The sequence below is a fragment of the Chiloscyllium punctatum genome, chromosome 45 (assembly GCF_047496795.1).
Source record: "Chiloscyllium punctatum isolate Juve2018m chromosome 45, sChiPun1.3, whole genome shotgun sequence".
NCBI classification, from domain to species: domain Eukaryota; kingdom Metazoa; phylum Chordata; class Chondrichthyes; order Orectolobiformes; family Hemiscylliidae; genus Chiloscyllium; species Chiloscyllium punctatum.
In genome coordinates, this window is record NC_092783.1 from 48548281 (window position 1) to 48692459 (window position 144179).

Below are 144179 nucleotides of genomic sequence, written 5' to 3' on the forward strand. Positions count from 1 at the left end.
CAGCAGTTGGCCCATATCCCTCCAAACCCTTCCTATTCATATACCCATCCAAATGTCTCTTAAATGTTGCGATTGTACCAGCCTCCACCATTTCCTCTGGCAGCTCATTCTATACACGTACCACCCTCTGCGTGAAGAAGTTGAAGAGGTCTCTTTTATATCTTTCCCCTCTCACCCTAAACCTATGCCCTCCAGTTCTGAACTCCCCGACTTTGCCTATTTACCCTATTCATGCCCCTCATAATTTTGTAAACCTCTATAAGGTCACCCCTCAGCCTCTGATGCTCCAGGGAAAATAGCCCCAGCCTGTTCAGCCTCTCCCAATAGCTCAAATCCACCAACCCTGGAAACATCCTGTAAATCCTTTCTGAACCCTTTTAAGTTTCACAACATCTTTCCGATAGGAAGGAGACCAGAATTGCATGCAATATTCCAACAGTGGCCTAACCAATGTCCTGTACAGTCGCAACATGACCTCCCAACTCCTGTATTCAATACTCTGACCAGTAAAGGAAAGCATACCAAAAACCTTCTTCACTATCCTATCTGCCTGTGATTCCACTTTCAAGGAGCTATGAACCTGCACTCCAAGGTCTCTTTGTTCAGCAACACTCCCTAGGACCTTACTTTTAAGTGTATAAGTCCTGCTAAGATTTGCTTTCCCAAAATGCAGCACCTCACATTTATCTGAATTAAATTCCATCTGCCACTTCTCAGCCCATTGGCCCATCTGGTCCAGATCCTGTTGTAATCTGAGGTAATCCTCTTCGCTGCCCACTACACCTCCAATTTTGGTGTCATCTGCAAACTTACTAACTGTACCTCTTATGCTCACATCCAAATCATTTATGTAAATGACAAAAAGTAGAGGACCCAACACCGATCCTCGTGGCACTCTACTGTTCACAGACCTCCAGTCTGAAAAACAACCCTCCATTACCACCCTCTGTCTTCTACCTTTGAGTCAGTTCTGTATCCAAATGGCTAGTTCTCCCTGTATTCCATAAGATCTAACCTTGCTAATCAGTCTCCCATGGGGAACCATGTCGAACGCCTTACTGAAGTCCATATAGATTACATCTACCACTCTGCCCTCATCAATCCCCTTTGTTACTTCCTCAAACCTATTGCATGGCATCAAACTATGCTAACAAAAAGAGTCCGGATGCTGTCTAAAACCAGCTGCAAGATGGTTTTTATTCCCCAGCACTCTTTTGTGACTTGGAATACGGCCATTTAAACCTTCCAGAGGCTTAGTGCTGCCCACTCTCTGACCCCTCATTTAATCGAGGATCCATGTGTAAAGACTATCACCAACTTCTTAGATACTTTCCAAATTGTCCTTGATACAGTTAATGTGGAGGAAAATGAAGTTATAAGCTTCTATGGGCATTTTTATTTCATTTGAATGTGTTCCCAAACTTGCATGGCCTTTAGGTAGAACTGTGCCTCCCCAGTTGTGCTTGCTTAGGAAGTCATAAATTTATAGAAGGGCCAGAAACCCAGAGATCGCAGATCCTCTCTCCTTTCTAAATGCAAATATCAAGACATTGATCATGCAATCATTGGTTTCTCTATTAAACAGCAAAACTGGTGCAAACCAATGCAAAACAGTTCGATTGTTTCTAAACTTTATTTTAATGCAGTTCAAATTTAAATGTAAATGCTCACTTTATGAGCCAAAATAAGTTTAATTCTCTGGTTACTTTAAATTTGAATGATTAGACATGATAAGAAAGCAGCTTCCCATTGTGGAAAAATTTATTTTCAGTTTGCTACTTTTTCAACCCATCATTCTATATTTCAGTCACTTAAACAGTGCAGATTCCAGACTTGGCCCTTTTCTTGAGCATTGACAACTCAAGATATGATCATAATCAATCATCAATATCATCAGGAGTCAGGATTTCTGAAGGAGGAGTATTTTTGTTCTGGTTTTGCACAGAGTTATTAGCACCATAGACAGAGACCATTCAGCCAGTCATGCCTGTGCCAGCCTTTTGAAAGAGCTGTGCAATTTTGTTCACCAATGCAGTTTTCTCCCCATAACACTGCATGTCAGGTCTCTTCAAGAATATATCCTCATGTCTTTTGAAAGAATCACCTCCCACTATTTGTTCAGATTGCACAATCCAAATGTTAACTGATGTCAACTGTTAAATGTTATTTGAACAGAAATATTTCTCTCTTCCCCTCTCACATTTTCCCAATTATTTTAAACCTGCAAAACTTTGGTACCAACACCCTTGTCAGAGGAAATACTTTACCCTTACTTGCTGTATGAAAACCCGTCAAAGTTTTCGTTACTTCTATTAGGACTCTCCATAGCTTCAAAAAGGAATAACCTTTGCTTCCTCATATTCTCTACATGAATGGAGTCTCAAATCCCTGCTATCATTGTGATATGATTTGGAGATGCCGGTGTTGGACTGGGGTGTACAAAGTTAAAAATCACACAACACCAGGTTATAGTCCAACAGGTTTAATTGGAAGCGCAGTAGCTTTCGGAGCGCCGCTCCTTCACAACCAGCAGCTTTCCGAAAGCTACTGTGCTTCCAATTAAACCTGTTGGACTATAACCTGGTGTTGTGTGATTTTTATCATTGTGATAAGCTTCCTTGGTAACCTCTCCTAATTTGTGCTGCTCAGAATTGTACACAATATTCTAGCTGAGGTTTCTTGCTTTGGTTTTCAATGCTACTATTTGAAAAAAAATTGTATCTTGTGAGCTTTCTTCATTGACTTATATGTTCGCTTTTATTGTTCTTTCATAAAATGTGGGGGTAATCACTGGCAATACCAGCACTTGCTACCCAGCCTGAAGTGAACTAAGTGACTTTCTAGGCCATCTTAGAAGGTGGTTAAAAGTCAACCAGATTGCCATGGGCTTGTAGTCACATCTACACCAGATAAGGTAAGAATAGTTGGTTCACTATTCTTAGATTTCCTTCCCTGCAGAATATTAGTGAACCATTTTTTAAAATTTATGATTGATGAAAGCTGGCTTGGACCAATCTTATATTCCAGATTTTTTAATAGGATTTAAATTCCACTAGCTCCTCTGATGAGATTTGAATCTGTGTTCCCCAGAAAGTGGGTACTGCAGATGCTGGAGGTTAGACTCAAGATTAGAGTGGTGCTGGAAAAGCACAGCAGGTCAGGCAGCATCTGAGGGGCAGGAAAATCAACATTTCGGGCAAAAGCCCTTCATCAAGGCTTGATTCCTGATGAAGGACTTTTGTCCGAAACATTGATTTTCTTGCTCCTCGGATGCTGCCTGACCTGCTGTGCTTTTCTAGCACCACCTTACTCCTCCCCAGACATCTGCCTGGGCCTCTGGATTATTACTCCCTTGACCTTACTGATGTTCCACCATCACCCTCAACTTCAGCTCTCAATGGCAGGTTTTCTGCTATCTACATATAACAGAATTGTACATCTATCTCCTGATTTTAGTCTGAGTGATAGGACCGAGATCATCTCAGGAAACTTCAGCCGATATTTATCATGTTAATCATGACTTCCAAGTATCTCTCTTTCCCTCTCAGAATATTCTGCTCTTGTGTAATGTTATCTGTTACCTTGGCATGAGGGAGCATTTGTAGTTAATGCTTAACGTTGTAGAAACTGCTGTCTATCGCCCTATAGAGTGGCCTATAAAAACTGTCTCTCTTCACTTTCTTGTCATCCAGTATGTGACCAAGCTCCCCACAGTGCTATAGATTTGTATCTGGTGGCACTCCCTGCAGACCCCATCACCACCACTCGTATATAACACTGAAAAGCAGGCCATGAATGCCACACCCCAGATGATTCCTGCACTACATTGCTATTCCTCCTAGTCTGCTTGATGGTCAGTTTCTCCCTTCTCTTCTCTCAGCAACTGACCACTTCCTGAGATGTGCTGACAACAAAACTCTCAGCTTTCCACATGCATGCACTGATGCTAACCACTCCTTCAACCTCTGAAATTCAGAGTTCAAGCACCTGAAAGCACTTCCTACATATGAAATTTTCCAGAAGGACACATTCAATTCCTACATAGAAGGAAAGTAAAACCAATAAGCCTCAGCTGGTCACATGACATAGCCTGCATCTACCTTCTTCCCAAAATCCACAAGTTAGACTCACCTGTCAAATCCACCATTCCAAACTGATCCTACCCTGTTGAACTTGTTTCTCCCTATCTTGACTCTATTGTCTTTTTGTCCAGTCTATTCCCACCTATATTTATGATTTTTCTGAGGCTTTAGTTCTGTTCCACAATTTCCAGTTTCCTCATCCCAGCCACCTCCTCTTCACCTACAATCTCTCGACACCTCCATCTCCTCTCAGAAGAGGCTGAGAGCTCACCCCTCACAAGCATGGTTCATCCACAATCACACCCCTTCACTTGCCTGACTTTATTCACACTTTGAACAAGTCAGACTAGAGAAATTGAGGGTTTGGTTAAGAAAAAGGAAGAAGCATATATAAGAATCCTTGGAAGAATATAAAGGCAGTAGGAGTCTACTCAAGAGGGAAATCAGGAGGGCAAAAAGGGTTAAGGAGAATCCAAAGGATTTTTACAAATACATTAGGGATGAAAGGGTAACTAGGGAGAGAATAACGCCTCTCAAAGATCAGCAAGGCAGTCTATGTGTGGAGCTGTAGGAGATGGGGGAGATACTAAACGAGTATTTCGCAGCAGTGTTTATTGTGGAGAAGGACATGGAAGATATAGAATGTGGGGAAATAGATGGTGACATCTTGAAAAATGCCCATATTACAGAGGAGGAGGTGCAGGATGTCTTGAAACACATAAAAGTGGATAAATCCCCAGGACCTGATCGGGTGTGCTTTAGAAATCTGTGGGAAGCTAGGGAAGTAGGGCTCTTGCTGAGATATTTGTATCATCGATAGACATAGATGATGTGCCTAAAGACTGGAAGTTGGCTAATATGGTACCACTATTTAAGAAAGGTGTAAAGGAAAAGCCAGAGAGCTATAAACCAGTGAGCCTGCTGTCAGTGGTGGTAAGCTGTTGGAGGGAATACTGAGGGACAGGATTTACATGCATTTGGAAAGGCAAGGACTGATTAAGGATAGTCAGCATGGCTTTGTGCTTGGGAAATCATATTTCTCAAACTTGATTGAGTTTTTTGAAGAAGTAACAAAGAGGATTGATGAGGGAAGAGCAGTGGACATGATCTATATGGACTTCAGTAAGGCGTTTGACAAGGTTCCCCATGGGGGATTGATTAACAAGATTAGAAAACATGAAATACAGGAAGAATGAGCCATTTGGATACAGAACTGGCTTGAAGGTAGAAGGCAGAGAGGGTGGTGGTGGAGGGTTGCTTATCAGATTGGAGGCCTGTGACCATTGGAGTGTTACAAGGATCGATGCTGGGTCTACTATCTTTCGGTCATTTATATAAATGATTTGGATATGAAAATAGGAGGTATAGTTAGTAAGTTTGCAGATGACACCAAAATTGGAGGTGTAGTGGACGTGAAGAAAGTTACCTTAGAGTATACCAGGATTTTGATCAGATGGGCCAATGGGCTGAGATGTGGCAAATGGAGTTTAATTTAGATAAATGTGAGGTGCTGCACTTTGGAAAAGCAAATCATTGCAGGACTTAAACACGTAATGATAAATGTGTAAGTTAGCTCACTGAGAGTCAAAGTTTGTTTTTAGACGTTTCGTCACCATGACTAGGTAACATCATCAGTGAGAGTCTCCAGTGAAGCGCGGGTGGTAAGTCCCACTTCTCGATTTATAGGTCTTGGTTTCTTAAGATGGATAATGTCATTTCTGGTTCTTTTTTTCAAGGGAGGGTAAATAGGATCGAAATCAATGTGCTTATTAATGGAGCACTGGTTAGAATTCTCATTTCACCTGTCTGAGGAAGTGTGTGTTGTTTTTTGGTGGTCACTTGGTGTTCATGTATCCTGGTAGCAAGCTGCATCAAGACATTGTTTCAATGAGCTACATCGCACTGCAGTGCCCAAGAACTACAAAAAGCAGAAGAAAAATATCAACACGACGTTTTCAAGAAAAACAATCTGCCAATTCCTCAGAAACAAACCTAAATAAGCAGACATAACACATCCAAAACTTTTGGCCACGTTACCTTACATCAAAGACATATCAGAAATGACTTCCAGACTACTCAGACCCCTTGGCCTCTTGGTAGCCCACAAACACACTTAAACAGTGACTAATTAGCCTAAAGGATCTATTAGATACCACGAGCAAAACTAATGCCATTTACAAGATACCATGCAAGAGCTGTAAAAAAACACATCGGACAAACTAGCAGGAAACTTGCCACCAGGATACATGAACACCAACTGACCATCAAAAGACACGCCCCATTATCAGTAGTTTCCATACATATAGACAAAGAAATACACCACTTTGACTGGGACAGACAATACAAAGACACACACAAGAATTCTTAGAGGCATGGCATTCTGACCAGAGCTCCATCAATAAACACATCGACTTAGACCCTATCTACCTTCCCTTAAAAAACATCGGAAATGACATCACCTTCATTAAGAAACCAAGACCTATAAATTGAGAGGTGGGACATCCCACCAGCGCCTCACCGGAGACTCTCACTGATGATATTACCTAGTCATGGTGACAAAACATCTGAAAACAAACCTTAAGTTCAGTGAGCTAACATACGTACTTATCATGAGCTCCAAATCAGCTCAAAAATTACTAACTTAATCGTGAGTGGGGAGTGTTGCTGAACAAAAAGACTTTGGAGTGCAGGTTCATAGTTCCTTGAAAGTGGAGTCACAGGTAGATAGGATAGTGAAGAAGGTGTTTGGTATGCTTTCCTTTATTGGTCAGAGGATTGTACAGAATTTTGGTTAGGCCACTTTTGGAATATTGCGCGCAATTCTGGTCTTCCTATCGGAAGGATATTGTGAAACTTGAAAGTGTTCAGAAAAGATTGACAAGGATGTTGAGTTTTAGGGACAGGCTGAATAGAGTGAGGCTGTTTTTCCTGGAGCGTTGGAGGCTGAGGGTTGATCTTAAAGAGGTTTATAAAATCATGAGGGGCATGGATAGGATAAATAAACAAAGTCTTTTCCCTGGGGTGAAGGAGTTCAGAACTAGAGGGCACAGGTTTCAGGTGACAGGGGAAGAGACCTAAGGGGCAACTTTTTCACACAGAGCATGGTGCATGTATGGAATGAGCTGCCAGAGGAAGTGGTGGTGGCTAGTACAATTGCAATATTTAAAAGGCATCTGGTTGGGTAAATAAATAGGAAGGGTTTAGAGGGCTATGGGCCAAGTGTTGGCAAATGAGACTAGATTGGGTTGGGATATCTGGTCGGCATGGACGAGTTGGATCAAAGTGTCTGTTTCCATGCTGTACAGCTCTATGGCTCTAAAGCATAATTCTGGTACATGCATGGGTTCCAGTTTTGAGGGTTTTCTTGTGGGTTATGTGGAATGCTCCTTGTTCCCACCAACAACTCTTTTTCCAGTATCCCAGTGAAATCATCAGTGCTGCTTCCTGCTCTCATTGGGAATTGGAAAACTTCATCAATTTTGCCTCCCATATGTACTTTTCTGTCAGCATTGTCTGGTCCAACTCTGACTCTTCCTTTCCCTTCCCTTCTTTGAATTCACTCTTTCTGTTTCTGGGATATGTTGCCCAATAAAATTCATCACACACTCCCTAACTCCCACAGTTATCTCAACTACATTTTTTTCATGCACTGCTTCCAACAAGAATCCCATTCCATTTTCCCAGTGCCTCTGTCTCCATTGCATCTGTTTTGATGATGCCACCATTTACTCAGGTGCCTCTGACATATCCTTCTTTTTCCTCAGCCAAAGACATAGACGACACAGTGGTTAGCACTGCTGCCTCACAGTGCCAGGGACTCGGGTTCATTCCAGCCTGGGGGTGGGGGGGTGGGGCAACTGTGTGTGGTGTCTGCACTGTGTCTGAATGGGTTTCCACCGGGTGCTCTGGTTTCCACTCACCATCCAAAGATGCGTAGGTTCGGTGAATTGGCCATGTTCAATTGCCCATAGCGTCAGGGATATGGCGATTAGGTGCATTAGTCAGGGGAAATATAAAGCAATAGGGTAGGGGAATGGATCTGGGTGGGATACTCTTTGGAGGGTCAGTGTGGACTTGTTGGGCTAATGGCCTGTTTCCATATTGTAGGGATTCTATTATTGGCATCTCTGTGGTTGTCACGGCCCACAATCATGTCCAACCCACCTTTCACACTCTGTCCTCACTCCTTCCCCTCCATCCCAGAACAATGATACATTCTCCTTGACCTCATTTGCAACCCAATTAATCATCTCATCCAACGTATCAACTTCTGCTATTACCACCACCTCCAACAGTATACCAATACCAACCTTGTCTTCCCCTTCCCTTCACTGTCAGCATTTCACAAAGACCATTCCCTCTGGACACACTAATCCATGTTTCCATCATTTCTCATTTCTCTGTGGTACCTTCCAAATCACAGAAGGTGTAACACCTGCCCATTGATCTCCTCTTCCCAAGGCCCCAAGCATATCTTTGAGGTAAAGTAACATTTACTTTACCTCAGAGGGCAGTGGAGGCCCAGTCTCTGGATTCATTTAAGAAAGAGTTGGATAGAGCTTACAAGGATTGTGGAATCAAGCGTTATGGAGATAAGGCAGGAACAGGATACTGATTAAGGATGATCAGCCATGATCATATTGAATGGTGGTGCAGGCTCGAAGGGCAGAATGGCCTATTCCTGCACCTATTGTCTATTGTCTATTGTTTTACTTATTCTTTTTTCAATCTACTCTACTGTTCCTGTTGCTCACAATGTGATCTCTTTTTGAGCTTGAAGCACATTGGTAGGACTAGGGAGGGATAGGAGAAAATGTCTGAGCATTGGCATTCATTCTCTCAATGCCAGGTAAGGGTCAGCATGCCCAATGCCAACCACCACCCTAATCAGCAACTTTGAAAACAAAATCAGAACAAAATCTGAGGGAATAGACAGCAGTGAGTTCAAAGGGAAGCAGGTGAGAGTGGGTGAGAAGATCGGAGAAGTTAAAGTTGGTTACTGTCACAATGCCAGTTCACAATGAGGAGATTAAGTACCAGTATTAGGCCAAATGGTGCACATTGAGATACAAAGAATTTAGATTTGTCTTTTTGTCACTTTCCTAACATCTAATCATGATTGCTGGTGCATTTTTAGGTTCATTTTCTCTTTCTATTCCTGCTATCCTCTGAACTTCTTTTCCCATATGACCATTTTGTTGTCCTGCCTTCATTCTACCCTTTGATTTGCTACACCAACTCAAGCTTCATTCCTCAATGTTTATTTTAAGGCCCTCAGTATGTTATTTGCTGGAACACTAGTTTACATTTGGTTTATGAATAACCCAATAATACAGTCCCCATATTCCTCAGTGTTGATGCTGGTGTTCCATGTATCAGAATCCTCAAATGCCCACACCATTCTTAGCGCCATGTATCTCTTTCATATTAACATCATGTGACTCAGGTAATAATCCTGAGGTGATTACTTTTGAGGTTCTGTTCTCCAATGTGGTGCCTAGCTTCTCATACTGTTTAAGTAACACCTCTTTCCTAACCCTACCTATGTTGTTGGGACCTACAAAAGACCACGAACACTGATCTTCCTCCTCATACTCCACATTTCTGTCTAACTATGAGTAGATATCCCAAATGCTGATGCCCCAAATAAGTAATATAGCGGTCTCTTGGCTGTGCAGGATAATGTTGACCTCAATCACTATACTGTCTCCTGTTACTGTCATATTCCTTTTTGCTCCTGTTCTTGAATGGCTTCCTGTTCCACTCCGAGCAAAGTAAACAGACTCTGCAGAAGTTACTTGAAGCTGAGCTTGGTATTTTGTGATTGCAGAGACATATTAAAACCACTGTCAATAAATCTGTTGCATACTTGGAAAATAACGTCACCTGTGCATTGTTCTGAGACAGAGCCGACATATAAGATATCCAACAAAACCTGGCAATACAAACATAAATAGCGAAAAAGACATGAAGTGAAAAATATTTCCCATCTGCAGCTCACAATGTCTCAGTGACTGAGTTCAGTTCTGAATATGTTTTTCTCAACATTCATATTTGTTCCTCATCTCTTTGCTTGGTCATGATTCAAGTTTCCAACTGAGTTATTTTTGAATTGAGGTACTCTATTTATCTTTTATTTCACTTCTACTAAGCCTGAGTCCTCTCCAAATTTTGATTCTTTGTCTCTCAATTATTCCACATTCTCCCATCATTGTTGGAACTAATCAAATCTTCAAATAACGAGACTCCCCCTCCTTTACCCTCTCCTGCCACATAAACTGTGAAGCTGAAACTAAAACATAAGTTATCAATGAACGACAGCGAGTGGAAACTTTGGCTACTGGTGTAAAACTGAAAGTGAAGGAAAATCACAAGACATGATTGTCCCCTCCTTTTGTTTCTCAATCTCAAGAACCTCATGATTTACCACAAAAGAAAAATAAATTAATCTGGGGAGAAAGTTCATGTCCTTTTGTTTCAGGGCTTTTGCAATTAGAAATATCAAGCCTCACACAATCAAAAAAGTAGGAAAGTTAACAGCCTTGAAAAAGACAAGTTATGCAGCTTTATTTCTCTTTTCACTTTTAAGATTTTCAAATTGTGGACGGCAAGGGCTGGCACAAAGAAATGACCTTTATTAAAAACACAGCTTCCAGAAAGTACTACAGAGCCATTCCATCATGCGGATACAACATAGTCATCCATCTGGAAGTAATTTAGTTTGAAACATTTTTTCCAAATAAACTCACGCAGGGCACTTTGCTTCAAAACCTTACTGATCTTTCCCCAAAAATGCTTTAAAGCATTGAAGGGGCTCTGCCAAGCACATGTGAAGAATTATGAAAGAAATGCCTGTTAAAGGGCCAGCTCTTTTACAGATCCTGTCAACGACTTTGAAAAATAATATCAGTTGAATAGTTTTCCAGCTTCTGACTGAATTCTGGTGGTGGGACTAAATGGTGACATGAAATGAGTCATCTTTAAGGTTGCAGCAGTTCAAGAAACCCACTTTCCAACAATCGTAAATTGACTCCCATTTTGTTAATCCATGTGTGACTTCGTAGTACAATACTCCCAATGCAATCAACAGTATGACAACTGAGCTAATATGACTCCCATAAAACAATAAAGGCTTAGTGCTCTGCATTTATAGGCTGAGAACGAATGTTGGTTGCCTGTCTTATTCTTTACTGTCTTTCTAATAGTAGGGTGCATATTTCAACTGAACACACCTCAACATCAATCTAAGAGCTTTTAATGCTAACTCCTGGCATTTGGTTCTCAAAGCTGCTGAAATGGAAAATCTATATTAAACATATCAAGCATGATTTCAAAAACAATGTCTGCAGTGAACTTTAAATTAATCATTTTTAGCTGTGTAATTGGTTTGAGTCCAACTAAAATGTCAACCAAGAACATTAGATACCATGTACCTGTTTTATTTTGAAAATACAAAGTTTTTTACATGATGCTGATTAGATTAGATTTCCTACAGTATGGAAACAGGCCCTTTGGCCCAACAAGACCACACTGACCCTCTGAAGAGTAATCCACCCAGACCCATTTCCCTCTGACTAATGCATCTAACACTATGGGCAATTTAGCATGGCCAATTCACCTAACCTGCACATCTTTGGACTGTGGGAGGAAACCAGAGCACCCAAAAGAAACCTGCACAGACATGGGGAGAATGTGCAAACTCCTCCCAGATAGTCGCCCAAGGCTGGAATTGAACCTGGGTCCCTGGTGCTGTGAGGCAGCAGTGTTAACCACTGAGCCACTGTGCCACCCCTGCTTTTTTAAATTGTAACATTGTAAAGCTTCTCCCCCCTCTGTCTGCTGTTTAGCAAGTATTCCTGTTGTGTGTCTGGTGCTGCTCCTGACATGCTCACTAACATTCGATTAGATTAGATTTTGATTCACATTCACAAAAGGTCAAAGTTAGTTACAGAAATAGGATGGCATTTTTGGTTGAATATTACCCAGAAAACTTTAGCCATTAAGGAGCATAGTGCTAAAAATTGGTCAGAATACATTTTTGGCTGTGATAGTCATTGCTTGTGATATGCCCTGGTCTAACCCATTAAGGCAAGAAGAACAAAACTTTGGTGATGTCTCCTCAAGTGCGTGAGTGCAAAGCTCAACCCAATGCAATCTATGCCATTGGTTGACTGAATATCCAACAATCTTCCAGTTAGTCTCCAGCTCTTCCTCAATTGGAGTGATACTGACTGGCTGATAGCTGCTCGTAAGTGCTGTCACTACAGTTGGTTGGAAGGACAAGCAAACCAAATGGGACACCAGGGAGAACAAGTTGTGTTGAGGAAGCGGGAAAGCAGCAGAAGGACTTAAACAGGCTAGGAGAGTGGGCAAAGAAGTGGCCGATGGAATACAATGTGGGAAAGTATGAAGTTATGTATTTGGTAGGAAGAAAGGAGGCATAGATTATTTTCTAAATGGGGAAAAACTTTGGAAATCTGAAGCATAAAAGGACTTAGGAGTCTAGTTCAGAATTCTGTTAAGGTTAACGTGCAAGTTCAATTAGCAGCAGGAATACAAATGCAATGTTAACATTCATATAAAGTGAGCTAGAATACAAGAGCAGAGGTGTAATGTTGAGGCTGTGTAAGGCTTTGGTCAGACTGCATTTGGAATACTGTGAACCGAGAAGACTCTTAGACCAAATCAAGGAAAAACTATGGTGGCAGCTAGCTATCCAACCACAGATGGCTGTGGTTAGATCAGATGCAACAATAGAGTAAGAGTGTGTACACTATAGGCCAATGGGTTCAAGTGGGTTGTGTGTTGAGTGTTTGTGCTATCTATATGTAGCGGAAATTAAGTACACATGTTCCATTTACTTAAAGATCTCCGATGAGTCTATTTCTAGCTAAACTTGCACAATGTACTCTCCCTTGTCTAAAGTATTACAAAGCAGAGTTCTGTGGTTCCCCTTCGTCCAGTTACTGGGTGTTGGTGATCTTCTTCAAGGGGCATTGCTTTAAAGTAGTAATAAGATGGGCTTTATCTAGGTCAGGAGGAAAAGATAGATATTTGTGCCAATTCATTGGAGGTTGAGGTTGCACATGAATTCTACTATGATAGACTCAGATGTGAATATCAATGAGGGTATGTAGATGTACATGAACATAGAGATGTTTAAAGCATGGCAGTACTGTCAATGCCTTTTGGAGGTGTTCAGCATATGTGTGAGACAGGACATTGCACAGATTAAAGAGTTGATTCTTTCCAGTTTCGAAGTGGTGGCCAGTTTTGCAGACATCACCACAAAGCTACTCCTGGTGACCACTGTCTCATCATCCAATTCAGGAGGAAGCCAACCAAGATTACAATGAACATAGAACATAGAACATAGAAGAATACAGCGCAGTACAGGCCCTTCAGCCCTCGATGTTGCACCGATCAAAGCCCACCTAACCTACACTAACCCACTATCCTCCATATACCTATCCAATGCCCGCTTAAATACCCATAAAGAGGGAGAGTCCACTACTGCTACTGGCAGGGCATTCCATGAACTTACGACTCGCTGAGTGAAGAACCTACCCCTAACATCAGTCCTATATCTACCCCCCCTTAATTTAAAGCTATGCCCCCTTGTAATAGCTGACTCCATACGTGGAAAAAGGTTCTCACTGTCAACCCTATCTAACCCCCTAATCATCTTGTACACCTCTATCAAATCACCCCTAAACCTTCTTTTCTCCAATGAAAACAACCCCAAGTGCCTCAGCCTTTCCTCATAGGATTTTCCTACCATACCAGGCAACATCCTGGTAAACTTCCTCTGCACCCGTTCCAGTGCCTCCACATCCTTCCTATAGTATGGCGACCAAAACTGCACACAATATTCCAGATGCGGCCGCACCAGAGTCTTATACAACTGCAGCATGACCTCAGGACTCCGGAACTCAATTCCTCTACCAATAAAAGCCAGTACGCCATATGCCTTCTTCACTGCACTATTTACCTGGGTGGCAACTTTCAGAGATCTGTGTACATGGACACCAAGATCCCTCTGCTCTTCCACACTACCAAGTAGTCTACCATTAGCACAGTAATCCATCTTTTTATTACTCTTACCAAAGTGAATCACTTCACACTTAGCTACATTGAACTCCATTTGCCACCTTTCTGCCCAGCTCTGCAGCTTCTCTATATCCCGCTGTAACCTGCCATATCCTTCCTCACTGTCTACAACTCCTCCGACTTTCGTATCATCCGCAAACTTGCTCACCCAACCTTCTAACCCTTCCTCCAGGTCATTTATAAAAATGACAAACAGCAATGGTCCCAAAACAGATCCTTGCGGAACACCGCTAGTGACGGCACTCCAAGATGAACCTTTGCCATCAACTACTACCCTCTGTCTTCTTCCAGAGAGCCAATTCCTAATCCAAACCTCCAACTCACCCTCAATGCCATATCTCTGTATTTTCTGCAGTAGCCTACCATGGGGGACCTTATCAAACGCCTTACTATCAATGCTCCAATGCTTGCTCAGAATTGTGTCATCGTGACTGCAGAGTTCAGTGCCGAAAGGGGCAGGTAGGTTCTTAGGACCTTCTAGCAGCCAAACTTTGCAATAGGCTACTAGGGTCATTGCAAACACCAAACAGGGTGAGTGGCTGTGACAAATCTGAAGCATGAACCCACTGCCCTTGATTAAATGACAAAGCAGCCCCAAAGGGTCTTGTTTCCTACATTTTTATGTTTGTCCACATTAGGCTACAATTTCATTATGACTGTGCTGTTCATGCAAGTTGATTTGGTTCTCTGTGACCCTACAGTTATTGTGTAAATAGCTCCTCAAACCACAAAACAGTATAAAGTAGAATGAGCATCTCGTGAGTCAACTTGAGGGAAAGGGGAGATTTTAATTTCAAGGGAACAGTCTTATTTCATTACTGCAGGTCTCTTTTCTGGTTGGATGGTTCTGATATAGAGGCTTTATTTGCATTATCTCCCAAATGAATTCTGCAGCCACAACTCCAGATCTTTGACCTCCAGATGCCTTTTCTCTCTAGATATTGGTGGAATGCCTGTTTCATCTCAATATACAAATCAGTCCAGACAATGTTTATTTAATGTACCATAAGATAGATTTCAAACATTAAATTGAATGGCAGCGATTATGTGATCATTTCCTTTATGATAAAAATTGTATTTCACAGATTGCAAAGATTTATAAATCAAGTGAGGTCTGCCTGAACAAGCAAAAAAGGATTATCAAGGACAAGTAAGAGATAACTTTCCATTGAAGATAAGAGGGTTGACAAAATTCCATTACGTTCATGATACCTTTGTAACAGTCTTAATAATATAAGATTGTGGGCAGTGCGGTGGCACAGTGGTTAGCACTGCTGCCTCACAGAGCCAGAAACCCAGGTTTAACTCCTACCTCAGGCAACTCTCTGTGTGGAGTTTGCACATTCTCCCAGTGTCTGCGTGGGTTTGCTCCGGTTTCCTCCCACAGTCCAAAGCTGTGCAGGTTAGGTGAATTGGCCTTGCTAAATTGCCCGTAGTGTTAGGTGAAGGGGTAAATGTAGGGTAGGTTGCTCTTTCGGGGGTCGGTATGGACTTGGTGAGCCGAAGGGCCTGTTTCCACACTGTAAGTAATCTAAAGATATCTCTGCTTCATTTAACGTGACGACGGACAGCGCAGGGAGCTAGAGAGTTACCTCCATCTTATGTCCACCTGTAGGTACAAATCTCATCGAGTCAATGACATTTCAGGGATCATTTCGAATTGTCCTAGCAGCAAACTCCAGTTACAATCTGTTACATTTTCCACTAGGCATCAACTGTTTTATTTATGTTCCCTTCCATTTTAAATGTTAATTTTATTCAATAAGAATTAATCTAAATCATTTCATCATAATGATTCCTGGACACATTCCTTTTCAATTGATTTCTAGCTTATTTGATTATCTGTGATTCTAAAATTGGCTCATTGTTTACATGCTCTAAATGTTGTTTTACACTTATCACAAAATTAAATATATGCTGAACTTCAATTTAAATCAGAAACAGAAGCAATATCCCATATTTTCCAGGCAAACGTGAGGACTGCAGATGCTGGAAACCAGAGTCTGGATTAGAGTGGTGCTGGAGAAACACTGCAGGTCAGGCAGCATCCGAGGAGCAGGAAAATCGACGTTTCGGGCAAAAGCCCTTCATCAGGAATGGAGCAGTCAGTCGATTAGTAAAGGACCCTTAATTCTTAGCATGATTAATATTCCAGGTGCTGTATCATTTTGAAATTGTGCTGAACAAATTTGCACAGTTTTACTAGACATATGAGAATTGGGCTGTAAACTTGAAATTGTCCTTCAGTTCTTTAGCAGGACATTCCTTCTGCTTGAAAACAAAGTGGTAGTAATAACAGTCATGTTATTCAATTCCATCACATTTCCCAAATTCCCAAATGCAATAATCATTTGTCACAATGTTAAATATTGTTCGATAAGTCAAAGCAAGATCATGGACATGTGTTTCAAGATGTATTTGACCAAAATCATTCTATTAAAATGAAATCTGTTTATGGACGTTTTGATTTCTGAGGAACATTGACATGATTGCATGACCGCACCAACCCATTCGCCCACGTCAACAAGCCATATGTTTAAAACAGTCATTTCTCACATGTTGATTCTTTCACTTCATATAGGCCAATACAGAAACTGAGTGCAGAGTGACAGGACAGCAGCAGATACTTGGTGCTTGCTTACAGACAGGGAAGAGAAAAAATTGACCCTCAATGCTCCATCCACACCCTTGTCTCCAGTTTTGCAGCACTGTGGTTATACTTATGCCAAATGGACTACAGTGGTTTGACAAGCAGATCACCATTTAAAGAACATTGATGCATGGGAAATTAATTATGGGAACACTCCCATCAATGAAAGAATTAATAAAAATTAATTCTAAGTGGGGGCCAGAGAGCTGGTTATAGGGCAATCGTAATCAGTGGGAAGAGGAGGCTAAATCTAAGTTAAAGAATAAAAGGCAGCACAACAAATGTTTAAATAACCTCTCATGAACCCCTTTAAATTTTATGATAAAGTGAAATTCTCCTATTAGTTACAGCATGAGAACATGGATTTGGAATGCATCTCACCGTACAAGTGAAACTGCTTCAAACTGGATTTAGCTTGTGTGGATAACTGACCACAATAAGAGATTAGTCATCTGCCAATTACAATAGTTTGACATCCTCCTGGCTTTTCTGGTTATGGCTCATTCACAAGAAATGTCCTAAATTGCTTGACACTTGAGATAACTTTGAAAAATCCTGAATCTAGGCTCATCAAAGCTAAGCGCTTTGCACAGATGCACAGAAACTTGAAAGATGCCACGTAGATCTCTCACAAGTTGTTCCCTATCAGGCACTTCCACTGCAGGGTGCACTGATAATTGGCAATGCTACAGAGAGGACATCTTGTGTGCAAGGCCAGAGACGCAGCTCACAGATTGGGCCAGGCTCCATTGCCGGGCCATTCTTCGGCTCTCTTAGTGCTTGCTCACTTAGTGCATGTTTGCAGCATCCCTGCCTTGCCTTGCAGTGCCAGTTAGTGCAGTGATACAACCAGGCAGTTTGCCACTATTTGTCAGCAGCCATCAGTCAAGGGAGGTACACACTTTCCTGCACAACAGTGTGCTGTACCATGTGCCCACAGCCTATGAGGCAAACACACTGAACATGCAACAAGCAAGCAGCTGCCTCTCAAAATCTTGGAGAGTGGACCTCATTGGAGTCCGTGAAACACTTTTCTGTCAGGGGATCAGGACACAGTAATTCAAGGGCAAAATCCAATACGGCCGACTTGTAGCCAGGTGACTGGTTGGGGTGCCGTTGGTTAGAAGGTCCATATTGGTCAGTATTGTGGTTCCCTACTGGCATGTCTTGGGATAAAGCTAATGTGGTGGTGGATGTGAACAGACATCTGTCAGGGATCTGGGTACTTCATGCCTGGGACTCCTCCATTAGGCTGCTTGAGAGAATGTGTTATCGCCAGTCTGTTGGATCCAGTATTGGAAATTCAGGGTGATGTGGGGAGGGAGAAGGGTGGAGTGGAGGTGGGGAGAAGACTTGGCAACTTATTCTTTGGGAGTGGGGCTGCAAGTTGACGGAAGGGAGGATGCCAATTGTGAAGGGGATAACTATTTGTAAAGCGTGGGAAGCAGTGTTAGAGAAGGTGTTCTCACAGGAGGGAGCTCATTCATAGTCAGGCGCACCTTGGCTGAAAGCAGAGGACATTGTATGACCACATCTGGCATGGGCAGAGCTGGTGGGAAGTTGTGAGGGGAGCAGTGGAGCAAGATGCTCAAACGAGGGCTCATGTAGAAAGTTTGGTTGGGGATCTGGGGAGGTGTAATGACAACAGGCATAACAGGAATGGATGTGAGAAAGGTGATCTGGATATTTGGGGACTCGATGCCACGTAGGGGCAGAAGCTGGAAGCTAGTGGCTGAAGAATGCTCTCTGTCACCTTCCATCATGCCGGTAATCGAAAGTGTACAATGGGGAAGAAATTGGCTGTGACCACTGGAGCTGGTGTGGTAAGTAACTGGAACTGTGAGGAAAGGGGACTGTGGTACTCTCTGATCTGAGATCCTTTAAAGGGAAACAACATTACATGCACACCCATGGACTGGACAGGATTTGTGGGGTCCCTAATCCCTAGACTCCAATACATTGGCAAAAGTGAGGACTGCAGATGCTGGAGATCAGAGTCTAGATTAGAGTGGTGCAGAAAAAGCACAGCAGGTCAGGCAGCATCCGAGGAGCAGGAAAATCGACATTTCGGGCAAAAAGCCTGCATATATGTGAAGCCATTGGCATTAGAGACTTGGTCAGGCCAACTCAGGGATGTTAATGTCCCAGTGGCCCTTACAAGCTAAGGGTGTTCTTGCCAGAGGCAAGTCTAATTTCCACAGCTGCAACTTCCAAAGGTTAGAGAGGGGCGGGGATGATGAAGGTGGAGGGCCTGGTCACCTCTGGAGGACCCTGAGAAGCGACGTCTGACGGCATGCAGCTCCACTTGTGACTAGGTGCCTCCTGGGCAATCAGCTAGGCAAAAGTGAGGACTGCAGATGCTGAGTTTAGATCAGAGTGATGCTGGAAAAGCACAGCAGGTCAGGCAGCATCCCAGGAGCAGGAAAATCAAGATTCTCCACCCTGGAGGCTCCCTGCCTCTATTCCTGATGAAGGGCTTTTGCCCAAAACGTCGGTTTTCCTGCTCCTCGGATGCTGCCTGACCTGCTGTGCTTTTCCAGCACCACTCTGATCTAAACCCCAACCTCCTTGGCAATGCCCTAAAACCTTGTGAGGGTAGGGGCACCTGGAATGTGCACCTGGTTGCTGTCTCCTTGCCACCGTATCCTTGTTGATGAAGGTTGTGGCTGGAGCAGCAGACCATGAGGATGTCGGTCAATGGAGTCAGATGATCACATGACTTGCTGGAATGCTGCAGCTTCCAGACAATTGTGGAACAATGTGCCCTAGATGTCTGTCTGCTATCCCTATGCTTGCAGATGAAGTTCCGATTATAAACGTCACAGGGTCATCTCCTGCCTTGGGCTGACAGCTGCCCAGTCTCTGGCAAAGGCCTGGGGCCTTTCTTCCTTAACCATTTGCACAGCTGGTGCAGTGACATGTTCACCAAATTGCATGCCCACACTTCCAAAGGCGAACATCAGCCTGGCAGCGAATGGACAGTGAGAGTTGTAGTTGAATGAACTTACTTGGGTGGTGGCACATGGGTATCTCAGTGTCCTGAAAGGACCCTTCACCGTTCCTTTCTGCTGAGGGCCAGAATGGACAATGGAAGATCTGAAAAGCTAAAGTGTTGAGCCCCCTTTTTCCCTTCAAGCCCTTTCACTCCCATTGATGGTGTCCTTTCCTGGAATGAGAGAAAAGGTGGGATTGAACGTGAGTGGCATGACTGTTACTGCTGATGCAGGTGGTCAAATGGCAGAGACGTGCCCTGGGTGAGTGAGCATGCTGTGCAAAGGGCATGATGGTTCATGATGTGAGGATTGGGTAGGAGGTAGTGTTGAGAGCGAGTGAGGGAAGATGCTGCAGGCAATAGTGAGAATGGTAGGACAAGAGCCTTGGAGGAGGTGGATGCAGTGGCAGAAATAGAATTAAGTGCGCAGTGGCATAGAGAGGAGTTTTGCACTTTCCCTGGTGTAGCAGAGCAAGTCATTGGCCTTTTAATGGCACTGCCATTGTTTCTCTGTACTACTGAAGTGGTACTGACATGGGTGATGTTTTTGGGATCAGGATGCTGGGGTCTAGTGTAATGGCATCATCTTCCTGTTGCTGGGAAAAAGACTCCATTCCTTTGCCTCCATTCCCCTGACCAGGTCCTCCAGGTCCCCATTAGAGGGTTGTGGCACCATCCTCCCGATCTCCGACATATTCAGACTCTGATTTGTGACTGAGCAGAGCAGCTTTGGAACGTCAGTTCTCATTCAGCTACACAGCATTCTTTTGAATGTGACCTGGGCGTCAGGGCTTCAGGTCCTTTGTCAGATATCCGCTGAATGGTAAGATTCTCCAGGAGTGACGCATGGTGAGATGGGGACAGAATCAGACCCAAGGGATGTCATGGGTGCAGGGTCGGTACTTACCCAGGAGTATTCAATAAGATACTGTGACCCTGGTCCTCATGCTAAGAATCCCTCCAGGAGACTTGACACAACTCGTACCTCACCATAAAAATGCAAAATTCAGCCCAAAAATAACCAAACCTACCTTCAGTGGTATCAGAAGCCGTTTGGAGTAGATTGGTTGCCCCCTAATTTACCTTGTCGAATTTCCTTTTGAAATATGAAAGGAAAATCAACTGGATTGTACAATAAGCAACAAAATCTGATATCACTTAACACCACGTAGAGGCGTAATGGTGGCTGTCACTGCAGCCTCACAGCACCAGGGACCTGGGTTTGATCCCACCCTCGGGCGACTGTGTGTGGAATTTGCACGTTCTTCCTGCATCTGCATGTGTTCCCTCCAAGTGCTCTGGTTTCCTCCTACAATCCACAAATGTGCAGGTTAGGCAGATTGGCCATGGTAAATTGCCCATAGTGTGCAGGCTAGATGGATTAGCCATGGCAAATGCAGGATTATAGGAATAGGATGAGGTAGGTGTGGGTGGGATGCTCTTTGGACGGTCAGTGTGGACTCGATGGGCTAAATTGCCTGTTTCCACACTGCAGGAATACTATGATCCACCTGTTTCCCATCATTGTAGATAGTGAAAGGCAACCCCAAAAGCAACAGATACATTGAAAACTCATCCAACTCCGAAGGGGTACTGAGCACGATTGAGTTTTGAACTGGCCAAGCCGGAATTTGCAGAAACCTGTGTTGAGAATATTGCTGAATCAGTATTTCCTGAGGTGACTCAATCATTATGCACGGGAACACTGCGGGGAGCAGCATGTAAAGAATTCATTCACTGCAGTTGATTTAATTTAAGAGGAGTTTTTACATAATTTTACTGGCATTTCTCAAAACACCCTTTGAAGATACGCATACAAAGCCTGACTGAATTCTTGCATCCTTCCTCTCTCTGCTATTGTTTCTTCTTTTATGGGTGTTTGTATTGCTGGCTGAATTAATATTTATTGTCCACAGTTTGGTAGAAGATTTGTAGCTCGGGTGCTCGTTGTTGTGGTTCTGTTCGCCGAGCTGGGAATTTGTCTTGCAAACGTTTCGTCCCCTGTCTAGGTGACATCCTCAGTGCTTGGGAGCCTCCTGTGAAGCGCTTCTGTGCTGTTTTCTCCGGTATTTATAGTGGCCTGTCTCTGCCGCTTCCGGTTGTCAGTTTGAGCTGTCCACTGCAGTGGCCGGTATATTGGGTCCAGGTCGATGTGTTTGTTTCAACAATATTCACTGAACAATAACATCATTCCATTTCAAGATGGTGCATGGTTTTGGTGGTGGTGTTCCTGCTTATTTGCTACCATTGTCCTTTTAAGAGAGATCACAATTTTGCAAGATGCTGTCCTGTATCCCTGCTGAGTATACCTCTGCTCAACAGCGTATTTAACATTGGTTGCATATGATAGAAAATACAATTAGCCAGTGGGACCAAGTATGCATCAGAAGCAGTGGATGGGGATTTAAAGCAGAAATTCAGGGAGAAAGGGTGGAAGTTTAGAGCGAGAACAAATAGAGTTGTTACTCTGGTTTGTTGCCTGTGCCATGTGCTAGTGAAGCGAGGAATAGGGAGAGAGGAGTTGAACACTTGGCTACAGGAAAGGTGCCTGAGGGAGGGTTTTGGATTCCTGGATAATTGGGGCTCTTTCTGGGGTAGGTAGGACCTTTACAATCAGGATGGTCTTCACCTGAACCAGAGTGGTACCAATATCCTGGGGGGGAAATTTGCTAATGCACTTTGGGTGGGTTTAAATTAATTCAGCAGGGGGGTGGGAACTGAAATTGTAGTTTGAGTATACGGGAAAATGAAGAGTGGTGAAGTCAGAACTAAGATTTCAAGATCAGAAGAAGGCACTGGCAGGCAAGAAGTTGGTTTGAAGTGTGTCTACTTCAACGCCAGGAACATCCGGAATAGGGTGGGTGAACCTGCAGCATGGGTTGGTACCTGGGATTTCGACATTGTGGTCATTTCAGAGAGATGGGTAGAGCAGGGACAGGAATAGTTGTTGCAGGTTCCAGGATTTAGATGTTTCAGTAAGAGCAGAGAAAATAGTAAAAGAGTGGATGGTGTGGCACTGTTACACAAGGACAGTATTATGGTTACAAAAAGGATGTATGAGGACTTGTTTACTGAGGTAGAATGGGCTGAGATTAGAAACAGGAAAGGAGAGGTTATTCTATTGGGAGTTTTTTATAGGCCCCTGAATAGTTCCAGAGATGTAGAGAATAGGTTAGCAAAGATGATCCTTGATAGGAGCAAGAGTGACAGGGTAGTTGTTATGGGGGACTTTGACTTTTCAAATATTGACTGGGAATACTATAGTTCAAGTACTTTAGATTGGTCAGATTTTGTCCAATGTGTGCAGGAAGGTTTCCTGACACAGAATGTAGACAGGTCACCAAGGAGCAAGGACACATTAGATTTGGTACTGGGTAATGAACCTGGCCAAGTTTTAGATTTGGAGGTACGTGAGCACTTTGATGATAGTGACCACAATTCAGTTATATTTACTTTAGTGATGGAAAGGGATAGGTATATGCCATGGGGCAAGATAGCTGGGGGAAAGGCAATTAAAATGTGATTAGGAAAGATTTAGGATGTATAGAATGGGGAAGGAAACTGCAGGGGCTGGGCACAATTGAAATGTGGAGCTTATCAAGGACCAGCTACTGTGGATCCTTTGTAAGTATGTATCTGTTAGGCAGGGAGGAAGTTGTCGAGAATGGGAGCCATGGTTTACTAAGCAAGTCGAATCTCTCTTCAAGAGGAAGAAGAAGGCTTATGTTAGGATGAGATGTCATGGCTCAGTTAGGGCACGTGAGGTTTACAAGTTAACCAGGAAAAACCTAAAGAGAGAACTAAGAAGAGCAGGAGGGAACATGAGAAGTCATTGGTGGATAGGATCAAGGAAAACCCTAAGGCTTTCTATAACTATATCAAAAATAAATGAATGATTAGAATAAGATTAGGGCCAATCAAGCATAGTAGTGGAAGTTGTACATGGAGTCAGAGGAGATAAGGGAAACACTAAATGAATACCTTTTGTCAGTATTCACACTAGAAAAAGACAATGTGGTCGAGGACAAAGCTGAGATACTGTCTAATAGACTAGATGGGACTGAGGTGCATAAGGAAAGTGTAAAAATAGAAAGTCCCCTGGGCCGGACGGCATGTATTCTACGATTCTCTGGGAAGCCAGGGAGGAGATTTCAGAGCCTTTGGCTTTGATCTTTATGTCATAATTGTCTCCAGGAATAGGGCCTGAAGACTGGACAATAGCAAACATTGTTCCCTTGTTCAAGAAGGGGATTAGAGACAATCCTGGAAATTATAAACCTGTGAGCCTTACTTCGGTTTTGGGTAAAGTGTTGGAAAGGGTTATAAGAGATAGGATTTATAATCATCTAGAAAGGAATAAGTTGATTAAGGTTAATCAACACAATTTTGTGAAGGGTAGGTCGTGCCTCACAAACCTTATTGAGTTCTTTGAGAAGGTGACCAAACAGGTGAATAAGGGTAAAGCAATTGATGTGGTATATATGGATTTCAGTAAGGCGTTTGATAAGGTTCCCCACGGTAGTCTATTGCACAAAATACGGAAGCATGGGATTGAGGGCAATTTAGCGGTTTGGCTCAGAGATTGGCTAGCTGAAAGAAGACAGAGGGTGGTGGGAAATATTCATCCTGGAGTTTGGTTTCTAGTAGGCTACCACAAGGATCTGTTTTGGGTCCACTGTTAGTCATTTATATAAATGACCTGGACGAGGGCATAGAAGGATTGGTTATTAAATTTGCAGATGACACTAAGGCCGGTAGAGTTGTGGATAATGATGAAGAATGTTATAGGTTACAGAGAGACATAGATAAGCTGCAGAGCTGGGCTGAGAGGTGGCAAATGGAGTTTAATTCAGAAACGTGTGAGGTGATTTCCTTTGGAAGGAGTAACAGGAACGCAGAGAACTGGGCTAATGGAAAGATTCTTGATAGTGAAGATGAGCAGAGAGATCTCAGTGTCCAGGTACATAGACCCTTGAAGGTTGCCACCCAGGTTGATAGGGTTGTTAAGGAGGCATACAGTGTGTTAGCTTTTATTGGTAGAGGGATTGAGTTTTAGAATCTTGAGATCATGCTGCATCTGTAGAAAACTCTGGTGCGGCCACATTTGCAGTATTGTACACAGTACTGGTCACCACATTAAAGGATGGATGTGGAAGCTTTGGAAAGGGTTCAGAGAAGATTTACTAGGATGTTGCCTGGTATGGAAGGAATGTCTAACAAGGAAAGGCTGAGGAACTTGAGGCTGTTTTCGTTAGAGAGAAGGTTGAGAGGTGATTTAATTGAGACAAAGAAGATAACCAGAGAGTTAGATAGATTGGACAGTGATAGCCTTTTTCTTCAGATGGTGATGGCTAGCATGAGGGAATACAGCTTTAAATTGAGGGGTGATAGATATAGGTCAGATGTCAGAGGTAGTTTCTTTACTCAGAGAGTAGTAGGGGTGTGGAAAGCACTGTCTGCAACAATATTAGACTTGCCAACTTTAAGGGCATTTAAATGGTCATTGGATAGGCATATGGATGAGAATGGAATAATATTAGTTAGATTGGCTTCAGATTGGTTTCACAGGTTGGCACAACATTGAGGGCTGAAAGGCCTGTACTGCACTGTAATGTTCTGTGTTCTAGACGTGGGATAGTAGTACATTATCATCCTATGTCCATTTCCAGATTCTGAAAAAGATTTGGGACCAATGTCATACAGTATGGTAAAGTTTTATTTCTGACTTTAATCAAACACTAAAATGTTTAGGTTATAGTCCAACCTGGATATCACAGATTGTGATAATTTAAAGATTGGTATTCTACTGTGAGAATATAATGCTTTCCAAAAGTGAAAATTCAGGCTCTACTTATCACCTGGGACTGAATTTTCTAATTCTGCTGTTTTGACACTTCTTCTAGCTGACAGTTTTGTGTTAAATGTGTATAACATATTACTAACATTTTGAGACTCATATTTAAAACAGAGGCAGCTGAATTTTGGTCAGTTCTGTGAAGGCATTTTTTTAAAAGTCAAAAAATAATTTGGGCAGTGACCTAAATGCATCATTTCTAAGAAGTTATAGCACTGCAGTGAAATGCATAGGAGAACCTCTGGAGTGCTAATGGATAAATTGTTTATACTGTTAAGCTTATAATAGATAGAGTAAGCATATTGACACCATTAGCTCAATTTTGAATTCAAAATAAAATGGTCAAGTTCTTAGTTCAGACGAAGGCATCTGGTTGAGTACATAAATAGGAAGGTTTCAGAGTTTAGAGGGATATGGGCCAAACGTTGGCAAATGGGACAAGACTAATTTAAGATATCTGGTCAGCATAGACGAGTTAGACCGAAGGGTTTGTTTCCATCTTTCTGACCCTATAACTTAGAGTTTAGTTCAGAAGAGAACAGTTTTTCTCCTCGCATGAGTTAGAAGTTTTTTAAAATTCAATTCAGGGGAGTAGGTCACCTGAGGCAAAGAAATTACTATTCAATGGACTTTCCAAACCCAGAGAGCTTGAAGAGAATTCTTCATGCAGTTAGAACTGTAAAGGTTTCTGTCATCAAAACTGTGAGGGGTTCATGCCTCAGAAAGTAATTATAAACTGTTGCCACAGTCTAAGGAAAAGAGACTGCAGAAATTCAGTTCAATAAAGATTTACAAATCTGAACTATTAGTAATATTTTCTTGCATTCAGTCTTTGTAATGGATAGTGTCAGAAAATGATTTTGAAATCATTTTGTGTTAAGACATTTTTTAACTGTCTTCAATCTAAATGTAAGCATTTTTTCTTTACTTCTTTTGTGGAACAAATATCTATTCTGCTGTTAAACAGCATCTGCAGACTGAATATGTTTGAATGACTCATCATATTAACTGACTATAAAAATTAAATATAATGGCTGAGTGAGCCAGATTTCATTTTGAGATCTGACTTGTCCAGTATTGCCATCAGGTGGAATTATCACAGAGTTTTTACTGCATCCTGCATAACAGTTGCTGCATTTCAAAAGTATCTCTTTGCACGCAATGTGCCTTGAGATGTTTCTGAGTGACATGATAAGATTTATATAAATCCCCTGGAGCTGCTGTAAATCTGTCTTCCTCTTTTAAAAATTTGCAGGGATGGTATTGTGATGAAGAAGATATGGTTAGGGAATCTAACTCAGAGATAATTCTCTGCCCATTCTTCTTTCTGGTATTTGAAGTTATAAGTTGAAGTTATGAAAGAGAATTTCACCTGACTCTACAATTTATATTACTTTTCTATGAATTTATCAATGGTCAATTGGACCTTTATAGAATCGTTTATGCCTCTTTAAGACAGCACAGACCCAGAATCAAACTCAGATCCCTCCTGATGTATATAACTCAACAAATTACTTATTGAATCAACTGAAAAGATAAAATTTAAATTTTCAATGTAATGCAGAGACTGTAAAGTACAAATATTGTGCTGTGTTCTATATAGTTACAAGAACACTTTATATTTGGATCAAAATGATCCAATACATAATACTTCAATTTTCCCTTATTATTTTGAGCTTGATGGCACAAACTGCTGATGTCTAATTCTATTTGTTTCCAAAATAAAAGGCTGAACAAGTTGGATTTATGTACTCTACAGGTTTCATATGGGATTAGTTGGAAAGAGGGATTAGTTGCATTGCTCTTTCAATGATCTAGAACGCATAGAGCATAAGATGACTAGCTGCCTTCTTTGTTTTAATAGTCTATGGAACACACTCAACAGAACAATTCATTTTAAACACCTACTTATGTGTATCTATCCATAATCTGGGATTGTATTCACGTGGAATCTGATCATTTCCCTGTTCTGCACATTTGGGTTTTGAAGAATTGAGCCAGCTCAGCTCAAATGGAGTCAGCAGATTGTCTTTAAGTGCATTTTATTGCAGTGCTTCCAAATGTGAAGAAATGATTCCTTGTTTTCACCATTTTCACCATACCTTACATTCACTGGTGTCAAGATACTGTATAAATTCATCTGATTTTATTCAAAAGTTTGGCACTTACAGTTTTTTTGTTTTGGAGCATGCATTACCATGTGTATTATCATTGGCTTAGCAATTACATTGTCGCAATGCTTTGTTGCACATTCATCTTCATGCAGACCCTACCTCCTGAGAAACTCAAAGTCTGGTGTGTTGTCGATGGCTGAAAAAAAATGCAGTTAGCTGAAGTAAATGCATGATTTCTGATACAATAAAAAGGGCTGGTTATCATTAAAAAAAAACAAAAATATTAATCTGAAAATTCTGTAACATTTTTATTACGCAAACTGCAATGAAAAGCTTGCTGTTCTTTTTTATGAATGCATGTTATTTGTGCATATTGCAGTACATGATGCAGAACATGCTTGTGTAAAATATTGACTCTTGAAATGGCAAACATATTTAAAAAGTTGAAAAATAGCCACTTAAACTATTCATGGAGTGAATGTAATGAGTGTAAAAAGAAATGCTGCTTTTTAAAATTTTCATATTCACTATTCAGCAATTTGTTTAAGGAAGTCAACTGTACAAATGGTAGTAAGAGGCCTAGAGTTTAATTTCTGGCACAAGTTTCAGTCAATTGCATTATATTCAGAACAAAGCTTTAGTTGGGTCGATCGAGTTGGATAAACATCCAGTCCAAAGCACAACGGAAGACTCCAGGCTCAATTTCCCAATATGGAATAGGATTTCCATACAGGCTGATCCGACTGTATGGGCTCTTCATTGGGTCATCCACCTTGGGACAAAAGTCACCGCCTTTTATATGAGCTATCTGGTTGTCATTGAGATAAAGGGCCTGTAATTGGAATCATAAATAAAATAAAACCCAATGAATACTGAATACAGCAATTACTTCCAATGAAGAGTGAAAATAAAATTGAATTCAATTTAATCACATTAATCGGGGATTGTAGAATGGGATCACAGGATCACAGAAAGGATACAATACAGAGGCACTTAACCCACTGTGCTTAATCTTATCATCTATCAAGTTTCATGGAGGATTTTGCTCCACAAGACCCAATTAGGTATCTTGCTCCATCTTATCAACTTTGCCTTGTTAATGATCTAGCCCACCCATATGACACACCTCTTGCCCGATGTTAGTTCCATTCTATCACCCACCATCCCCAGAACAACATGCTATTACAGGGCCATCCTGGAATTGATGGGTATTGCACCTGTACCATCTTTAAAAGGCCTTTGTGCACCCAGACAAGCACTGTTAGTCAAGAGCTGGCCTGTGCATTTCCTGATTTGCACCAGACGTGGTAGGCAGTAGAAGTTTGAGGCCTGCTCTGATGGCAGGGACCTAGAACCCCTGGCCGATAGGGTGATGCACAGGCAGGGCATCGTCTCCCCGCTGCACCAGCAGTGAGGGCCATAATGCCAGACTAGCCCTAGTTTGATCCACCTGGATCAGTGCTGTCTCAACTGGATGGAGCAATGTGGCAACTAGGTCAATGTCCATCTCCACACTACCAGCAGAAGTGCTACCCATCTCCTCTCCAATATCTCACTCTCACTCTATCTCTGCTACTTTACTTGCATTCTATCAAGGCTCCTGTTCTACCACTCTCATCACTTTGTGCAATACTTTCCCTCACATATCCTCACCCACTCCAACCCCTGATACCACTAAATCTGCCTACTCAGTCACTCAGGACACCTCCATAACTACATCAAATGTAATGACTGTGCCAGCCACTTTCATGCCCTTTAATACCTGTCTCTTTCTCATTCTGTGAGGAAAGTAACGTTAATATGAGCTGCTGGACATTTGGCTCTTCACCCTTTATGACAAAAGGATCCTGAGTCTGAGTAGCTGGAGAGGCTGACTGACTATGTCCAAGCCCCTGGACTGGTATTGGAGGCTGCACAGGACTCATTGTGCCGGGCCCCTTTGCTTGAACACTAGCTCACTTGACTTGACTGAGGACTGCTGTCAACCATGAAAAGCTGCTCAAGTTTTGTGGCTGCACTGAATGGAAGAGTGACGCAGCAGTGCTGTGAGCCTGGTATCTCAAACTGAGGGACAAGGCTCGAAAAGGTGAGCCAAGGCAAGGCAAGGCAGGGATACTCAATGTGAGTAAACACTAAGGGAACAAATAAAGAGCCTGGAGATTCAGCCTGATCCAGTCCATGAACTGGGTGCATGTTCCTGAGTGTACAATGTCCTTGCTGCAGCCTTACAATGATAGTTGCCAATGCACCTCGGTGTGCAGCACTGAGGTGCAGAAGCATACTGTAAGTGTATCTAAGATGTGCCATGAGGGTTCCTAAACACTGACACAAAGTTCATGCATGTGAAGTGCAAATGGCTAGTGCCCATGGCGCGTGCCCTGAGATGCTGCTGGTTGCTGTGTAACATGGAAATCTTTGTATTAAGCAGTGAGCTGATGCCACCATACAGCCAGTTTGACTTCCATGTCAGTTTGCTTGGAGCAGTGGGGCAATAAAGAGTTATGTATTAATGAAGGCTGGTAACAATAAATAATTCTCCTGACAGGGTAGATCAGTATTGCCCAGCAAGAATCTCCCCTCGACACTTGGAACTTAGTTAAATGCAGCATTAACAACATATAATATTGTTCCCAACATTATGAATGCTGTCAATAGATCCCTCATGATCATCTGGCACATTACATGTTACTGTTCTCAGCAATCAGGAGCCTGTAGGATTCCTCCCCTTGTAACTGTGCAACAGCAATTCACCTGGTGCCACTCACCTGCCTTTTCGCCTTGGCCCTAAATTTCTTTTCCCTTTTAATGATTACCCAATTTCCTTTTGAAAGCCATGATTGGATCTGCTTCCACCACACTTTCAGGGCTCTCAGGATACTCCAGAGCCTGAGACCTGTAGCGTAGAGAATCATTTCCTTCTGTCACCTCTTGGTTGTTTGCCATTCACCCTATCCTACTGCCAATGGGAACATTCGCCCGCTCTACTTTTCCAAGACCTGTCAATATTTAGAAACTAAATAATATTTTCACTGTATCGACCCAGGGTAAAGCCATTCAGTGTAACTTGGTGCACATTGATAAAGAAATTTGTGCATATGTCACAAATGGTGCTGAAATAACTAAGAATGAAACTGAAAGAGGCCAAGATGCTTTAGCAGACTTGATACAAAACATATGCAACCAATGTAGAGCAGTAAATTACAAAGTTAGCAAGCATAAAAAAAATTCATGATCTCAGGACAAGCCAACGTGCTTTTGCAGCTAGATGTTCTACATTTAGGAAACGAGGTAGCCAATATGACCACTTTAAGCTCCAACAAACATTAAATAATGTCCAGATCATCTGTTTCATTGATGTTGGTTGAGGCATAAATATTAACGAGGCAAGAAAGATAACTCCTGCTCGTCTTCGAAATACTTCCATGGAAACTATTGGGGCTCTCAAGAGAGACTTGCATTATTATCCGAATGGGAAGAGTGTTCAGGGTTATAAGAAGAAGATTGGAAATTACATTTGGTACATTGCTCATTTAGATAGTCAGCTTTGATACAATGGCTGGATGGGCTCCTTCAAGGCTGAATAATTCTGTGATTCTAGAATTTGTACATCCACTTGAGAGAGCAAACAGAGCCTTAAGTTAATATTTTATTTGAATGACTTCAACAATGCAATTCTTTCTTTAGACTGCACTATATATTTTTGCCTTTAAATCTCTAGAATGAGAACTGACAATGTTCTGACTCAGTGGAATAGTGCAATGATTGAGTCTCATTTGACAATATCCTGAACAACATAATCTCCTCTGACTTATAAGCAACTATTTTGACTGTGATTGAAGTATTGTGATCTGCATAGAGTTCAGTAACTTTTAAATTTTCAGTTATTAGCTGAAAGAATGATACAGGATTCATATTTTAAAACAATACTGGAACAAACAAGTAAAGATAATGATTGATTAAAAACTGTTTGGCTTATAAGCAACCAATACCTTAGATTACAGTGAGGGCTACTCTACATTTGTACTTGTGACACATTACATTCTCCACAAAATTAAGGTTTCTGCTGCAAACAGTTCACAGTTGGTCCTAGCCTCTCATACATTCACCTCTTGTCAAGCATTAACTTTGAGTGGCCATACAGGCATTTCCCTTGGTTTTTGGAAAGTTTTTTAAATCTATCAGTCGCAGTAAGGTTTTTTCCAATGATACCAGACCATTACCCAGAATCCCTAAATGACCACAGGATGTGGCTCTTCAACTAGAGACTCTGTCCCCCCCGGGTTAGGGTAAATCACAAAGTCAAGGCAGTGTTTTTCTCTCTGCTAACTACAGAACTTCTGTGTGCCTATGATGTACAGAGCTTTGTGGGAAGCCTGCAATCTGACCTCAAAACAGTTACCTCTGCTCTTTTTCCATGGCAACATCAAATATTTTAATGTAGTATCTATGTAGAAGTGCTGATTAGCTATTTATGACACCAACCCTTTTTCATTTTACAAATAAAGGGGCAATTTCCAGCACAACTATCTATAACCTTAAACTGCAACACTTTGCTGAGACTTTGGAAGACTCAGGGTCTTACCAATTACAAACTGCTTTCATTGTTTCCAAGTGTGACTATCTTAGATTTCATCTCAATGAAACAACCAAAGTCTTCCTTTTGGTTGTTTGACTGGGCATACAGTCAGGCTGTGTCAGAACAAGTCTCATATTCCCCCCCCCCCGCCACCTCCCCAACATCACTTATCCTAAATCTAAATCTACAGCTCCAAAACATAGTAATCTTATAAAATTTATAATTCTAACACTTCCCAGTTCCCTAGTCAGACCCTATGCTGAATAGCACATTCAATTCTAATTGCCAGGGATCACAAGAGACAGCTAAGAATCTTCTCAAAACTCACTCACATTTAAGAACTGAAGGCAATGCTACAAAGGATATCTCTAGAGTCAGGAACCTGAGTTACAAGGTGAAGCTGGAAGAACTTGGGTTTTGCAACTTGGAAAGAAAGTAGCTGAGAAACAATTTTCAGGGGAGGCAGTAGCATATCAATCATGTCACTAGAGTTGGACATGGGTTTAAATTCCACCACAGCAGGTGGTGAAGTTTAAATTCAGCAAATTCCGGAACTAAACATTGGTCAAGTGATGACCATATTGTCATTGCCAATTGTCATAACCACCCATCTGATTCACTAACATCCGTGGGTGGCACGGTGGCACAGTGGTTAGCACTACTACCTCATAGCGCTAGAGACCTGGGTTCAATTCCCGCCTCAGGCAACTCTCTGTGTGGAGTTTGCACATTCTCCCCGTGTCTGCATGGGTTTCCTCCGGGTGCTCCGGTTTCCTCCCACAATCCAAAAATGTACAGGTTAGGTGAATTGGCCATGCTAAATTGCCCGTAGTGTTAGGTGAAGGGGTAAATATAGGGGAATGGATCTGGGTAGGTTGCGCTTCGGTGGGTTGGTGTGGACTTGTTGGGCCGAAGGGCCTGTTTCCACACTGTAAGTAATCTAATCCTTTAGGAAAGGAGATCCGCTATCTTCATCTGGTCTGGCCTACATGTGACTCCAGACCCACAACAATGTGGTTAAGTCTTAATGCCCTCTGAAATAGTCTAGAAAATAATTCAGTTCAAAGGCAATTAGGGATGGTGATAATTGTTAGTGAGGCCCGAGCCCTGTGAAAGTATTTAAAAATTCCTTAAGATTTTATTAAAAATATAGAAAACACTCACCCAAAATACTACTTTATCTATGATAGTAAAATGAAAAATCATAGTTTTACATGAAAAAGATGGCTTCAGGATGATTCAAAAAATATTTCCACTCAAATAAAGGTGATTAATGTGCGGAATAAACTTCTAGACAGAGCAGTGGAGCCAAGAATATTTCAAGACAAAGTTGAATGAAACAATAGAAGGCTGTTGAGATCTCTTTCGGTAAGTGAATGAAAATTGATTGATTGGTTTTCTTCACTCTTAGTTCAATCAAGTATTCACAAACAACATCCTCAGTCTGACTGGCTGAAACAACAGGCTGCTGGCTCAGCAACAAATACAGCTTGAAATATTCAATGGTTCCATAATGCAAGCGTTATCATTCATTCATTAATTACAGCCAGTTTATAGTCTGGGAATTTTGCTTTAAAATGCTATATCTATATTATAAGAATTCATACTGAAGTATGATTTCTATGAGAGAAAAATAATGATGACTTATTGTGTTCAGGAACCTGTAGAATTTGAACAAGTGGTCTTTTACAAGTGGTGAAGAATGAAAAGCAGCATGGACAGAGTTCAGATTTTACAACAAAGCAGAAAGGTCTAAAATGAGGTAGAGCGTTGACACTTCTCTCAACTCCTCCATCAGCTGACTCATTCCGGAAGAAATGCAAGGGAAGTAGAATCCCAGGACAAAAACATGCCTCGGATTACCTCAAACTTTGGAAGATTGCAAAATAATTTTATAAATGCAACAAACTGTGAATTCGCTTGGAGGTAGTTTGGTTAGACTCCATCTGGATCACAGTGTTCATTTTGGACATTGAATGGAAAAGCTACACTATTAATCTTGGAGGGTTTAGAAGTGTTACCAGGACAGATTTATCAAATTGAAACCAGAGTTAAATTTTGAGGGGAGCTTATTTAAATTTGGTTGGCATTTGGTTGAATTTCAAAGGTTTGGGGGTGATCGAATTGAATTCCTAACAATGATGGAAGCATTTAAGAGGTAAGGTATGGAAATTTCAGAACACAATTCAGGAAGTCAAGAGGCCAATATTTTTGGCAGGTGGAAAGCCTCTCCGACTGGACAGAACATCCGTGAAATCCTTGGGTCACTTGGGATTGCAGTGAAGTCGGGAATGGAGTCAGCTCAGGTTTATAGCCCTGTTGTTCCCAGAGGTAGCTGGCTACTTCACCGGTCAGCCATCTCCATTTACTTGCCATTTTGGTAACCCTCTTACATGGAACCTGGAATGTGTAGAGCAGACCACCTCAATGCATTTCTTTTGAGCAAAGATAAGACCATAACACCATTAGAAATAAGAACAGGAGTAGGCCATTCAGATTCTCCAGTCTAATCCAACAATCAATAGCATCCAACATTCCTCACACACAAAAGCAGAAGTTGCTGGAAAAGCTCAGCAGGTCTGGCAGCATCTGTGGAGAGAAATCAAAATTAATATTTTGGGTCCGGTGACCCTTTCTTAGAACAGTTCTCAGGAAGGGTCATCAGACTCAAATAGTTAACTCTGATTTCTCTTCACAGATGCTGCCAGACCTGCTGAGCTTTTCCAGAAACTTCTGTTTTTGTTTCTGATTTACATCATCCGCAGTTCTTTCAGTTTTTATCCAACTTTCCTTATGTCCACTTTCCTGTCATTTCCGCATAACCCTTGATTCCCCTACAGATCAAGTACCTATCTCTCTCAACATTAAATATAATGCAAGAAGTCTGTTCCACAGGAAGGAGTTCCAAAGATTCAATTCTCTGAGAGAAGAAATTCATTCTCATCTCAGTCTTAAATTGGCGCCATTTTATTTTGAGATGATGTCTTGTGATCCTAAACTCTCCAGTGAAGAAAAACATCCTCTCAGCATTTACCCTGTCAAGAGGGTACGTTTCAATGAAATTATCATTCATCCTTCTAAACTCCAATGAATAGACACCAAACCTGTTTTGTCTTTGATCATAAGACAACATTTTTATACTGGGGATCATCCTAATGAACCTTCTCTGAACTGCCTCCAATGAAATGATATCTTTCCTTCAATAAAGGAACCAAAACTGCGCACTGTACTCCAAACGTGGTCTTGTCAGCACCTTGTACAGTTGCAGTACGACTTTGCTACTCTCACATTCCAATCCTCTTGAAATAAGTGTCAATTTTCCGCTAGCCTTTCTGATTACTTGCTGCACCTGTGTGTTAGCTTTCTGTGTTTTATGCACAAGAATCCACAAGTCCCTTGGTGTTGCAGCTTTCTGCAGTTTCTCTCCAATTAAATAATAATCCTCTTTGTTCTCCTTTCCAAAGTGAATAACTTCACATTTTCCCATATTACACTCCATTTGCCAACTTTTTGCCCACCTATTTCACCCAACACTATTTCTCTATAAACTGTCTGTATTATTCTCACTATCTCTTGTTCTACCTATTATTGTGTAGTCTGCAAATTTGACTACAGTACATTCACTTCCTTCCTCCAAGTCATTAATACATATCATAGTGTAGTTGTGGTCTCAGCATTGATCCCTGTGGAACTCTGCTGGTCACGGGTCACCAGGTTAGTTATCCTGTTAATATGGTCACAGGACAGAGGATGCTTTGGAGGTGGGTCAGCTCTCCTTTTGGGAGGGAGGCTCAGATATCTTTTGCTGGGGGTTCAGATAACCTTTGTGAGTGTTAACAGTCGAGAGGATTGTGTGTAAAAGCTGCATCAGCTCCTTGGGACTGTCAAGCCTGTAAAAGACCTGTTAAGAAGTGCCAAACCTGACAAGAGCTGTTAAAATGTGTTTTGATATACAAGAGTGGTTTTCTTCATAGAATATCAATGTAGAACTTTAAGATAACTCCATTATTGTCTCCTGTGTACATTGGTTTGGTAGGTGAAGAGGGAAGACATGGCGGCTTGAAGTAGGCTCTAAGTTTGCATGGAGAGTTGAAGGATCAAGGGTTATGCATATGGGCAAAGGGCCAGATTGTGGAATAAAAAGTATGAGGTACTATGAATGGTGTGTACAGGACATTCGGTACTATGGATTAGCATTGGATGGAATGTGTGGTGTGTGTGGGAGTGAGGGAGGTTGAGGGATAAGGGCAGGAGGAATGTTTTCTATATAATTTTCCTAATCTTCAGACACAGAGTTGAAGCCCCAGTGCAGATATTTTGCCCACTTCTCTGAGGAACCCAACAAACTCCTCAACTCCTTCAGGCTGGTAGTCTGGCCGACTGGCTTCCAATCCAGTCCAAACCTCACACCAAAAACAGCAGCATGAATAGCCATTTGTAAAAGTTAGGCTCATAGAGCCAGGAATCCTTCTGTCTCAATACTTCTGGCCCAAGACTGATAAACAAGAGAATAATCTGAAAATTCGGAGCCAGCTATTTGTGAAGCGAACCTCGTAGCAAAAGTGATGATAAAAGGGAACTCTCTCCCCAGAGAGCTGGGATGCACATTCACTTTTATAAAAATTGTGTGCAGGATGTGGTCATCGCTGGCCGGCATACATTCATGGCCCATCTCTTGTTGCCCTTGTGATGCTGGTGGTGAGCTGCCTTCTTGAATGGCTACAGTCCACCTGCTGTGGGTTGACCCACAATGCTGTTAGGGAGGGAATTCCAGGATTTTGAGCCAGTGACAGTGAAGGAACACCAATATATTTCCAAGTCAGGGTGATGACTGGCTTGGAGGAAAACTTGGAGTTGGTGATGTTCCTGTGCATCGGCTGCCCTTGTCCTAGATGAAAGTGTTTGTGGGTTTGGAAGGTGTTCTCTGAGAATCTTTGGTGTATTTCTTCAGTTTGTCTTATAGATAGTACACACTGCTGCTACTGGGTGTCCATGGTGAGGATGTTTGTTGATGTGGTGCCAAACAAATGGGCTACTTTGACATGGATGGTGCCAAGCTCCTTGGGTGTTATTGGAGCTGCACCCATCCAGGCAAGTGGGGAGTATTCCATCACACTCCTGACTTGTGCCTTGTGGATGATGGACAAGATGTGGGGAGTCAGGAGGTGAGTTACTTGCTGCAGGATTCCTAGCCTCTGTCTTGATTTTGTAGCCATTGCATTTATATGAGATGCCCAGTTGAGTTTCGAGTCATTGGTAACCCCAAGGATGTTGATTTTATTTTAGATGGAGGTCACTAGGCTTTGCTTGAATAACTGTATCAAGAGTCATTGAACCATGAGAGTAAAGGGAGTTTAGGTGCAGATCAACCATGAAATTCTTGAATAGCAGAACAAGCTCAAGGATCCCAATAATCCCTTTCCATTTTTCTCTTCACATTACTGTACACAGGGGAACGTGTCCTGGTTTTCAGTATTAAATTGAGATTTCAGTTTCAATTGATGTTTCTTGCCATGTAGTCCAAAAGTGAGACAAGAACAATAAACAAGTCACTAGTAACTTTCAAATTCTTGCTTTTCCAGCTTTTCCTGAACTCATCAATCTTCTATTGAGGCATTACATTCAAAAGTAACTCCTTCATATTTTTCCATCATTGCCAGAAAGCTGGGAAATGTTTCCACACTCTCTGCATCTTGTATTGTGTTTTAAGTAGTCATTCCTCATCCTTAAACCTGGATAATTGCTGCAGGCCATTCATCATTGAGAAGTTTTGTAGTTGAAATCAGTGGATAACAATCAAAGGATGGAATTTGGGCTGATTTGCCTCCTCCTTTAATCCACAGCAGATTAGATCAAATACACCATTACTCCAGCTGAGTTTAACAATCAAGCAGCACCCAAGGGACTCTTGTGTTGCACTGATCCACCCCCCATGAACCAGAAGGCCCCAGGTTCAAGTCCCACCTACTCCAACGGTCTATCAGGGCATAGCAAGGATTACTCATAGAACATAGAAAGGTACAGCACAGAACAGGCCCTTCAGCCCACGATGTTGTGCTGAGTATTAATCCTAACCTAAAATAAAATAACCTAATCCATGCGCTCCTCAATTCACTGCGATCCATGTGCATGTCCAGCAGTCGCTTAAATGTCTCTAATGACTCTGCTTCCACCACCACCGCTGACAATGCTTTCCATGCATTCACAACTCTCAGCATAAAGAACCTACCTCTGACATCTCCTCTATACCTTCCTCATAACACCTTAAAACTGTAACCCCTCATGGCAGTCAATCCTGCCCTGGGGAAAATTCTCTGGCTATCGACTCTATCCATGCCTCTCATTACTTTGCAAGTCTTGATCAGGTCGCCTTTCTTCCTCCATCTCTCTGGAGAGAAAAGTCAGAGTATAGTCAACCTTTCTTCGTAAGGCAAGCCCGCCAGTCCAAGCAGCATCCTGGTAAACCTTCTTTGCAACCTCTCCAAAGCCTCTGTATCTTTCCTATAAAAGGGCGACCAGAACTCAGGTCTGTTTAATTCAATTCCACATTGGCTTATGAACTTACTAGTTGAATCTTTTAACTAGCTGTGAACCAATGGTGGAGGCAATATTTTTCTGTGAGCTCAACTAAGGAACAATGTGGAAATATGACAGAGGGGGCTATTGTCACCTTAAGGGGAAGCATGCATAAGACTGAGACTTCTCATGAGAAAGTTGACATAGGGAGGTCTCATCCCTTTTGCTGAAAGCTTTTGTGCTAAGAAACAGCTTGCTTATGAAGAAAACAAATTGCAGAAGGATTAAGCTTCCACTGTAGCATTATGCCAGCAGGGTTGAGGTGGTGCTGGTGGAATACTAATGACTACAAAAAAGTTAACCGAGCATCGAGAATACTGACTTGCCTGGCAGATTCCAAAAACCAAAAGCAGAACATTAACCTGGAGTCTGTAAACTGAAATATTGCTTTTCACCCAATTAAATCTCTGCATAATTCTAATAGCTCTTTGGGCACAGAAGATTCTGCTCATGAATGTGTTACTTCGCAGTCTGACTCGGACATACTTAAGGAGAGAATTAACAGAAATGTCCAAAGATGTGGAAGGCTTCGACTGTTAAATACAGAGAAACTGTTCCATTGGCTGGGTCAGTAATGGAAGAGACAGATTTAAGATAATTATTAAAAGTATGGGAAAAGGAGAGAATTCTTTATGCAGTGGGTTGTTTTATTCAGGAATGGACAGCCTGAAAGAGCAATGAAAACAGATTTAAAAGTAATTCACAAAATCAAAAGTAAGAAAGAAATGGGAAATACATTAGTAAAGAAAAGAAAGGTCAAAATATTTGCAAGGTCAGGGAGAAAGAGCAAAGGAGTCAAACTAATTGAAGTGCTGACACATGATGGGTCAAATAGTCATTTTTGTATATAGTTTGATGAAATGTTCTCTTAAAAAAGCTAACGTGCGTGATCATCCTGTGGGTTGTCCAATGTATGTACCAGATATTTCCCACCCTACTAAAATTCCAAGATTGGAAGAGTCACTGTAAGCGCTTTACCTCATTTAAACTGAATCTCAGGAGCAAACAGGAATGTCTGAACGGATTATCTCAGTCAAGAAATTTGTCTCTGAGAACTTGATAAATTCATTGTACGTTTCAAAGGAATTCTCTGGTTTCATTCACTCATTTTGTTCTTCAGTAGGCAGACAGCTTTGGCAATAAATAAAGACCTCACATTCCACACTGACACATATGTGAATGCCTATGATTTGGTCTCAATGTTCTAAAAATACCCCCTTCCTCTCCTAACCCTAACCCAAACCTTACCATGATGTTTTTGTGCTGTGACAGGCCTGGAGGAATGGCAAACAATCTATTGTTGTCCAAGTGGAGATCCTGGAGGTTTGGCATGTGACTGAGAGTTGTATTCGCAAAATATCTGATTTTGTTGGAACTCAGTCTCAACCTGTAAACAGTGAAAGGAAGAGATGAGAATCACAAAGAGATCTGAGCAGTACACGTCTGCTAAAACTCCAGACAACGTCCTTACCAAGTGGAAGGTTGATTAGCCATTTGGAATATTGGGAGTGCCACATGAATGGCTCTGTAATGCTGCCTTATCAGTGCGACCCAGTTTACAAAGAAATACCAAAGAATCCTCTTCACTTTGAGTGGAAACAAATCTCCTACAGCAAAGTAACTCAAATGGAACATTCAACATATCGGAATGGCAATGTACAATCTGGAAGTCATCTTGTGGTGAAGAATGGAAAGGAAGACTTGTGCTTGCAGTGGGTGAAGAGTATATGGTGGAACCTGACATTTCCCTCCCCTTTAAAATCCTGGTGGGGAGTTGCCTGGGTACACTTAATACACCTCCAACGTAAAGACAAGGATTTTTAAGGTTGTTTCCTTGATGATCATAGACAATTCCACCCAAACATCTTCAACCATCTCATTGGTTGTTATAATAGCTGGTAAGGCCTTGTCAGTTGCTGAAAGACCTGTTGAAAGGTTCCTGCAGGATTTCCAAGCAAAGACACCTGATCCTGAAGGATATTGATTATCTTCAAAGGAACCTCAATAGCTCCAGTGGGAGCAGAAGAGTAGCAAATGACATTATTTGTCGAAAAAGAGGGTTATTTTTCCAGGATGAATTTTGACCCTTGAACATGACATTACGTTATTCCAGTTTACCAGGTCTCATTGAGGTTAGGGTTGAGACCAGGTTGAGACCAGGTCTCATTAGATGTGCCTCCAAACACTGGTGGGTCATCCTCTCCCTTAAATTGATCCAGACTCTGGGATAACCAAGTCTGGTAGTGACTTGGTATTGCATTCTGTCACATTTACAACAGCACAGCTAATTTGAGGAATTTTGACCCTGAATAGCCTTAATAGCTCTGCGGCCAAGCCAAATTCTGAGCAGCTAAACTTCAGTAAGATTGCGTTTGTTTTTATTTAGAGCTTCCTGCGTGCTCAGCTGCTGCCGATTGCGTTACCTTGTGAACTTTAAAGAATTTTCTGGATCACAGCTGTGCGTGCACTGAACTTCCCAGATGCATAATTGTGATTTTCTGCAGGGCTTAACATCTGTGTTTTTTGTTAAAAAAAATTTGCATCAATCTTGGCTCAGTGAAATCACAAGTTCACAAGTCAAAAATGAATGGATCCAGCATCTGCCTTAAGCTGCATCACTCTGATTTTCGTTACCATCTTCAGTGATTGAAAACAACACAACAATGTTAAGAAGGTGCAAAATTGGAAATTGCTGGAAAGGGTCACTAAGTCTCGCAGCATTTGTGGGGAGAAATCAGAGTTAACATTTCAGGTTAGTGCCCCTTCCTCATAACAATGTAAGGGTCTGAGGAAGGGTCACTGGACTCAAAAAATTAACTCTGATTTTTCTCCACAGATGCTCTCAGACCTAATGAGTTTTTGTAGCAATTTCTATTCTCATTTCTGATTTCTAGTATCCGTAGCTCATTTGTTTTTTTTTCAAAGTGAAAGTGGTTTTGTGCCAATAGGATATTCTGCACCTGCAACTAGATAGATAATATAAAGGCAGCACTATGGTGGAGGCTAAAATGTTCGGCTTTTTCCAGAGAATGGGGGATCTGTGGAAGGGGATCTGTGGAAGAGGTCCTGAACCCCATTTTTCTCAATTCCTTCAAGCTAGAGTTGAGCACATATTTGGTTAGGGTGTAGATCTCCTTGTAAAAGATCTTGTTAGAATGCTGTGGTTTATAAGATTATTACATTTTGGGACTGTACCTTCTAATTTAGAATGAACCAAGGGGTGATGTGACCTGTTCTACAGTCTGCTAAAGAATAAGACTGGAAGGTTTTGTTGTTAGAGATCAAAGGAGGTAACAGATTGTTTTACAGAGGATTAATGAGAAAAATACACTTGGAAACAGTAGTAGCTGTCTGAATATACGAGGAGTCCCCAAGTCTCCCAAACTGCCAAGAAGGTGTTATTAGTATAAGATTATATACAGTTATGCTGCAAACTATTCATTTACTTCTGAATTAATGGGGAGTTGGGATCCAATTTATCTAATTAGTATTTCTACCTAGATATGAGACTAATACATTTCAGACTGTGTTGGGGAATAAGGCACAGGAACCATTCTTGAAATCAGCTTACAGGCTTTCTTTCAAGTCCATAAATATCACATACCAACAGAAATTTGGTAGTCTAGAGCTATCTGAGAGGTGGAAAGCAAAACTTAGAGGCAGCTAGCCCTGCATCTGAAGCAGAGAAAATGCTGACTCGACTCACTAACTTGATTGAGTTTTTCAAAGAGGTAATGAAGAGAATTGATGAGGACAAAGTGGTGGGCCTCAGTAAGGTGTTTGACAAGGTTCCACATGGTAGAATGGTTAGCACGGTTAGATGACATGGAATATTGGGAGAACTAGCTCAAAGGTAGAAGACAAAGGGTGGTGGTGGAGGGTTGTTTTTCAGACTGGAGGCCTGTGCCCAGGGTATGCCACAAGATCAGCATTGGGTCCACTGCTTTTTGGTATTTATATAAATGATTTCGATGTGAACATAGGAGCTATGGTTAGTAAGGTTGACGATGACACCACAATGGGAGCTGTAGTGGATAGCAAAGAAGGTTACCTCAGATTACAACAGATCAGGTGGGCCGATGGGCTGAACAGTAGCAGATGGAATTTAATTTAGATGAATGTGAGGTTCTGTATTTTGGAAGGATGAATCAGGGCAAGACTTATAACTTGATATAAGGTCCTGGGGAATGTTGCTGAATAAAAAGGCCTTGGAGGGCAGGTTCACAGTTCCTTGAAAGTCGCAGGAAGACAAGATAGTGAAAAGACGTTTGGTATGCTTGCCTTTATTGGTCAGCGCATTGAGTATTGGAGTTGTGATGTCATGTTGCGGCAGAACATTGGTTAGGCCATTTTTGGAATACTGCATTCAGTTCTGGTCTCCCTGCTATAAGAAAGATGTCGTGAAACTTGAAAGTGTTCATAAAAAATTTACAAGGATATATCAGCGTTGGAGGCTAAGTAGGCTGGTGCTATTTTCCCTGGACTGTTGGAGCCTAAGGGGGTGGATTAAAGAATTTTATAAAATCATGAGGGTCATGGTGAGGGTAAATAGCCAAGGACTTTTCCCTGGGGTGGGGTGTCCAGAACTAGAGGGCATAGGTTTAAAGTGAGAGAGGGAGGATTTAGAAGGGACCTAAGAGGCAACCTTTTCACGCAGAGGGTGGCATGTGTTTGGAAAGATCTGCCAGAAGCTGTAGTGGAGGCTGGTATAATTACAACATTTAAAAGGTATCTGGATGAACAGCAAAGATTTAGTGGGATGAGGGCCAACTGCTAGCAAATGGGATGAGATTAATTTAGAATATCTGGTTGAATGAACAAGTTTGACCAAAGGGTCTTTTCCATGCTGTACAGTTCTATGACTCCACTGTTCATCATCTAGAATGCGAGTGAGAGCTTGCACTAGATTGACAATTCTGAACCTTTATGCATATAAACAAGACTGGAAAATTCAACTGAAGGGATCTGCAGTTTAACCTTCACCATGATTGACTGTTTTGGGATTAGAGGCTACCTGGCTGGGAAAGTAAAAAGGAACAACCCACTGTAAGTTGGGAGCAGCAGTGGACTGTTTGCTGTAAAGGTTGTAATTGTGCAAAGACTACGAGGTATCATAAGAATAATGGAGTATGTACCTTTCTGTAATTTAACATATTAGTACAAAAACAAAAAAAAACTGTTGTGTTCATTGTATCATTTTGTTGAAGCAAATGTTTTAAAATATGAACTTTTGTTGAATGTTTCAGCTAATAAGTGGAAATTTAAATCTCGTTTCAAAAATTATTAGTTTCTATGGAAATTGTAACAAGTAGATATTTTCTTGCGTAAATCAGAGCCAATGTAAACTCCTGTACTTTTTAGGAATGTTTACAGGGGTTAGAGATGAATGTTTTGCTTTCCCTTCATGTCTCAGAGATTCCTTTTACCCTTTCTACCTGGTTTGCTTCATCCCTCAGGAGTTTACATAATTCCAATTCAGATACATATAGCGCTATAATTAATTAGGACAGGTTGGATGAACCAGTATGTCTTTAACTATAGTCATTCTGTATGCTCATAGTCAATAGGCACGAGAAAAATCTTCAATATTGCAGTTTGATCTAAAACTATATCACATCCACTTTCCACTGTGGTTAATGAAGTTTAATTACAATCCAGTCTGTAAGTTAGAACTTGAAATCAGGTGTGTATCCTTTTTATTTCCAACATGATGGCTCCTTATTTAAGGCATGCTCCATTTGGGTGGGGGCTGGCGGCAGTATTGTGATGATGCTATGATTTCAAAAGATTATTTTTGTCCTTTTTGTTTGAAGAGAGTTTGTAAGGCAGAGGTGATGGATTGCCAACTAAAGATGACTTGTGTGAACAAGTTGTGAGGCCTTGGGTTTTCCTTCAGCAGCCTGAATGGCTCTGGCCAGCTCTTATAAATCCCAAAGTTCTGGATTTTGTTTTTTCAGTAATATCGGAGGCTCTTAGGATCTCAAAAGAGTTGAAAGCTTCAATGAATGTCTCCTGGCTGCTATTCTCTCTGAATGTTCTCTTGAGGTTTTCACCTCCTGAATTGGAGAACTGCATGTGAGAATGTGTGTCTGAATTTGCATTTTTACCGAGGGGTATGTTTATGGGATGTTGCTACATTGGAACAGTTAGTTAGTAATAGGTACTATGTCTATTATTTGGTTTTACAAAAGTTAAGTTATTCTAAATTTCTCTTTGTTTTCTTTCTATTTTAACTACAGTGTTTAAATAAATTGGGGTTTGCTTAATGTTGAGTAGTTTGACCAGTTGTATCATATCTGGAACATATCATTTCACATCAATCTTTAAACTAAGGAAAAGTTAGGATCTAGGTTACCTTCTTAAAATATTTTGAGGGGATCTGGTGAGATCAATAACAGCATCTCTTTACATTGCAGCTTTCTTTCTCAATATTTGAGACATTCTTGGAAGAAGTGTCTGAGTTTTGATTTTAAAACAGCTGTCTCGTGTTTAAATTTACACAACAGGGCTGGAATGCCACAATTTGAATCTGATGAAAAGTTATCAAGATGAAATGTTTTATCCTGTTTTACTGTTTTACTCTGATTTCGGACTGAATTGAGAAGGAACTTCTTCACCAAAAGGCTTGTGAATCTGTGAAAGTCCCTGCCCATTGAAGCAGTTGAGGTTACCTCATTGAATGTTTTTAAGGCAAAGATAGATTTTTGAACAGTAAGAGAATTAAGGGTTATGCTGGGAGGGCGGGTAAGTGAAGAAGAGTGTACAAAAAGATCAGCCATGATCTTATTGAATGGTGGAGCAGGCTCAACGGGCCTGATGGCCTACTCCTGCTCCTATTTTTTATGTGCTTATGTCCTCTCCCCAACAATGTTGCCTGACTTGCTAAGTACTATGCAGCATTTTCTGGCTTTGGTTCGAATGCTGCATTTTGGAGTTGATTTTAAATACAGTACCTGACCAAAGTGTTGAGGTTCGTGAAGTCATCCACTTCCACTTTGAGAATTTTATTGCGGTCAAGATGCATCTCAGATATTGAACTTGGCAGATCTTGAAACAAATCAAAATAAGGAGCATGAACATACTGAGAGTTAGTAAATGACTTACACAGGTCTCTACGCTTACTCTAGTTTGAACACTGATGAATTGTTATTGGTAATGGTTAACTCATAACCAATTTAATCGTCAATTATTAAGAAGTACCCTGAAACAGCAAGATATCCAGTAGCCCTCACCTTTCGGGATTTCAGAAAGCCCTGTCTCAGTAATCCGGAGATACGATAAAGTTTTCAATCCTTGAAAAGCTCCTTTTGCAATTCCTTTTGGCATCAGTGGATTTCTACTCAGTTCTGTAGAGATGAGACACATTTGTTCACTGGATATGGTTATTTTTCAAGCTTTGAAAGTATTATTAACATTGCTTAGAATATATCTCAAATACCTATCACGTTTTTAAAACCTATTGTGAATTCTCTTTCCATCATTACTTCTGGAAGGCCATCTAATGTGGTCTGCACAGAAGCATTCCTTCATCCTCTCAATCATTCTTTCGGGAATAATTCCAAATTTATTTTCTGTAGTTATTGATTTACCAGCCAATGGAAATAATGCTTCCCCATTTAACTTGACATTGAACATTCCAAAACGATTTCCTCATGGCAATTACTGTTCCAAGGGGAAAGAAAATTTGGTTAAATCTTTCTTCATAATTAAGTCCTCTCAGCCCGACTCCGACTGTGTATGCTCACCAGGGACTTTAACATTTACCCTAGAATAGGACATACAAGATAGGCTGCCATATGTCTTTTAAGAAGATTTAATGTAGCATGCATGGGTTGTTTTCTTCCAACAGACTACCTGCAATTCAAACAACCATGGATTCAATGAAAATCATTTTCTTTAATGGAATTCCTACAATGTGGAAACAGGCGCTTCGGCCCAACAAGCCCATACTGACCCTCCAAAGAGCATCCCCCTCCCCCACTCCCCAAACCTATTCCTGTACATTTAGCCCTGACTAATGCACCTAACCTACACATCCCTGAACACTATGGGCAATTTATCATGGCCACTTCACCTAACCTGCACATCCTTGGACTCTGGGAGAAAATCCATACAGTCATGGGGACAGTGCGCAAACTCCACACAGACAGTCACCTGAGGCTGGGATTGAACCCAGGGCACCTGGTGCTGTGAGGCAGCAGTACCAATCACTGAGCCACCATGCCATTTCTGTAGATGTCACAGGTTGTCATAAAGATAGCTGTCCAGAATTACTAAAGTAACAGCACAGATTCTACAATGGCTCAATAGTCATTTCTACAGCATCCTTGTGGAAGCTCCAATGCAGCTGACAAGGGAATTCTCCCAGAAATTAAAATCAATCCACAATCACAATTTGTCTTATATCCATAAGTGTAATTGTCCACAACCGATGCTATTTTACAATTGACATTATACAATGATTTGGTTAACCTGTATACTATTGATGACTGTTCTTGATTCTATTAGGACTGAACTCGCAGGATTACATCATTACCTGATCTTTCAATTTCTGGTAAATCATTACAATTGAAGGATCATTAATGCACAGGACAGCCACTGGAACTCCCTGTGATACACTAACCCTAAACCTATTGCTCTTCTTTGAATTGCAGTTTTACATGCATCAGAGAGGGAAGATGGGTTTTCCATTTAACATGAGGGTGGTTCATACGGTGAACTGCAAGAGGTAGTGGTAGATGCAGATACAGTTACAACATTTAAAAAGCATTTGAACAGGGACGTGAACAGGAAAGGTTTGGAGGGATATGGGCCAAATGCAGGCAAGTAGAACTAGTTTAGTTTGGGAAACTTGGTCAGCATGGACTAATTGGACTGAAAAATCTGTTTCTGTGTTATATGACTCTATGACCTAATTAGATCTGCTTGATCATTGGTCTCTGATTCTGATATCCACCAGCTTGAGCAGAGCTCAACTCAACTACAAACTGCACTGGCTGAACTAGAACATAAATTGCGTCTTCATATGAAGAAAAAAATTTATATTTCTAAAGTTGCAAATTGAAAGGCACTTTAGAGGAGAAATTCTTTTTGCCAAATCAACAGCCGGGCAATAAAAGTATATTGATTGAAGAAAAAAACAATATTTAATCAAAATTCAGTTATGATCCCCACGTGAATGACCGAACAACAGACAGACTTGCCCATTCCATAAAGGCAGCAGAAAGGAGGAGGTAGGAATTGTTTATAAGATATGTGATGAAAACTTGTAAAATTGTCTGTAAAGTTAATTATTGGTACAGCAATTATCACACCATGATGTTGAAGTAAAGGAGATAAATAAGGGACTTCTTCCAAATATATCAGTGAATCAGAATTTTTAGAAATAACCAATGTTTTAATTTCCTTGAAGCCTAAAGTTAGGCTGTTAGGAATGGTCAATTCTATGAGAGGATGAATGGTTAAAATGCCCCAAACCAAATATCTGCACCATTTAATTTCATATGTAGGTTCCACTGGTGAAATGACTAATAACATTACCAGAAAACAGTGTTCAACATTCTTTAACAAGTATCCAATCAATTATGCTGCAAATTGAGTTTTAAAAGTTCCCACATGACAGTAACACAAGACTCCAGGCATTTTCATCCAAGTTCAGGTCTAATGTAACTCACTGACATTTGCAATTATCATGAATTTATAGAATTTTCTAACAATGAAATTATCATAATATGCTACTGTTGCTTGCTTTTGCTCAAATATATTCACACGAAGTGAGTATTTGCAAGATTGAGACATACCGAGGGCGAACATATTGGACATTCCATCAAAAGGTTTCTTTTTCACATAATTTATTTTGTTGTCACATATGTGGAGTTCAAGGAGGCTCTTTGGCATGTTCTCTGGAACGCTACTGATTAGATTCTTGGAAAGATATAGCCGTCTGAGACTGCGAAGTGAGGAAAAGGCCTTAGGATGGATCCTCTGCAGCCTGTTGTTCACAAGAATTAAAATCTAAATTAAATTAGAAACAAACAAACAGAAAATGAATTGAGAATTCATGAACAAACAAGTGTGAAATTTTCCGAGTGTGCAGTGGCAGAAAGGACCTCATCGATTGCCAGTGAATATCAGAAAATTAGGGGCTTTCCTTTAGTGCATACTTACAAAATTACCCTAAAAGAAAGAAGTTGCATTCGATATTATGTTCTATGCAGTCTCAAGACACCTCAAAGTGCTTTACTGCCAATATCTGTTATAATGCTGAAAATATGACAGTCTATTTGTAAACAGCCCACACATGCATGTGGAAATGGCAAGTTAATCTGCTTTCGTAAGTTTGGCTGAAGGATACGTATGGGCCAAGTCTCTTCCATCGTATTTTTGAAACAGTGCCATGAGATCTTTCACATCAATCTCAGAGGGCAGATGAGGCATCTCATGTGAAAGGTGGCAGCCCTGACAGTGCAGGGAAATCCCAAGTATTGCACTGAGCTGTCAGCCTAGATTATGTGCTTCATGCTCCAGAGAGGACTTGAGATCTCAGCCTTCTGCAAGAGTGATTTGGAGATGCTGGTGTTGGACTGGGGTGTACAAAGTTAAAAATCACACAACACCAGATTATAGCAATGCTCCGAAAGCTAGTGCTTCCAATTAAACCTGTTGGACTATAACCTGGTGTTGTGTGATTTTTAACTTCCTGCAAGAGTGTAACACTGAACCATGGCTCACAAATACCTGATAGTACAAGGACTATTGAAAGCAAAGAGAATTCAAATTCGATTAATAAATCAGGAGGAATAAAACATTTTTGAAAATATCATTAATTGTCATATAAAAGAAAGTAGTTCAGTAATGTCCTTCAGGGAAGAAAATTTGCTTTCCTTTTCTGGTCTGTCCTACATGTGACTCCTAATTCAAATCAATATGTTAACCACCCTCTGAAATGTCCAAGCAGTCAAGTCAGTTCAACAGTAATTAAAGATTAAAAAGAAATGTTGTGCCCACCTCTCCTGAAAGAACACATTTTTAATTAAATAGAGTTACAACAGGTTGAATATGTCACTTGATGTGTTTGGGTGACCTAAATTTGTTCCCATCCTTATTAATACAAATTCCAACAGTAAGTTCTATTTTAACAATTGAATAACTTGAAAAAGGTGAATGCAAAAATGAAAAGCTTTAAATATCAAAAATTTTAAATAAAATTTTTAAAAATACTAGAAATACTCAATATGCTGGACTGCAACTATGGGAAGAGAATGCTGAAAAGTTATTGATCGGCAATGTGAACTCTATTTGTCTTTCCACAGATGCTGCCAAACCTGCTGAATATTCCTATCATTGTCTATTTCTAATATTATAAAAGGAAATTATTGCCCAATTAATATTTATATGTAATTGGAAAAACTACTTAAAGTAATGTCCAATTTTTTTTGAGATGAAGGATAAAGTATTACTCCCTCTTCATTCAGAGCAGACAGCCTTCCTTTCATGAGAACAGTTTCTCAAACTTTCTTTCTTCATTTATCAGAAATCTTGCCATTGACTCAAAATAAACATTTTGAATCATTTGATCTTTATCGTTCCTTTCAGTTCCATTGCAAGTGAACACCAAGTTTGTTTAAAATATAGTACAATTCCTGTCATCTTTATTCATCCAAAACATTTAGAAGGCATTTGTATAAATACATGAGTCAGAAAGGTTTGGAGGATCATGGGTCAGGTGCAGGACAGTGGGACTAGTTTAGTTTGGGATTATGTTCAACGTGATCCGGTTGGACTGAAGGGTCTGTTTCTGTGCTGTATGACACTATGGGATGAGAGCATCGTAGGCTAGATCAGTATTTATTGCCCATCCCTAACTGTTAAGTGTCAACCACATTGGTGTGGTTCTGGAGTCACATGTAGCCCAGACCAGGTGAAGATGGTAGATTCCTTCCAAAGGATAAAAGTGAACCAGTTGGGTTTTTCCTGACAATTGACAGTGGTTTCATAGTCATCATTAGACTCTTAATTGTGGATTTTCATTCAATTCAAATTCTGATGTGGTGGAATTCAAAGCTGTGGTTCCAGAACATTACCCGGATCTTGGGATTAACAATCCAGCAATAATTCCAGTATGCTGTCACCTCCCACTGATCTGTTTTGTATATTACTACATTGTACTCTCAAATTCAGCACAGATTTAAAGGATGTTGAAAACATTGCAAGAATAAAGTGAAGCCTCTTGAACAGCTGCAGTCAATTTGGTGAATGCTTCTACAATATTGCTCAGTAGGAACCTCCAGTTGATTCTTCCTTAAGCCTTCTCACTTTGGAATTTCCTCTAAAGATATTTCCATTTCCCTTTCTACCTTAGAAACCCTTATTAAAACCCACCAATGTTGTTGCTCAGTACCCAGGTATTCCTGATATCTTTGTGATATATTTCTTTCCACATTGAAAGTAGGTCTGGCCATTAGACTTCCATCCCCTTTAGATAAATGAACGATTCTGGAATATTGGAAGCTTACCAATGCAGCTCCCCATCTCCTCCTCCCCCAGATCCCACCTCACTATTCCTGAGGATTTGCTGTTCAAGATGGATGAGATAAATAATCCAGGGATCATCACTGGGCAAGTTATGTCTGTTGTGAACAAAATTATGCTGTTTTGATTTGGAAATATAGTTCAGAAATTGACAAGTTTGTTAATGGCAACTGATGCTGATTTTTTTTAAAAGAGAAAACAAGCTATGCTTATCAAATTTCAAAGTTTTGAAGTAATGACTGATTGCAGCATCATAGGAATTCTGAGGCTAGAGTTTATTTGACACCTTTCCGATTCCTGATGAAGGGCTTTTGCCCACAACATTGATTCTCCTGCTCCTCGGATGCTGCCTGACCTGCTGTGCTTTTCTAGCACCACACTCTCGACACTGATCTCCAGCATCTGCAGTCCTCACTTTCTCCTTTTAGAAAGGTCTATTTCAAAATAATTGTCTTCTTTCAAACGTTGGGTGTATGATGTAGGATGAAAGGTACTATTGTGCATAAAAGTTGATTAATGGAGAGAATAGAAAAATTCTGGGCCTTTTCCATCTTTTCAATGACTTCTCATGGCATGATTCCCTTCAGTTGCACAGTGACATTCTTTACTTACGTACAGCAAACTGTATTTGTAATACCCTGTATTATATTAATCCTCATCTTTTACATTCTCTCCATTAATCAACTTTTAAGCACAATAGTACCTTTCATCCTACATCATACACCCAAATTTTGAAAGAACATAATATTTTGAGATAGACCATTGGACACGTACTGAAAGGAGAAAGTGAGGACTGCAGATCAGAGTCGAGAGTGTGGTGCCGGAAAAGCACAGCAGGTCAGGCAACATCTGAGGACCAGGAGAATCGATGCTGCGGGCAAAAGCCCTTCATCAGGAATCGGAAAGGTGTAAAATAAACTCCAGCCACTGAATTCCTATAATGCTGCAGTCAGTCGTTACTTCAGAACTTTGAAATTTGATAAGCATAGCTTGATTGATCAGGATAATACCAAGACTGGGTAACCATGGGTTAAATTTGCTCACAAATTAAGAAGCTGTAGCACTTAAGATGGAAATGGGAACCTAACTGGGAAGATTGGTGGCAGGATATTTGGCCAGGATGCTGGTGTGGCATTTTACCAGTGGCCAATGAACAAGCCACTACCTGTAGACTGCCACCCCAGTTGTGAAGGCACAGGGCCAATCAGAGAGCTTGCACTAGTATAGTCTTAGCAGCATCTCTGTTGTGGGTAGCAGCTGCTGAGGAGGAAGCTGTAGGAGGGGGTGCCTCAGTGCCCATATGCCCTCGAAGAAAAGTTATGTTTATTTACGACCCTGATGGTTGGGAGAGGACTCCCTCCCCCTTCCCTGGGAACCGACCATGAGACTGCCATGATGCAACAAGTGACTTCCTCACGGGCAAGTAACCTTCCCACCTCAGGCAAAATGCAGCAAGGACAGAAGTTTTGGGTTAATGGAACACTTCAGTGGCTCAACTGAAATCGGGTTGTGTCATGCAGGTTTCTGTTGCTTGTAATATGCCATGATGGTGGCAAGGCATTGGGTTCCTCACTGCTGCACTATTACCAGGTCTCCAAGCCTCCCAGGCCATTGTTATGGGCTGTAAAAATTCAGACCCATAATTCTGAAGGGCACATGAGACAGTACGACCACCCCACTGGAATAGTGAAGGGACCACTGGAAAGTCATTAAAATTTGCAAAAATAGTTCAGGTTTTCCTCTGATTAATTGAGGAGTTAATGATGGGTGGCCCCCAGCACTTTTTTTTTAAAGAGCTCCTCAGAACATATCAAAATAATTAGGAAAAATATTGTTGCAGACTTGGAGGATGAAATCTTTGCCACAAGGAGTGGCTGAGGCAGAAACAGTTGCATCTTTTAATGGAAAATTGGATATACGTTTGAAGCAGAGAAAAAGAAAAGATATGGGGAAAGAACAGAGCAATGAGATAAATTGTCAATTCCTCTCGCAATGAGCTAGCACAGAAACAATAGACCATATGTCATCTTTACATGCTGTATAACACCCATTTGAATGCACCAGTTTAGGACTGTATTTTTAACCTCTACATTCATTTTATCAGAATATTTGGTAATTTTAGAGAACTAGAAGCTGTCTATCATTGAATAGAAAGAAAAATCTGACCCACCCTCAATGAACATTAAGGTTGTTGTCTGCTGTTTATTTAAGTGGGAGGCTGAGTGGCAATATTCAGTGTCAGAAAACAATGAATTATCCTATGGTGCTAAGCTCTGCATTAATCATTGCCTAATGTGGCTTCTCAGGAGCTCCACTTTAGCATATGGAAGTCTGCCACACTTTCTGCAGAGGAAGACTGTGTGCTGCGAAGGTACAGGATTCACTGGCCTCCATTATTGTCTGGACTTGCTGCTATATTAACTGCACCTTTCATCTCTGCTCACGTCTTCCAGTGATCTTCCCATCAATTCTAAGGGGTCACAGTAGTCACAACTGTCAGGGGTCTGTAAAGCACCAGGCTCATTCCAGTCAATGAGATTATTATGGTCAGTTTACTCACCTGAAGGTCCTTCAGATATTTGAAATCATTTTCCTTTAGCTCTCTAATCTTGTTATTCTGAATATCCAGAACAGTAGTCTCAGGTGGAATATACGCAGGTACCTTTGCGAGACCTACAGCAGGAAAAGGCTTCTTAAACAATTTTAATCTTTTTTTTCTGATTTTTACTGGAAGCATGTTACTTTACAACACAAAATGTAGCATTAACTTCTGACTGAATTTACTTTTGCTTTTGGAATTGAAAATTCCATTTAAGTTTGGAGCTACCTTCACATCACACCTTCTCACATATTCCACTTAGCAAATCACAGTAATAGAGGGTGACCAGGGTTTCTTATGCTGAATGGGGGAAACGGGGTAAAATTACTCTTACAGAAGCAAGTCCGTTGGTAATTGCAGAAATGTTCAAACGAGCCGGAAGGTCACTGAAGAAAATAAGACATGAGATCAGGGGATAGCTTATGGCCCTTTTTGTTTGAGACATCCACAGTATGGTAAACAAACACTTCTCTAAATTATACTGCAGCTTTTCTGTTGCTAGTGGAGCTAATATATTCACATTTTTGTCATAGATTTAGTGTACACACATGAAAATTTGGGTTAGTAAAGTTAGTTATTGATAAGTACAATCACGCGACATGAAAATGTATTAATGGCTTGCTCACTTCCATGTATTTGATCAGCTTCTGCATTTGGCCTCACAAAGAAAATCCAGAAACACTTGGAGTTGTGCACTTACTGCGTTCAGTCTCTGTGCATTTGTGTCTGAACTGTATGGCCACTGTGAACAACTGAAAAATATGATACATGTTTTTTGACATAAAACCTGAGTTAACATCATGATGCTTGAGGGAGAGACCGGCCATCCATGAGATTGTTGAAATGAGATGAGCAGCAGGGAACAAAAATTGTTCAATGATGAGCTCTGGATCTCTGAGCTCTGTCAATTGTGCAATGATTATTTACACAAGATACAGAGATTTTAAGTGCTTGCAATTTCTGATATTGATACTTAAAAATGAGCTAGATAATTGATACTTTCATTGACTTGTGGTAAGAATAGTATTTTAAAAAGAAAATGGAGGGTAATGAATAAATGACTATTCATTAAAAGCATTTTTTCAAATCAACATTTAGTCACTTAAGAGTTAACTGGCTGTACACATTGGCATTGAAAGGGCATAGGGGATTGGCAGGATGGCACAACTCAGCCTGGAAGGAATGTGAAGTAATTTCTGAGCTTAACTTACTAAATTTTCCCTCATGCAGACTATGAATCATGACATTTCTGAGGTTCGGTGAGCCACAATGACTTCAACTGTTGGTCTGACTGGATTGAAATTGTGGAGAGCAAGGACATGCCTATGGCTGCTCAGTTCCTGGCCAGGTCAGGAATCCATGGTGAGGGATCGCAACCTGACTTAGCCTGCACCATTAACAGGCCCTGGTAAATATCAGAAACTTTGGGAGTCCTAGAATCCTGGAGTCTCCCTGGCTTCATGAAAATCTAGGTCAGTGCCTCTATTTTCACATAACCCTAATGATGAAACAAACTTGACAATTGAATTTTATCGTTACGTTCAATACTTTAGAAGTTTTTTATAGTTTGTTTTCCCTTCTCAAAAAATAAATTATTTACGGTCTTGCTAAGATAATAGGTGTTATGGACCCTCAATTCCACCCCCTGGATTTTGTATTCATGATGTTCAGAGTCAAGATTAGAGTGGTGCTGGAAAAGCACAGCAGGTCAGGCAGCATCCGAGGAAAAGGAAAATCAATATTTCGGGCAACGCCCTTCGTCAGGAATGAGGCTGGGAGCCTGGGGGGGGTTGGAGAGATAATTCATGATGTTCAGTCCATTGTGAAACCATGTATCTGCAGAGTGACAGGCCTCTTTCTGTTACAATACAATAAAATAATCTCCCCGTGCACTATTTCTTTGAATTTGCTGAAACTCCTCTGATGTCCTATTGATCTCTAGCGCTCAGCATCTTCTCTTTCTGGTTCTGGTACTTTTGCTGCATGTTCTGGTATATGAGGTATGGAAGAACCAAGTATTCGATCAAACCAAATGGAATTTCTCAGCTTTGTCTTGTCTGTTAGAGCTTCCATCTCAGAGACAACTCAGAGATTTTCATGACTTGTTGGAGGCTACAGGTTGACCTTATAGAGGTTTATAGAATCATGAGGAGCATGGATAGGGTGACTAGCCAAGGTCTTTGTTTCCAGCGTAGATGTCCAAAACTAGAGGCCATAGATTTAAGGTTAGATGGGAAAGATTTAAAAGAGACCGAAGAGGCACCTTTTTCACACAGACGATGGTGTGTGTATGGAATGAGCTGTCAAAGGAAGTGGTGGAGTCTGGTGCCAGTATATTTAAAAAGCATCTGGATGGCACATGAATACTAAGGGTTTTGAAGGATATGGGCCAAATGCTGGCAAATAGGATTAGATTGATTTAGTATATCTGGTTGGCATGGGCAAGTTGGATGGAAGGGTCTGTTTCCATACAGTACACCTCTATGACTCTATGATTCTATAAATGTATACACCAACCATTGTGCTAAATTCACAATGCAATTTTCTGTGGTCAGTTTGACCCCAGCTTTTCTGATTGTCCCCTGGCTGCATAGATGGCAGTCATGATGCTTTTCAGTCATGTCATAGCCCTGGATATCTTTACCTAAGCTCATATCTACATTGCATCCCTTCTATATATTATCTTACCTCCTCTGGAACATATCCTGACTCACTTTAAGTTCAAAAGATACACACAGGAATTTGCATTGCCAATATGCAAATTGGCACAGTGGCACAGTGGTTAGCACTGCTGCCTCACAGCGCCCGAGACCCGGGTTCATTTCCCGCCTCAGGCGACTGACTGTGTGGAGTTTGCACGTTCTCCCCGTGTCTGCGTGGGTTTCCTCCGGGTGCTCCGGTTTCCTCCCACACTCCAAAGATGTGCAGGTCAGGTGAATTAGCCATGCTAAATTGCCCGTAGTGTTAGGTAAGGGGTAGATGTAGATGTAGATGTAGGGGTATGGGTGGGTTACGCTTCGGCGGGGCGGTGTGGACTTGTTGGGCCGAAGGGCCTGTTTCCACACTGTAAGTAATCTAATCTAATAGTATGCCTTGAGTGTTGTCAACTGTGAAGACTGCTTGGCAAGCTTTATGAACTAGCAGCTATTTCTGACACTAAGCTTGCTTTTAGTCCTGCCAGTGCTGGTGTGATTTCTTCTGGATTTGAAGTAGAGTGGAGATTCTTCTTTATTGCTTGAATAAGATCATTGAAATTCAAGGAAATGTGTAACTGCACATTTGTCTTCTTTCTCAAAATGATGGAACTTAAATTTGGAATCTCTGCGAATCTGGCAATCGCTTTCGTTCATCCTTTGAAATTTTTATCAGACTGTACTAATTTTTATTGATAGTTTATGTGGAGTTATAGAGTCATACACAACAGAAACAGACCCTTTGGTCCAACCAGTCCATGCTGACTATAATCCAAAATACAGCTAGTCCCACCTGCCAGCCTAGGCCCATATCCCTCCTAACACTTCTTACTCATGTACTTATCCAAATGTTTTAAAACTCACAACTGTACCCGCATCCGGGACTTCCTCTAGAAATTCATTCCACCTACACAAACCACTCTCTGAGGAAAAAAGTTGCCCCTCATGCTCTTTTTAAATCCTTCCCCTCTCACCTTAAAATATGACCCTCGTCTTGAAATTCCCTACCCTTTGGAAAAGACAACTGTCATTCACCAGATTGAATTATTATTCTCATCAGTGGAATAACAGTGATGTGATATCCAAAATCTTCAAAGTATTCAGTCATTTCATTAAAATGCATTGTGTACTTTGGCACCAGATTTTTGACTGGATGGTGAATTTCAGTGTATATGTGCTACCATCAACCCTCAGTGGAGCATCCTTCACCTCATGACTTACTGAGATCAAATACAACTCTCCACAACTTCTTAACCATAGGACAGAATTACCATCTGTTTCAGTATCGTTTAGCATGCAATTAATGTCTCTCGTTTTGTAAGTTCACCTGATTTGAGTCGTTCCCTGATATCAAATTCCAGGTCCACATTATGCTCGCGGCAAAGTTTTGCTCAATTCCAGAGAATATTGAATTGGGTAACCATTTTCTTTCAAGCTTTCAGGCTAAATCCTTTGATACATCTTGTGTGAGGTGATGTTACTTTTGTTCCAATATCAATCTTCGGCTTCAGATTTATTGTCATAGGCTTATTTTTCATGCTAGTCCTGATCTGAATGATTTGATGAATTTCTTTTCTTTGGGAACCATTGCAAACAGACATTCCTTGCAATTGTATGGTTCCAATGGCTATTATTTTCTCAAACATTTCATTATCCTCCAGGGGATGGATGTTTTGATTTCTTTTCCTGTTTATCATTCTATTGCTTTGGCCTTTGATAATTTCTTTAACAGCTTCATTCTTTGATTGCACATCCTTTCTCAATGATTGAGCTTTTTACAGGCTCTCTAATTTGATCTGTATGTGAGACATTTCTTTCTGTCTTTGAATTTACGTGGTTGTCCATATCTTTTACACATCTGTTTTTCTGTCTGAGATGCATTCTTATGCTATTGTTTCTGTGCGCATCTCCATTGCCTTGCTCTTAGGCCAGCAGTTCGGGGAGTTGCTTCGTCATCTGTCTGACCATGACTAAATGTGGACTTACAAAGGGAGCAGCCTGCGATACTGTGAGCTTGGTGTATCCATTCTGACTTTTTTTTACATTAGAGTTTGCAGAGTACTAACTGAGTTGATCTGTCAGCACTTCATCTTTCTGGTGAATTTATATTTTTTAGTGATTTTTTCCGATCTCACTACAAGAATTGTCAACAGGTTCACTGGCTACTCCCTAAAGGTCTGAAATGCATTTCAGTGGATGATTTGTGGATGTCTGTTGAATTCCTCAAAAGCTTGAGTTTTTACTGTCATCCTCATTCATTTCCCAGCTGTCAAAAAGACCAAACTCTTTCTGTCCTGACTACAAAAGCATTTATATAAGAATATAATAACTAGGAACAGGAGTAGGTCATCAGGCCCTTCCAGCCTGCTCTGCCATTAAATAAGATCATTGATGAGCTTTTTGTGGACTCAGCTCCACTTACCTGCATTCTCACCTTATCCCTTAATTCCTTTATTGATCAACAAAATATCTACCTTAGTTTAAAAATATATACTGAAGTAGCGTCAGGGAATTCCATAGATTTACAACCCTCTGGGTGAATAAGTTCCTTCTCAATTCAGTCCTACATCTGCTCCCTCTAATCTTGAGGCTGTACCCTGTTGTCCTAGCTTCACCTGCCAGCGGAAACATCCTCTCTACTTCTATCTTATTTATTTATTCCCTTCATAATTTTATATGTTTCTATAAGATCACCCCTCAATCCTCTGAATTCCAATGAATATAATCCCAATCTACTCAGTCTCTCCTCATAAGTGAACCTCCTCAACTCCGGAACCAACCTAGTGAACCTTCTCTGCACTCCCTCCAATGCCAGTACACCCTTTCTCAAGTAAGGAGATCAAAACTGCATTCAGTACTCCAGGTGTGGCCTCACCAGCACCTTGTACAACTGCAACATGACCTCCCAGCTTTTAGACTCATTCCCTTTAGCAATGAAGAACAAAATTCCATTTGCCTTCCTAACTACTTGTTGTACCTGCAGACCAACCTTCATGCACTAGAACACCCAGGTTCTTCTGCACTGCAGCATGCTGCAACTTTTTAGCATTCAAGTAATAAACTTTTTTAACTATTACTCCTCCCAAAATGTATGGCTTCATGTTTATTTACATTGTATTCCATCTGCCAGACCTTTGTCCACTCACTCAATGCATCTATGTTCCACTGAAAAGTCTCACAGTCCTCTGCACACTTTGATCTGCTGCTCATCTTAGTGTCATCTGCAAACTTTGACACCCTACACCTGGTTCCCGACTCCAAATCATCTGTGTAAATTGTGAATAATTGTGGTCCTAACACCGATCCCTGAGGCACACCACTAGTCTCTGATTGCCAGCCAGAATAGCACTCCTTTATCCCTACTCTTTGCTCCCAATTAGTTAATAAATCCTCTATCCATGCTAATACTTTACCACAACACCATGCATCTTTATCTTATATAGCAGCCTCTTGTGCGGCACCTTGTTGAAAGCCTTTTGAAAATCTAGGTACACCACACCCACTGGGTCCCCATTGTACATCTTGCTCTTAATATCTTCATAGAATTCCAAAAGATTTGTCAAGCATGACCTGCCCTCCATAAACCTATGCTGTGTCTGCCCAACGGGACAATTTCTATTGTGATGCCTTGCTATTCCTTCCTTGATAATAGACACAAGCATTTTCTCCACTACAGAAGTCTATAATTCTCCATCTTTTGTCTACCTCCCTTTTTAAACAGTGGAATCGCATTTGCTGTTTTCCAATATGCTGGGACTGCCCCAGAGTCCAGCGAATTTTGGAAAATTACCGCCAATACACCTGCTATTTCTCCCACCATCTCTTTTAATACCCTGGAATGCATTCAATCAGGGCCAGGAGACTTATCAACCCTTAGCTCCATTAGCTTGCCCAACACTACCTCTTCTGTAATAATAGTTGTTTCCAGGTCCTCATCTACCTTTGTCTCTTTGTCAATTACTATCATGTTATTAGTGTCTTCCACTGTGAAGACCGATTAGTACCTGTTCAATGCCTCGGCTATTTCATCATATCCCATAATGAAATCCCTCTTCTCATCTTCTAAAGGGCCAACGGTCACTTTAGCCACTCTTCTTCTTTTACATATTTATATAAATTTTTGCTATCTGTCTTTATATCCTGTGCTAGTTTTTTTTCCTCATGTTCTATCTTTTCTTTATAGCTCTTTTTGTGGTTTTCTGTTGACCTTTAAAGTTTTCCCAATCCTCTAGCTTCCTGCCTTTTTTGGCCACTTTGTGTGCCTTCTTTTTCAATTTGATAGCCTCCTTTACTTCCTTTGACACCCATGGCAGATTACCCCTTTTCTTACAGTCCTTCCTTTTCACTGGAATATACTTCTGCTGAGCACTTTGAAAAATTGCTTCGAAAGTCCTCCACTGCTCGTAATATGTAACTGACATTTTTCACTTTACTTACGTCTTTTAGAAACCAGTTAGCTTGTTTTACTTTCTTAAATGCCTCTGTGAGATCACCAGGCTGTCAAACTGAAGCTGCCCATTTATTTCTGTGTTGACAGAATTAACTTAGTTTTTTTAAAATCTCTCTGCATTAATTCTGGTTGATTCTCCTTAATATAATTCAGAATTTAATTTGTGAATTTTGCTCAGACATACCTGCTGCTCCTATAATATATTGAAATTCTTCCAAAGTTGAATTAATCTTACTTTTAGATGCAAATCATTGAATCCGTACAGTGTGGAAACAGACCCTATGGCCCAACAAGTTCACACCGACCCTCCAAAGAGTAACCCATCCCCCTACCCTATTACTCTACATTTCCCCTGACTAATGCACCTGATCTACACATTCCTGAACACTTTGGGAAATTTAGCATGGCCAATTCACCTAAACCTGCATATCTTTGGAATGTGGGAGGAAACCAGAACACCCAGAGGGGACCCACACAGACACTGGGAGAGCATGCAAACTTCACACAATTGCCCAATGCTGGAAGCAAACCCAGCTCCCTGGCACTGTGAGGCAGCAGTGCTAACCACTGAGCCGCCATGCCACCTTGGTGTGTTTCTTCCAGATTTCCCATGTGTTGTGGAACATTATACTGATATTTTGTTAGTGGATAAATCTGGATATACATGGACATACATCCCCATACGTAACACGTTTTCCAAATTATTTTGGAAAATATATTTGTTGTAATATCACAGATGGCTAAAGTTTGGCTTCTGCCAATATTGGGTTCAATAATAATGATTATCAAAGCTGAGATTGTTTGCTTTGGAGAAAAGAAGGCTGAGAGAAAATTTGATAGAAGTCTTCAAAATCATGAAGGATCTGGACAGAGTCAATTGAGAAACTATTTCTATTAGTGGAAGGATTGATAACCAGCGGACAACAATGTAAGTTGTTTGATAAAAGAACCAACATAAACACGAGAAAAAACTTTATCATTAGCAAGTGGTTAGGATCGGTAAACTTTATCATTAGCAAGTGGTTAGGATCTGTAATGCGCTGCCTGAGAATGGAATGAAAATGGCTTCAATCATAGCTTTCAAAAAGGACCTGGATAATTATCTGCGAAAGATATTCCAATGCTTTGGGGAAAGACAAGGAATGGGTCTAGTTTAGGAGCTGTACAGAGACTGGTGAAGATGAGATGGGGCCAAATGGGCTGTAACCAGTCCCTGGTTCTATGATTCAACAAAATGTCTTTTAAATGTGGGCCAATGGTGTTTGGAAATTCAACCTCTTAAACATTGCTAAAAAAAAAGTCAGAAAGCTGTTTTTTCATCATGACTGAAATGCAAGAAAACCAATTTAGAAAACAAGAAACAATTAATAAATTATGAGTAGAAGACGTTGATCTCTTGGAATCTAATTGGCATGGGGATGCAGCAAGGTACTGTAAATTGTTGTAATTAACTAATTAAATTAAAATCAGCCCTTTAGTTCACCTTGATTGGATAGATTATTACACCAGGAGAAAGTGAGGACTGCAGATGCTGAAGTACCAGAGTTGGAAAATGTGGTGCTGGAAAAACACAGCAGGCCAGGTAGCATCCGAGAAGCAGGAGAATCGACGTTTCGGGCATAAGCCCTTCTTCAGGAATGGGCCTGAAGAATTCCTGAAGAAGAGCTTATGCCCAAAACATCGATTCTCCTGCTCCTCGGATGCTGCCTGGCCTGCTGTGTTTTTCCAGCACCACATTTTTCAACTCTAGATTATTACACCATAAAAATATTGCGATGAGGTACAATTTGAGCTCTAAAATGCTTTATTGAAAGTTACAATAGTGTGGTAAAGTTTGATAACAGTAGTATGGACAACCACCTGATGAAGGAGCAGCGCTCCAAAAGCTAGTGCTTCCTAATAAACCTGTTGGACTATAACTTGGTGATGTGTGATTTTTAACATGGTAAAGTTTAGTTTATTAAATATTTTAGAGGTTCTTAAATGTCCTTTGACACTATACCGCTGATTGGCCAGTTTTCTAACTTAAACTACAAAGAACCGTTGAATGTTTCGAGTTTCTTATAACGCTTCTCCAGAAGAAGTTCTGAAGAAGACTCATATCAGACTCAAAGCAACAATTGTTTCTCTCTCGACAAATGCTGCCAGGTCTTCAAGGTTTCTCCAGCATTTTCTCTTTTCATTTCAGACTTCCAGCATCCACAGCATTTTGTTTTGATTAAAATAGGACTGTTCAGTTTGTGTTTATTTCTCTTTTGCAAATGTGACTTTTGGTTGGTTCAATCAGGAAGAGAGAAAGACGTTAAACCACTTATCAATCAAACAAAGTTGACTGTCGTCCTATTGAGGTTTATAGTCTAGTCAGGCTACAATCTTGAATGATGGCAGAAACATATGGGGAAGAAAGAAACATGGAGAAAGTTTAAATTAACCTTTTACTACCTTGCTCCAGAAAGTGGGTACTGATCGTTAACTTAGTATTAGATTTCAACTGACGTTTGAAATTTTAATCCTGGGACACATAAAATGTCATTGCCTGAGCTGAATGAGTCAGACCAAGCTGGAGGCCAGAAATGTTTTATGAACGAGACAAGAAAGTAACCTTTCAATATTCAGTTTGTTTGCCTAACTATACACAAAGTGCCTTTACGAATTTTCATCAGGGCAACACAGACTCATTGTACCGCAGACACTAGGGTGTAGTAATAAAGTCTAATTTGAATCATGTCCATTATAAACTAATTCTGCTTTCTGTGTAAACAGGATTTTAGGCAGCATTAAGATGATAGTCAACATATTTTTGAAGTTATATGTTCTCCCACAATTAGTCACTTTCCATATTTTCTTAAAAACAGCATTGATCTGACACTGTCTGAATATGGTAGTAGTTAGAATAGTAATTTAATTCACTGCGCAACATGACTGCTTTTGGTTTTACAAGGAAATTGCTCAGTATAGCTACTGTCAAGTTTCTCCCAGATCATCTGACTACTGTTTTGATATTGCTTACTTGTTCATTTCTTCCAGCTATAACATCCTCAAGGTTTATGCTTTCTAAAAATCTGTTGCTGATTAATCAAAGGCAGGACCCTGTGGAAATGCAATAGAGTTTAATGGCTGAGTTATATAAATGCCATCTTTTCATGTTTCAATCCTTGTGCAGGCTTCAACTTTGTACTTAATATGGCATAGAAAAGTCAGTAGATTCTGACTGGCCCATTTTAAATTGCTCTGCCATTTATGGTATCCCTTCAGTTGCTTGTGCTTTAACCTCAGGAATACTGACCATAAACTTCTCCATCTCTCTATTGTGTTTCTTCCTTTACCACATTCATTAAAACTGCCTTCTGTCCAATTTTTGGTCACCTAACTTAATATGTCCTTACGTAACCCAGTGTCATATTTTGTTTTATAATGTTCCTGTAAAATGTCTTTGGATGTTTTATAAGATTAAGAGCATGACATAAATACAAATTGCTGTTGTTTAATTAATGTCAAATACCAGCATGTGCTGGTAACAGCATGTGCTGGTAAAAATTTAAATTTTTCCATTCTAAATATAGAATATTTTTGGAAGAGCATGCAGACAGTTTCAATCCTTTATTCTGCATCAGCTCAAAGCTCCTTCTGGGGTGGGGATGTAAACCTAGAGGGCATAGGTTTAGGGTGAGAGAGGAAAAATATAAAAGAAACTAAAGGGGCAACTTTTTCACACAGAGGGTGGTGCACGTATGGAATGAGCTGCCAGAGGAAGTGGTGGAGGCTGATACAATTACATCATTTAAAAGGCATCTGGATGGGTATATGAATAGGAAGGGCTTAGAGGGATATGGACCAAGTGCTAACAAATGGGACTAGACTAGGTTAGGATATCTGGTCGGCATGGACGAGATGGACAGAAGGATCTGTTTCTGTGCTGCATATCTCTATGACCTATGATTCTATAATAGTTTGAAAGCTGGTGGCTAATATAAAGGTTTACAAAATCATGAGAGGCATGGATAGGGTGAATAGCCAAGTTTTTTGTCCCCAGGGTGGGGAGTCCAGAACCAAAGGGCATAGGTTCAAGATGAGAGTTAAAATTCAACTTAGCTCAGGGAGTGATGATGAAACAGGATCACTGCCATCAGTCACCATCTACCAGTGTCTGTTTTCCTGAATTAAAAAAAAGGTAACATCTAGGTGTTTTCCTAATCAACCTGTTCAGTGATGCTTTTATAGAATTCTGGAGTAGGTGAGACCTGAACTACTTGGTTCAAAGGTAGGGACACTACCACTGCACGATGAGAGCCCCTAATCAGTTAGAAGCTAAGCTATGATGCCGAGTGAACTTTTCTCATTGCTTAGACTCAGTGTGAGAAGAGCTGCTTGAGCAAGGTACTGATTGATACTGAATTTACTACAAAATAAGACAGTGAGAGATGAAGGAAAAGTAGGGAGATTCAAACAGTTAAATCTGAAATTTCTACAGTAATAAAGGAATTTTAATTTTCAGCAATACCCAACAAAACTATTTTTGTCCTGAATATCCTTGTGTTCTCAATGCAGGAGATCTTTCTGAATTAGCTCCATTTATGCTACAAGTGAACTGAACAGAATACTGACCTTGTTCACTTTCAATTCTATTTTCTCCTCATATGGATGGTGTGCACTTTCCTTACCTAAATTCGAACACTGCACCACACTCATGTGACAGCGACACCTGGGCGGACATTTGTATGGATAGATGATAGGAAGCTCAGGAGTTGGTTCAACTGCAGATCCTTGTTCCTCTCCAACAAAGTCAAAGAAACTGGACTGTTTGAAGGGTTTTGCCTGGCAGAGCATGGCAGCGACCAAACAGGATATAAAGACTTGAACAGCTCCACTCATGGTGACTGTAAAGAAGACAATGTCAGGATTTCAGTATCTGAGTTGTCGCTGTTTGTACAAGTCAAATATCCAATATGTGTCCCATGCAAAAACACTTCAGGATATTATAAATACACATTCCAATACAAAACCTGATTGTATATCACTTACCTGATGTAATTTTATACCCACGCTTGAACTCTTCTCTCTCATCTTTTGTTTAAATTGATTATTTCTTGCATTGCTGGCAAGACTATCATTGTTGTCCAATCCTAACTGTCCTTGCATTGAAAGCCAAAAATGCTGGAGACTACTGCAGATCAGGTAGCATCCATGGAAAGAAAGCAAGATAACATTTCCACTCTAGATGACTCTTCATCAGTGTTGCCCTTGTGCTGAAAGGTTACTGAGAGGACAGTTGGAAGTCAATCAAATTGTTGTGGATCTGGAGTTAAATGTAGGCCAGACCATATAAGGACAATAATTTACCTTCCTTAAAAGGCATGAGTGAACCAGATGAATTTTTATGACAATTGATGATAGTTTCATAGAAACATAGAAAATAGATGCAGAAGTAGACCATTCAATACAATCATGGCTGATCATGCAATCTCAGTATCCCATTTCTGCTTTTTCCCCACTTCCATTGATCCCTTTAGTTGCAAGGGCCTCATTCAATTCCCTCTAATGAACTGACCCCAACAGCTTCAGGTGGGAGAGAATTCCACAGGTTCACAGCTCTCTGAGTGAAGAAATTCTTCCTCATCTCGGTCCTAAATGGCTTGCCCCTTATTCTTTGATTGTGTCCCCTAGTTCTGGGCTTCCCCAACATTGGAAACATTCTTCCTACATCTAGCCTGTCCAGTCCCATCAGGATTTTGTAGGTTTCTATGAGATTCTCCTCTCAGTCTTCTAAATTTGTGAGAGTACACGTCCAGTCAAACCAATCTTTCCTCATACGTTAGTCCTGCCATCCCGGGAGTCAGCCTGGTCAACCTTCGCTGGACCCCCTCAACAGCAGGAATGTCCTTCCTCAGACTAGTAGACTAAAACTGCACACAGTACTCAAGGTGTGGCCTCACCAAGGCCCTATATATCTGAAGCAAGCCATCCTTACTCCAATAGACAAATCCTCTCGCTATGAAGGCCAGCATGCTATGAGCTTTCGTCACCGCCTGCTGCACCTGCATGCCAACCGTCTGCGACTGCTCCACCAAGACACCCAGCACTCATTGCACATCACCTTTTCCTAAACTGCCACTACTCAGATGATAATCTGCCTAGCTGGTTTTGCGACCAAAGTGGATAACCTCACGTTTATTCACATTATATTGCATTTGCCAAGCATTTGCCCACTCTGCCAACCTGTCCAAGTCACCCTGCAGCCTCTTCGCATCCTCCTCTCAGCACACACTGTCCCCCATCTTAGTCTCATCTGCAAATTTGGAGATATTGCATTCAATTCCTTCATCCAACTAACTAATGTATATTGTGAACAGTTGAGTTCCCGACACTGAACCCTGCGGCACCCCACATGTCACTACCTGCCACTCTGAAAAGAACCTGTTTATTCCAACTGTCTGCTTCCTGTCTGCCAACCAGTCCTCTATCCACATCAATACATTATGTCTAATAACATGAGCTTTAATTTTCCTTACTAATTTCTTGTGTGGAACTTTATCAAAAGCTTTTTGAAAGTCTAGATACACAACATTTACTGATTCACCCTTGTCCATTCTACTGGTCACATCCTCAAAATATTCTGGAAGATTTTGTTTAGCAGGATTTCCCTTTAATGTTCTGTCATAGCTTTCCAAATGCTCAGTTATTACACTCTCAATAATTGACTTCAGCATTTCCCTACCAATGATGTCAGACGAACCAGCCTATCATTCTCCTTTTTCTCTCACCCTCCCCTTTTAGAGACTGGGGTTACATTGGATTTCTTCCAGAGTCCACAGAATCCTAAAAACCGATCACCAATGCACCTGCTATTTCTCGGGCCACTTCCTTAAGTACTCTGGAATCAGGACCCCGTTGTTATTTTGGAGATAAGCTTTCAATTTCAAAATTATTGATTGAATTTAAATTTTGTCAGCTGCCTTGGTTGGATTTGAACCCATGGCAGCTGAATGAGTCTGGACCTTGCTACTAGCCCAGTTATTATCACTATACTACTGCTTCCCACTGTAGGTTAGCTCAGTTGGCTGGACAACTGCTTTCTGCGACAGACTCGTGCTAACAGTGCAAGTTCAATTCCCTATACTGGTTGAAGCTACCATGAGCAGCCTATCTTCTTAACCTTCTGCCTTGCCTGAGGTGCAACGACTGATAAATTAAACCAACACTAGTCGTCTCTCTCTGATCTGTAAGTAACCCATGGTCCTCTGGGATTACAGCGACTCTCCCTTTATATACCTCAATTCAGAGTACAAAACAGTGCCAATGTTCATGTATATTACAGCAGTTGCTTCACAGCACACACTTGGGAGATGCAGATAGCTACCTTCACAACATCGTGACTCAGAGCCCACCCCACTCTTTGTAACCGCCCCCAACCCTACTATCCTCCAAAATCTCTGTCCATTCTCTTGCACAACCTCTATTTTCACAGCTTCCCCATTGGCACGTATGCCTTCACCTCCCTCAGCTCCCTTCCCTAAACCTCTCTCTGCCTTTAACCCACACTCTTCCTTTCTGAAGCTATTCAAAACCTGTCTCCTTAGAGTAAGCTTTGATTACATTCCATATTATTTCACATCATTAGATGGCTCCTTGCCAAAGTTTGTTAGGTAACACTCTTACAAAGCAATTTGGACTATTTGCTGTGCTAAGGGTGCTATATAAATACGCGTAGTTATTGTTGATGTAACTGCCTCATCAGATTTTTTTTCCATTTGAACTGACAATTTAGTCACTGCAAGTGTAAACATGGGTGGACTCATGCAGAGCTGCTGAATTTCTGTTACTTTGATGGGTTAGCTTCAACTAAAATATTTTTAAAGAAAATATCAGTGAAGCAAATGTTGCAAGACACTGACTTTAAAAAAAAATTTAAATTAAGAGTTCGTAAACACTCAGAATAGTAATTCTTTCCCTTGACATTCCAAGAGCTGATAACCAATCAAGAAAATAGTAAACAAAATTGTGGGACCAGGAGAACTAATCCATTGGAGTAGTCTCTCACGGTTATGGGGTTCTATGTATCACAGTAGACACTCTTCACCCATTCAAAACCATTTAACTTACAAATAACCCCCAAATATAGTAAGTTAAATAACCATACAGTAACATAAATGGCTCTAACTCAGTTGATAGAACACGTATGTTGAATCCCACTTCCGAAAGCTGAGCACAGAATCGAGGCAGATGTCCTGGTGTGCAGTATGAACAGAATGCTGCACTGTTTGAACTGCTGTGCTATTTGGATGAAATTTGAAACTAAAGCCTAGTTTGCCCTCTCAGGTGGATATAAATGATCCCATTTTAACCTCAGGAATGTGACTTGAAAGAATTTCTGGGATTTACATATTAATGAATCGAAACCTGTAACTCATTCTAAGTAAATAAAGACTTAATCACAATCTAGGTTTGTTCACTATATCACATCAGTTGTATGGCACTTTGACCTTTATACTATAAATTCTGTGGCCTATGATCCTACCTCACTAGCTACCTGATGAAGGTGCAGTGCTCTGAAAGCTTGTGTTTCCAAATAAACTTGTTGGAATATAATCTTGTGTTGTGTGATTTTTAACAATTTCAGAGAAGACTAGGAGAGATATCCTGTGACCTGGTCAATACTTAATCTCCAATCAATATTGAACAATGCAAACTTTTTAAAAATTTGTTCATCAGATGTGGGTATCGCTAGCATTTATTACCCAGAGGCAATTAAAAGTCAACCACATTGAAGTGAGTCTGGAGTCACACGTAGATCAGGCAAGGATGGCAGTTTCCTTCCCTAAAGGATATTCATGAACCAGATGGGGTTTTCTGACAATCAACTCTTGGTTATTGTTAAAATCTTAATTCTTTATTGAATTCACAATCCGCCATAGCAAGATTCGAAACCAGGACCCCAGAATGTTAGCTGAGTTTCTGGATTAATACTGAAAATGTGTTGCTGGAAAAGCGCAGCAGGTCAGGCAGCATCCAAGGAGCAGGAGAGTTGGTGTTTCGGGTATGAGCCCTTCTTCAGGAGTTCTGAAGAAGGGCTCACGCCCAAAACATCGATTCTCCTGCTCCTTGGATGCTGCCTGACCTGCTGCGCTTTTCCAGCAACACATTTTCAGCTCTGATCTCCAGCATCTGCAGTCCTCACTTTCTCCTTTCTGGATTAATAGTCTAGCAATAATAACACCAGGCTATTAACTCCATGGCTCTTATCACAGTGCTGTTTTTGAGAATTTGTTTATATTGGTTGCTGTGTGCCATACGTTACAACAGCGTCTACATTTCAAAAACATATTTACTATTGGTACCTGGAATGAGCGGGTTTTCTTAAGAGAAGACATTGACTTATCAAGCAATATGTCAGATCAGCAAGATATCAGAGAGTGACGGATGGGAGTGCAGCCAGCAAACTCAGCATTTGAGGAAAGGATAAAACAAGGCATTAGCTTCATGAACTAATCAAGCACAAATAGAATAGTAGAATGGTCTTTAGAACTAGCATATAGACGGAAAACAGTTTGCATTAGTTCTACAAAATAACTCCCTGATCTAGACCATATTTGGAGTAAGGCACACCATTCTGAGTCTCACATCTTGGAAAGGATGTGTCAGAATTGGAATGGGTATAGCAAAGATTCACCAGGGTATCTAAGGATTAGACAAAAGGAGATCAGATCAACTTGGTTTGAATTTCCAGGAATAAAGGGGATTAAATAGTGATCTGACGGAATTCTTTCAGGAATTTGAAAGTAAATGCTAGGAAATTTAAAGAAAAACATATTCTGCTGCTGTCAGAACCTACAAAGGGGACCTTAATTTATTATCAAAGGCAAGTCATTCAGGGTGCTGGTAGCGATTATTTCTTTACACAAAAGGAGACAATAGTGTGGAGCACACTCCCACTAAAAGCTGCAGAGGATAAATACAATTTTATGTTTGCAACTGATGGTGTTTTGTTGGACAAAGTTACAAAGGGTTATGGAGCTAAGGCAGGTGAATGGAGTTAAGGTACAGGTCAGTTACAATTTTATTGAATGGTGGAACAGATGAAGCTGAGTGGCCTCCTCTTGTTCTATAAATGGTCTCATTCTCTTAAAAGGCCAAGCTGAACAAAGGAAACATTAGTCTGTGGTCTCATGATGATATTCATGAGATTAACATATGAGGAACGTTTGTGAACTCTGGGTTTATACCAATGGATTTTTGAAGGATGGGGGGGGGGGGATCTTATTGAAACATACAGAATACTGAATGGCCTGGATTGATTAGATGTTGGGAAGATGTTTTCATTGGGAGGAGAGACTAGGACCTGAGGGCATGGTCTTAGAGTAAAGGGAAAACTGTTTAAAATGGACATAAGTAGAACCTTCTTCGGCCAGAGAGTGGTGAATCTGTGGAATTCATTGCTGTGGAGGCCAGGTTATTGAGTATAGTTAAGACTGAGATAGATAGGTTCTTGAGTATCAAAGGGATCAAGGGTTATGGGAGGAAATTGGGAGAAAGGGGTTGAGAAACTTATCAGCCATGATTGAAAGACAGAACAGACTCGATGGGCTGAATGGCCTAAATTCTGCTACTTTGCTTTATTGTCTTATGGTCTAAGAGTGGAAGTGGGAAGCTGAATTATGCCAATCTGAAAACAGAAAAAGAAATCTGAGAAAAACGAGGATGAAAAATTCCTGAGAATTCCAGTACAGGTGAAAACAGAAATAAACAGAGAAATCTGGAAATTATAAAAGCTGATCAGTAATAAGATCACACAGTTGCTCTCACGTGGATTATAAAGACAGAAGAATCTGACTAACAAGACCTGCTTTCATGTTATTCTATGAGAAATATCTATCCCTCTATATATCAGCCAGGACCTTATGCAACGAGGATTAACATGGACGTATGATTAGGCTTCCCTCTGCTGGACACGGCAATAATTACATTTTAACATCAAAGGCCACAGTTAAATTTCTTCTCCAGGTACGTCCACCTTCAGGCCTGACTTCCTCAGTGATTCATTAGCACTGCTGTCTCACAGTGCAAGACTGGGTTCGATTCCAGCCTCGGGTGGCTGTGTGAAGATTGCACATTCTCCATTGTCTGCTTGGGTTCCCTCTGGGTGCTCCAGTTTCTTCCCATAGTCCAAACATGTGCAGATTAGATGGATTGGCCATGCTAAGTAGCCCATAGTGTCCAGGGATGTGCAGGTGAGGTGGGTTAGCCATGGGAAATGCAGGTTTGCAGGAATAGGGGAGGGAGTTGGGTCTGGGTGGAGGGTGGGTGTGCACTCGATGGGTTGAATGACCTGCTTCTACGTTTAGGGATTCTATGATTTTAGTACAAACAAAAAATATTTTTTATAAATTCCAGCATTAATCACCACCAACTTAATGCATCTTTTCTTTCCCAGTTTTTACTGGCTCCTTTCAACACCAAATAGATCAACCATTTTTTCGTCAAATCTTTCTGCATCTTATGTCAGATTCATGACCCAGTTTCAGTTTCCATTTTCCTGGTTAATGCATCATTCTGGCCCACGTATCTTGATTTGACCTGTCTCTTTACTGACACAACCTTTTCGTTGATCAGTCCTCATTCCCATGAGATAGGAAACTTTTGGTTCTACACTGTACTGCAGAAAGACTGCTCCCTTAGATTATCTCTGCTCTCAGACTGCTCCATTTCTGTTTCTGCCTAATCAAAGAGTAACTATTAGAGTTAGACTTAGAATTGAGTTTTATTGTCGCATGTACTCAAGTATGGGAATACAGTGAAAAGTGTACAATGTCGCCACACACAACGCCATCTTAGGTGCAAAGTGCCTAGTTACACTTCATAAGTACTAAAATAGATTTGATACAAAAATAGGGAATTAAAGGAAAAAGGGAAAAATTCTGATTCTCTGAAGTAAATAATTTTATTTACATGCTATTATATGTAATTCTGATTTGTGTTATGCAGCTCTCTATCATCTCAAGATCTTAATAGCTTGTAACCACTGATGTAAGTGTTTTATCACTTTGTACATCTTCATATGAGTAACATGCACACTCTATTTATGTTAAACATCTGGTTAACAGAAACCTCAGCAATCCTATATGTACATGATGCTCTTTTCCCCTTGAACTCCGCATCCCACCAACTTCCTATTATCTCCCTCCATCCTTAGGAGTATCCTCTAGTGCACTGGTCTTTCTTATGGTTACCTCTCCCAAATTTTCACTGCCACTCGCTGCCTGGCAGATTGTCTGCGAAGTGTCTTTGAATGTTTACTGAATTAAAAATGTCGTAGTACATGCTGTTGTCATTAATCATCTGATATTGTGGTAGTAGAGCTGGAGAATGAAAGTGTGGTTGAACTATTACCACAAGAAAGTGAAAAATGGAACAGAAGTGGTCCAGAAGCAGAGCTGCAGCAAAAAATTCAGAACGACTGAGTGAATAGGAAAAGAAACAGAGAGAGGAAGTGTAAACAAGATACTTATTAACTTGGCTTTGAGCCAGATAATGCTGTTCTAGATGGGTAGTGTAGAAGTTTCCAAAATGTAAAGCATAATATTTTTCATACAGAGGGCCATTTTTCTACTCCACTGCTGTCCAGTTGATATACAGATGTTAATCATGCTGAGAATGTTAATTACTTAAAACCAATAACAAAGCAAATTTCAACACTCAAACTCCCACAGGTCTAGTCATTACCTTTTTCCTGTACAGAATCCTGGGCACACAAATCATGAAACTACATGAATGTGAGCAACAAAAATAAAGTTGGAACTTTTAAAGCCAACAATTTATTGAACTTATTCCCTCATTTAGCCAAGGTCACACCTAATAAAATAGTTATATTACTTATTTCCTGGCATTTGTCTCATGTTTCTGCTTTAACACTGTCATGTTGGATAGAAACTCATTTTGGGTTGAGAGCAAAATATTGGCTTTGGGGCCGATGTGTCAGCATGGATAAAGGAACAGTTAATGGACATGAAGAAAAGAGGAGAGGTCATGTTCTTGTTGGCTATTGTTATGCTGCAAGGATCATTGCTGGGACCTCAACTCCATACAATCTCTACTAATCACTTACAGTCAGAGTTATGCATCTATGTTTGCTGTTGATACATAACTAGTTGGGAACTTAAGATTTGAGGAGAACACATATCAGCTTCGAAGAGATTTAGGCAGGTTAGGTGAGGGACATCAAGGTGGCAGATGGAGTATAAATTGAATAAGAATGAAATAATCCAGCTTGGTTGTAAGGAAAGAAAAGTAGAATACATTTTAAAAGGAGCAAAGCTTATAAATGTTGATGTTCAGATAGATTTGAGTATACTGTGTGGGGTTTGGTCGGAATGATCTTATGCTGTATTCCTATAAGAGACATGGCACATGCTCTCATAAGAGTATCATTGCATGTGACATGAAGGTAAAAATGTTGCAGTTTCTAAACTTAGGGGTGAGTTGAAGCATGAAAACTGTTGTAAGCCTGCTGCTTTTTGTAACTGAATTGCGTAGAACCAGTGCCTATGATGGTAATATATGTATATACCAGCAACTATAATAAAAGTCTATTGAACATTTCATAGGAACGTATGAATAAGGACCATGAGTAGGCCTTTCGGCCCCTCGAACCTCATGGCCGATGTGATTTCATCCTCAACTGTATATTCCTGCATATCCCCGTTAATCTTTCATCCCTATGGTTATCAAGAATCTGTCTACATCTGCCTTAAAATTATTTAAACATCTGCATCCACTGTATTTCCAAAGACTCACAAACCTCTTGAGAGAAGAAATCTTTCCCTTTCTCAATTTTCAATGGGTGACCCTTACTTTTAAACAATGACCTCTTAGTTCTAAATTCTCTTACAACAGGAAACATGTTTACTCCTGCCCAATCCCCTCAGGATCTTAGAAGTCATCTCTGACTCTTCTAAACTCCAGAAGACACAGGCCTAGCCTGCTTTGCTTTTCCTTACAAGGCAATCCACTCATTGCAGGAATTACTGTAGTAAACGTTCTCTGAATTGCTTCTAATGCATCAACATCCTTCTGTAAGTATGGTGACCAGTACTACGCCAGATCCAGTCTCATCAATGTCCTGTCTCACCAAAGCATAACCTCCCTACTCTTATATTCAATTCCCCTCTCGTTAAAACATAGCATTCTATTAATTCTTCTGATTAGTACTCCTGATTCAAAACTACATTACCCAAATCTACTCAAGTCTAGTTAGGGAACTAACTTAGCTTTTCCCACATCAAGTACAAATACTCTGCTGGAGGCAGAAACCTGGTAGCTAATTACCTCCAGTATGCCCATTCAGGAGAAGCTCGGTGTTGAACTGAACAAGATAAAGAGAACTGGTTTCATTTCATATCATACTGTTGACTTCCAGACAGATTGGTGCGGATCCATCACATGTACCTTAAAGAAAGATGGCACTGTATGAGTATGCCTGGATCCAAACTCCTACGAGGACACAAGGTTAGCATGCAGTGCGATTGTAGTGAGGAAGATAGATGGTACTTTGGTCTTTATTGCAAAGGGATTGGAGCGTAAGTATAATGAAGTCTCACTGTAACTGGTCAGCACTTTGGGGAAATCACAGCTGGTGCACTGTGTGCAGTTTTGGTTTCTATACTTAGGGAAGGCTGTACAGCAAAGGTTCACTCGTGGGGTGAGAGAGTTGTCCTCTGATAACAGACTGAGTATGTTGAGCATGTACCTTCTTGAGTTAAGATGAGATGTGGTCTCAATGAAACATACACAGTTCTGAAGTGCACAACTGAGACTTAGTTGTCTTGATCTGGGGAATAAAAAATACAGGGACACAGTCTGACAATAAAGATTCAATTATTTAACACTAAAGTGAAGAAAATCACCTTTACTGAAAGAGTTCTTAATACTTGAAATTGTCCTCATGGGAAGCTTGCGGATGCTCCATCATTGCAAATGTATATATATAAAGCTGAGATAGATGGATTTTAGCTTCTCCTGTAATGGGAATCAACACATATGGAAATGGGTGGAATGGTGGAGTTAAAGCTGAAGATCAGGCATGGACTATAATGAATGGTAGAACAGGCTCAATGGGTTCTATGGTCTCTTCCTGGTTCTGTTTCCCATTTTTTTTAGGATTAGGTTAGATTCCCTCCAGTGTGGAAACAGGCCCTTCAGCCCAACAAGTCCACACCGACCCTCCAAAGAGTAACCCACCCAGACCCATTTCTGTCTGACTAATGCACCTAACACTATGAGCAATTTAGCATGGCCAATTCACCTGACCTGTACATCTTTGGACTGTGGGAGGAAACCAGAGCGCCCAGAGGAAACCCACGTAGACACAGGGAGAATGTGCAAACTCCAAACAGACAGTCGCCCGAGGCTGGTATCGAACAGGCAACTGTGAGGCCTGTGCTAACCACTGAGCCACTGTGCTGACCCAAGTTTTGTGTTTGGACTTGCCTGCTTCATAATTGTCCATTAAATTATCAGGCCTGATGTCTAGTGTTGTATGAGCTAAGAATTTCTCCAAGTATATACTGGGAATATTGGAACTCTCTTCAGTTACTTTTGCCATACACCTGCCTGGCAATGTTTAAGGTTGGACCAGACTTACTGCTGAATTTCTAATTCAGGATTGCTGCTGTCATGCCCATATGTAGAAATCCAACATGGTGACATCAAGGGGGATGCAGTAGCCTAATGGTATTTATCATTGAATCCAGATAATATTGTTAGGACCCAGGTTTGAATCCTGATGCCGCAGGTGGTGGAAGTTGAATTCAATAAAAATCTGGAATTAAGAGTCTAATGGTGACCATGAGTCCAATGTTATTGTCAAGAAAACCCATCTGGTTCACCAATGCTCTTCAGGGAAGGAAATTGCCATCCTTACCCAGTCTGGCCATTACATTACTCAAGTCCCACATTACTCAAGACTCTCAACTGTTTTCTGGGTAATTAGGGATAGGAAATAAATGCTGCCCTTGTCCCTGAATGAATGAGAGAAATAAATCAAACATTGAAAATTCGGTTTTTAATACGGGAGCTGGATTGGAAGTGCTTGCTACTTTAAAAAATAATAACTGTTAATTGAATTTGTTAACAAGCCAGTTGGTCTGTATACTAAGTTGTCTGTGTCATAATGCCTTGGTGTAGACAGGCAGACAAGAATGAGAGCTTTCTTTTCTCATCATCTAAAGTGAAAAAGCACTCAGGAAGGGATTGCATCCTTCAGTACTCTGTGTGTATCTGTGGCACCCTCACAAGATGATAACTCAGTTTACACCTCCCTGTCTGGTCTCCAAACCTTGTGCTATCATCTTCAATACCACACAGGCTTCTACACCAGGGTGCTTGGTCCCTATTTGCATAAAGAACAACAGGACTATGGAGTCCAGGTACCATCTTTCTGTTTCACCTCAGTTTCACCTTCAATTGTCGTCAGGTAAGACTATCAGGTTTTCGCCTACAATGTCAGTACTCAGCTATCTTGCTGTATTGAACTGAACTTAGCAACCTGGCCTGGTTCCCTGCTGGCCTGATTAGTAATACCTGCATTTCATGAAAAAAATATGTTTGAGTCTATGTGCATATGTATATTAATACATGTGGGTATATAATTCTGGCTTCTAAGCTCCTATTGCTAATCTAAGCCACTCATATGTCTATCTTTTCATCTAGCTGATTCTAAACATCTTCCACCATATGTGCCTAAGTTTAAGATGAGAGGAGAAAGATATAAAAGGGACTGAAGGGGCAACTTTTTCACGCAGAGGGTGTTGCATGTATGGAATGAGTTGCCAGAGGAAGTGATGGAGGCTGGTACAATTATAACATTTAAAAGGTGTCTGGATGGTATATGAATAGGAAGGGTTTAGAGGAATATGGACCAAATGTTGACTAATGGGACTAGATTAATGTGAGATATCTGATCAGCATGAACAAAGTTGACGGAAGAGTGTGTTTCTGTGCTGTGCAACTCTATGATTCGATATCCACATTTCAGAAGCTGAATATTCTGCAAACACCCTCTGTCCTTGGGGTCTGATTCTCACATCCATAGAGGGAAACACTCCAGATTAGTGAAACTAATGTTTCTGGACTTTCAAATAGTAACTCACTTCCAATCAATGAGAGATCACTTCTCTTGCCATAACTTGGCGTAGAAGCAAATAAATGAATGCAATGAACAACTCCATGTACCTTGCCATGATAGTAACCATCAAGTTTTCATTCAAGAATCTTAGCCACATTAGATGTTCAACTTTGAATCAATATTAATGTCAAATATATGCAAAAGAATGCCTAAGATAATAAGGACAATGAAGATGATGTTCAAGTTTCTATCAGAGGTAATAGAAGAGCTGTCACAAATTGCATTCAGGTAAAGTTAGTTGGAAGATTGTGACTAAGTAGACTGTAGAACTCCTGTAATATAATGGGTTGAGGGGAAAAGGCATGGGCCCTCATACAGTAAAGACATTATTTTAGATCAAGGAAAGGATTAAAAGTTGCTCACAATTCAAATTATAAAGCATGTCTGGCAAATTATATATGATCTTTCTAAATTCCTCTGTGAAAGAACAATCTAAACACTGACATTTAGTTACTCCAAATAAACAATGTTTCTGTTTTTGTGAGAAACATGAATAGTGTGGAGAATCTAAACCTCAAACTAACATTTGTGATCTTTAAATTATTATACAAGAGGAACACTAAATGGAAACCATACATTTCTGTGTGTTTAATTGCAGATTTTCTTTTACGTTGGTCAATATTTTAACACAACTGACACTGTGACTACTTACAAAGACAACCATAATTTCCAAGCCACATAATAGCAGAGTGCTCAGATTTTATGTTACATTAACAAACTGAAGGAACTCAGAAACATTGGGCCATCCAAAACGACTAGAAAAATAAATAATTCATTTTTTAAAAAACGCATACGTTCTTCTACATTTATCCTACTGATCCATATTTTTCCAAGTTTTCTATTCAACTGTATTTGGGTATGAGGCAGTGAAAATGTTTGAACTAAACTCCAAAACATCCACAATATCATGAGGAAGAAATAATCAGAAAACTGAGCGAATGAAGACAACAAAGTACAGGCAAGAGCTATAGAAAAGTAATGACACTCAGTTTTCTTTATGTTATCCACACAATAGATAGTTGGGTTCTGTTGAGTTGGATATCTTGAAGTTTACTTACAATATTGATTACTTAAATGGTTACCATATCACAGGCTTACACACATACTCTGGGGTCTATGCTTACTGATACTATATTACTGGCACGGTGGCACAGTGGTTAGCATTGTTGCCTCACCGTACCAGAGACCCGGGTTCAATTCCTGCCTCAGGTGACTGACGGTGTGGAGTTTGCACATTCTCCCCGTGTCTGCGTGGGTTTGCTCCGGTTTCCTCCCACAGTCCAAATAAATGTGCGGGTTAGGTGAATTTGCTGCCCTAAATTGCCTGTAGTGTTAAGTGAAGGGGCAAATGTAGGAGAATGGGTCTGGGTGGGTGGTGGGTCGGTGTGGACTTGTTGGGCCAAAGGGCCTGTTTCCACACTGTAAGTAATCTAACCCGTTGTACATTACACATTTAACATACTGACGACAGTGACTTCATGGCATAGAGAGAGATTCTTTTTGTTGTAACTGGTCATTTCTCACAAAATAAATTCAATAATCCATAAGGGAACCAGAAGTGGAGGATAGGAAAACAAATCTTATGAACTATGTCTTTTTTTTTTCCTTGGGATAAGTTAAAGTTTGAACTTGGGGCATTTGTACTGCTTCCGGCTGGATGCTGGTGTATACAAGATGCTAAAGTATATCATGTAGCACGCACTGCTTTTAAGACAGCCTTTGAACAATAGGTTCTTTACTATTCCCTGGCAATGCATGTTCACTTGTCCAACTGGGAAGGAGGTTGAAGATAACAGCAGAGAGCTGCTCCCCTTACCGAGGTACTGATACTCAAACAGATGAAAAAGATGTGCTCTTCCACTGTAAACGCTGCAGTGGTCTTGCCTCATCTCAACCTTTGACCTGTGGCTAAGCAAGTTGCTGAGGAAACGGCATCTCCTGCAGCTGCTGGCATTAGTGCGGACTTCTCTTTTAGTTTTTCGTCAGAGGTGGAAGGTGAAGCTGTGTTAACTGTCACTCCTGCTATGTCCAAGGTGGTGAACCACAATCAGAAGTGTGTGAAGGCAGCATTCACCAGTCAGCTAGTTAGAGCACTCTATCAGGGAAGGTGTGCTATGTGTAGCAGCCTCTTACCTGGCAATGGATGGAGCTAGCTCTTCAGTATCACTAATCAAAGGCTTCTTAGTCTTTCAATCTCACCAAAGGATTGCTCCCACTATAAGTCCATATTGGTAGACAGTGATTGGGAATCCTTTATGTTTAAATACAGAATGTCAGCTCAAAACAGAAGTTAAGTACCTTATAGGATACTTGAATACTTTATTGCACTGCTGAAGGTAAAAGCAATGACTGCAGATGCTGGAAACCAGATTCTGGATTAGAGTGGTGCTGGAAAAGCACAGCAGTTCAGGCAGCATCCGAGGAGCAAGAAAAACCCTTCATCAGGAATACAGGCAGAGCCTGAAGGGTGGAGAGATAAATGAGAGGAGGGTGGGGGTGGGGAGAAAGTAGCATAGAATACAATAGATGAGTGGGGGTGGGGATGGAGGTGATAGGTCAGGGAGGAGGGTGGGGGAAGGTAGCAAAGAGTACAATGGGTGGATGGGGGTGGGATGAAGGTGATAGGTCAGAGAGGAGGGTGGAGTGGATAGGTGGAAAAGAAGATAGGCAGGTAGGACAGGTCATGGGGACAGTGCTGACCGTCCCCATGACCTGTCCTACCGGCCTATTTTCTTTTCCACCTATTCACTCCACCCTCCTCTCTGACCTATCACCTTGCACAGCTGAAGGACAATTCCTCTCTTGTCTCCAATCCTGCCTTGCTGAAACCTGGAAACATGTGGGATGAGGTTGGGATCATACCCTGGTGTAGGAGGCATAACTCTCCAATTGTAGCCAAACCCACCCCTCTATTCAAATTCTCCCTTTATTTCTCATTCTCCCAGTTTACCCTCCACTTCAGTTATTCCTGTTTCTTTCTCAGTCTCTAAATCTCTTTCAATATATACAGTCAGTTCCAAGTTTCCAAGTGCACAATTGCCCTCAAGAGTTCATTATTAGTTCTGACTTCCAACAAGTTTGTAAGCAGACAATCTGCAAACTAGAGATGCTGAGGATACTTGCCCAATGAGGGTCAGCAATGTAAAATCCTTACTCAGCAAATTCTGGCCAATTAATTATTACTTTGCAGAAGTTAAATATTCAGTAATTCCTTAGTGCAAAAGTAATTGACACAAATCAATGGAGTTTATGGTTCTATAATCACTTACGATTGTTACATTTTCATATTGCTCATGAATTTTAGTCTTCACTTGATACAGGTATCAAATTACTGAGTTGTCTCAACTTGTGAGGAAGAGAAGGCAGTTCATTGGATTGACAGGATTTTATGTCTCAGTAGGACAGCCATACGAGAGTGACTATGACCCAGACATTCTGATGGCCAGGCAGTTGTTGAACCTGTGTAGACTAGCGTTGTGTGTTGGCACAATGCAGGATTCATGATGCAATAGAAAATTGAAGTATCTGATGGGCAATTCCCCTGCACCTGGAACCCACAAAAGTATCAGGATTTGGAGGGTTTCACTTCAACTAAGCTAATAGTTATCAGGAAATTTAGAGGATCGAAATCTGGGTAATGATTGAAATGACCATTTGATTCAGCACTAATCATACACCTCCTCCCCAGCTTCACTTCCCCAGACCCTTCCCACTTGGTTCTTGGATCTCAAACAACCACCTCCTGATTAGACAGCACCCTGACCTAAACCAAATCTACAGTCACCCATGACCCATCAATGCTGGCACCAATATCCCCTGCTGTCTCACCAACCTGAGTCCTACTCACTACCCAGACCTGACACTTCCTGTTGTGGTGGGCTGACATCCCTCTGTTTGAGCATCACCAAAGCCCCCAGATCCAACACTCAAAGATACCAGCCTGGCTCTCCCAGAGCTAAGATCTTTCTTGCCCCTCCCCTCTTCATGCCTCCTCCACCTGAACACTCACCCCTCTGGTGAACTGACCACCCCAAGATCCAACATCCCACACTCAGCTGGACCAAATAGCTTCAGCCACCATTCTAAGCCTGCTGGGCTTGATACTACCTTCTCCAGCAGGCTGGCTCCTTCTTCTCATCCCTGGACCCAACACCAACCCTCCATCCTGACCTACTCTAAGCACATCATTGCTAACATGGCTTTCTAGGAAACTACCCACCTGGCACACTACTTCATTAGCTACCCAGCAGGCACCCTTGTCCTCCACTTATGTTTCACAGTTATGTTTCCTACATCCCTGTCAACATGCCTTTGGGACTTTTTAACTCCTGAAGAATAGCAAGAGGTTTCATGAAAAAGGGGTGTGTCTCGACCAATGAGTTTTCTCCTGTACTGAGTGAATTTTGCCCTGAGTGAAAGTTTCCAAAGGATGTGTTTGGGAAAAGCCAAACTTAGAACCTTGGGCAGAAATCTGTACAAGTTGTATGAACTTTCAGAAAGCTTTTGATAAAGTCCTACATAGGAGGTTAGTGAGCAAAATTAGGGTGCCTGGTATTAGGGTCAAAGTACTAACTTGGATTGAAAGTTGGTTGGCTGATAGGAAACAAAGAGTAGTGATAAACGGCTCCATTTCGGAATGGCAGGCAGTGATCAGTGGGGTACCGCAGGGATCAGTGTTGGGACCACAACTTTTTACAACATATATTAATGATATAGAAGATGATATTAGAAGTAACATTAGCAAATTTGCTGATGATTCTAAGCTGGGTGGCAGGGTGAAATGTGAGGAGGATGTTAGGAGATTACAGGGTGACCTGGGCAGGTTAGGTGAGTGGTCAGATGCATGGCAGATGCAGCTTAATGTGGATAAATGTATGGTTATCCACTTTGGTGGCAAGAACAGGAAGGCATATTACTACCTAAATGGAATCAATTTAGGTAAAGGGGCAGTACAAAGAGATCTGGGTGTTCTTGTACACCAGTCAATGAAGGTAAGCATACAGGTACAGCAGGTAGTGAAGAAGGCTAATAGCATGCTGGCCTTCATAACAAGAGGGATTGAGTATAGAAGCAAAGAGGTTCTTCTGCAGCTGTACAGGGCCCTGGTGAGACCACACCTGGAGTATTGTGTGCAGTTCTAGTCTCCAAATTTGAGGAAAGATATTCTGGCTGTTGAGGGAGTGCAGTGTAGGTTCACGAGGTCAATTCCTGGAATGGCGGGACTACCTTACACTGAAAGACTGGAGCGACTGGGCTTGTATACCCTTGAGTTTAGAAGACTGAGAGGGGATCTGATTGAGACATATAAGATTATTAAAGGATTGGATACTCTGGAGGCAGGAAACATGTTTCCGCTGATGGGTGAGTGCCGAACCAGAGGACACAGCTTAAAAATACGGGGAAGACCATTTAGGACAGAGCTGAGGAGAAACTTCTTCACCCAGAGAGTGGTGGCTGTGTGGAATGCTCTGCCCCAGAGGGCAGTGGAGGTGCAGTCTCTGAATTCATTTAAGAAAGAGTTGGATAGAGCTCTCAAGGATAGTGGAATGAAGGGTTATGGAGATAAGGCAGGAACAGGATACTGATTAAGGATGATCAGCCATGATCATATTGAACGGTGGTGCAGGCTCAAAGGGCAGAATGGCCTAATCCTGCACCTATTGTCTATTGTCTATTGTCTATTGAATGTAATGTTTAAAACTACCTTTGTTGTCTTTAAGAATTCTGACTGTGAATGGGATATTGGCACCAATATGTTTATTCTACAATGAATCTTCACATTGATATGCTGCTGCATCTGATAAGATGGGCCATGAGAGTATATTAATGAACTTATTTTGATTTGATTGTTTATTTTGTGATCATCTTAAATGTTTGTTCAGGAACAACATCAAAACTTTGCAAGAACTGAAAGAAAAGTCTCGGAAGCAAAAGCAAACTCTTACAGGATAAATCGAATGTAGTGAAATATATCGTTTCATTGAACATGAATTTCTTCCAAAATCTCAGCAGATTCTTAAGGACTCTTTAGGGTTGGAATTACATCTGCTTTGAGATTAAGTTCAATTCATATGATTATAATTTTGCAGTTTTACTTTGTCATTTAGTAATGTAGAATAACATGAAGCTGAGAGAACAATGTAAGCTTTTCCCTCAATTCTGGGAGCTTTCACTGTTGAGATCTCTCTGCAGTTTTCCAAATCAAGATTCACTGAATATTGACCTACAGCATCAATAATTCAGATGAATGCAATGAATTGAATTGAATTTAATTTAATTTAATTCATTGTCACATGTACCAAGGCACAGTGAAAAGCTTTGTCTTGCGAGCAATACAGGCAGATCTCATAGTTAAGTAGCATAGTTTGCAAATAATAGGTAAACAGCAGCAAAAACAAAAACACAGGTACAGGCGAATGTTAAGAGTTTGTGAGTCCATTCAATATTCTAACAACATTAGGATAGAAACTGTTGCAAAACCAGCTGGTGCGTGTGTTCAGGCTTCTGTACCTTCTCCCCAGTGGTAGAGGTTGTAGGAAAACATTGCCATGGTGGGATAGATCTTTAAGAATGCTGGCGGCCTTTCCTTGACAGTGGGCCTGATTCTACAGATGGGAGGTTGGCCTTTGTGATTGTCTGGGCCAAGTTCACCACTCTTTGTAACCGTCTCCGATCTTGAATGGTACATTCGCCATACCAGGTAGTGATAAAAACAGACAGAATGCTCTCGATGGCACACCTATAAAAGTTGGCAAGGATATTCATTGCCAGGCCAAATTTCCTCAGCTGCCTGAGAAAGAAAGGATGTTATTGGGCCTTTGTAACCAGTGCATCCACATGAAGAGTCCAAGAAAGCTTGTTGTGGATGACCACTCCCAGGAGCTTGACACTCTCCACTTGTTCCACCACTGTGCTGTTAATGTGTAGGGGGCTGACTAACATCCTGCCGAAAGTCAATAATGAGTTCCTTGGTTTTGGTGGCATTGAGAGATACGTTGCTCTCAAGGCACCATTTTTCTAGATTTTCCACCTTCTGTCTGTAGTCTGTTTAGTTGCCATCTGACATTCGACCAACTATGGTGGTGTCATCAGACAACTTGTAAAAGGCATTAGTCTGGTATTTGGTGACGCAGTCATGGGTATACAGTGAGGATAGTAGGGGGCTGAGTACTCACCCCTGGGGGACTCCAGTGTTATGAGTGTTATTGAGGATGAAATATTGTCCCCAATCTTTACTGATTGTGGCCTGTGGGTCAGGAAACTGAGGATCCAGTTGCAGAGAGTTGGACTTAATCCAAGATCACTAAGTTTAGTAATCAGTCTCGAGGGGATAACAGGGAAAGGCTGAACTGTAGTCAATGAGTAGGATTCTTTTGTAGCTGTTTTTGGTGTCAAGATGTTCTAGGGAGAAGTAAAGGGCAAGTGATATGGCAACTGACGTGGATCTTCAAGACCAGCCAATTTCTGTTGCTACTGTTTTGATTATTGTTGTAGTTTTAACTTAGTTAAATTGATATGTTCACTGTTTTTGGATATCTTTCAAATTCGCTGGATAAATTCAAGGAAGAGACATGTTAAACCCTTAGCTGTAATGTTGGCAGACCATGAGGCACCACTAATTAAGTTCTCTTTCTCCATTGCAATGAAATGAAAACATTTAGAGAGCAAGATGCTCAAGGGAGCATCCCTTGAGCAACCTAATTAAATATTGACCTAATTTGTGGTCAACAGTGGCTGGAAGCTTGAGGCACAATTCTATGATTATATGTTATATATGTAGGCAATATCCAAAACTGCATAACCCATAGATTATTTGCAATACTCAGAAGTCTTTATATTTTTGAGTTATTGTTGTCTTTACAGACATTTTGCAGTTCAAGTGTTTGCCTCTAAGAAAGTCAGCAGTTAAAAGAAAATCAAGGTTCATTTTCAAAGGAGAGCCATGGCTCTTTTATTTAGAATTGCTTTTAGAAACTGCAAGACAAACTGGAAACCTCACTTTGTGCTAAAAGTACAAGTGGAAAGATATACCGGTTAAAGTAAAGCGTTGTCTAATTGATGCCTTTGCACACGGTTAAAGTAATGCATGTCAAAGGACAGCGACAACAATTATCTCAATAACAATGGGGAGCCCCTAAAAAGTGACTGGAAGCAACTCAGTGATGTCCAAGGTCCTTTCTACCATATCCAGTGGCCTCAGTTTCATTTTTCTTGATCTGTTCAAACATGTGCCTCATCTCGGGAACCTGTCTTGCAACTGTGGCAACAGTGCACTCTTTTAATACATGTTGCATCGTCATTGTAGGCCAGAACTGAATTACTGAAATAAGGATTTGGTCATGAGGACTCAAACGCCTGCTCCAAACATTCCCTGTAAGCCATGTGGCTGGGTGCAGCATTGGCTTCCAGTTCTGAAAGTTACTGATGAGCATGGATCTCAGAGTCCTGTGCAGCTGGAAAGAAACATCAAGGAGATGTTGTCCTGCTCCATCATCCAATAAGACTATGGCTGATTTTTAACCGAAATTCTACTTCCCCACCGTGTCCTCATGTGCTTTGTTTCACCTTGTGTTCAAAATTGTGAACTGAATTTTATTGTTGAACTTTTATCTAAATGAGTCTAAGAAAGGAAATGGTGCAGAGTGAGATGTTGATGCACCAGCTGAGTTAATCCACAGAATGGTTGAATCTAAAATTCTACTGCAACCTCATAGAGTTCTGATATTGCCTGACTATTTCTAGCATTTTCTGTTATTAAGTCACTTCACTGTTCCTTTCAAAGATCAATGTGCATCAATAAACTCGACTTGGAAAATAACTCACAGAAACAATTGTTCATTGTATTGTGTATTATTCTGTAACAGTAAGTGTTAAAACAGCAGCGTAGCAGCCTTTGTCAAACTGGTAACAAAAGTCTTCAGTTCTTTGGCAGAGTGTTTACTTTGTCCATCCACTTCCTGGTTGTGAATTATTCCATTCTATTCCTTCACTAAAAATAACATTTTTTCTTAGTCAAAATATTAAATAGTACTCAAGTGTATAGTCTAGACAGCAATGGTATGTGTTAGCCACAAAGCACTCACCCATGGTAAGAACTCATAGCCTGTCTCTTATCTAGGTTACGTTCTCATTGTGTAACATTCTAACCTGCTTCTGAAACTGAGTGCTCATCCACTAAAACACATCTGACTTTTAAATAAATAAGAGTCTGGCACATGTACCAGTGCGGTCAATATATCGGTGTTATGAAAATACCTTCATGGAACTCTCGAATTTATTAAAAGTTACATTATGTTATTTGAATATTTTAAAAGTGAAATGTTCCTCTAATTTAGGAGTCTCTCTCATCTTACATTCTACACATAATAAAAATATAAACAAAATAACAAAGGTAACAATAATTTTGAGTATACACTAACCTTTACCCTATTACGGTCACCTCTTGAATTGAAAATTATATTTGTTTGGAGGAGGTAATTTTAAAAATCTTTACCCACTTGTGAAAAGTTATGGAGGATGAGTTTCAATTAATGCTTCAACAGTTTGTCTGCTTTTACCTGGTTTTCTGAGGATTTTTGCACTCACAGCAGGATAGCCAATGCGAGAATTCAATTCCTAACTCAGTTGTATCTCAGCTGGACGAGGTTTCATTATTTCCCATTCTTCATACACTAAAATACAATCAGACAACTGTTTTGACCCCAATAGATTTTCGGTCTTCTGTGTGAGACATGAACTGAAGTTGAGGAGGTGAGTGAGTAGTCAGTTCACAGATCACAATCGCAGCTGCAGTCACGTGGGCTTTTGGAAGATCTGTAAAGCCAAAAGTGTGCATTCAATTCTGGTACCAACTGAGGTCACCATGATGGTCCTGCCTATTCAACCTCGCCCCTTTGCCTGAGGTGTGGTAACTCACAGGTTAAACTACCACCAGTCATTGTATTTAATGAGAGAGCAGCCCTATGGTCCTCTGGGACTATCTGACTTTACCTTTACCTTATGATTGACCAAGCTTGACTCGCAATCCCCTGTAGGACTACCAGATGTGAGCTCATTGTCCCTTGCTTCATTATAACCTTTTGATATGTGTTTCTCTCTAATTATTGCAATGAAGCATTTTCCCAAAACCAACACGTTTTCCCAAAACCAAAACCAGCACTATCTAAACACACACAGTTCAGAGGCATGTGGACTCTGGTTAACATCTATTTCGGTCACAGCTAATAGTTAGCACTGAAAGTTACCTGTAAGTTAGCAGAACTTCTTAAGAAGCTGAAGCTGACCAAAAATGTATAATTCTAGATGTAAACTTGACTCCCTGAACTCAGTCTTATCAATCTGCTACATATCTCCTTGTACCATCATGCTGCATTAGATTTGAAGCTGAATTCATAACTGAAAAATTCATTGGGCATTCAGTGGAGAACAGACCTCTGCCCTGCTGATTGGACATTATTTCAATTGCTTGGGACTTTGCCCTGCCTGGTGGATGCTCTATAATTACAAAGCTGAGGAGGGAAACCATTTCAATAGAGACTTCAGGCTAAGCCATATCAAATAACCTGCACTGAAAACACAGCTCACATTTGGACAGCCATGATAAAGCAAGCCACAAAAGACTTGACAATCCATAACATTCTAAAACAATCAATGACTAATCTAAATAAAACAACCCGCCACATTTTCTTTATCTCTCAAATTTGCTCATCTCCCAATGCGAGAAGCTGGAAATTACAAAACACTCCAGGAAGTGGATCAGCATCCTCAGCAAAAATGAATCAAATCCTTCCCTATGCATGCCCTAATTTTATATCATGTTTATGTTAAAAGCCATCCATTAACTTCTGAGAAATTACTTGCAGACAAACTGATTGACAAGTGGAATGTAAACATTATTTCTTCCCACCTTCAGTCACAGAGATAAACTTGGTTAGAAACTCTAGGTTTGTAATGAAGAAAAATCACTTGAACAAGTCTTATAGATCCAGGAGGCATCTGATTGCAATGTTCTCAGTGAGACACATTAATGGGCTGGACATGTTTTTGATCAAGCAAAGTTTTAGGTTTTAAAAATATATACGTTCTTGTATACACAAATAAAAGCAAATCAAAACAAGTAACGTAACTAGGGCCAAATACGATAAATATGCTCCTTGTACTTAACTACTAAGATTTCTTCTGTGTACTGTCTAGCAAACTCACAAATATGTTTATAAAAGGAACAGATTTATGAATTAAATGCATGAAGGAATTTTTTGACCCAAATCAGACTTCAGTATTTCTTATGACCTAACTGTGAGGCACCTTATTCTGCATCCACCATTATTAATTGCAAAGGAATTCCTTGTCTATGTTGCTTCTCCTTGACTATGAAGTCCAAAACATCACAGGTTTTCCAATGTGTGATGAAGAGCCCCAGTCTGCACCTTTTAATACAGTTGGATATCACATATGAAACAAAATATTCTAAATGCCCTCAAAAGTCAATGAATTAACGAACTCCATGCTCATAGAATCATGCAGGACTTATAGAGTCATAGGGATGTAGAGAATGGCAACAGACCCTTTGGTCCGACTTGTCCATCCTGACCAGATATTCGGCGTTAATCTAGTCCCATTTGCCAGCATTTGGCCCATGTTCCTTTAAACCCTTTGCATTCATGTACCTATCTAGGTGCTCTATAAATGTTGTAATTGTAAAATTGACCGATTGCACTGGCCCCAGCTCTTTTAAAGAGCTTTCCAGTTAGTCCCACATCCCTGCTTTATCCTCATGACCCTGCTAATATATAAGTATATATCCAATTCCCTTTTGTACCTTAGTATAGAACATATTCTCTATCAATCTCAGGAAATGTATTCCAAATTCCCACAGCTTGCAATATAAGGGCATTCACTCTTTCCCTCACTCTTGGCTTTGTTATGAATTATCTTCAACTTAAGTTCCCTACTTACTAATTCTCCTGCATGGTGAAAATGATTTCTTTCTGGTTAAAAAACTTTATCAATGAAGTGTAAAAATAAGTACAAGTACCTATTTTGCTCAACTTAGATAGGATCAAAATTGGGTTGCTCCTCATTGCTGAGAGAAATATTTAGTTTTTGAACATGAAGTACCAGTGCAGTTTTTAATGGACTGTTACAAACGAGGTGTTGAGTTGGGAACACAAATAAGGCAGCTTCACCGCTCATTAAATACAAAAGATGTTCCATACCTGATGATGCTCAAGTTTGATCTTCAGAATGTCAGATTAATTGAAGGCTGCAGATTTAATCCATTAAGTAGTGGCTGAGGGACCAAGGTTCTCCTTAGTTCAGTGAAGGTAACAAAAAAAACAAAGGGTTGCAGGGTCTTTATCTCACAACTTCAATTTGTGTGGAGCTGGCTCACTAAATAACAGTGGCTGGAATCATATGGAAGTGATAAATGCTGTATCAAGGCCAAGAGTAAATTTTATGGCCTAAGCTGGTACTTAAAATCTCCAGCCCCAGGGTGTGCTGAGGTGGAACCTTTCTGTTCTATTTTCTTATGCAACATTTGGTTATCTTTAAGGTGTCATTTGGCCAGTTATTGTTGGTTTCTTAGAAACATTTAAATTTTTGTGATGATTGTCATGACCTTTCTTAAATACTGATAAAAATTCAATGCCATACCAACATGCCTTATTAGAAGCACTGACTTTCAAATAGGTTTCAAAATCTTTCTGTGAAACATTTCTCTGAAATTTAATTATAAACAGTCATGTCGTTGAAAATAATGACTGATTTCCACAGTATGCTGTGATTGCCTGAACAAGGAAAGTCATTAAAAAAAAGGTTGTGAACATGCTAAAAATATTAGGAATTAAATTTTGATGGAAATGAGTGAGACAGAGTGGGAGAGTCATTTAACCAATTGAGTTGTGCTTGCTTCTAAGAGTGTGACATTAAACTTGTACTACAAAATGAATGTGTCTCATTGCACTGAGAACAACAACATGTACTTAGGTAGCAACCTTAACATAAACAAAAATGTCACTGAAGGTATGGTGACATAGCTCCAAGTTAGAATGTATTGCCAGCAGTAATGGTATGCAAGATACTTTGCAGTGGTCTAGCAGGGAAAGAGGTGAGGCAGGTACAAGGGAACTATATGGAGAACTCAGTCAGTTGCTGACATCTTCATAAACATGAAACAAACAGAGGGAATGTTGTGAAAACTCAATAGATCTGGCAGTATATGTAGTGACCGAAACGGAGTTACCATTTTGAGACTGGTATGATTCTTCTTCCAGCATAACGACTTTGAAACGTTAACTCTGTTTCTCTCTCCACAGATTGCTGTCAGACTTGCTAAGTTTCTCCAGCATTTTCTGTGTTTGCTTCAGATTTCCAGCATCTGCAGTATTTTTTTTCCTTCCTAACCGTGTCCTGTTTACAGATGAATGCAGCACATAACCACAGTGAATTTGAACTAGTTATACGTTACTTCTTGTATTATGAGAAGGTAGATCTGCATCTGTGAAGAAGAATGAGAAGACAAATTTGGAGTAGCAGTGAGTCACATTCTGATTTGTCTCGTTCACTACCACCAATCCTCCTTTCTCAATGCTGAGTTTTGGTCTGTCCATTTAGTGTTGAAGGATAGATTACCAATGAGTCTTAACAGAAAATATATGTGTCTTTTATAACAAGGTTAAAAATCACATAACACCAGGTTATAGTCCAACAGGTTTATTTTGAAGTACTAGCTTTTAGAGCACTGGTCCTTCGTCAGGTAACTAGTTAGGGTCACTCTTAAAGCTAGTGCTTCCAAATAAATCTATTGGACTATGACCTGGTACTGTGTGATTTTTAACTTTGTCCACCCCAGTCTCCACATCATTATATAGCAAGATAACTATTCTTCACCCCAAGATCTAAACTTCCAAATAAATCTAATGGGCAGATTTTATCAAGGTGTGAAGAAAACAGAGCCCCATTGAAAAGGCAGAATTTAATGCCCTTCCTCTGAGGTGAGGAGTCATTCAATCAGCAAGACCAGTGTCAGCTTAGAGTGGAAAGCTTGTAGACAGACAGACTTCCTGGTCCCACCGCAAATTAAAGCCCTTACACTGGCAATTATTGCCCACATGAATTCTCTTAATGTTAAAGTCACATAGAGCGCATAAGAGATAACACAACAGAAGTCTCTGGAGTTTTCCTCCACACTGTAACCCATATGAAGACTGAACTTTGGTCCAAACATTAAAATTATTTTTAATTTCAATACTGTAGCAGTATTGTAGCTAAAAAGTTAAATTCTGCAATAACCTTGCCCAATCTAGTAATAGAATTTGAAAACTCAAGTGAAATTTAGTTAACATTGATACCAGTAAGTATGTCCCTGATTGTTGAATTGATTGAATAGATAATTCCAATTCAACTATATTGATTACTTTGCTCCATGAAAGCAATAGTTTTGATTTCTGTTCTATGCAAAGGGACTGTAGGATAAATGCCATTGACCAACGAAGAAAAGTAATGCGGAGCAAAATATTATAGGGGTCTGAGCACTGTGAGTAAGATGTGTGGCAGAAATGGACAAGAAGTTGAATGAGCACCATCTCGATGTTAGGAGCATCACGCTCTATCTTTCCTGCTTCTCACAAGCAATGTGGTAAGTTTCATGTTTGTTGTCAAGTACGGGAGATTATTGCCTGTTAGTCAGCCCTTGCTGATGGACCAACATGCCCCAATAATTTTCTATCTTACCAATCTTGCCAAACAAGCTGTTTGTTGGGAAAACTCACCATGGAAACCAGAATGTATACCAAGTTGATGTAGCTTGCTTCTTTCGCTGGACCATCTCCATCTTGCCGCTAAGCGAACTGCTCTCCAGGGCTAGCTGTTTCTGCTGAAAAATTCAATCACCCAGCTGGCAAACATGGACCAGACTGGCAGCATCTGGTGGTACCACCTTCCTCTGGACCAACAGCAATAAGAAGCTTCTCCTCTGGACCATCCTGTCCACCAGCACCTCCAGTTATCAGTGGGAGAATCATGGTGCTATCCTTCCCTTCTCTGCAATGTTCCGACTGTGCCCATCAATCCACAGGGCAGCTTTGAGATACCAGTGCTCCTCCAGGTGCACTGTGGCCTTTTGAAGGTGGGGCAGATACAAGGGATGTTCATCTTTAGGCAAATATCTGCTGAATGAAAGTTGCTTAGTGAGCGGCTCATGAGAAGATGAGGTAGAAATCAAACATGAGGGACACTATTGTGACAGGTACTTCATGAGGCGTGTTGTATAACATACCATGATTAAACTCACTAGGTCATGTGGTGAAAAACCCTCCAAAAGCCTAATGCAACTTGGACTTAGCTGAAAAACAGGAAGATTCAGCACAGAGACTTTTAAGCAGGTAAAAAGGGCAAGACTGCATATTTCTTGAGCTCTGTTATATTGAGTTACTAATCGGCTCATGTTTCAGCTCTAAGCTATTCTGAAAAAAACAATTTCCATTCGTAATCGTTCCCATTGAGCTTGCATCTTTCATGGTCTGAATTCTGGGAAAATATCCATTAGACAAAAAGGGCGGCAGGGTTGTTCCGTGGTTATCACTGTTCCCCCTACAGTGCCAGGGTCCTGGGTTCAATTCCTCCCTCGGGTGACTGTCTGAGTGGAGTTTGCACATTCTCCCAGTGTCTGTGTGGGTTTCCTCCCACAATCCAAAGATGTGCAGGTCAGGTGAATTGGTCATGCTAAATTGCCCAGAGTGTTAGGTGTATTAGGATGAGGGAATAGGTCTGGGTGCGTTACTCTTCGGAGGGTTGGTGTGGACTTGTTGTGCCAAGTGGCCTGTGTCCATACTGTAGGGAATCTAATCCAAAAATAGTTCAGCAGGGCTGATCTCATTTTAGACAAAGCAACAGAGTTAAGACACGGAAGAGTCTTAACTCTGTGTGGATGTTACAATGCAGGGACCCAACCCCATTTGATTGGCATGACCTGCAATTAGACGTCAGGCCATGAATTAGTTTGAGGTAAGATTTGTGGTCTGATGCAATAGAATGTTCTGCTTCAGAGAGCTACTGACCAGCCTTCTCACTCCCCGCAGTATCACGAGCAATGGGAAACAAGATGCAATGGAAACTGGCAAGGAGGATCATTTGAGATAAGGCAGTCGGGGAGGAGAAATGCAGGAAAGGGAGATTACCTTAGGGGGAATGCAGAGAACTCTGATTGGCACAGGGATGCCAACAGGAGGCACCACAATCAGCAGGCAAAAGATTGTTTGTCTATTCCATTCTTACAGTTGTTAGGGGTGAAGTTGAGAAAGCTTGTAGATGACGTTTTTGTGACCAGGCAAACATTTTGTGAATATGATGTTAATTCCTGGTAATCCCTTTCGCCTAACTTCATGGTGCTGCAATGTATTCATTTATTTGCTGTCATAACTTATTTATAAAAAAAATTGCAAAATGCAGTTGTAGTTTTAATCTGTATCAGTCTCTTCTCGAATCATACATTTAGTCTCTTGGATTAACAGAAGTGGAAATATCAACACAAATAAATTAAAGTTCTTTTGTGTGAATTATCTAAAAACTGTTGCTGATTTCTTCCTTCCCTTCATGGGTCATATTCCAACTCAATGTGGTACACAATCTAGGATCCTGAATAAAAAAAATAATAAAACTTATTGGCTATTTTATGATACAGACAATTTTTAGCGTTCAGCTCAATGTTATAAAAGGGAATCACACAAAGCAATAGTTATTTTGGAGTCAATTGACATCCTTTTGGTGGTCTCCCAACATTCTTCCCTCAGTTAGAAGATATCCTTCTACTCTCAGTAAGATGAGAGAGATGGCACTCCCACCTTAGAGTAAGAAGGTAAAGTCAGTTGGCTTGGCTCCAGTTCTCTTGGCTCAACCATCAATTGTTTTCCTTGAATGCAGAACAGCATTGTCCACAGTCCCAGGCAAAGTGAGGTTTACTTTCTGTCAGTGTCCTCAGCCGGTTACTGTTTTCAGGTTGACCTCATGACATAACAGAACGGAAGCATAGTTGTAAGCAGGGGCAAAATACAAGATCATGTGCCAGGAAAGAAATAAATTTGGATGGAGCTTAAGGAAAACACCCAGGTGAATGATGAGAGACTCAGTAGTGGGGATTATTGGTCATTATCAATCTCATTACTACCTGGTCTCACCTCATTAAGATGGAAACTCTCATTCTTGCGCCTTGTGGATAGAAGCCAAATGCTGAGAATTTCTGATATAAAAGTCTGAATGGTATCTGACAACTCTAGTTCATTAGTTGATCATGTGGATCTCCATCCTGGATGTCTGGCACCAACATTTAGGACATGATCCATGCTTCATGGTAATTTCAGCCGGCATAGGAATGGAACCCATGTTGTTGGCATCACTCTACATTGCAAACCAGCCATCCAACCAACTAAGTTAACTGACCCCCATTGTTGGACAGGTTCAAGACTGACACAGATATTTCACCTTAAAAATGTGTTGCTGGAAAAGCGCAGCAGGTCAGGCAGCATCAAAAGGGCAGGAGAATCGACGTTTCGGGCATAAGCCCTTCTTCAGGAATGAGGAATTCCTGAAGAAGGGCTTATGCTCGAAACGTCGATTCTCCTGCTCCTTTGATGCTGCCTGACCTGCTGCACTTTTCCAGCAACACATTTTTAAGCTCTGATCTCCAGCATCTGCAGTCCTCACTTTTTCCACAGATATTTTACCAACAAGGAAATGAAGGGTTATAAGGTAGAGGCATCACTCCCTTAGCCATAGGTTAAAGGCAAACAGTACTTCTGTCCTGTCTTGCTGTTCAGTGCAGACACAAAGCTCTAGCAGTCTGTCCTGGTTGCCAGCAGACATTTGTCAAGGGAGTGTGCAACTTGCTATATGGCAATACCCAACCTCAGTCTCTCACCTACAGCATGGACCAGCAGCCCAAGTGGCAAACACACCTCAAGTGCATCAACTAATTGCCCATGTCACAAAGTCAAAGGGAGTAGGACTCAGTCAAGTCCAGGGGGACTGCCATCTGCCAGGGAGTTCCAATGTAGTCAGTCAGATCTCAGTCTAGGGACACATACTGTCATTCAGCTTCTTGGGTAGTCACGGTCAGGTTTGACTCCTCTGGGGATGGTGAGGAGTCGAAAAGTGTGGTGCTGAAAAAGCACAGCAGGTCAGGCAGCATCTGAGGAACAGGAGAGTCAACAGTTCGGGCATAAGCCCTTCATCAGGAATGGTGGTGGGGAGCTGAATATCAGGCTTTGGCTTTTGACCCTACTGTGGGCCACTTTCTCCTGGAGTGAGACAACGAGAAGGATTGAGGGAGATGGAAATGGTTGGCACAACTGTTAGTGACAGTGTGGGGTGAAGGGTAAAAACAATGAGCTATCCTCTGTGAGTGAGTAGAAGGTACAAAGACCATGCAGGGTTCTGAGAGCATTGCATGGGTTAAACTGAGTTACATGTGGTATAGTATGACCCTGGACGGTTTATGGGTGCAGTATCAGAGTACAGTGAATGTGAGGTAACAGTGAAGGATGGTGGCACTGAACCTGGAGAAACAGGGAAAGGCATTGCCCTGCCTCTGGCATTGCTGCATGTTTATCTGGAGAGTTGCCCAGGTGGCAACCACAGACCTGCCTGGTAGGTTAGAGGTTATGGTTCCCTTGTTAGTCCTGGGGAAGGTGGCAGCTCTTCTCCATACCACCCCATTCATCAGGACCTCCAGGTGCCAGTCTGTAAAGTGAGGTACCAATTTCCTCTTGCTCACTATGCCTGAGGCAAGTGTCAAGGATGTGCAGGACAGCTCCAGGTGGCCAAGGTTGACAGAGTGCACAATGGAGATGCTGGTGGTGGGAATGCTGGGATATCCTGGCAGGGGCAGGCACTTCCTGCAATGTTGAGTGGGAGAATGGGCTAACTTGAATGAAAGAGGCACCATATTAGTATGGTTGGTTCTCGATAAGGCAAGTTTGGGACAAACGTATGAGAAAAATCACTAAGCCTCATAGATTGAAACTTTCTATGAAAATCAAGGAAAATGACAAAAAGCCAAAATGCAGGAACTTTCAACCTTTAACCATATTAACACATTTTGACTAGTCTTATCAAGATGAGTTTTCCGAGGCCCATTGAGGAAAATTTGAAGGTGGTGGAGCAGCAATGCATTGCAAAAACATATGAGAGAAATGAATTACAACAATTTGTAGATATGCTCCCATCTCTCTGGCTGCTTCAGCCTGTTGCTCAGTGACCAGTGGTGTTCTAGGACCTCTGCTCTTTGTGATTTTTATGAATGACTTGGGTAAGGAAATGGAAGAGTGGGTTAATAAGTTTGCCGATGACATGAAGGTTGGTGGAATAGTGAATACTGTGGAGGACTGTTGTAGGTTGCCATGGGACATTGACAGGATGCAGAACTGGGCAGATGGAGTTCACCCTGGAAAAGTGTAAAGTTATTCATTTTGGAAGGTTGAATTTGAATGCAGATTACTGGATTAAAGGCAGGATTCTTGGCAATATGGAAGAATAGAGGGATCTTGGGGTCCACGTCCATAGATCTCTTAAAGTTGCCAATAAGTTGATAGGATTGTTTTTCTTTAGCAGGGTGATTGAGTTTAACAGCCTCAAGGTTATGCTGCAGTTCAATAATGTTCTGGTTCGACCACACTTGGAATATTGTGTTCAGTTCTGGTCGCCTCATTATAGGAAGGATGTGGAAGCTTTAGAGAGGGTGCAAAGGGGATTTACCAGGATGCTGCCTGGACTGGAAGGCATGTCTTATGAAGAAAGGTTGAGGGAGCTAGGACTTTTCTCATTAGAGCGAAGAAGAATGAGAGGTGACTTGATAGAGGTGTACAAGATGATGAGAGGCATAGATGGAGTGGATAGCCAGAGACTTTTACCTAGGGCAGAAATGGCCACATGAGGGGGCATAACTTTAAGGTGATTGGAGGAAGGTTTAGGGGGGATGTCAGAGATGGGTTCTTTACACAGAGAGTGGTAGGTGCATGAAATGTACTGCCAGAAATGGTAATAGAGTCAGATACATTAGGGATATTTAAGTGACTCTTGGATAGGCACATGGATGACAGTAGCTCAGTTTGATCTTGTGTAGGATAAAATATAGGCACAACATCGAGGCCTCTACTGTGCTGTACTGTTCTATGTTCATCTGGGGGCCCCAGGCTGACTGTAATATCAGTAATCCATGCAGCAGTACATGGTGGGAATTGATTTTGCAAATGAGGCAACTATCGGATAAAAATGAAATGTTTGCAGAAGGGAATCTGCACAGTGTCCTCAAACCCAACAGCTCACAGATCTAGCAGTCTAAGTAATAGGACAATTAGGGGCAAATGGCACCTAGTAAAAACAACAAGTCTTCATAATCTATAGACAGAAGCTTATTATTACAGTGGGCACTGCTGTGAAGTACAGCACTCAGGATGGTTTTGTGCCTTCTGTCACCTTCAGCTTTCTCTCGCATTCATTCCCTTACTCCAGCACATTGTTCACTTCCTCAGGGCTCTCACAATAGCCACAGGTGAAGACAGACAGCCATCCTTTACATTACATTTTCAGCTTCACCCTCTCATTTTCTCAGACTGCCCATTATTTCTAATGTGTGGCAATTCTAAAGGTCGGGTGTTTAACTGGCCACCTCTGGAAGATTGCATCAGAAAGCAGGCCAAACTCAGCTCTGGTTAGAGAGTCAAGATCAGAGTCAAGGTCAAGCAACATCCGAGGAGCAGGAAAATCGACGTCTCGGGCAAAAGCACTTCGTCAGGAATCTGGTTATAGACCCAGGAATGCAAAGGTTCTCCCTCTAAAAATTAAAGCCCTAAAATTCAGCCCATTATATTTTCAGTCTGGTTACACACACGTTTCAGCAGTTCATGAGCAGCGAGGCATTTAGGTAGTTTCCAAAAACAGAGAAGCAAGAGGAAGTCCAAACATACCTTAATTTCTCAGGTTAGAATGTTCCTTTCTTTCATGGTGAAACAAATAAAGATGTTTAGCAACAAAGTTGGTTAGAAATAACCGAATGCATAACTAAGTATCCTGCGTTACAATTATCTACTTACAACAGAACACATTTGACAATATAAGATTTATTTTTGGTTTCATTTTATTCCTGGTTTTGGTTTAAGATTCGGAAATTTTCTTTAAGAATAATGCACCAACTTGTCAGATTAATAATTGGTTAGTTCTCTGGACTTTACTTTTTTTATAAAATACTCTATTCGTAAAACACCCTGCAATGGTAATGAGCTTTGCAGCTTCTCACAATTGTAACCATCCATATGGTAACTTGGTGGTTTGTTCCAATGTATAAATCAGACAATGTTGAAAATGTTTGACAAACTTCAAATATTGAAATTGTCAGTTATGGATGGAATGTGAAACCAAAACAAAAGGGCAGAGTCAAATTTGTAACAGAAATACTGTTCAACGTCTGATTAGTTTTATTTTTCAAAATGGCAAACAATGTTTTTCACTCAACCCTTCAAGTAATTCTTTCAAAGAATGAAATGAGAAATAAAGACTTACAGAATTTTAATGAAAATATTACTTGCACACTGCAGTAAAATAAAATGTGAGCCAAAAAAGAAGGAATTAGGGTAAATTTAGACTTAAGAGTTATAGTTTAAACACGTCATTTAACATAACATTGCAAGCATACAATGAATTTACTCAAAATCTTTCTGAACTGCTGTGGGTCTCCTTGGCTCCCTAGGTCTTTCTAGCTGAGTAATAAATACATAATTGCTCACAGAAGTAGCCCAAAGAAAATCAAAGAATATATTTTGAGGAAATGCTTTTGGTTAAAGCTTTTCTTATTCAAATACTGACGTTAGATCTAGAAAGATGAATCCTTAATTGTGCATTTCCTTTCCTGAAGGAATAATTTAATTTGGGCAGAGGCCAATTTTAACCCTTCCCAGTGACAATGGTCAATGGGACTTCATCAATCCTGCAGCAAACATGCAAATTTCCATCCGATCCTGCTATTCTGACCAGAATCTAACAAGGATCTTTTTATAAATAAGCTTTTTTTATTCACTCATGAGATGTGTGCACCGCTGGCTTAACAGCATTTATTATCCACCCCTGGTTGTGCCTGAGAAGCTGGTGGTGAGCTGGCTTCTTAAACCACTACCAGTCCATTTGATGTAGGTAGATCCACAATGCCCTTGAGGAGGGATTTTCAAGATTTTGACCCAGCTACAGTAAAGGAAATGTGATATATTTCCAAGTCAGGATGGTGAGTGGCTTGTTGGGGAAGGAGCAGGTAGTGGTTTTCCCGTATATCTGCTGCCCTTGTTCTTGTGGCTGAGGTTGTGTGTTTGGAAGATGCTGTTTAAGGACCTTTAGTGAATTTCTCCAGTGCATCTTGTAGTTGATATACATAGCTGCTTCTGAGCTCTGGTGGAGGGAGTGGATGCTTGTGGATGTGGGGCTAATCAAGAAGGCTACTTTGTCCTGGATGGTGTCAAGCTTTTAGAGTAGTGTTGGATTTGTATCCATCCAGGCTCGTGGAGAGTGTTCCATCATGACTTACACCTTGTAGATAGCAGATGGGGTCTGGGGAGTCAGGAGAAAATTTACTTGCTGCAGCAGTCCTAGCCTCTGACTGGTCTTTTAGGTCAAGGGTTGTCACTCTCACCTCACTCTGGAATTCAGCTCCCCTTTGTCCATGTTTGAACAAAGGCTGTAATGATGTCAAGAGCTGGTAGAACCTAAATGGGGCATCATTGAGCAGGTTATTGCTTAGCAGATTCTGCTTTATTGCGGTTGATGACAACCATCTTTTTACTGATAATCGAGAGTTGACTGATGGGTGGGCAGTTGACTGGGTTGGATTTGTCCAGTTTTTTGTGTACAGGACATAGTTGGGTAATTTCCCAAATTGTCGAGTAGATGCCAGTGTTGTCGTTGTACTGGAAGAATTGTGGAAGTGGCATTTCTGGAGCACAATCTTCAGTTCTATTACTGGAATATTGTCAGGGTCCATAGCCTTTGCAGTAGCTAGTACTCCAACCTTTTGTTGATATCACATGAAGTGAATTGAATTGATTAAGGACTGATATTTGCGGTGATGGAGACCACTGAAGGAGGCCAAGATGGATCATCCTCTTGGCATTTCTGGCTGAAGATTGTTGTGAATGTGTCAGCCTCATCTTCTACACTGATGTCCTGAGCTCCCATAGCATTGAGAGTAGGGATATTTGTGGAGTCTCCTCCTCTAAGAGTCAGTTATTTAATTGTCCACCACCATTCAAGACAGGATGGGGCAAGATTGCAGAGATGATCAGCTGCCTGACCTCACTACAATCTCTACAAGACCATCTCCATGTTCTGGCTTTCCCCCTCCCCCAACACTATCCTGAACACTCCTCCTCCATAAGCACGTGAGTTGTTTATGTTGTACCTCACCATTCTGTATCACTTCACAAGGTCATTAAGGAATGTAGAAGCAAATCCTCACATTTCCATCTATGGAATTTGCTATTATCTGAAATTGCATTGTTGCATTATGTGATTTCAATGTAAAGTTGTTTCGTGCTACTAAGATAATGTTGAGGGATGGAAAGCTCTGTCAGTCAATCCCACTATTGAACAACTCTTTGTATCTTGTCATTCTCTCAGCAGATGCTTGATTGAAATTAGTAACAGTTGTATTCAACTTCTTTCTGTTGCTGTGCCTCTTAACAGAGAGATTATGGAATATAAATAAATCACACTGACAGAACATATTGCTCACAATGCCAATCACAGAGCAGGCTCACAAATGTGGTTAGCACCTAATAATGGCAGAAAATTTAGAATTTTATAACAAATGGACACCATGTCCACCAATTATATAGAAGGCAAAATGGTGAAGGTGAAAGATTTCATTTAAGCATGTTCAGTTAAATAAACTTCATGGGACAATTCCATGAAACCAAGCACAAAGTTAGAATTCCCAAATTGGAAAAAACACTGTGTCATGTGTTTAAAGGCGTTGTCAATGCTTCATCCAACACCTTCATGTCATGATGTTTAAAATTCTTGCCAATGAGCGTTATTTTTAAATGTTATATGTGAGAAGTTCTACAGTCTTCCTGCAATTTGACTTGCGTTGTGATACAGATGTGCTAAGACAGGCATTTACGCACATTTATGTCCAATTCATGCTGTCACTATTTACTCGAGCGAGAATGCGATTGACTCATAGAGCTCATAAGCCAAGTGTTAATTTAAACATTGTGCAAGTTCTTTCTTTTAAAACTTTAAATGGCATAACATGCAATGAATATCTTAAATGCAATACACTTAAAAGACTCAAATCAGTTTGTAATAATATTGATAAGTATTAAAACACCCAAAATGAAAGAAAAATGTATTATGGGTCTACAATACAACAAGCCATTTTGTGGCCCCTATCAAAGATAACCTTGACAGGCTGAAGTTTAAGTTCGCTGTCAATGTTAGATATCATTTTAATTAAAGGCTAATAAGCTGTGTACAGTGATTGAATGAACACATTCAAAATCCATGTTGGCACCTATACACAAACTATGTTTGTGATATCACAGGTACATGCATATTTCAAGTGTGTGTTGAATATACAAAAAAAAAGTCACTTAGTTCTATATGAAGTTGTGTTAAAAATTTGCCAAATTGAATTATCAACATCTCTCAGTTTAACAAATGTTGATAACTTGGGGTGATCAATTGCTGGCCTTTTCTCTGATTTACAATGCTTAAATTACTTAAAAAGTTACCTTGGCGCCTTCAAAAATTTCTAGTATATTGTTTTGAAATGCTTTTCTTGTTCAGACTGATGTGTTCTGAACGCATTTGGAAGTATTCTGTAAGATCATAAAAATTCCTGAGGGATATAGTAGAATTCCTTAGGACAAGAGAAGAACCATCTAGGCTGTTATAATGTCTGCTGTTATGATCTCTATTTAATTACCCTACATTATTTCTTTTGTTTTTACAGCTGTCTCTTCTTCAATTACTTTCTTCAAGTTAGAAAGCAGCTGGACTGGTCTGGGAGTATGAGGCAGCCTCAAAGAGAAACACTGGTTCATGATACTTCTTTTGTATAAGCAAAGATAATGTGGAATATATATTTATCTCCAAATGGGATTTCCCCTTTCTCTTCAAGCCTGACTGCAGAAGATCAATCAATGACAGTGTTCAAACTTGAATCCAAAAAGTTACAATCCTTCTATTTATTTTTCTATATTTGTTTTGGGATGTGTACAACACCAGCAAAGCCAGAACTTATTGTCCATCCCTAGTTGCCCTTGACAATACTGACAATGACGGGAGCCCAATCGTAAAGTCTTGTGGAATTGTGTTAAAAAGAATTACTTCAGCTGAAGAGGAACCTTTTTTTAAATCAATCTTGTCATCAAGAAATTATGGATACCCTCTGTATTAGTGAAAACTCAAATAGGCTCAGTATGGGTAGCACTATTTCTGAGAGGTTAGCACTGCTGCCTCATGACACCAGGGACCCAGGTTCGATTTTTCCCTCCATTGACTGTCTGTGTGGAGTTTGCACATTCTCCCTGTGTCTTGGTGGGTTTCCTCTGGGTGCTCTGGTTTCCTCCTACAGTCTGAAGATGTGCAAGGTAAGTGGATAAACCATGCTAAATTGCCTTTAAGTTTCTAGGGAATGTGCAGACTAGGTGGATTAGTTATAGTACATTTGGGTTACAGGGATAGTGTAGTGGACTGGGTCTGGGTGGGATGTTCTTCAGAGGGTTATTGCAGACTTGATAGGCCAAATGGGCTTTTTCCATGCTGTAGGAATTCCATGATTCAATCAGCAAATGGGTGGTGATTAGGGATGAATAATAAATACTAGCCTAACCAATGGTGCCAATATCCTGTGAAAAACTTGGAAAACAATGAGTGGTGGATGGTTTATTCAGTAGAAGGATTGCATTTTCACTTCAAGTGAAACTTCCCATTAAAATTCAACAACTTGCGTGGCATGATTTCACTTTTCCTAATATTCATTTGATTCAGTCACCAACTGTAATGAAGAATCCCAGTGTTCAGTAGCAGTGATAAAATTAACTAGCTCAACAACCAAGTACATTGAAGAAATCTCACATACAGCAAAACAAAATGCATAGATTATTCTTCACTCTTAATTACTCCATTGCAGCTAGAGACAGTGATGTTGTGGAAATGTAATTAGATTAGCCTCAAGCTAATGTTCTGGGCATGAGTTCAAATCCTACCGTTGTAGCTGATGGAATTTGTACTCAACAACAATCAAGAGTTTCAAGAGCTTGCCTAATCGTGACTGTAAGCCAACCTTGATTTTTTAATTAAAATCCCATCGGCTTCAATAATGTTCTTCAGAGAAGGAAATCTGCCGTGCCTACAGCAATACGGTTTGACTCTTAACTGCCCTCAGGTTAATTAGGAATAGACAAGAAATGCTGGCCTAATGAGCGACTTCCAAATCTAATAAACAAATTAATTAAAAGAGAACAAAGTGGATAGATGAACTTTAGATACAATACATCCATGATATAATCGAATCTTAGAACCATTTTGAAGGGCTTAATGGCCAACTCCTGGTTCTTTGCTTCTAAATTATGTCACATTTCTCTCAATATTGTGTAAATGACTTGTAAATTGTGACTAGCTTTTTAAAATTTTGATTAAATATGGCTAATTAAACTTTGTTAAATGCATTCATCTAACCAAGGTAGTTTGCACAATCTCACTAATTCTACATAGCTATTTCATTGCATTTTTTGCATTTGATTTAATCTGTTGTATCATTTTTGTCATAGATTAGCAAAATGTGTGATGCAAGATCAACTGTGGCTATATAAGCAACTCTTATTTCTGTTCCAAGGACCTTCTAGAACACAGGCTGGATGGTTTGGCAATCATTCCAATCTTTTATTTTATTGCTCAATTAGGCCAACAAACAGTATAATAGGCAGATCAACACCACAGGACTGCATCTTCAAACAGGAAAGTCCACAGGGCTCAATCTGAAAATAGCCTTTGGAGACGTCACTGGAAAGTATATTCCCGAAACTGCTTATGTGCGTCATCCGCCTTAACTGTTTTCCTTGTTTTCGGTTCGAAGGTTTATTAATGCTAATTTTTAGTCACAAGAGTAGTTCATTTGCATCCTTACGAAGAAACATCGAAGGTTATAATCTAAGCATATAGCTTCCAATAAAATGGCAACATCCAAGACATGGTTTCTTTATGGCAGAAACTGAAGCAGAAACTTATCAGATAATGGAAAACATCTGTTCAAAAGAAAAAAGATGATTTATCTAGGGAGTTGATCAAATTTTCCTTATCACTGGCCTGTGCCTGTGGTGCACAAGCTCAAACAAGTAATCTCGAGCATTCTTTGATCTCGAAACTTCTTAAGGAGGAAGAAATGCTGATCACAGTTTCATTCCAAATGTGCCCAGCCTCTTTCTTTGATGGTATCCTTCTCACCTTTTTGAGTTTCAATCCATTGCATATTTCTCCCCTCACCAGATGGCATACTGGAAAATAACTTGCTATTTGTAGATGTATGGTATGAAGTTCTAGTTTTCCAGCTTTCCTTGATCTCTGTAGGAAAGCACTTAGCTTTTCCTCAATGAGCTGATTTTTTTTTCCACGGAGGCAGGAATCAGGAGTTGGAATCGTTTTTGAGTCAGAAAATTTGCCTCTAGTGGGAAGCTGATTTAAATCACAATTTCCATGTGAGCAAGTCCTAAGTGGTATTGAGATGCATTTCCTTTTTGCAGGCAGTGGGAGTGGGAACAGATGGGTATCAAATGGAATGTGGGCTTTCTGTATCCTCCCATGATTGAAGCTGCTGATTGTTCTCTGATGATGATGCCAAAGTGTTCCACAGCTCTGAAGAGAAGTCATATTTCATAGCAGAACTGAAGGATTGACACCTGACTGAAGCTATGTCTCACTTCAGAGAGTGGCAGGAGAGGATTACCTGCTCATGGAGCATGGGCACCTTGGTGCCATCTTCCACCATCTTCGCCCTACTCCTGTCTCATTCCTGATCCATCCTCTTCCAGCACTTCTCTGTCCTCAAGGACTGCACCTCTTTACACAGCAGACCATTGATCCTGACAAGAGACCATTGGATGGCACTGTCTGATGAGTCTGGGTGCAGAATCACTTTCAGAAGCCCAATCATTGTTCACTGGTTCTCCATCTGAGTAGATGACATTGATTGTATAACAACTTTCTGAGGTTCCCTTAAAGTAATCATCTTTTCTAGAGAAATCTTCTGTCCCTAGGATCCCATCCATGCAGGTTGTAGGGTTAAACAGTTAAACCGTAAGGGAGTAAAAGTCTGTTCATTTGACGGATAGTCACCCAGGATCTTGGTGGGCTCATGGGTGCAATCAATGGTACACTTAAGGGAATCAGCAATGATTAAAACATCCACTCTCCTCAGTTCCTGTGAGTTGCTCTGTTGAAACCCTCTTCTGAAGTCAGGGGTGATGTCCTGGTCCAGCTATGAAGGGTCCTCCAATCTGTACCCACCTGCCTTAGAGTCACAGAGTCATACAACTTCACAGCACGGGAAACTTGTCCATGCCGACCAAATATCCTACATTAATCTAGTCCCATTTGCCAGCACTTGGCCTATATCCCTTCAAACCCTTTCTATTCATATATCCATCCAAGTGCCTTTTAAATGTTGTAATTATACCAGCTGCCACCACTTCTTCTGGCACTCATTCCATACATGCACCACCCTCTGCATGAAAAAGTTGCCCCTTAGGTCCCTTTTAAATCTTTCCCCTCCCATTTGAAGCCTATACCCTCTAGTTCTGGACTCGCCTATCCTGGGGAAGAGATCTCGTCTGTTCACCCTATCCATGCCCTTATGATTTTATAAACCGCTAATAAGGTCAGTCCTCAGCCTCTGATGTCCAGACAAAATAGCCCTAGCCTATTCAGCCTCTGTCTTTCGCTCAAACCCTACAATCCTGGCAACATCCTTGCAAATCTTTTCTGAACATATTCAAGTTTCACACGTCTTTCCTATAGCAAGGAGACTGTAATTGAGTGCAGTATTTCAAAGGTGGCCTAACCAATGTCCTGTACAGCAGGCCTCCTGGAGATAATCCCCCATATATCCTTCAAAATGTCACAATCTGTTACAGATATACCCAATGATCATCAATTATTTTAATCAAACACTGAAACCATGCTGGGACAGGTGGATCTTGAGCTCAGATCTTCTGATCTAGAGGTAAGGACACTACCATTGTCCCCGCAAGACTCCACTGAATGCAACAAGCTTGATAAATAATTTAATTGGCTTCAGTGGGGAGCGGAATATGTAAGCTGCAAAACATTGCCAACCCAGCCCTGAATCACCACTCATTTATTTTGCTATACTTCAAAGAGGCATCTTTTTTTAACTGCGCAAAACAATCTTTCAGGATAGTGTATTTGAACCAAAGAGAATGTTCTTTCATTGCCGTTTGAAAGTTGGATACTTATCTAATGAACAAAAGATGAATTTTAGTCAGTGTTTTCTTTTGGGGACTGCACTTCCTTTCTGCCAATTCATTTATCAGCATGGCATCTGGAAACAGGATAAAGTCATGACTGTATGATAAAAGAAAGCCCGGGATATTTTTCTACTTGATTATGAGAAATGCTTGAGTGTCTGCTCTTCTCTTGTGTGTAGATTCTAATAACAACCTACATTTCTATAGCACATGATGAAATGTCCCAAGACATTTCACAGGAGCACAGTAAAACAAAATGCCTGTATAACAGAGTCACATAATACAGCCACATCAGATCAGATGGCCAAAAACTCAAGGCAGTTTTGTGTCTTAAAGAAAGAAAGTGAGGTAGAGAGGTGCAGAGATGTGGGGAAGAAATAGCCTGCTTAACTTTTCTGAGTAATGAACTAGTCACAAAGAGATATTTTTATCCATAAGTAAGTCCTAACACTTTGTTTATGCTCATTGCGATTGTAAAATTGAGAATATATTCCCTTGTATACTTTGCTGCTGTTCTTGATTTTCAATAATTTGTCTTAAAGTCTTCTTTACAATGAGCTAAAACTGTGTCCGCCCCTCGAGCTTGCTCTGCCATTCAATAGGATCATGGCAAGAAATTCCTCCCCACTTCAGTCTTGAATTGGCACCTGTCCATTCTGAGATTAGCACCTCTAGTCCTCGTCTCTCCTATGGGGCCAACATCCTCTCAGCATTGAGAGGACACCATACAAACGTAAGTGCTTTCAAGTATTGAAAGTACTGAACATGCGGAACTTGAAACATTGTTTATTTTGTTCATCTTTCAACATCTGTTCAAACTATCCAAATAATGTTAAACAGTGGAAAGGGCTTTTCTGGTTTGAGACCTCTATGTTATCCTTTAGTAAATTGTTTGACAACAACATTTAGAACTGTTTAGGACATTGGAGTTTCTACCTCGCTTCACCTCCACATGGATCAGAGGCCTTGTAACTTTGATTGCGACTGTCCACAATATGTCATGTGCAGATCACCCGCTATTTACTAAGAAGCGCATCGCAGTGATAAGAAATCCAGAAATCCAATGGATGCTGCGAAAGGTAAGGATTCTTTAGGATTTCCCACTTGGCAGCCAGCCAGACTTGGAGATTATAAAACCTCGAGTTGTAGCAGTTCTGGGGAGGCCGGTATGTTTATCAAGTCCAGGTTGGCTCTCTCTAGAGCAATCCAGTCAGTCCCATTCCTCTATCCCATTTCTGCAAACCTACATGTTTGATTCACTCAAGTGCCCATCCAATTTTTCAAAAAATCATTGCCTCTTCATCCCCTGCTCCTCTAGGCAGTCATTTTCACTCAGTGTGTTAAATATTCTTCGTCTTCACATCATGCCTAAATTTTTTGTCCAAAACCTTTCATATGTATTCTCTGCTCCCCAACTCCAGCAGTCTTTGTACCATCAGTAACAGCTTTTTATTGCCAATCTTAGTTGAATCTGTCACAGTCTTGTAAACTCCTATTAAATTTCTCCTCTACCTCCTTTACTCCAAGGAGAGCATCACCTCCCACGGATGCTCACATCTTCTTAAAGTTCCAGAGTTGGTTGGAATTTGTCAATTGTGCCTGCACCAGAGTTTTACAAAAGTTTAAGCATAATTGTATGATTTTCTGAATTAGCTAAACTATTATGGAGGAAGTTAAGCAGAAACAGTCACACAAGTAGTCTCCACAGCCTCACAGATTTACCAATGAGCTTCCAGTCAACTGCATGGCGTCAGAGAAATTACAAGCCTTTTGTCTCAGCTAGATATAGCCAAACATCAATGATAATGCTTGCAGTTATATGTCACCTTTACTACAATACAGCATCCCAAACTGCATCATAGTATGACAATCAGACTGAAATTAACATAAATGTCCTTTGGGAAAGTAATCTGCTACCCTTACCTGGTCTAGCCTACATATGAATCTAGCAATGTTGACCAAGCCACTGAGTTCAAGGACAACTAAGGATGGGCAATAAATCCTTTCCAGTAATGCTCACATCCCATAAAGGGATAAATAAACTGTGAAATGGAAGAAGACAAAGTTTGCTCAAACAGGTAGATTTGATTTGATTTGATTTATTAATGTCACATGTACCTAAGAACAGTGACAAATTTTATTTTGCATGCAGTACAAGCAAATCATAACAGACAAAGTCACAAAGATTATAGGGGGACTAAACAGAGTGAGGAATACAAAGTTATAGCTGCAGAGAAGGTGCCCAAGAAGCAAGATCAACATTCGATTTGAAATTTGAGAGGTCCATTCAGCTGTGTAATAACAGCGGGGAAGAAGTTGTTCTTGAACCTGTTGGTACATGTGTTTAAGCATTTGTATCTTCTACCTGATGGAAGAAGTTGGAAGAGATTATAGCTGAGGTTTTTGATGATGTTAGCTATTCTTTCAATGCCAATGAGAAGTGGAGATGTAATCAATAATGGAAGGTTGGCTTATGCGATGGTCTAGGCTGTGTTCACAACTTTCTATAGTTTCGTACAGTCCTGGGCAGAGCAGTTGCCATAGCAAGTCATGATGCATTCAGATAGAATGCTTGCTATCGTGCAACTGTAATGTTGGTGAGACTCCTTATGGACTTGCTGAATTTCTTTAGTGTCCTGAGGAAGAAGAGGTGTTGTGCCTTCTTGACAATCGCATCACTGTGGGAGGTTGAGGACATATTGTTGGTGATGGTCACTTGTTTGAACTTGATGATCTCGTCCAGCTCCACCTCAGCTCCATTGATGCCCTCCTCCTTGCTTCCTGATGTCAATGACCAGCTCTTCAGTTTTGCTGACATAATCGATGTTAAGGAGTGTCTGAAAAGGATAGAGAAATAGGAAGGCTTTAGAAGGAAATTCAAGAGGCTATGGCCTGGACAACTATAGATATAACCCTAAAAGCTTTTTTCATTCCTATTAATATGCTCATATTTTTTAAAAAAGCAAAATTAATTTGTGGTATAACAATGCCCTACTTCTGCCACACTTCCATTCAATGCTGTTCAAACAGTAACTCATCTCAGCTGGAGTATATGTCATACACTAGATTCAAATTAAATCAAATCAAGAAATCTGCTCAAGCATTGCTTCAAATTCATTGAATCACCTGAACCCTTGGCACGTTGCTGCCAGGAAACAAATGTTTAAGTATATCCTTTGGGAACCTAATCCATTCAAATCAAAGTTATAATGATAATAGGTGTTGATGTCTGAGCAAAGTTCGCTCATTAAAATAAAATGATTGTCCAGTGATGGCATACCATAAGCTGACAAATGCTTTTTATACTCCTGTTCAGATATTAGTAAAGTATTTTGGGTTACATTTCTTTAAAACATACCCTTAATGGAATACTGATATATTAGATGTTAGATATATAGATTTTGATACAATAAATATTGTGAGGAATCTCAGCACTTGTTGCCCATTCCCAATTGTCAACTAACTTTCTTAAAAGGATGTTAGTAAACTGGATGATTTTTTTTGTGACAATTGGTTCATGGACAATATTATTGGAACTTACTTTCAATTTCAGATTTATTAATTGAATATAAACTCCAACAGCTGCTGAGGCTGTGGAATTTAAATACATGGACCCAGAGTATTAGCCCAATCACATTATCACTACATCACCATCTCCCACTCTGTGATAATAATAGCTACTTAAGGTCATCCTTTAAACTAGAAACAGAAAAGTAGCCAGAGGGGTTAAACAGAGTACTGTCATTTGTTCCATCTCTGAATACACATGCTTTACTGATTACAAATGGAAACCTGGTGAGGAAGTTTTATATTACAATTTGATTAAACTCAGGGTTTGAGCTTGTTTTAAAGCACACGGTTCTGAAACTTGCTGACTGTTCAGAAATTCTCCGCAAACTTTTCTGAACGAATATAAAAGAAGAATTGAAATACACTGTTAATAACATTTCATTCGAGGTATTCCTTTGCTTGCAAGTAAGTACCTTTTCTCTCCTTTGCTGTTGACAGTTTTAAAATTATTGCTGACAGTTATTGCATTTTTGAATTTCAGTCAACTCAGAGTGAAAGCTATGCCTATTTCTTAACTAATCAATCTTTTAAACATTATATTGAAGACATTCAAAAGTCATTGCGATTATGAAAATCCACTGAGTTGAGATTAACTTTGTAGTCTGTATTCAAATATTGGAGAACCCCACAGGGATCAAAAATGCTTTGTTTTGTAGTAATGTAGTTCAGAAATGTTGTAAATCTCTACTGAATCTCCTCATTAGTTTGTTGGAAAATGTAAGTCAAATTATGCTCTCTCACACTGGAGAGCTTTTGATGTGTAGATTGTAACTCTCGGCATGTTGGTACGTTGGAGAAAAACCTGTTTTAAATAAAGTTTTTCACTTTAATATTGAATCTGGAGGTGAATCATCTCAAAAAGGTTTTAAAAGGTGGAAGAAAAGCAATAAAAATGCACAAATTTATTATTTGATTGAGGAATGCTACAATAAAACACTGTGATCCATTCTTATTTCATGAAGGGCATCAAAGGAAATGAATTGGCATTCATCAATTCTTCATCGATTGGTTGAAGCAGCCTATGTTTACTCAGGAATCTAATAAAATTTCCAGTTTGAAATTGTGTGTCACCTTTTCACTTGTACAGAATAATACTAGTATTCAGTTAGAATTCATCTTTGAAGAGTAAAATTAGATCTCTGAACTCTGTCAATCCCTCCTCCTTTAACATTTACTCTGCAAAGTTTACACTGGGGTGATATGATTGGTGTTATTAAGAGAAATCCATGAATAATAGTATTATTTCTTGTACCATCTAAATACTGTAAACACAAAATAAATTTTGATAGATTCTACCTCCATTCTCAAACAGCATATGCAAAATCTTCAAGGTAGCAATGGTTTGAATTAGTCAAAATGTTTTGAAGGTTATTTTTAAATTACATGCAAAAAACATAACCCAAAAAAACATTGCTATGAAATCTTCCATGATGCTAATTTTGAAACAATTAGGTTGGTGTTTCTAATTGTGGCAATTTGTGACAAGGTGATGTAAACACAGAAGTTCTAGCTCTAGAAAGAAAGTTAAAACTGTACCCAGACTTCAGTCAGTAGCCAAGGGCCTGGGATGTGATTTTACTTAATGCTCAATTACTTTCAACAGTTCTATCAGACCGAATCAGAATGATATTTCTTTACTCAATGGGTAGTAGAATTCTCTGCCACAGAAAACTATGGAGGCCAAGTCACTGAATACATTTATGAAAAAGATAAATAGAGTCATAGAGCTGCACAGCATCGAAGCAGACCTTTGGTCCAATTCGTCCATGCTGACCAGATATCCTATATTAATCTAGTGTCATTTGTCAGTATTTGGCCCATATCCCTCTTACACTTCCTATTCATATACCCATCCCAATATCTTTAAAATGTTGTAATTGTACCAGCCGCCACCATTTTTTCTGGCAGCTCATTCCAGACATGCACTACCTACTGTGTGAAAATGTTGCTCTTAGGTCGTTTTTAAATCTTTATCCTCTCACCTTAAACCAATACCCTCTAGTTTTGGACTGCTCCACTCCAGGAAAAAGATCTTGCTATTCATCATATCCATGCCCCTCATGATTTTATAAACTCTATAGGGTCACCCTTCAGCTTCCTACGCTCCAGCAAACATAGCCCCAGCCTATTCAGCCTCTCCCTATAGCTCAAATCTTCCAACCCTGGCAACATCCATGAAAATCTTTTCTGAACTCTTTTCACAACATCCTTTCTATAGCAGGGAGACCAGAAAGCATGTAGTATTCCAAAGGTGACCTCACCAATTTCTTGTATAGTTGCAACATGACCTCCCAAATCCAACACTCAATGCACTGACTAATAAAGGCAAGCCTCAGAACACTTCAACCCCATGGCATCAATGTGGACTTCACCAGTTTCCTCATTTCCCCCCACCACCTTACCCCAGTTCCAACCTGCCAGCTCAGCACCATCCTCATGACCTGTCCTACCTGTCAATCTTCCTTCCCACCTATCCACTCAACCCTGCTCTCCAACCTATTACCTTCATCTCTACCTCCATCCACTAGTTGTACTCTTGGCTACCTTCTCCCCAGCCTCAACCCCCTCCCATTTATCTCTACACCCCGAAGGCTCCGTGCCTCATTCCTGATGAAAGGCTTTTCCCCAAAACATCAATTTTCCTGCTGCTCGGATGCTGCCTGACCTGCTGTGCTTTTCCAGCACTACTCTAATCTAGACTCTGATCTCCAGATCTGCAATACACACTTTCGCCTACCTTCTTCACTACCCTGTCTAGCTGTGAAGGAACTGTGAACCTGCACTTCAAGGTCTCTTTCTTCAGCAACATTCCCCAGGACCTTACCATTATGTGTATGAGTAGATTTAATGGCAGCAAGGGGTAACGGGAGAAAGTGGGAATATGGCATTGAGATATACAATCAACAATGACCCTACTGAATTACAGAGCAGGTCTCAAAGGCTGCGTGGCCTAACCCTGCTCCCAGTTACTCTGTTTCTATGTCTCCTTGAAAGCTCCCAAGTTCAGAACTCCAAGTTTCAAGCCTCAAGAATAAGCTACAGGCTTCTCTCTAAAATGTGAAATTAAATAGGTCTTAATCTCCTTCTATAAAGGAAAAGACTTTGATTGCAATTTGTAACTGGAGTTGCAGCAATAATGGCCTTGCCAAGGTAGAAATTAAAAAAAGAATGAAGGCCCTCAAACTTAATTAAAGAAAATAGATAGGAGTTTTTGAGGGGATACAGAACTTTAGAGAAATAACATTTTTCAAACTGCATTCCGTGGCATTTTCTTCCATCTTCTATTATTAGAAATACAGCCACATATCGCATTCGTTATAATCTTGCAGAGGCACAAATCTTCCTTTCTGAAATGCATTAGAAGGCTAGTTTGTTTAGCAGTGCTAAATGATGAACCACAAGACTCTTAACAAGAGGAGGAACATTCCTTTACAGGAAGATGAGGTTTTTTGTATGGTCCCCACAGTCAGGAATAATTTCATAACCTATCAGGGGCCAGAGGTGACAAATCTGACCTCCTTAATATCGAGCAGAACTCCTCAATTCTCCACCCAGAACTGTGCTGCATCTTCAGATTGGGTGTCACCCAACCAATGCAATTTTCAATATTAATCCACTCAGAGCCATTACCTTAAACAAAAGGTCCTAAGAACCAGCCCTTCCAGCCAGTATGCCAGCACACCCCACCACTGTTCCACTCCCAGGTCATTTTCCTGGATATAAGATAGCATGTGGTGCTGAGGTGGGTAGAAGGGTTTTGTTGTACCCCAAGAAGCGGTCAGCCAATTGAGGTGACTTCATCAATCATCATTGATGGACTGGACATCTGTGGCAATGGGAACTAAGCCTGAACACAGTGTCCCAGCCATAGATCATGTTGGCCAACACTCCACAGACCCTGTAAAGTTCTCCCTGCCTCTCTGGCTGTAGTTGTAATCACTGATCGCTCTGAGGAGTGGCACCCACAAGCTGCTTGAGCCATTTCTTTAGAACTCTCAAACTTTAGAAAGTTGGTCTTGAGAGCCTCAGGATCATAGTGACCAACTCCTACAAAACAAAATGTGGAACGTTGTAGTGTCATCATGTGTGGAGAGCTATGTTGCTCAGGTCCAATTGAGAAAAGGTTAGGGAGCAGGTGAGGGTTTGGTGAATGGGTGAGTAAGAGTTGGGGCACATAGTTAGGGGTGAGTTAACATCTAAGATTTGCATCCTGTGTAGACACAATATTATCATATCTTCGTCTGCAAGCTTCTAGAATTGTAGCCTCACTCAAGTCACTGAATCGAGATCTTCTGGCTCAGTTTCCCACAGGATGTTCTAGACAAGACAATATCTGGAACAAACGAACAAGATAAGAGACAATCCCTTAAAACTTTGGACAGTTATCATGTCAAATGTAAACTGCAGCTTCATTTTATTGAGACTCCTGCATGGGAAACCCACCTAATATCCTTAACTGAGTGACATGCCCTCCCTCAGGTTACTAATTGACCCATTTAGGAATTGTCAGTGCTGAGTGACTGTTTCCCACACAATGTGGAGATCACATGACCAGTATTTATCCTTAGATTCAGATCCAGACCTGAAAATAGACAATTGCATTGAGGTATTTTCACCAACAGCAAACCAAGTTATAAGCAACATAGATTCCCTTATTTTTACCATTCAAATTTTACAGATAGCAGTATTACAAATGAGTGATTGAAACACACAGATTGAATTAAGGTAGAAACTAAAATATCAGAACAAACTTTCAAAAAATCATTTGAAAAATTGAATTAGTAATAATAGGAGAATTTGAAATTCAAAAATGCAAAATCACTTGTTCAGTGTTAGTGAGGTTGTTTAGCAGCAATCACAAGTTTAGTTTGATGCTTAAAGCCAAGTCAAATCTCGTTTAGTCTTAAATTTTCCACTACAAGTACAGCAAGACCAATAGTGTAAGAGTGGAAATGCTCATCAACTCAGTAATTTCTAATTAGGGCATTCTGGATCTCACCATAGCTCTCTCTGAATAAGAACTGAATCATTGCCGACATCCTCTCGAATTTAGCACTTAACTGCACGTGCCTGGACCTCCAAAATTTCTACCAGTTTCAGAGGAATAACAATGATGGACACTGACAGTTTTCTTATCAATATCATTGCAAACTCCAGGCAAGATAGATATTGGGATTATGGTTCTTGACAGAAAGTTAATGCATGTGGCAAGGTAAATCCTGACCCACTGATCATCATGTTGTATCAGGTATTTGGTGGATTTGGTTCAATCATCATCTTTCCTGGTAGGAGTTCACAGAGCCTACTTGGTCTAGCTTGTTAGAGGAAAACCATTTGCTAATCTAATGAGAAGATACTCTTGTCTGTAACAAGATGTAGTCTGTTGCACAATTACAACTATGTACACATAACACTCATAAGATAGATATTGTTACACAGACTATGAGGAAGATCCAGATGGTAGGTTTTAGTCCTTCAAGATCTTAAACAGTTCTCCCCCACACTTTATGACATTATCACACTGAACAATGCTTAAGGTACTTGTCAGCATTAACCCTTTCAGACTCTTATAAACTTTTTCAATAATGTGTATCTCTGGTGTAAAAAAATACAAATGTTTTCTCAGACAATGTCCAAATGTCTGCTGCCACCACCTTCATGCTTACAATAGTATTAGAATCCTCTCATTCAGTTCGTTAGGACACCTACTATATTCTTGTCACAGAGTGGTTATGATGCAGTGGTCATTTGGCCTATCAAGTCTGTGCTCGCTCTCTGCAAGAGCAATAGAGCAAGACCAACTGTTCCAGTTTTACCCAAAGTCCAAAATTCATCTCTTCAATTCCCTGTCTCCATCATCCTGCCTTAGACATTGCATTCCAAATCCTAGATCACTCAGTGCAGAAGACATGTCTTTCATTGTGTTGCAATAGTCTATATATATTTCTGCAAGCTCTTCTGATGGTTCAACCAGTTTCTCCAATGAATAACTGATCTTTAAACAAACAGAATATTCAATGCTTCAGTCATAAGCCAGCATTTAGCTTTGCCAGCTTTGGTAGACATGTGACAATTGGCTTGGACTAAGGAGAGAAAAATCACTCCAGAGTAATATGCAGTCGTTCGTTCTAGAAAATAGTCGTGAGGATGTCAGTTGAGGATAGCAGCCTCTCATGACTCCTATGTCCAAACTAACCTGCTGGCAATCCCAATGAAAGCTTATAAATATGTAATAGGGACTTGAAAGGATTGTTGCCCTGCAAGCAGCACTCTCAGGATGAATGGGGAAAATAAATAGAGCTGTGACGTAACCTTGGCTGAATGAATAAAGAAACAGAGTACAAAAGCAAAGAAGTTATGCAAAACAGTTATGAAACATGGATTAGGTCCCAGCTGGAGTATTAAGTTCAATTCTGGGCATCACATTTTAGCAAAGGATGTCACAATGCTGGAGCAGGTTCAGAAGAGAATTTCGAGAAGGACTTTTCATAGCTTAACATTTTCAGTTATGTGAACAGACTGGGGAAAACAGGGTTAATTTACTTACAGCATTTACGGTTATGGGGAGATTTTATTGAGAGATTAAAAATCATGAATGACTTTGATAGAGTAATTTAGCAGAAACTTTTCTTCCAGCAGCAATGGAGTAGTAACTAGAAGACACATACTTAAGGTAATTCGCAATAGAGCTAGGGCTGACATGAGGTGAGAAAGAATTTTCACAGTGAATTGTTAGGATCTGGAATACACTGATGACTGCATGAGGGAACCAGATTCAGCAATAATTTTCTTAAAGAAAATTAGGTCATTATCTGAAGATATGAAGTTTGCAGGGCTAGAAGGAAAGAGCAATGAAATAGAGTAAAGGATATATCATAGAAAAGCTGACATCAGTAAGATGGGATGAATGTTTTCTTCTGTGTCGGAACCACGCTCTGAGAAGAAAATAGTAGGTGTCTAAATGTGAAAAATAGAATTTGCTGAGTTGATGAGAATTTCCACCATACAATGTTAGTCCTGTTATAATAGTGTTGAAAAGGTTAAGACCCATTGAGAGTCGCCTGGGATTTTAGTAGTGAACTAAGGTCTTGATTGCAGCTAAACACCCACATTGACCCTGAGTAAGTAATTTCTTGAATGTCAAGTTCCACCATTAATGTAAATTCTGCATTTTACAAATAACCTGGTTGAAGTTGATTGTTAATGCAAGGTTTGTAGCTCAGGTTGAGGTTAAGGGTGTAGGTTTGCTCGCTGAGCTGTAGGTTTGATATCCAGACGCTTCATTACCTGGCTAGGTAACATTATCAGTGGCGACCTCCAAGTGAAGCGAAGCTGTTGTCTCCTGCTTCCTATTTATATGTCTGTCCTGGATGGGGTTCCTGGGGTTTGTGGTGATGTCATTTCCTGTTCGTTTTCTGTGGGGTTGATAGATGGTATCTAGATCTATGTGTTTATTTATGGCATTATGGTTGGTGTGCCAGGCCTCTAGGAATTCTCTGGCATGTCTTTGCTTAGCCTGTCCCAGGATAGATGTGTTGTCCCAGTCGAAATGGTGTTTTTTTTCCTCCGTGTGTAGGGCTACGAGGGAGAGAGGGTCGTGTCTTTTTGTGACTAGCTGGTATTCGTGTATCCTGGTGGCTAACTTTCTTCCTGTTTGTCCTACATAGTGTTTGTGGCAGTCCTTGCATGGAATTTTGTAGACGACGTTGGTTTTGTCCATGAGTTGTACTGGGTATTTTAGGTTTGTTAGATTTTGTTTGAGAGTGTTGGTGGGTTTGTGTGCTACTAGGATTCTGAGGGGTCTTAGTAGTCTGGCTGTCATTTCTGAAACTTCTTTGATGTATGGTAAGGTGGTTAGGGTTTCTGGCTGTGTTTGTAGATTATGTTGTTGAAGGTGAAAAAATAATCATCAAAAACACCAAAATAGAGGAAGACGAAATAATGATCTCATTCGACGTAACAGCATTGTTCACCACCATCAACATCGACCTAGCAAAGGAAATACTTACCATACTTTTAGAAGAGACCATTACACACACCCCAACCACCATCTATCACATTACCAACGAAAACATCATGAAGCTAGTGGAACTGTGCCTCACCACTCACTTCACCTTCAACAACATAGTCTACAAACAAACCAATGGCACACCCATGGGATCTCCACTATCAGGATTCATAGCAGAGGTGGTAATGCAAAGATGAGAACAAACAGCCCTACCAACCATCAAACCAAAAATCTAGGTCCGCTACATAGATGACACCTTTGTCATCACAAAACGAAACAAGATAGAAGAGACATTTAACAAGATCAACAACACCCTCACAGGCATAAAGTTCACCAAGGAGGAAGAAACCGACAACAAACTCGCATTCCTGGACATCACAGTCGAAAGAAAGGACAACAGAGAACTACAAACCTGCGTATACAGAAAACCGACAAACACTGACCAAATACTTAACTACACCAGCAACCATTCCAACACACACAAACGAAGCTGTATCAGAACACTATTCCAACGAGCCACCTCACACTGCAGCACAGACGAACTTCAAAAAGTTCAAAAAGGAGAACCACCTATACAAAGTATTCAAGAAGAACGGATACTCAAAAAATACAGTCCGCAGATTCCTCAAGAACAAACCACGACAAGCAGACCAAACACAGCCAGAAACCCTAACCACCTTACCATACATCAAAGAAGTTTCAGAAATGACAGCTAGACTACTAAGACCCCTCAGAATCCTAGTAGCACAATGCCATAAACAAACACATAGATCTAGATACCATCTATCAACCCCTCAGAAAATGAACAGGAAATGACATCACCACAAACCCAGGAACCCCATCCAGGACAGATATATAAATAGAAAGCAGAAGACAACAGCTTCGCTTCACTTGGAGATCGCCACTGATGATGTTACATGGCCAGGTAATGAAACGTCTGGATATCAAACCTACAGCTCAGCAAGCAAACCTACACCCTTGATTGTTAATTTATGATATTTTAGCTTCTAACTTAATCTCACGTGAATGATCAAATCAATCATTTGTAAGCTCACTATCTGTGAAATTTGAAATGTGAAGAGACAGGATCTTCTGCTTTTTACTCCTTGGTCTGCTGTTTTCAAGAATGCCTCAATGTGATTGGCTGCGAACAGTGCTTGACAACACCACTACTGCTTGATGTCAGGAGATCTTCTCAGCTCAGGGCCAGTTTTTTTTGGTTAGGGTCCCTCAGTTAGGGTAAAATTTGAACAAGGTGGATTCTATACTATGTGGAAAACTGGCACTCAGAAATTACTTCTCCCAAATTGGACATACAGTGAGCAGTGGTAGACTTGTCATCCACTTAAGGATGGTTGATGGACTCCTCAAGCTGGAGTGTCATAGAAGGCCCTCCAGCCCAGAAGCTGCTGTAGCTTGTAGCTGAGGGGGAGGAAAGATGGTACCATCTTGAGCATGATGGCCGTATGTCCTTTGTTTTAAAGGTCCCCTTATCTGATTGCTCTGAGTCTTTTAAGAGCATATTTTTCCTACATTTCTAGTACAGCTTGTAGGAGACAGAGCCAAGGAGTCTCTTATGAGAGATTGAGACAGGTCTACAAACTGACATCTATCCTAGAATGCATTCAATTCCTCCTGTGATCATTCTTACTTAACTGTAGTATGATAGCTTTGTAATAATTACATAAATGTATACTGCATTTCTCCTTTGCAGAATTACAATATCTTTGAGCACCTTTTCCAAGGACCTGTTGAATGTATACATGCTATTGAAATGGGCACCAGATTTGTTCACACCCAAATAGCTATAGTCTCTACCGTACATTATGCAGGTGGCTATGCTGACTATGGTGGGATACCAGTTTTCTACAATTGTGAAGAAGGAGAGCCCACAGTGTTGTCACTCTGTGGAAGAATCACTTTCAAGCACGTTAGATACTTTGCTGTTGAAGATTGTCGCTGAAAATGTGTTGCTGGAAAAGTGCAGCAGGTCAGGCAACATCCAAGGAGCAGGAGAATCGACATTTCGGGCATGAGCCCTTCTTCAGGAAGGGCGTCCTGTTGAACAATTTTCCTGTTGAAGATTGTCCTTTAGGATATCTGATCCACTGGCCTGATGCAATGTATTGTGATAACAGAGTACTACTACATGTGCCACTGAAGTTGCCATTTAAAACGCAGTATCTGTACCTCCAAGGCAATTGCATCAAGTACCTTCCTGAAGGGCTTTTCAAGAACATGACTGCTCTAAAGTGGATGATCCTGGACAGAAACAAAATTAGAAGTGAAAATATTGGAAAAGGCATTTTCACTAATTTTAAACAACTTGGAAATCTGGACATGAATTACAATAATTTGATAGAGATACCAGCACCATTGCCTAGCAGCTTAAAACAGCCGAGACTTGTATACACCAGAATTACAAAGCTCTCCCGAAAGCAATTTGAAAACCTGGAGAATTTTGTGATGTTGCTTCTTCGTGGCAATCGACTGACAACAATCGATGGAGGTGATATGGCAGGTGAAGTTAATTTGTTTTGACATTAATTTATCACTGAGCTTACTTCAGTGTTGTATGTGCTGACCGACAAACACAAACCTGTACTAATCTCATTCACCTGCACGTGATTCGTAGCCTAATATGCCCTGGCATTTTCAATATGCGATGTTGCGAGTGTATCTGCCTCCACCATCTTCTCAGGCAACACATTCCATATTCCTAACACGCTCTGGGTGAAAACATTTTTTTTCTCAGACTTCCTCTAAACCACTTGTTCCTCACCTTAAGCTTATGCCTTCTGGTCTTAGATATGTCTGTTGTAGAGAAAAGATTCTCATGGTCTGCATTGTCTATGCCTCTCGAAATTTTAGAGCCTTCTCTGCTCTAAGATCCCCCTCAGCCTTCTTTGCTCTAAGGGAAACAAATTTAGCCTATCTACTATCTCCTCTGAACTGAGTTTTTTCATTCCAGGCAACATCCTGGTGAAACTCCTCCATATCCTCTCCAGTGCAATCATATCATTCCAATAGTGTGGCAACTAGAACTGCATGCAATGCTTTTACCAATTTTTTTTATACAGTTATAACAAGGCTAATGAAGGCAAGCCTTCTTCACCACCCTGTCTACCCATATTGACACGTTCTATGAACTTGTTTGTCAGTACTCCTCAGGACCTACCATTCATTGTGCATATCCTTCCCTTATTAGACCTGCCAAAACGTGTCACCTTGTACTAACCGGGATTATAACCGTATGCCATTTCTCTACCTGATTTAACAGCTCATCAAATCAGACTGTAGCCTGAGACCATCATTCTCAGTATCAACAATAACACCAATTTCCATGTAACCTGCAAACTTACTCATTATACCTTCTGCATCACACCTAAGTTGCTAAAGTAGATAACAAACAGCAAGGGTCCCAGCACCAATCCCTGTGGTACACTGCTGGTCACAAACTTTCATTCACTAAAACATCCCTCCACCATCACCCTTTGCCGCATATTTACAAGCCACTTAATTGAATCCAGGTTGCCAACTTGTCTTGGATCCCATGGGCTCTTAGCTTTTTGACCAGACTTCCATGTGGGACCTTGTCAAAGGCATTATAGAAGTCCATGTAAATCAACTGCATCACCCTCGTCAATACATTTAGACACCTTTTCAAAAAACTCAATTACTTTAGTCAGACAGAATCTCCCTCTAACAAATCTGTGCTGACCATCCCTGATCAATCCCTGGCTTTCTATGTGTTGATTAATCCTGTCTTCAGAATTTCCCAATCTCAGACCAACTGCTCTGTTATTACTTGGCCTGTCCTGACGGCCCTTCTTGAACAAAAGAATCACATTAGTTACATTAATGTTTTGAATTACATGTTTTTTTTAAAGCACATTAATGCAACTGGGAAATCAAGGTCATTGGCTGAATGGTGTCTCTGGGTTAAATGTTATGACATCTGTTCTCAGTGACATTTTCTTCTGAATTCAGTGTCTTACACTAAATCATCATTCCAACAACAGTTATAGCTCTCCAGTTCTTGTTTAAATGACCACTCTATACATTTGTGGATTCAAACCAAGTGACAGCTGATTACCCAAGCTTGAAGGATGTTATGATTGAACCTGCCCTTATCATGACCATATATCCACACACATTTGTGGTAAGTACTATCATGAATGGGAGCAATTGGTAATTTTGTTTTGACATTTCAGGCCTATCATAGGACTCTTTTCTGATTTACAATGTTAAGAGTTCAACTATCACTGTTGGACTTGAATCAAGTTAGAAATCACACAACACCAGGTTATAGTCCAACAGATTTATTTGGAAACACTAGCTTTAGGAGCGCTATTGCTTCATCAGATGAAGGAACAGCGCTCCGAAAGCTATTGCTTCCAAATAAACCTGTTGGATTATAATCTGGTGCTGTATGATTTTTAACTTTGTCCACCCCAGTCTAACACCAGCACCTTTCAACTAGGACTTGAATCAGTAATCTTATCTCCCCATTCTAATGACACTGAGGTTTGCAAATCTCTAGCTGCTGCCAAACCACACAGGAATATAAAAAATACAAGGAATAGACCGTTGGACCCATCAAGGTGGTAAAAACAATGACTGCAGATGCTGGAAACCAGATTCTGGATTAGTGGTGCTGGAAGAGCATAGCAGTTCAGGCAGCATCCAAGGAGCAGTAAGTCTAATCTTCTACTCAACCTGATCATGACTGATCTTTTACCTTAATGTCATTACCCAAATCCTTGATATCATTAATATTTAAAAGTATATTGATCGCTACAATGAACATGCTCAAACAGTGAGCCTCAAAGGCTCTCTTGGGTAAAGAATTCCTAAGATTCACTACACTCTGGCTGAAGAAATCCCTCTTCACCTCATCCTAAACTGCCTCTTCCTATTCTGAGATTGTGTCTCCTGTTTCTGGATTCTCTCAGTGACAGGAAGTTTCCTTTCTGGATCTACCCTGCTGAGGACTGTAAAAACATTCAATGCTTCAAAGAGATCGTCTTTTATTTTTCTAAATTCTATAAATAAAGACCTAGTCTCCTTAAAACTCTCCTCATAGAACAAACCCACCATTACATGAACCTTTGTGGGCCCCCTCCCTGGTAAATGTAATTGTAGATATTAAGTAACCAAGGAGTCAAACCTATCTTTTTGGTATTTGTGGTTTAATGCCATACTTTATAATCAATACGTACATTGAGCCACAAGGAATAAAATTATTACTTTGTATAGTATTACTAAATGCAAAGCACATATTTTCAGGGGACAACTATGCAGGGAAATTTTACTGTTCCTTGGTATTAATCAATTTATTCATTTTATTTTTACCTTAAATTCAAGTGTAGAAGTAGTTTGTCCGGTGTTTCATCCACATCCCACACAAAGTTTATGGATTGAATGAATGAGCTTTATAAAATGAAGATGGTCTCAATTTAAGTTATGGCTTTGTGCTGAGTTAGATCATCTCTCTGGCAATGGTAAGGACATTTCAATTGGCATCTGAGCTGCTGGATTGGAAATGGGACATTGTGCAGGATTTCCATTCCATATAATTATCTGGCAAGACCAGATGGAAAGGTATGTGCGTCAACATCAGCGAAGACAGAACTGGAGTTAATTTTGTTGCCCTGTCTGTTCAAATAACCTAATAACATTTACTATCAATACCCATTAATGGATACTAGCTGTCTGAGGGATGTACAACCATGTGTCTGAACCTAGTGGACGATATCCAACATTGTGGCAACATCTTCGGGTTAAGAATGGATGAGGCTAAATGCAAAAGAGTAAATGGGATGATTTCAAGAGGCTGAATGTAAGATCCAGTTGGCATCCATTAATGGGGCTCTATCAGTCCTTTAACTGCCTCATTTGTTTACCCACTCAAATTTCATATCTGCCCATCTTTCTCCTGACCCCAACAGCATCTAAAAAGTAACCTGCCCAATGACAATTTAAGTGATTTTCACCAGAAATCTTCACCTGTATTTTTAGCCATTATGTGTATTGCCTTCTTTAGATTAGATTACTTACAGTGTGGAAACAGGCCCTTCGGCCCAACAAGTCCACACCGCCCCACCGAAGCGCAACCCACCCATACCCCTAACCTAACACTACGGGCAATTTAGCATGGCAAATTCACCTGACCTGCACATCTTTGGACTGTGGGAGGAAACCGGAGCACCCGGAAGAAACCCACGCAGACACGGGGAGAATGTGCAAACTCCACACAGTCAGTCACCTGAGGCGGGAATTGAACCCAGGTCTCTGGCGCTGTGAGGCAGCAGTGCTAACCACTGTGCCACCGTGCCGTGCCGTGTTTGGATTCCACTTTGTTTTCAAACCTATCCAATGACTAAAACAAAATAAATGATGCAACGTGTTTAACTGTGAGTAATATTTTTTTTTCTACCATCACAGGATGTTATTCATCTAGATTTGAGTTATAATCAGTTATCTGTGTTTCCGAAGAATCTTCCAAATCTTCCAAATACAACGATCTTACTGCACTAACAAGCTTGTCAAAACTCTTATGGAAGATTGTTTGACACAGTTTCATCAACTCCTTTATCTGCATTTGAGCCATAACAAGCTCACCAACGATGGTCTGGCTCCAAATAGTTTCAAACATCTTCAGGCTGATTGAACTAGGCTTGTCTCATAACAACTTCACCTCCATTCCACAAGACCATGAAAAGCTTCAGTATCTCTATATGGAAGCCAATCAGATCAGAGGTAAGAATTTTTCACATGTTACAAATCCTTTGATTCACTGACACCAGCATCACTTTATTTTAGAAGGTGATCAGCAAAATGTCTGCTGAATATCCCCAGCATATTAAATGTAAAAATTCCCAGAAGAATGGAAGATGTAGAAGCAAATGTATTCCACTCAGGCCATTGAGTTAGCTCCGCTATTCAAAGAAATTACAGTAGATCTGATCATCTTCAACTCCACTTTGCTGCCTTTTCCCAATTAACCTTGATTCCCTTACAAATTAAAAACCTGTCAATCTCAGCCTTGAATATCATTAATAATCCAACCTCTCCAGCCCCCTTTGGTAAAATGGTGAACAAACTCATTATGCTATGAGAGAATAATGTTTCTCCTAATTTCTGTCATTATGGGCAACCCCTTAACCTGTGATTGTGCTATCTCAGCCTAGACTGTCCCAGATGGGGAAAAGGCCCTCAGTTTCTACCCTTTCAAGCCTCCTGAGAATCTTGTAAGCTTTAATGGGGTAAATCCGACCAGAAATCAACTCAGTGTCATTTTCTCCGAGGTTCATAGAGGATTTCCCTCAATAAGGAGAAACTGAGGACTGCAGATGCTGGAGATCAAAGTCAAAAAGTATGGTGCTGGAAAAGCACAGCTGGTTAGGCAGCATTCAAGGAGCAGGACAGTTGATTCCTAATGCCACATTCCTGATGAAGAGCTTGTGCTCAAAACGCCAATTCTCCTTCTCCTTGAATGCTGCTTGACCGGCTGTGCTTTTCCAGCACCACACTTTTTGTCTCTTCCCTCCATGAGGCCTTGCAGGTTTTCTGCGTGATTGCCCCAGTAGCAGATACTATGCCTCAATATCACACTGTGTGCTCAATAGTAGCCCAATTCGTTGGTATCCATCACTACCAACATGACACATTGCTGGTCAGCAGCCCTCAGTCAAGGACAAACACATCTTTACGTCAGTGTGCGACGTCAATCTTATACCTGCACTATGTAACAGCAACTTATTGAGCAAGCAACATACAGCAAGCAAGCTGTCATGTTTCAAAGTCTTGGGGAATCAGTGCTCTCTGAAATTTATGGAGGCACTTGTTTGTCAAAAGGTCCCAGTGCAGTCAGTCAAGGGCAGCCGCTGATACCAATCCAGTGGATTGACCATGATTATGCATCCATGATATGGTAAAGAAAGTCTCAGAAAGGGATCATACAGGAGGGTGGATTGAGAAGACTGGATTATGAAGACCTGACTACAGGGTGGCTAGGTATGGGAACTAAATAGCCATATTCAGTTTTATTTTTAGGAAGGTCAGACAAAGAGAAAAAGGAGGAAGGATAGAATTGCTGTTTAAAGAGAACATTAACACAATCGTGAGGAAGGAAAAATATCTCCTGCAAAGTGAAATTCTTATGGGTAGAGCTTAAGAGCACCAAGGGACTGACAATGATAGTGAAGGTTATATATTGACCACTAAACTGTACTGGTAATGTTGGGGAAGGCACTGAATAGCAAATTAATGATGCAATCAACAAAGGTATTGTTGTAATTGGAGGTGACTTTCATCTGCATATCGTTCAAGCAAATCAAATCAGTAATAGTGCCCGTAGAGGAAGTATTCTAGGAGCGTGTCTGAGATGGTTTTCTGGATCAGTACATTGAGGAAGCAATTCAAGAACAGGCTGTCCTAGACTAGGTATTGTGTAATGAGAAAGGAATAATTGGCAATCGAGCTATGTAAGGGCTCTTTAAGGAAAAGTGATCATAATATAATTAAACTCTTCATTCAGGTGGAGAGTGACACAGTTGATTCTGAGTCCTGATTTGGAATGAAACAATCTACAAAGGTAGCTGGCTATGATAAATTGGGGAACCTTACTTCAAAGGACGGTAATGGATATGCAATGGCAAACATTTAACGAGTGTGTGGAGGAGCTGTAACAATTATTCATTTCTGTCTCGCATAAAAGTAAACAGGCAAGGTGGTCTGATCCATGGCTAACAAACAAAATGAAGGATACTTCCAGATCCAATGAAGAGACATGCAAATTGGCTTAAAAAGCTGCAGGCCTCAGGATTGGAGCAGTTTAGAATTCAGTAAAGGAGGACAAAGGGATTGATTAAGAAGTGGAAAATAGAACACGAGAGTATGCTTGCAGGAATCATACAAACTGATTGCAAGTTTCTCCAGGTATGTGAGGAGAAAAAGGTGAGCGAAGACACATGTAGGTCACTTGCAATCAGAAACTGGGCAAGTTATAAAGGGGAAGGAAGAGTTGGCAGACCAACTAAATACATATCTTGCTTCTGTCTTTACAATTCCCCCAAAGATATTGGGGAATACTGGGTCTAATGAAAGGGAGGAACTGAAGGAAGTCAGGATTAAAAGGGCGGCACGGTGACACAGTGGTTAGCACTGCTGTCTCACAGTGGCAGAGACCCGGGTTCAATTCCCGCCTCATGTTGTGTGGAGTTTGCATATTCTCCCCGTGTCTGCATGGGTTTCCTCCAGTTGCTCCGGTTTCCTCCCACAATCCAAAACAAAAATGTGCAGGTTAGGTGAATTGGCCATGTAGTGTTAGGTGCAGGGGTAAATGTAGGGGAATGGGTCTGGGTGGGTTGCGCTTCGGCGGGTCAGTGTGGACTTGTTGGGCCGAAGTGCCTGTTTCCACGCTATAAGTAATCTAATAGTTAGATTTAATCTAAATAGGGAAATGGTATAGGGGTTTAAAGGTCAATAAACCCCTAGGGCCCAGACTACTTAACGAAGTGGCCCAAGCGAAAATGCTCATCTTTCAAGATTCTACAGACTCTGGAATAAGTCCTATGATTAGAGAGTAGCTAATGTACCTGTACTGTTTAGGAAAAGGTGATAGAGAGAAGACAGGAAATTATAGCTGACATTAGGTCGTAGGGAAAATGCGAGAATCTATTATAAAAGATTTTATAGCAACACATTTCTGATCTTATTGATGGGGGAAAAGTCATTGATGAAACAGCTGAAGATGGTTCCACTCTGTGGAACTCTTGCAGAGATATCTTAGAGCTGGAATGACTGATCTCCAGAAAACCACAACCATCTTCCTATGTGCCAGGTATGACTCCAACCACTGGAGAGTTTGATACCATCTACCCATTGATTCCAGTTTCAATTGAGCACATTGATGCTCGCTGTATGGGAAAAGCTTGGCTAGGGAGGCAGCAAGCCCTCGAGCACAAGCCTTCAGTGTTATTGCTGCAATGTTATCAGACCCCATAGCCTTTGCTGTATCCAGTGTCTCGAAGCATTTCTTGATGTTACGTAGAGTGAATCAAATTGGCTGAAGACAGGTATCTGTAATGCTGGGAACTACTGGAGGAGGCTGAGATGGATCATCCACTCGGTACCTTTGGCTGAAGATTGCTGCAATGGTTTCAGCCTTACTTTTTGCTCTGATGTGTTGGGCTCTTCCAACATTGAGGATGGGGATATTTGCAGGTCTTCCTCCGTTGAGTTGTTTAGCTGTCCACCATCATTTATGACTGGAGATGGCAGGACTACATAGTTTAGATCTGATCCATTGGTTGTGGGATCACTCCTCTGTCTATCTTGCCCCTTGTCCTGTTTGATATGTAAGTTATCTTGTTTTGTGGCTTCACCTGTTTGACACCTCATTTTCAGGTATTCCTGGTGCTCTTCCTGGCCTGCCATCCTGAACTGTCCACTGATCCAGAGTTGATCCCCTGGCTTGATGGCAATGGTTGGGGGGGGGGATATGCTGGGCCATGACGTTATGCATTGTGCTGGAGTACAATTCTGCTGATGTTGAATGTCCACAGTGCCTTATTGAGGCCCAGTCTTGAGTTGCTAGATCTATTTGAAGGCTGTCCCATTTTGCACAGTGATAGTGCCACAAAACACAATAGAGGTTGTTTTCAATGTGAAGGTGGAATTTCCTCTCTACAAGGAATGTGCAGTGGTCACTTTTACCAATACTGTCATGGACAGATGCATCTGCAGCTGACAGATTAGTAAGGATGAGGATAAGTATGTTTTTCCCTCTTTTGGTTCCTTCACCACTTGATGCAGACCCAGTCTAACAGCTATGTCCTTTAGGACCTGACCAGCTCGATCAGTAATACAGCTGCTGAGCCACTTTTGGTGGTGAACATTTAAATACCTCACCCACAGTACATTTTATGCCCTTGCTATCATCAGTGCTTCCTCTAAGTGTTGTTCAACATGGAGGAGTACCGATTCATCAGCTGAGGGAAGACTGTACATATTTACCAGCAGGAGATTTCCTTGCCCAATTTTAACCTGAAGGCATGAGACTTCATAGGGTCCAGGGTCAACACTGATGACTTCCAGGGCAACTCCATCCCAACTGTATACCAGTGTGCTGCCACCTTTGCTGGGTCTGTCCTGCCAGTAGGGACAGATTATATCTGGGATAGTGATGGTTGTACCTGTGACATTGTCTGTAAGGAATGGTTCTGTGAGTATGACTGTCAGACTGTTGCTTGACTAGTCTGTGAGACAGTAGAAGCCCCCTGATGTTAGTAAGGAGGAGTTTGGAGGCTCGATATGTTGGTGTTGGCTGTTGTCTTTCCGATGTCTAGGTCGATGCCAGGTGATCCATTCAGTTTCATTCCTTTGAGACTTTGTAGAGATTGGTACAACTGAATGGTTGCTGGGCAAAGTCAGAGGGCAATTGAGAATTGCTGTGGGTCTGGAGCTACTTGTAGGCCAGACCAAGTGAGGATGGCGGATTTTTTTCGCTGAAAGACAATTGGGAACTGGGTGGACTTTTCCAACATTCAGCAATGGTTTCATAGTCATCAGTAGACTCTTAATTCCAGATTTTTTTTTGTTGAATTCAAATTCCACCATCTGCCATTGTGGGATTCAAACCCAGGTCCCCAGAAAATTTGCTGAGTTTCTGGATTAATAGTCTAGCAATAATACTAGGCATTGTCTCCCCATAATTTATATTAATGACTTAGATAGAATCATAGACTCAATGAGTGAACTAAATGTAACATCTCCAAGATTGAAAAGTTAGGTGGGAGGGTAAACTGTGAGGAAGGTAGAGAAATGGATGGGCAGATGCATGGCAGATGAAGTATAATGTGAATAAATTTTAAGTTATCCACTTGGATCACAAATCAAGAAGGTAGATGATTATCCAGAATCTTCCTCCATTCTGTTTAGCTCAAAGTCCTATGTACAGCTGTAATTATTTGATTTGATTCATTTCAACTCTTACACAATCTTGTCTCAATTTTGTCACCATGCATACCATCCTGGAGTGTATGAACCTCTTGTTGTGATCAAGGTAACTAAATATTTCTTACCATGATCTTGGTATCAGGAATTCTCCCCATATTCCCTCACGTTTCTGATTCTACTCTTGACTTTTCAAAATTTTCCATTTCCCCTAGTCTTTCAAACTAACAATCACCCTTTCAAACCCCCTCCTCCATATCTCAGTATCTAATTTGTGACTTCCTGTTAAACAGCTAAATAATGAATTCAGGAAAATCCTGTTAGTCCAGGGAATAGGTAGAAAGTGGAACTTGCTTTCACCACAAGTATTTGAGGTGAAAACTATAGGAGCATTTGTGGGGAAATTAAAACAAGAAGGAGAAAAGAATGGTAGAATAAGTGGATGGGCATAAAATGAAGGACAGTGTGAGAAGGCTTATATGGTGCATAAAGACTGACATGGATTGAATGGCCTGTTGGCTTTGCTGTAAACATTATTGATTACCTTTTCATACCAAAGCGCTCTTGGCCCCAGTGCCAATATCTACAGGTAAATAGACCCTTCCACTAATGTGGAAGATATCAAAGAGAAACAATTTGGCGCATTGGCTCAGTGATTAACACTGCTGCATCACAATGCCAGGGACCTAGGTTCAATTCTAGGCTGAGATGATTGTGTGGAGTTTGCACATTCTCCTTGTGTCTGTGTAGGTTTCCTCCCACAATCCAAAGATGTGCAGGCCAGTTGGATTGGCCATGCTAAATTGCCCATAGAGTCCAGGGATGTGCAGAGTAGGAGAATTAGCCGTGGGAAATGTGGGGATAGGGTAGAGGAGTAGGTCTGGGTGGGATGCTGTTTGGAGGGTCAGTATGGACTCAGTGGGCTGAATAGCCTGCTTTCACACTGTGGGGATTCTGTGATGATAAGTCTTAAGTAATGCATATTCTCTATAAAGAACATGTAAGTTCCTCATTCTCCAAATACTTCCAAGAGGAAAATAAATACTGGGCAAATAATAAATATATTAAGATATATATTAAATATAGGAAGGAAAGTATTCACAAGAATTATTCTAAGGAGCTGTTTGACTTGGAGGCTATGGTGGTGATTTGGTGGATGTGTTCAAAATGATGGAGGATTTGCACAGAGTAAATAGGGAAAGAGACCTGTTCCTCTTTCCAAAAGAACTGAGGACACCAATTTAAGAAAACTGTCAGAAGAAGTAACAGTGACACGTGAGAAATTTGTTCATGTAAGAAATGGTTAAGATACAGAGAGCATTAACTGTGTATGAGGCAGAGGCAGACTCAGCTGGGTGGTTAGAGGTTGACAATGGGCACTAGACCATGAACAAAGAGAACTGGATAGTTGTCTGAGGAGAAAGCTGGGGGGCAAAGGGAGGCAAGTGGGACTGGGCAAGGTGATCTTACAGATATCTGAGCATGGAAATAATGAGCTAAATGACCTCCTTCTGTGCTGTAAGCATTCAATAATTATATCTAGCATCTTGAATCCTAACTCAAATTACATTCAACTAGGATTAAAATAAATATCCCAAATGAAGCATGCCTTAGCTAGTTTTGATACTTAAGGTGATGTTAGGCTGCCTGAGAGAGACTTTAAGTATTAGGGACACCATTATATTCACAATGGATGATAATGATGCATGGGCTTATAAAGTTCTCCCCTTTCTACAATTACAGCTCTATCATTGTAATGTTATGCTGCAGGAAGTGGATAATCAAAACTTACAGAACACAGTACCACACACCTACTGATGAGTTAAAAAAAAAAGCAGAGCCTCCCTCAGTCTGTCGTAATTGCTGCAATACTACATTGTCCTGAATAAATTGGGATAAATGTAACCTATTGTAGCTTGTAGTTCAATCTATAGTAAAAGCTTTCCCGGAAAAACTGAATGAAGACAATCTATTCAATATTGAGACATCCTATATCTGGCAACTTTACTCCAGCGTTGGACTCGGTACCAAACCTTTAATTGTGTTCTCAGCAACAAGCCAGTTTCCATCAGGAGACTGATGCCCAGATTTTCCACACCACGCTGTCTGATTTATGAGTGGATAGAGGTTGACAATGGGCACAAGTCCATGAAATTTTGCTTATTTTTCTCCCGAACGTATCCTCCAGTCAGTGGGAGGGAATTTGATCTTAAGTCATCGACCTCAAACATTAACCATTTCTTTCCCTGCAGATGCTTTATGACACATCCAGTTTTCACTTCTGACTTCAGTATCTGTGGTGTTTGACTTTGCCTTAGTATTTCTATCATGAAAAAGGCTTCAAAGCTAGAATCACTTACACATAACATCCTGTAAAATGGCTGATATATCTGTCACAATGAAGTAAAAATAAAACAGAAAATGAGAAACTGTGAAAATATACCATAATGGCACAGAAACAGTAACTATAAACAACACAAAATCATTGCATATTAACATTCATCTGGATGGCGCCAAAAGGTTAAATTAGTTACAACTTGCTCAGTTGGAAAATTTGAACAGATTTGGCTCCAGAAAAATGGACTAACACAATATGGTGAATTGCAACAGGTTAACATTACTTACAAACATTTAGTTCATTCAAAGTATATTGAGACTTAGCCCTTAGTATGAGGAGGCACTCCATCAACAGCACACATAACTTGACTTGCACAAATATTTACTCAAATAATAAAACACTCATTTAGTATCTTTCATGAACTCAAAGCATTCCAAGTCCTTTAGCAGCCAATGAAGTTCAAAACTCCTAGAAAGAATTAAGTGGGATAGTATATACTGTATTTGAAACATTATCAGAAGTGAGATCAGATCTGATAATGTTGCACTTAACTTGCTATTGAAGCTAGTCCTGATGTCCATGGCAGTGGGGTGATGCAGATGACATTCTATTGCTCTGTTGCAGGCTGTTTCTTTGTCTGATCACAGACAGGCTGGACATTCAGGCAGATTATACCAGCTAGTGATGGATTTTATAATCACTGTCTAGAATGATCCTTCAACAAGCACCAGTGGTGATTTATTTAATCATTCATGAATTCGGAAACCATTCCTTTGCAACTGCTGTATTATATTCCTGCAGAGAACTGAATAGCACCAGCAGCCTTAGGATATATATCCAGAACCATTTGAAACAGATTGGTAATAAACCAACACAGCAAATCTCTTCAGGCAGCTACAACATTTCCAACTTGGCTCCATTAGAGATAAAAGTGACACTATTGGAAATCTGAAATGAAATTTACGGATGCTGAGATGTAAAGCACATTAGTCAAGATTTGAAAGAGGAAGAACTTGCATTTATATAGTGACTTCATTATCTCAGGATGCTTCAAAGTGCTTCACAGGCAATTAACCACTTTGGAGTATCATCACTTTGCAATGAGAAAAAGCCTATTTTCCGATCCACAGAAGGATCAATGAGACAAAGAGCCAGACCTGTTTCCATTACGTTAGTTGAGAGACTAACAAGTTGGTTTATCATCTCAACCAACAGATGGTACCTCTGAGAGTGGCGCACTTCCTCAGCACCTCAATAAATAATTAAGCCCTCAACTCTCAGGAGTTGAATTCAAATTCACAACTTTTTGACTCAGAGACAGAAGGGAAAGGCAAGAAGGAGATACGTAGATGTAGTGCTTAGGGCTTAAAGTGATCAAAGAATATGGAGCAAAAGCAGGAACAAGATATTGAGTTGAATGGTCAACCGTGATCATATAGAAAGGCAGATCAGGCTTGAAGGTCTAGCCCTGTTCTTAATTCCTATATCTAGGTTTCTATGCAATGCTGGGCTGAGGTAAAAAATGATAGATTAATGTTTCAGGTGAACGATTTCATTCTCGGATTCTCCCTTACTAAGCCCAATCAAGAATGGATTGCTTTAATATTTGGCGATGAATACAAAGAGCAGTGACTTCCAAATTTGGATCATCAGCCAGACATTTTGCCCATTATCAGCAAGTGCCAAAACAAAAAAAATTGCTGGAGTTTTACTCAAGCTTTTCCATCTAATTTCATAATTGTGGATGGCAACATCGTTTCAGTTAAGTAGTAACTGCAGCAATTACTCACCGTCTGTTTTTCCACAAGTCTGCTGTTTTAGTTCTGGAGGTCTCTGATGTAATGGGTGCAGTTTGTACTGCTGCGGATCCAGCATGGGGCTTTACCCAAGAGGAGCAAGATTGGGCCTGAGCCTTGCCGTGGCCTATAGTCTCCTGACAAAGCAGACTATACCAGCCATTTTTTCATTATACATTTCCAATGGCTGAAGCCACAAAACAGAGGCAGACTATTTGTCTGAGGGAGCTGGTTAATTCATTTTACTTCCTTACCCAGTCCCTTAGTCCTGCAATCTTCTTCCCTTCAAATATTTATTGTAGTCATGACCTGGAGGTGCCGGTGTTGGACTGGGGGTGTAGAAAGTTAAAAATCACACAACACCAGGCTATAGGCCAACAGATTTATTTGGAAGCACACTAGCTTGAGGAGTGCTGCTCCTTCATCAGATGGTTGATGAAGAAGCAACGCTCTGATAGCTGGTGCTTCCAAATAAATCTGTTCGAGTATAACTTGGTGTTGTGCGATTTTTAACTAAATATTTATTGACTTCCCTTTTGAAAGTTACAGTTAAATTTGTTTTTACTGTCTTTACTTTTCCTGTTAGAAATGTGTCAAAAAAAAGGCTCTGATGTTAAACTGAATGTAAGCAGATCAGAGAGCCTGGTCTGTCACTATAAGAAAAGATCCTTTAAACCTAGATCAGGTAATGAAGGCATTTGCTATTTTCTCAATTTGCTTTTATATCCAAAATTGACAGTCAAAGGAGGAGGAATAATGCAAATAAAAAAATTATACATGCCTTCTTTTGGAAAAATAGTACAGAGATGTAGGCACAAACAATGAAATGATTAGGCTAGCTCTTATGTTTTTTGGCTAAAGCTGAGTTGCATCATGTTTTTGGCAATCATTTTGGTAAAATGCTTAATGAGTTCTGATGCTTTATCTCACCAAACACACTGTATTACGTACCTACTCAAACCCATGGCATCCCTCATGACCGATTCCAGCCCCATCTTATCAAATGCCATCACTCACGGATAGCTGTCTACATCATCTTTAAAAGGCTGCTGTGCATTCCAAAGCTGATGTGCTTGATAAAGGACATTTATAGAACATGTCAGAAAAGGGGAGGATGGCACCGTGATTCTCTGACAGGGAGCTGGTAGTCCTTGTAGAGGGTATGGTAGAAAGGACTTTTCCCAGAGGACAGGCAGGGGAGGCCACACCATTGGACTCTGGAGGTCTGATTCCAGGTCCCTAACCAGATCAGTGCCATATCCATAATCCAGACCAACAGTCAGCAATACCATAAGAAGGTCAATAACCTTCTGCACTCCACCAAGGTAAGTACCACACTCTTCGCTCTGCTACCTCACATTCATTCTATCTGTGTCTGCACACACTTCCCACTAAGCTCTGCCACTCTCAGTATTTGCAACAAGACTTTCGCTCACCAGCTCTTGTAACACTTCAACCTCCTCACTCGGAGATTAAAACATGAGGCTCCTCTCTCCCTGTGAGGATGTTTGATGGCTGGCATGGGTATGATGGGCTGAAGGGCCTCTTTCCATGCCAAAACAAACCATGATTCTGTGGCTGGATGACTCCATGACTGCACCACCTCACCATAACCAGATTAATTTATTACTGCTGGCATAATCCAGAATGGACCTGGTATCCTTGGCATCAGTGCCATCATGAAAATTTTATAGTAGCCCCAGGCTTTATTAGTCTGGAGATGCCCGGCATGGTTTGTGATGTCTGCTCTGGCAGATGGGGAATATTGGCGTACCACTTTATGAGCAGAGACCTGACCCTATTCACTCGTTTGGGACGTGCCCCCATCTGCAATTCAAATAGCAGCTGTGCCACCAACTTTCATCTTCCTTATTACTACTCTCTCTCTGTCATTCCAGGAGGAAAATAATCTCAGTATAAGGCAAAAAGAGTCAAGACGGGTGCCCAACATTCTGCCCTTACATGGAGAGTATCCCGACTTTGACCACCCCAAACAGTGGACTAACTGTGTCCAAGCTTCTCAACTGGCGCTGGAGGCTGCCCTTGACTTATTGTGCTGGGAATCCCTAACTGAAGGCTATCTCCCTTGACATGTCTCAGGAAAGCTGACAACCATGACAAGCATCTTAGTTTGTGCCTTTTCACTAAAGGGAACATCTGTACTGTGAGCCCGCTATCTCTGACTGAGGGCCAAGGTGCAAAGAGGCAAGGAAAGGCAAGGCATGGATGCTGTGAGCCTCCAGGTAGATTCAAAGCCAGTGAGCACTAACGGCCTGGAGATGTGGCCTGGTACATGTGCTGAACTGGGGGCCTGTCCTTGCAGCAGCATTGCAATGACATTAGCTATTGTGCCCTGAGGTAAAACATAGTAGTGTTGTAAGTGGATTAGAGATATGTCATGGAGTATCTTAGAGGCTGGCACAAGTTGGATGCCAATGTCTGCGAATGTGGGGTACTTGTGGCTGGTGTGCATAGTGCAGGCCTTGAGACGTTGGTGTGGCAAGATAACAAATACCCAATCTGATTTCCATGTCAAGAATTCTTGGGTGTCTAATTTGTTCAGGGCACAATGGTGGAATGGGAAGCTGCCAAGTTGTCGCTGTTTAACAAGAATCTCACTTCAATAGTCAGAACTTAGTTAAAAGTAAACACATCGAAATATCTTTCACAGGAATTCTCATTTATTTCTGCTACATTTCTCACCATAGCCCACATTGTTCAGATCCCTATAAGATTCCATTCTCAGTAACTCAAAGGTGAGTCTATACCAACTGAGCCACAGCAAAGTCCTTATTGTGCATAAGATCATGAAAAAGTGTTATATAAAAGATGTTTAGTTGAAATTAAAGCATAGGTACAGACCATTCAGCCCAACTAGTATGCAGTGTACACATGCTCCCTTCCAACTTTTCATCTCATCAGCAAATTCTTTTATTCTTTTATGAACTTTCCTAATTTTGTTTGACCAGCATGTATGCTATTTGCCTCAATCACTGCGTGTAAAAACAAGTTCTACATTTCAACCAAGTATGGTAAAGAAGTTTCTTTTGAATTCCTTATTGTTTTGTGTAGTAACTATCTTGGAGATATGATCTCCCACTCTAAGAATCAAATAAACTAAGCAAATTCTGTTTGATGTTTGTATTATAACTTAACACATCATAGTGTAAATATTAAGCAAACACGTTAAAGTGCCCACTGCCAGAGCAACATGGATATGGGAATCATAAACAATGATGGAAATATATTTCACTCTTCAAGTCATTTATGACAAATGTTTCACAAAAGACTTGGATATAACTCTACAAATGTATTCAACATAGACACATTAAAATATTACACATCAAATCTTAGAAATGACTTTAGCAAATATTATACAGACTCTTCAGGATTGTTAGACTTTTCATGATGTTGATGTACCTTACATCATGAAACACTTTGAAGGAAATTGACCACTGCTTTTGCTGTCCACATAGACAAGACACATTTGTTGAGAATAATGTCCCAAGAGTCAGATCTCTTCCCTCAGAAACCTTGGAAAAAGACATTCTATTTCATTTTTAAGCACAGTATTTGCTCTTCATTCCTGAATAAACTGACTCATAGACATAATTTATTTGTTGGTTTGCATTTTGGGATGTGGTCTGTTGGTTAGAGCTACTTCAGAGACAAAAATCAATTCAGATAGGCCCTCACTTAGCATTCATTTCTCTCCATTATAGTCTTCTCTCCTAGTTCCTCTTTACTGTTGTTAATAGACAAGCAAAGAGAAAAAAAAACTTGCATTTATATAGCATCTTTCACAACCTTAGGAAATCTCAAAACTATTCAGAGTCAATGAAGTAGTTTTGAGGTGCTTTTATGTTGAAAACCTAACAGCCAGGCTATGTACAGTGAAATCCCACAAACAGCAATATAGGAAGATCATTTTTGTCCATCGTATGATTACATGATTATTTGATTTAAGTGTCTGTGAGGGATAGATCTCTGTCAGTGCACAAAGGCAAACATTTCTGCATCCTTTAAATAGTGCCACGGAATGTCGCATTTCATCCTGAGAAGGTGGATGGTTCCTTAGTTTAAATATTTCCCCCAATCCCCATTATCCATAACGAGTCGACCACAGTCAGTTCAAGTGCAAGCAGCCTGAGGATGAAGGGTAGGTCAGTAGAGGTGCCATTGAGACATCATTCTGTAGGAATGGAAGCCATTTGTCTAGACCATAATGGTCAAGTACTATAGTGTGAGGTCTAGTTCCTGGCTTGTAACATCTGGTTGGAATGCTACTGGGCTTGAAATATAGTGCCTGGGGTCTGAAAGCTGGAAGTTCTGGCAGTGGTAATATGTCTACCTCTTCAGCTGCTCAGTCCCAAAAGACAGTCATCCCTGCTTCCTAATTAACGAGATGAAAATTAGAAGATGACATGAGAAAAGTCACTCCAAGACATACTGTCCAGGTGCCATGAATTTCACTCAAAAATGCACTTTAACTACAACTGGAAATTCTACCCATTATCCTTACATAAGTCAATTTGAACAAATCAAAATGGATGTAAGTTTGCTCGCTGAGCTGGAAGGTCCATTTTCAGACATTTCGGCACCATCCTAGTTAGCATTATCAGTGAGCCTCCGGTAAAGCATTGGTGTTAGTGACCCACTTTCTATTTATGTGTTTAGGTTTCCTTGGGTTGGTGATGTCATTAACTGTGGTGGCTTTTCTCCTTTTTTGTCATGGGGTGGTAAATGGGGTCCAAGTCGATGGTTGTTGAGAGAGTTCTGGTTGGAATGCCATGTTCCTAGGAAATCTTGGGCATGTCTCAGTTTGCCTTTTCCTTGGATGGATGTGTTGTCCCAGTTGAAGTGGTGTCCTTCCTCATATGTATATAATGATAGTAGTGGGAGTGGGCCATACTTTTTTTGTTGTTAGTTGATGTTCATGTATCCTGGTGGCTAGTTTTCTGTTTGTTTGTCCAATATAGTGTTTGTTACAGTTCTTGCAAGGTATTTTGTAAATGACATTAGTTGTGCTAGTTGTTTGTATGGAGTCTTTTAAGTTCATTAGCTGCTGTTTTAGTGTGTTGGTGGCTTTGTGGGCTACCAGGATGCCAAGAGGTCTGAGTAGTCTGGCAGTCATTTCTGAGATGTCTTTGATGTAGGGGAGAGTGGCTAGGGCTTTTGGACACGTTTTGTCTGCTTCTTTGAGTTTGTAGCTGAGAAATCAGCAGACTGTGTTCATTGGGTACCCGTTCTTATTGAATACGTTGTATAGGTGATTTTCTTCTGCTTTTCATAGTCCCTTTGCGCTGCAGTTGTGGTGGCTTGTTGAAATAATTTTCTAATGCAGCTTCATTTGTGAGTGTTGGGATGATTGCTTCTGTCGTTCAGTATTTGGTCCGTTTGTGTTGTTCTCCTGTAGAAAACCTGGTTTGGCCTACATGTGGGTCCAGATCCACAGCAATGTGTTTGACTCTCAACTGCCCACTGAAATGGCTTAGCAAGCCATTCAGTTGTCTTAAACTAGTGTAATGTCTAAACAAATGAATGACTCAACATAGAAATAATGACAACAGAAATTACACCACTGAACTTGCAAAGTCCTCTTTACCAACATTAGTTGGCAAGTATCAAAATTGGGAAAAGTGTCCCACAGACTGGTCAACAGCAGCATGGCATAGTTATTCTCATAGAATCATGCTTTACAGATAATGTCCCAGACACCACCACTTGGTATGCCCTGCCCACTAGCAGGACAGACCCACCCAATGCAGTGGCACAATGACATACAATTGAGAAGGAGTTCTGCAGCCTGTCCTCAACATTGACTTCAGATTCCAAAGGTCTAATGGCATCTGATCAAACAGGGTCAAGGAAACCTGCCACTGGTGACTGTTTACTACAATCACCGGCTCTCCCCCCCCCCCCCCCCCACCCAATCAGCTGGTGAATCAGTACTCCTCCATGCTAAATAGCATGGAGGAAGCACTGAGGATAATAAAGGCACAGAAGGACTCTGAGTGATGGACACCAATGCTCATCACCAAAAGTGTCTTTATAGCATCATTACTGACTAATCTGGCCAAGTCCTATAGGCATGGGTCGGCAGTGGTGTTGAGGGAACCAACAAGAGGAAAAAACATATTGATCTCATCCTCACTAATCTACCTACCACAGATGTGCCTGTCTGTCCTAATATTGGTAAGAGTAGATTCAGGAGTGTGATGCTGGAAAAGCACAGCAGGTCAGGCAAGTATTTGAGGAGCAGGAAAATCGACATTTCGGGCAAAAGCCTTTCAACACCATTCCTGATGAAGGGCTTTTGCCTGAAACATCGATTTTCCTGCTCCTCTAAAAATAAGGTGTCAACCTGGTGAAGCTATAATGTATGGCTAATTGCAATTGGATAGGCATGAAGTAGACAGTGCTAAGCTAAGTGATTCCATCACAACTCTGATCAGATCTATGCTCTGCAGTCCTGTTATATCCAGCTGCGAATGGTGGTGACAAATAAATAACTAACAAGAGGTGTGGGTTGGTGGGGAGGGAGCCTCCATAAATATCCCCATCCTCAATGGTGGAGGAGCCCAGCACAATAGTACAAAGCACAAAGCTGAAATACATACATCTACCTTCAGCCACAAATGCTAAATAGATGATACATTTTCACTTCCTTCTGTGGTCCACAGCATCACGGAGTACAGTCTTCAGTCAATTGAATTCATTCCACGTGATATCAAGAAACTGCTGAAAGCGCTGGATACAACAAAACAATGTTTTCTAATATTTTTTATTGCCTACACAGGCTGCTGAATTGCTGCAAAGACTGTGTCTCCTGATAACATTGCAGCAATAGTACTGAAGATTGGTGCTGTACAATTAGCTGTGCCCCAGGCTACTTGTTCCAATTCAGTTACAGCACCAATATTTACCAGGCAATGCTGAAAAGTTTCCGGATATATTCTGTGTTCGAAAAGCAAGACAAATCCAATAAAACCATCTACCTCACTATTGGTCGACTCTCAATCATTAGGAAAGCGCTGCAAGCAGAAACAATAGTACAATCAAGCAGTAATTGCAAAGGAATAACCTGCTAACCATTACTCAGTTTAGTATCCTCAAAGGCCATTTGGCTGCTGACTTCATTACAGCCTTTGTCCAAACATTGACAGAAGGGCCAAACTCCAGACATGAAGTTAAGTATGACTGTTCTAGACATTAAGGCAACATTTGAAGTGTGTGGTGTTAAGTAACCTTTGCAAAATGGAAGTTAGGGAAGACTCTCCACTGGTTGGAGTCATGCCTGGCACATAGGAGGATGGTTGTGGTTGTTGGAGGTCAGTCATCTCTGTTCCAGGACATCTCCACAAAAATTCCTTAGGGGAGTGTCCTCGGCCCAATTCTCCTCAGCTGCTTAATTAATGACCTTCTTTCTAGCAGAAGATCAGAAGTGGGGATGTTCGCTGATGATTGTACAATATTCAGCAGCATTCCCGAGTCCTGAGATACTCCAGCAGCCCACATCCATGTCAGGGTCACATCAAGGCAACATGTAGCTTTAGGGAATAAGTGGCAAGTAGTATTTGCATTACACAAGAGCCAATCAATGGCCATCTTCAACAAAAGAGAATCTACCCATTGCCCCTTCATATTCAAAAGTATTACGAGCATTGAATCCCCTATTATCACCATCCCGAGTGTTATCATAGAACAGAAACTGAATTGGGCTAACCACATACATCCTACAGCCACAAAAGCAGGCAAGAGGCTAGGGATTCTGTGGCAAGTAACTCACCTCCAAATCCCCAAGGCCTGTCCACTATCTACAAGACACAAGTCAGGAATGTGATGAAATAATCCCCACTTGCCTGGGTGAGTGCAGTTCTAACAAAATACAAGAAGCTTGACATCGTTCTGGACAAGGAAGCCACTTGGGTGGCACCTGATCCACTAGCATCAATATTTACTCTTTTCATTATCAGAGTGCAGTGTCTAACTCTACAAGGTGCGCTGTTGCAACTAACCAAGGTTCCTTTGACAGCACCTTCTAAACCCACAATCATAACCACTTTGAAGTACAAGGCCAGTATGGTAACACTGCAAACTCCCCTTTGAGACATTCACCATCCTGACTCGGAACTATAACTCAGTGTCACTGGGTTAAAATCCTGACACTCCTTTCCTAATAGCACTGTGGGTTTTCCTATACCCCCATAGGACTGCTGCTATTCAAGAAGGTAGCTCATCAATCCCTTCTCCAGGGCAATTAATTCTAAGTAATAAATGATGGTCCAATGGTAATGCCCACATACTCTTGAGTGAATAAAAAGAAAAACTTGTTCATGCTTTGATTCACCAGGGCAGGTTTTGTTATGATATTTGTCTTGCGAATAAGTCATGAATCAGTTGTTGAGTTAAAAATTAGCTTTATTTACAATGAACATAAAAGTTGGAAAATTTAAAGACACCAACTATAGGTGGATGTCATTAGGAATGAACGTTCTACATTCTATCTTGACATAGCAAAGGTTTATACCCAACATATTAGAGATTTGTTTTTATTGCACTTCCGTGGTATAACTAA

General features: G+C 40.7%; 1 protein-coding gene across 3 annotated transcripts; it reads right to left on the reverse strand.

Moving 5' to 3' along the window:
* Positions 1 to 27834: 27834 nt before the first annotated feature.
* Positions 27835 to 90783, reverse strand: LOC140467104 (decorin-like). 3 transcript variants are annotated; one of them, XM_072563171.1, is made up of 9 exons: positions 90619 to 90783; positions 87961 to 88216; positions 65889 to 66104; positions 54046 to 54158; positions 48755 to 48968; positions 46187 to 46300; positions 45908 to 46001; positions 40203 to 40341; positions 28027 to 28634 (listed from the first exon to the last, which is right to left on the reverse strand). In XM_072563171.1, the coding sequence occupies exons 3-9, from the start codon at positions 66097 to 66099 to the stop codon at positions 28440 to 28442; spliced, it is 1080 nt and encodes a 359-aa protein (XP_072419272.1). In that variant the 5' UTR covers positions 66100 to 66104; positions 87961 to 88216; positions 90619 to 90783; the 3' UTR covers positions 28027 to 28439. The 3 variants fall into 3 exon arrangements, with proteins under 3 accessions (XP_072419273.1, XP_072419272.1, XP_072419270.1); XM_072563172.1 differs by lacking the exons at positions 28027 to 28634; positions 87961 to 88216 and adding an exon at positions 27835 to 27998; XM_072563169.1 differs by lacking the exon at positions 87961 to 88216 and having other exon boundaries at positions 28028 to 28634.
* Between the last annotated feature and the right edge of the window lie 53396 nt (positions 90784 to 144179).

What these genes read in the sequence shown, in the direction of transcription:
- LOC140467104 (XM_072563171.1), bottom strand. Translation starts at nt 66,099, where the DNA reads ATGAGTGGAGCTGTTCAAGTCTTTATATCCTGTTTGGTCGCTGCCATG. An exon ending in AATATCTGAAGGACCTTCAG is followed by an intron (nt 48,969 to 54,045) that starts GTGAGTAAACTG and finishes AATTTAATTTAG; the next exon opens with ATTTTAATTCTTGTGAACAA. An exon ending in AACCTCAACACTTTGGTCAG is followed by an intron (nt 40,342 to 45,907) that starts GTACTGTATTTA and finishes CACTGTTTACAG; the next exon opens with GTTGAGACTGAGTTCCAACA.